The sequence below is a fragment of the Sylvia atricapilla genome, chromosome 12 (genome assembly GCF_009819655.1).
Source record: "Sylvia atricapilla isolate bSylAtr1 chromosome 12, bSylAtr1.pri, whole genome shotgun sequence".
Lineage (NCBI taxonomy): Eukaryota > Metazoa > Chordata > Aves > Passeriformes > Sylviidae > Sylvia > Sylvia atricapilla.
Window position 1 is genome coordinate 14,193,459 of NC_089151.1, and position 121,643 is coordinate 14,315,101.

At 42.7% G+C, this 121,643-nt stretch overlaps 5 protein-coding genes across 11 annotated transcripts; 3 read left to right on the forward strand and 2 right to left on the reverse strand.

Moving 5' to 3' along the window:
• The first annotated feature begins 9,142 nt into the window (after window positions 1-9,142).
• On the forward strand, window positions 9,143-43,785 carry MYLK3 (myosin light chain kinase 3). 7 transcript variants are annotated; one of them, XM_066327910.1, is made up of 14 exons: window positions 10,363-10,641; window positions 25,238-25,303; window positions 26,265-26,355; window positions 27,621-28,059; window positions 30,082-30,635; window positions 31,829-31,934; window positions 32,997-33,090; window positions 33,374-33,483; window positions 34,124-34,265; window positions 35,005-35,075; window positions 36,509-36,637; window positions 37,691-37,843; window positions 40,979-41,111; window positions 42,090-43,785. In XM_066327910.1, exons 1-14 carry the CDS (start codon window positions 10,549-10,551, stop codon window positions 42,159-42,161), a joined length of 2,253 nt encoding a protein of 750 aa, XP_066184007.1. In that variant the 5' UTR covers window positions 10,363-10,548; the 3' UTR covers window positions 42,162-43,785. The 7 variants fall into 7 exon arrangements, with proteins under 7 accessions (XP_066184012.1, XP_066184007.1, XP_066184008.1 ...); XM_066327913.1 differs by lacking the exon at window positions 10,363-10,641 and adding an exon at window positions 11,057-11,297; XM_066327908.1 differs by lacking the exon at window positions 10,363-10,641 and adding an exon at window positions 22,521-23,180.
• Window positions 43,786-44,059: 274 nt separating this feature from the next.
• ORC6 (origin recognition complex subunit 6) lies at window positions 44,060-49,934 on the reverse strand. Its single transcript, XM_066327918.1, has 7 exons — window positions 49,858-49,934; window positions 49,468-49,597; window positions 48,521-48,684; window positions 47,357-47,446; window positions 46,448-46,560; window positions 45,128-45,199; window positions 44,060-44,739 (listed from the first exon to the last, which is right to left on the reverse strand). The coding sequence occupies exons 1-7, from the start codon at window positions 49,920-49,922 to the stop codon at window positions 44,573-44,575; spliced, it is 801 nt and encodes a 266-aa protein (XP_066184015.1). The 5' UTR covers window positions 49,923-49,934; the 3' UTR covers window positions 44,060-44,572.
• A 143-nt stretch (window positions 49,935-50,077) lies between these two features.
• Window positions 50,078-74,514, forward strand: VPS35 (VPS35 retromer complex component). The gene is made up of 17 exons (XM_066327916.1): window positions 50,078-50,125; window positions 56,892-56,990; window positions 58,323-58,419; window positions 58,930-59,053; window positions 60,391-60,573; window positions 60,876-61,089; window positions 61,824-61,907; window positions 62,346-62,455; window positions 65,445-65,541; window positions 65,633-65,781; window positions 66,273-66,480; window positions 66,997-67,152; window positions 68,864-68,986; window positions 69,912-70,091; window positions 71,253-71,492; window positions 72,217-72,360; window positions 73,618-74,514. Exons 1-17 carry the CDS (start codon window positions 50,123-50,125, stop codon window positions 73,795-73,797), a joined length of 2,391 nt encoding a protein of 796 aa, XP_066184013.1. The 5' UTR covers window positions 50,078-50,122; the 3' UTR covers window positions 73,798-74,514.
• Window positions 74,515-75,549: 1,035 nt separating this feature from the next.
• LOC136366671 (histamine H3 receptor-like) lies at window positions 75,550-80,490 on the reverse strand. Its single transcript, XM_066327917.1, has 3 exons — window positions 80,265-80,490; window positions 80,031-80,197; window positions 75,550-77,837 (listed from the first exon to the last, which is right to left on the reverse strand). The coding sequence occupies exons 1-3, from the start codon at window positions 80,488-80,490 to the stop codon at window positions 76,950-76,952; spliced, it is 1,281 nt and encodes a 426-aa protein (XP_066184014.1). The 3' UTR covers window positions 75,550-76,949.
• An 18,059-nt stretch (window positions 80,491-98,549) lies between these two features.
• SHCBP1 (SHC binding and spindle associated 1) lies at window positions 98,550-110,545 on the forward strand. Its single transcript, XM_066327922.1, has 13 exons — window positions 98,550-98,676; window positions 99,168-99,356; window positions 99,910-100,025; window positions 100,640-100,848; window positions 101,646-101,738; window positions 102,467-102,700; window positions 102,806-102,971; window positions 104,224-104,344; window positions 107,266-107,397; window positions 108,231-108,349; window positions 108,979-109,065; window positions 109,490-109,631; window positions 109,861-110,545. The coding sequence occupies exons 1-13, from the start codon at window positions 98,565-98,567 to the stop codon at window positions 110,178-110,180; spliced, it is 2,040 nt and encodes a 679-aa protein (XP_066184019.1). The 5' UTR covers window positions 98,550-98,564; the 3' UTR covers window positions 110,181-110,545.
• The last annotated feature ends 11,098 nt before the right edge of the window (window positions 110,546-121,643 follow it).

A 121,643-nucleotide genomic window follows, 5' to 3' on the forward strand; every position in this document is an offset into this window, starting at 1 on the left:
CCTCTCAAATGTGCAAGGCCATTTTTTTTCTCCTTCATTGGTGGAGACTCTCCTGAAGCAGAGGTTGAGTTCTGTTTCTGTATTCCTGCTCTTTGTATTCCCCAGGTCTCCTCTGTTGTCTCTTTCCCACATATCCTCACGCTACTGTTCTTCCCCTGATGGCTTCCAGTTTATTTGAGAAAGCTGTAATGGAAGCGGGTGGCCTTGAAAACACCCTCAGGAGGGAGTGAGTCTTTGCCGGGGGATCTGGCAGAGCAAGAAACCTGATTTCCCACTAACCAGAAACAAGCCATCTTTCCTCTACAGACAGGACATTTCAGCCTCTTCCAAAGGCCCTGGTAGCTGTGGTGTGCCAAGACAGATTTCTTGGAACATATTCAGTAACTGAATTGCAAAGTGTCTGCTTTGTACAAAATAGCCATCAGCATGATGGATCTCAAGAGCTCTTTCTTTTGTGTGTTAGAGATGATCCATGGGTGAAACACTGGAAAATCACTGTAGATTATAATTGTAAATTGTATTTGTACTGGGTCTATGAAACTAAAATAAAGTCAGTGACAGCTGAATGATGAAAGAGTAAAATTTTATGTACTGCAGCTCTGACTTGCTTGGAAACTGCATAGTTTCTGAGAAGTAAGAATAAATATGGTAAGGCTTCAGGAAGTTGCTTACGTGAAGGTTTTTTTGTGACTAGTTTCAGTGTAAGATTTTAGGCTCAGCCTTTGTCAGTGTGGTTCTGGCTGACTTCATTTGTTTCACTGCATTTTTTGTAGCCTGCAATCTCACACAGAAAAATAGTCTTTCAGAAAACTGAATTAGGCTGCAGCTTTTTAATGAACAGAAGAAGATGAAGTGAAATACCACTGCGCCTCTGTAGGTGTTGCCTTGCCTGACTGGATAAACTGTTCTGAACCAAATAGTTTAGGATTGTATTGGGAACTATCTGTAAACCACCTTTTAACAAGTTCTGCTTTCTGCCACTTCTTTCCCATTTTTTTCCCCAAAGATCTGTGTTTCCAGTGTTTCCAGCTTTGTGTAATAACGTGTCTGACCATGGAGTGGGCTCACAGTTCAATATTTGGCCTGAGATTTCTCTGCATTTCCTCTGCTCTGCTCCTAGATGGCAGCCGTATTCTGAACCACTCACTGGTGTTCAGGCATCCTCTCCATGGAGACCAGGAAGAGGGAAGTGTTTGGTTCTCAGTGAAAGCAACCTGAAAGATGATTTTTCTTTAGAACATCACTCCTACCCTACATGGGAAATTAAGATCCTGCTAATGTGTGTTACAGACTGTATGAACTTAAACATTGCTTCATCACGTGTGAGGATTGGTGGAGTTGGATAATTTGTCAGGACTAGAGGATTCTGAACTTTAAGTTGGCAATGAAATAGAAAATGGTTTAAGGAAACTTCACCTCTTCTGGAAGTCCCCTGGAAGTTTTCTGTGGTCAAATTTTATAAACTTCTTTTACTTGTCCAGTTATTTTTTACTTTGATACTCTTACGGTTGATTAAAAGAAGTCGAAATTGGGAATATTTAGCAGATTATCACTGCTGTCTGGTTGGGCAGGATTTATTGAGAAAGACACTAAAAGTGAGATACTGGCTTTGAATATCAGTTCCTAAAGAATGTCTTTAGGTTGGTTTTAGGTTGGTTTTATATGGTGCTTTTTTTTTTTTTTTTTTTTTTTAATTAGCTTTTCTAGATTTGGAGCTGTTCTAGAGTGAAACAGTGATCATGCAGGCTTTTAGCAGCTCTGTGTCTGTTCCCTGTATCTTGGACTGTACTTGTATCTTGGTTGCAGTGGTGGTAGGACAACTCTAATAAATAACAGAATAATTTTATTGTCTCTTTTTTTAGGTTACCACCTTTAAAACGGGTTACATAATTTTAAGTCTGGTTGTCCTAATGTTATTAATTATTAAGGAGGTTTTTTGGTTGAGATGAAGATCAGTTTTTCTGCATTATGGCAGATCAGTGATTTCCATAGATACCGTGAGTTCATAATGAACTGAAAATATCTGTGAATCAATGTACTAAAGTGTTGGGTGTTTTTCCCTTGCACTTACTTTAAAAGAGTTTCTGGCACTGCCAGCTGTTGGTTGGGATGTGCCATCCAAGTAAGAAGCAAGGAATTGATTAGGCAGGAGGCAATGAAAGTGGATAAATCTCTGTATTTCCTTTTTTTCTGCAGAAGAAAACCTAAACCTGCTTTGATCAAAGTTGTTTAAAATCTCAAGCCCAGAACATGGTTCACATGAATTATTTGGTGTCATTATGCAGCATTTCCCCAGAAAAAGGTCAGGTACCTCTTCTTCATCTTCCCTTCACTCCTTCCCTTAAGCTGCGTTTTTTGGTGCTTCTTTACTGTGTACATCACACCTGAGTTCTGTCTTAGTTTACTGTCTTGGGTCTTCTACTGTGTGTTATTTCTCTCCATTATAACTTACTAGTTTTGTTAATAAGAATTAAGCATTAAATACTATTTTTAATCCTGGACAGTGTTGTGGACCATAAAATGCTGTTAAGAACAGTGAGAGTTCCAGATTCCAGGAGTACAAATATTGATAGTCTGGCAGTTTACCAAGTTTCTGTGGTTTCTGTTTTGTCTTGGAACAACCAACTTAGGAATATTTCATAGAAAATATCGTGCTAATAAAGAGAAATCTTTAGACTGAGGTCAGAGTTGCTTTATTTGGAGAAGTTGTGGAGCAAAACGTGTGTTTGTGTGTGTGGCCATGTGAGCAGGTGTGATGAGAGGTTGAGTCTCTGCTGTCAGGGTGCTCTGGGCCCCACCTCCTGGTTCTCAGCAACACCAAGGAAATGTGTCAGGGTCAGTGAACTCCGTGGAGTGACCCAAGAGGTGACCCTCGAGTTCTGGTTTTCAGTGTAGTGAATAAATGATTTCACTGGCACAGCAGTGTGTAGTGTATTTGAAAATACTGTTTATTGGTGGAGTTGACTTCTTTGGCGAATAAAAAATTCTAATGTGCTAAAGGACATTTTTAAGAAATGGCATAGTTTAGTAACAGCAGAGTTCAGGGATCTTTAGATCCAGACTTGTCATAACCTGCATAAGAGTGCAGTGGCTATGAAATCTGTCTGGGAAACCACACGGAGTCCTGGAGGTGGTGCAGGTTTTGTTGTGCAGAGTCAGAGGAAAGGCATGAGTGTAAGAAACTCTGGGAAAGAACAGCTGTTTATTTTGCAGGATCCTCTCAGCTGGGGACTGTTAAAACTGTGAAACCTTGGTGTGTCACCTCAGGTGACTGAAGTTAGAATAAGGCTCAATTCGTTTAAGTTCACCCAGGAGCTGTGAACTGAGGCTTAAGGTAAAAGTGCCTTTTATTGTAGCTTTCTGAAAAAGTGGAGGATAGAGACTGTTCCTGTCATCTCAGCAAACTAATAAAAATCTCTGTTCTTTAGCACAGAGCAATTCCAAAGAAGAAAACGTAGTGCAGTAAGTTAGGAAATGCTTAAGACAGAGGTGTATTGAGTCTTCGCCAAGTACTGATTGAGAGCCTCATCCTGAGGTAGTTTTAGCTCTGATTGTGTTGACAAACAAGAAACTAAACTAGAAACTATATAAAAAAAGTGTTTTTAAATTGCACAACTAGAATTCCCTACTAAAATGTGTGGACAAATCTATATTAAGATTAGAAAATGAGCATTAGAATTTACTTTTAAGATTTTTTTTTAACAATGGCAGGTCTTGAGATGCATGGAAAGGTTTTCAAAAAGGTACTTTCAAAGCAAACTTTTTATTTAGCTGAATGATCACAGTTATTATTTCTAACATTACAGGGAGGAATGTTTTGAAAATAGCACCTCATATAGTGGGCTGAGTGGAAACTGAGCAAGAAGCCTAATTTAGATAAATACTAATAGCTGCATTCTGAAATACAGCCTGAGTGTTCTGAGAGGGAAAAGTGTCCTGCAGCATTAGGATTACTCATGAGTCTGGTCATCTCGAGATCTATTTATCTTTCATTGTCGCTCACACCCATTTTAAGAAGATTGAGAGTCTCATCCAAAATATTCAGCTTACATTTCTTGACGCTGACCGAATGCCAAACTTGGCAGCTGTGGTGCTGTTGCTTACAACAGTGGCAGGGCTGGCTCTGGCACACAGTTACTTAGCAACAGGGAAGCTCACGTTTGCTTACAGCTCCTGCGTGTGCATCTAAATGTAGTTCTGGAAAAAAAGAGAAGGTTAAAGGAGTTTGGAAGGGGAAACAGATACTTGAACAATTTGTCCTGTTCAGTGATTGAGACTGATGGCAATAGTACATAGGAAAATTGGTCTCAAAATATTTTGTCTTTTAAAATCTTTATTAGACTGTTAATGTATTGCAAAAATTTGAAATTCAAATGAACGGAACCCTACTCTGTACCAGCTACAGAAAGACCAAAAATAAAACCACAGTGAATGGTAAAGAGCAGGGGGACATGGTCTGTTTTGAATGCCTCTGTTAAAAACGCATTCCTTGGAAACAAGAAAATTCATTATTTGAACACTGGGAATCTGAGAAAGTCATAAAAATTGTTTTGTGAGACTAACAGATGGGTTGAGATTATATTAGATTAATTACCACTGATTGTTGATTGTTGCTTGTCAGTTTACCAGTGCTTTTTTTGCTGATCAAGCTGTGAAATCTTAATGGGTTTTTGACAGCTTGCACTCTGTGACTGCAGGATTACTCAAAAGCACAGTGACTTAAAAGGCCACTGTCAGACTGTTATTGGACAGTATTATGATTGCAGTAATCTCAGTTTCTGGGGTTTCAGGCATGCAGTTTTCCTTATTAGCCAGCATTGGAGCTGCAGTGGGGTTTCCTTATATAGCAAAGGCAGGAAGGTGATTGCAGCTGGCTCCAGCCAGGAGGGGGAGGCAGGACCAGAGAGCAAGCCAGGAATGGAGAGGGTAGGAAAAAAGACAAGCTGGACTTGGCCAGAGAATGGAGAAAGGTCTGATGATGGGAATTAACAATGAGCGTGTCCAGGCAGTTTGGGAGAGTGACGTGGAAAGCTGCAGGATCTCACTGGAGGAAGCAGTGCATTGTGTGCATTGTTTCAGCCTTGGGGAGCTGGGGGAGCACAGGGCAGTTTGCAGAACAAGGAGAGTGACTGCAGGGGTGCTGCATTTGCAGAGGAGTAAGGGTACTGCTATTCCAGCTATTTCCAGAGCTGAGCAGTTCCTTTACACCTAGAAATTAAATGGTCGGAAAAAGGAATTCTCCAGAGGCTGTGTTCTTTTGTTCCTGTGTTTGGTCTTCCCCATCTGTACCCTTACTTGTGAGTTTACTGGGCTTTTCTGTGGGAAACAGATTCAGACATGATATGGAAGGTGGACAAATCCCACCTCCACTGGGAATGGGATTGAGAGTGTTAATCCTTGTTTTTTTCAGAGCTGACTCAAAACGGGGAAACATCTTGTGAAGAGAGTTTTTGAGGGCTAGAATGGACCTGGTTAGGGGACAGTGATTTAGAGGTAGGGGAAACAAGTCATCAATCCAGGCTGCCAGAGTTAAAGTACAGCTAAAATATTTACCTTTCAATTTCAAGTTCAGTCTAGAGGATTCTATAATTTTGATTTCCACATGTATATTCATGTGCTTAATGTACTTTCTGGGACTCACTCACTTGCCTGTCTCCTCTTAATCGACCATTAAATGTGAGGCTGTAATTACCACCTCTGTGGCTGCCTCAGACTGGGCGAGAGGATAGGTGTTAATTCTTTGTAAAAATGACAGGATAGTGCATCTGCAGAATAGGAGCTTGATAAAAATCTCTCATCCCATGCAAGTGACAGCCTACTCATCCTCGGCTGGGAAATGTGCCTGGTCTGCTCCTCTCCCTGCTGAAGGCTTTTTAGAAGGCAAGCAGAAGAATGATGTCAAATACTTTTGTTTCCAGTTACCTCTCCATGTTTTAAACTAACAGGCTTTTGAACATGAAATCTGTGTGCAGTAACTTTTACCTTTTGTTAAGGTAAAATGAGAAAGGTTTGCTTTTCCTTTTGCTTTTGCTGTTCATTCCTTCAGTAGTGGAGACTAGAGGGATACAGGTGCTGACCTGTGTAACAAGGCTCAGTGTTTCACTGAAGGCACAGACTGCTACCCAAAAACTGGCCCCCATCCTTAGAAGAGAAGGCTTCAATCTCTTCTCCTTTGGATCTTTCTTCTGACCATGGAAGCCAGGTTTGCTGTGTAATGTGGTAGCTCTCAATGCAAAACCATCTAAATGACCCACCCGTGTTTGCCAGAAGACAAAGTACCTATTGAGTCACTTTGTCTCTTAATTTGGTTTCTTTATGGTGGTTGTAGCTATTTTCAAGTCTTCCCTCTGTAAGTTGCCTTTTGTGAGTTTATTCAGCTGCAGATGTTATATGCACTTGCTTTGGCAGCTGGGACAAAAGCAGAATAATGACAGAATTAAAATTGCTGGCAGTTGTATTTGTGCTTTGCAGGCAGGATTCGTTGTAGTGCAAATCTTTGTGGGCTAATGAAGTTAAAGCAGGGCTTTAGATAGTATTCTTTTAAACAAAAGCAGCTTGCCTAAAACTGTCTCTGCTAGTGTTTTCCTTCTGAAACAATGAGAGCGAATGCTGCAGGTTTAAAAATGGAATATAATTTATGAGGCTTCTAGCCTTGGGCATGAGTCCTTGTGTAACTGGAATTTAAAATCTCAAATGAATATTAATGAGGTGGGGAGGCTTGCAGACCTGTCCTTTAATACTAATCCATTGTGAGTGGAGCAGCTCTAGCAGTGAGCTGATGCTGGCACAGGGACAACCAGGAATTGACTGCTCTTTGAAAATGCCTCATCAGTCAAAGTCTTCACAGGCTCCTGAATACTGGTCCTGATCAGCTCCAGAAGGGCACCTGAGCATTTCTGGTATCAGTACCCTGCCTGCTGATGCTGTGTGCATTTCCCTGGGGACACTCCTGTATGCTGGCTTGCAGCTCTTGCTTGTTGCATGGATGGAAGCGTAATGGAAGGGTAAGTTACCAGTGCAGCCTGGAAGTGCCTTTGGAGGAGAACTGGGAACCTTCAGTTGGATGTTTAGGACATAGTCGTGGTGGCTTAGACTGGCTGACAGCAGTGTTTGTAGATCCCTGCCCCTGATTATTAGTGACAAAAAGGTTCTAAAATGCTTAAGTGATGTCATAACTCTTAAGTGTGTGTAAAAGAAATGTGCCAAGTGGCTAAAGCTCCTCCTTGTTTTCAGGAAGGTAGTTTGTATTAACCATTTGATCTACGTCATGTTTAGATTATAAATTCCCTGAAAATGAGGTGTTTGTGGACCAGTGCACCTCCTCCTACTTCACAGAGGCTAATGCTGGGAGATGAGAGAGGTCACCTCAAAAATGCTGTGCCCCTTCATTTTACTCTGTAGTTAGGGCAGGAGTTGTCAAATCTGTCAGTAGCTGGCGGAGAAGCCAGACAGTTAAAATAAGTCTCTTTAGCTCTTCCCTTGTCTTGGTCTGTGCTCCAAATGCACTGATGTGCTGCTAACTTCTCTAGTTTGAGAAAGGAGTTTTGGAGTGTAAGTATAGCAGATTGGAAAAGCTCCTTTAAAAGCTGAAGTACTAACCTTGATCTTGATTTCGTTTGTTGGATGTTATATGCATGACTTTTGGTAAAGTTCTGCATTTATTCTATAAGTAAATGGTGTCTTGTGACACCTACAAAGCCTATATTCAAAGGGATCTCTTTCCTTGCCTCTAGCTCAAGGGCAAGGCACAAAGATCTATATTTCCTTATATGTAAAATCCATTAGACTTTACCCAGGTACTAAAGATAACATAATCCTGTCTCCATTGTCACAGAAATACATTTAACTTTGTGAACAGTGGACTACTTCCTTGCTGGGGATTGAAAATTATATAGTTGCTACTAAATTGTTGCATTTAATACTCACAGAATCACACAGTCCATTACTGACACTGTGAGACTGGAAATTAAACTGAGGGAGAGAGAAGCTCCAAATTAATTATTTTTCAAAACCTAAATGGAGAAAAAGCAGTCAGTGAAACTCATCATAATAATGATATTCTTAATATTAATTAATGCAAATACTGCAGGAAGGTGTTGTTTTACACTATGGTTCTGTATTTAGATCTGCTAATGGAAGGTTGCAGGCTGAGCATTGCTCGTTCCAGAGTTCTTGCCAAAGTTTCTAAAGGATTCTCTTTGTCATGCAAGCTTTCCCCCATGGCATGGTGCTTGCATGCTGTACATGCCTCTGCTGCCACATTAAGTAATAGTGTCTCTTTACTAAATCTAAAGTAACTGCATGGTTATTTGTGCTATTGGAAGAAGTCACAAATATACAAAAATACTCCTTTCCCTCCCTTGGGTCTGTCATCATCGTTAAGCCTTGCACCTCTTGAGCAGCTCCAATATTTGTTCTTTTCTTGGGTGCTGGAATGAGGGTCTTTAATTCCCTCAATCATTTACGGGGTAGTGAAAAAGCCGAAGGCTGTGTTCAGGGGTGCCCATGTGGATGTCTCCTGTTCCACTGAGAGTGGCTGGGTGGTGTTCCCAGTGCCAGGAATGCTGTTGGAGGTGCTGCCACAAGGCCAGCAGAATCCCTGCCCTGTCCATGTGGAATGGCTCAGCAGGGGCAGGGCTTTCAGCCCAGAGGGCACCAGTATTCCTGTGCCACTTCATGCACCAAACTGATGGGTCTCAAAATTCTTGGGGCAGTTTGACCTAGAATTTAGAGTTTACTCTTGCCCTTTGAAAGGGCAGAATGGTAATAATAGATCTTAAAGCTGTGAAAATACTCTGTGAGTTAGGAAAGGTTTAACTCTGTTTTGCAGGTGGAAAAGCCAAGGCACAGAGATGGAGTTAGGAATTACACAGGGGTCTGGCAGTTGAGACTGGTCTCATGTCTGGCGGTTTAGGTCCAGCATCTGAGGCCATCCTGACCTCTACAAGCTGTGCTCAAGTCATCCTGTACCCCAGGCAGCCTCTGTTCACTTGTTTGCTAAATAGCCTGACAAACATTCCCTGCCAGGCACTAAAGCAAGCATGGCTATCTCCTCCCTGGCTTCTGCCCTGCAAGAGTTCCTCGCTCACCTGTTTCTGGTTTTGGCTGTACTTATGTTGATTTCATTTTGTTTTTTAACAGTGTATTTGTTATTTTGCTGTACAAACCCAGCTGGAAACGCACCACTTGTTTTTGCTGTGAGAGGGGCAGCCAGCTCTGTGCCCACACATCTGGACCTGACATCTCTTAGATCATAATGATAAAGGTACAGTATCTTATTCCATCCCTCCCTGATTGTTTCAGGGGAGAGTTCCTGTGCATCCATCCTGTGGTAGACCACACTTCTGGTGCGATGTGAGCAGTGAAGATGTGGCCTGTGCCAGCCCCTGAGGTGCGTGTCCTCCTGCTCGAAGGCAGGGCCATAGTCAGGGGCTGTCATTTGGTGTGCCCATGCCTGATGGATTCATCTTAATGTTAGATCTCTTGCGTCTTGTAATCAGAGATGATGCTATTACAGCTTGTTGGCTGAGTGGGAAAGGAAGGCACAAATTAAAACTGAAAGCATATTTGCTTCTACTTCTCTAGAACTAATCTCCTTCTTAAGTCATCCAGCATCTTGGTATCTGTTCTGTTTGTATGTTTGTCCTCCATGGACACAAACTCACAGGTAAGAACTCTATTAAAAAAAAGTATATCTTACACAAGGCCAAATAAAAAGGAATTGATTAGCTGAGAACCAGATGCACCAGGATCATAATTTGGGTGTGTTTTGGCTGCATATTTAACTGTGTAAGTAGAAATGAATTCAAAGATCCTAGGTCTAGGGGAGGTTCACAAAAATGCCTACATGGACTTCATGGCAACATACACTCGTGCAAGTAAGTAAGGTGTTTCAGAGACTGAAGGGAATGGCTCTGTGTACATAGCATCAGATGTAGAAACAGTGCTTAAGGCATAATAGGTATGTGAATTCTGATGGGAGACGAACCCTCCCGAATGGTTATTTTGAGTCCATTCATTGTTCCCTCTATTCCTGTGCTTAAGAAACTGGACGTGCTAGAAATTTCCACATGCTTTATATTCATGTTGTGTTGAAGCCAATATCTTGCAGCAGTTATCAGTATCACTGAAAAATAGAATAGCACTTGGATAAATGACACTCTTGTCACTGCTTGGCTGAAGCCAATGTGCTGTCCTTAAGTTACAGGTAAAGCAAAGTAAAATTGGATTAAAATAAGCAAAGGAACAAAGACACGCAGAGAAGGGACTGCTCAGTGACTCCAGAGGTCTGGCTGTCATCTTGGGTTGTTTCCGTGCCCTGGAGTATCTGTTATCAGTGATTCAGGAAGTGAACTGCTGGGATATGGATAGAACTTAGTGCTGCTGATAGGCAGTGAGATGATTGAAATGCCTGGTGTAGTGGCAGATAAGATGAAATGCCTGGTTTATCACACAAGCAGGATTCTAGCAAGATCCAGGCAGGCTGTGCAGCTGTATTCAGTAAAAGGCTGCAGGCTACCAGGGTGACCACCAGACAAGACAAACAGAATGGGGACTTTATATCAAGAATCTGCCCTGCACAGATCTCTACGTTTGAGCATGGGAGGATTTTGTGTTTCAGATTACATAAAGAGATTTACGGTAAGGGACTCCTTTGTGCTTTATTGTGAGCCTGGTTTCAAACTGAAAGCTTTCTGGATGGCACAGAATTGGTTTCTGTGCCTTTTGCAGCATGCTGTGTGTGTTTGACATTCTTGGCCAGGTTGTGCAGCCTGCTGGCTTGCAAACACCTGCCAGCGTCAAGGAGGTGTTTCTGAAATGATGACTGCAAGCTTTGCCTTTGTAAATAAATTTACTTTTCATGGGAGCCTTGGCACATTTAAACTTTTATTCTGACTGGAATACTTGTATAGGATGGCAGACTGACATTGAGATTAAGTGGAGATTGGTTGTTACTGCTTTTTGCTTTATCTGTGAGTTTTATGGCAGTGATGCTGGGCAGGCTGACCCTGAGGGGATTCAGTGAGCAGCCAAGTTCTGCATGAGCCCGTTTGACCTGTGGTAAAAGCAGTGCCATCACCTTGAGCGGTGGCACTCAGTGCCTCCAGGGGTGCTCTGGGCTGGTCCTGGGAAGCTGTGAGATCAGAGCCCCAGGGTGCAGAGGGCTGAAGAACAAAGCAGAAGAGAGCTCTTTCCAAACTGCATCACTGATGGACAGAGCACAGACCCTGTAAGCGCAGAGAGCTGTGGAGAGGCCACTGGTGGAACAGAGAATGGGAATCTGCTTTTCTACCTTTGTAAGCTACTCATTCAAACCCACTGTGCTGTCAAGCTGCCTGGGAAGTTCAGTTTCAGTTGCTACTGTGGTAGAAAGCCTAGGAAAAGTATTTGTTTTCAGCAGCCTGTTTGCATTTATCTACTTTTTGAGCTGCTGAAAAGACCAGTAGCAGCAACTTAAAATTTAAGCAACTTTAAAAAGAATACATGGACATATAATAATGTTCAAGAAATTAAAAAAAAATTGTAGGAGTTGCACTTTAAATTAGAATAGATCAGATTGTTCTGGTTTTTTTGAAATTGTTCTCTTTCAAAATTTTGAAGGAAGTATTTCCTCGTGTTTTGTTCAATAATAGCTATCATGGCTTTTCTTAAAGAGCTTGTGTTTGTAATCAATTTTTTAAAAGATCCAGTTGAAAAAAGGACAAAATTTTTACTAATTTCAATAACTAGAATGTCGTTCCAAATGTAACGTAACAATATGTAGTGGATTTAATAGCCAGGAGTACAATATGATTTTTAAAATCATACATTACATAAGAAACAGATTCAGTTGACCATTTCATATCCCAGTGACTGCATGTTTTGTTGTCTATTTATGGCAATGTAACAGAAAAATGTTTTGGTTTATTAATTTGAGTATACTACTCAACTGTTCTAGTTGAAGAGATAATGATGTGTTTAAATTGTTTGTATTCAGCTTTTTGTTAAAGGTAATAAACAGCCTGAAATACATGCGATTTTCTCTTGCCTTTTTCTGAAGGACTGCGTATGAAAGATACTTTCAGGGCTATAGAAGGTGGCCCTAGAACCATAAAAACAAATGAGCCAGGGTTTTTTGGACTAGTCATGTCTTGGGGGCAAATAAGTCAGTACTGTAGTTATCTGTCTCCATGGCATTCTGTGGCTTGGCTCTGTGCAGATGAGAGTTAGTGTTTTGCAATGAAGACTATAATGAGATTCAGAATATCTTGTTTCTCTGTAATTGATCTGTTGGGTGACTGAGTAATTCTTTCATATTAATTACTTCAATTTCCTTTTCTGTAAAATTAGTGATAATGGTTTCTGTTCTGGGAACACGTTAAGGTCCACAGGTAAAAAGTTATCTTAGATGTAGTTTGATGTACTGGTTTTCCTTGCCCCCAGTGCACTAACAATCAAAACCAACTTTGTTTTGGATGTCTCGCATCTGATTACATCACTCTGGCCAGTTTACCAAACTCATTATGTTTATCTCTTGGAAAATCATTCTTTGTTTTGTTCACAAAGCTAGTACTCAAATTCATGGAACATTGCAGAGGGAAGGATGCTTTTGGAGGATGGGACCAGCAGAGAACATATAAGGATGAATAGTCTTGGACCACATGTGCAATTCTTAGTAAAGGTGGTGAGAACTGCTCTAATTAACCCTAGGGAGAGCTCTCTTCTCCCAGTGTCAGCCTCCAGGTCAGGTCTGAGCCTGTCCCCGCGGGGTGCAGTGGGTGTGTGTACAGTTCTCATGTCACTGGTTACGGGGAATCTCTTGTTTGCCTGTTTGTGGGCTGGTGCAGTACCTGGGCATCTGCTGCTGCTCACTCTAGTGGCTGCCTCAGCTGACTGGTGTGGAAGGACACAGCAGCTCTGCAACAGTGCCCTGCATGTTTTTACAGATTGATTGGAACTCTGTTATTGCTCAGAGGGACAGTGGAGGGGGGAGTTGGTGCTCAAGTAGTAAGATGAGGCATTTTTTTCTCTGCAATTAATTTGACTCTTAGGAGAGGCAGTGACAGGAGTGTTCTAACATGTGCTTGAAGATCAAGTCTCCTGTACTTCCTTCAGGCTTTTCCTTTCTGGAACTGAACAGCTTTGATGTTCACCTACATCAATCCTTTTAACCTGAGTTAAAAGGTGCTGCTGTCTTTCTTCTGACTTGCTGGACCTGATTTATTTTTTATCTTCTTTTAGGACACAGCCACTTAATGAGATATTTCAAGTCACCTAGTCATTCCCATTAATTAATCTTGCTGCTCCTCTCCTCATTCATGTTTGTGATTGGGAGGGTATGTGTCCCACTGGACTGGGGTTTTCTGGAGGGGCTAACATCTTGCTGCTTTTGCTGCTCAGAGATATTTTTCTGAGTCCTGTGTAGAGTTATTTGGAGCTCCTCAGGTGTTGTTGATTCACATCATCAGCTTCATGTCCTTGCACTGCGCAACAATTACCTTTACTTTCATTTCTTTAAGCAGTTGTCTCCTGTTTTGTGGAGTTGATACTTGGACTGCAGAGGTGCTGATCAGGCCTTGGCACTGCAGTTCAGGCTCCTGTTTACTTGGGGAATCACTCCTCTCTCCCCTCAGCAGAGCAGCTCTGGGATCCAGGCTCTGGACAGTCCATGGACTTCAGGCCCCAAAGAGCCCTCCTGGGGTCCAGATTCTTGGCAGGCTGTGTGCACACTGCTTGGAGAGCTCACAGACAGGCAGACAGACTGAAAGAAATTTGTTAACCATTATGAAGGATTGGGATTTTTAGAAAAATAAATGATTGAAAAACTTCTGAGCATCTTCGTTGTTACCGCTGTCTCCCCAGGATTTGTGGAAACTCAAGACGAAGATGTCATGTGCTCCAATTTAAATTTTGCACCATAGTGGTCTGCAGTCTAAATATACTCTATTGAGTATCCTTTCAGACAGTTCATATCCCAGAAACTAAAGTAGTAAACTATATATAGTCTCTGACATTACAAACCAGGTTTGTTTTCACCTTCTCCATGGCTGAATTGAGATAGCAGGAGCTAACAGGTCCTCCTGCTGTTGTCTTCCACATTTGTGGCTCACCTTTCACTCTCATTTGTGTCCTTGTTCTGTTGTTCAGGCTTGAGCAGTCCATGTCCTTTCTGACTCACCTGTCTTAGGCATACTTCTGATTTCAGGTCCTGAATGCTTCCCTTCAGAGACCTGATTCCTTCCAGCACTGTCATGGCATGTTCACTGATACTGTGCGGAGCTGGGCAGAGTTGAAAAGAAATGCCCTTTTTCTGTAAATACCTCTGTTCTGAATGTTTTCTTGGTGGGTTCCTGTTCCCAGTTTTAATTGAAGCCCCCAGGAGCCCAGTGTGGGAAACTTCAGGGTCTGGTTAATTCGCAGCACCCCTTTAGGAATCAGCACAGCTTCATTTGCAGCTACCTTGACCTGTCTTGCTATAAAAAGAAAATAGTTTGCTACAGATTTGATGACTACCTGACCTTCTCATTTCTAGGTTTGGTTTATACAGAATTACCTGGTTTGGGGGCAGAAAACTTTGGCACACACTACCAAATGGCTGTGGGTCATCTCACTGTGTGAGACGGTTGTCACCACGGCCAGCAGGGCTGGTTTGTCATGGTAAGGCAGATAGAAAGCTGCCAGTTCTTGCTGTGGGACACTGAGCTTGTTTTGGGGCACTTCTGTCTGTTTTATGGTCAGTGCAGAATCCACTCTTGACTGGATTGATCTAGTTCAGACAAACTTTGATGGAATTTCCTTGTTTCTCCTTTTCTGGTGGGACAAGAGCATGAGACCCCTGCTTTTCACCATTTCCAGGGATATTATGTAGGGGCTCTTGCCAGCGGTAGCTTGCTTACCTCTTTGCAGAATATTACAGCAGTGTTTTCCAGCATCCAGTCCTGTGTTTTAACTCCTACCTTCTTACACTGAGAAGATCTCGATGTACTGTTACTGGATTTCTGGCTGGCACTGCTCTACTACCCATTGGTGACAAATACTCCTGGTATCAGCTAATATGAAATCCAAACCATTTATATCCCGGGTCTTTTATCAGCACTGTTATTTGCTTGCTTTCCTCTGAGTGATTTTGGCTTTCTGGTGCCAGGCCTTGGGGCTGTTTTTGTAGTCTAGCACTGATAATCAGTGTGTCTGCATTTACACTACAGCTGTCTCTGCAATGCAACTGGAGATTAATATGTCACTGATCTAATAGCAGAATTCCCAAATTGATGATTTATTAGTTTTAATTCAGGAGCCTTCTATGAATGCAGAGAAATGTCTATGTGGTTGAAGAAAATTCATACTCTGGAATCTGTTGGCTGCTGATTTAAGGTAGCAAGGTGGTTCAGAAGCAAAACTTCCTGAGTCCTGGTAGAAGCCTTGCAGAGAAGCACTGGGGAGTACTTACTGTTTTGGGAGTGGAAATTGCTGTACCAAATGTGCTCTGCATTTCTGTTTTTACCAGATACTTGTACTGAGATACTAACCTCAGATGGAAAAATGGATCAATGTGCTTAATCATGCCCCTGGACCCTAATTCAAGGCTTCTAATTCACACCCAGCTGTTCTTAAGCTATCTGCTTTAGGAAGATAAACTTAAAAATTTGCCTTCTCATTCCTTGCTCTGAGAAACTTGATTTCTGTTGGTAGTTGCTTTCTGCAGTTCCCCTGGCATGTGGTAAAATGTTGCTTTAGGGAAGCTTTTCTGTATATCACATTCTTTTGTTTGTTTCCTCTATACTTCTTCCAACCTGATAGAAACCAGTATAAGTTTAGCTAGAGATGTTTTTCACAGCTGAGATGGATGCAGAAATTTCTCTGCTTTTTGCCAGACAATGAAATATTCACCTAAAGGACAGCAAGTGGCTTCCATGTGAGCTTTGATTACTGAGAAGAGTTTGCAAAACCACTGCTTTTAGTACACAAACTCTTTCATTCTGAATCTTTTTCAAAGCAGTTTGTGTCAAGACTAAGCCTGAACTGGTGGTTATTCCTGTGTTTGTGAATGATGTCAAAGCAAAATATCAGAGATCTAAATCAGCAGGTGAATATAGCACATAACAGACTTCATTATAGAGCAGGTAAAGATTTACTTGATCTAAAATTTTGTTAATGTGGTGCTTTGGGTTGGTGAGGAATACCAATGTCAAAGAGTTCTTACTAAAAAATCCCCCCACTGTTGAATTCCTGCGAAGACCATTATCAGCAAGGAGCAGTGAATCCAGTGCTTGGTGTTTGCTGCACCACAGCTGGGAGCTGTCAGGTGGGAATGTGAGTGAGAGAAAAAATCAGAGGCTGAAATTCCAGCTTACACATGCCTGACATGATGGCAGGACCTGCTTTTGTAAACTCCACCTGGGAGGAGTTTCCAAGGGTGTGTGGCAGTAGCCAAGGGATGATGGAGCCCAGCTGGATGGTTTTGGAGGCTGGGGGCTGCCTCTTGCAATGCTGCCTGTGAACATTTCTGTCAATTCCGGTGCAATCCAGCATGATTTGAGGTGCTTGTGTGCTTTATTTGAGGTGCTTGTGTGTTTTATCTGTCAAAGACCTAAACCATTGCAAAGTCAAATTCTGCTTGAGGAGCTCCTACCTCAGTCAGTGTCCATGAAGGGCAGAAGGGGGCTGGAGGACAGAGTTCTTGCCTTTCAACCTTGGGAATGTAAGGGGGGAAGCAAAGAAAACAGTCTGATGGATTCTTACAGTGAGAAAGGTGAAGTTGGAAATGATGGTTCCAAATTAACAAGTACAGCTCTGAGAGTGCATTTTTGTTGTATCTTTTCCGACTTGAAGCTAAAAAGATCTTCTGAAGTAGGAAGAGAGGTGCAGAAAGCACCATGCAGTTAGGGGATTTGCATCTTTTCAAACAAAAGCATGTTGCTGGCAAAGTAGAGGCTTTTCTGAGGGATTTGATTTGAAGCCAGTCAAATTTCAAGTCAGCAAGAACAATTGTGCTGGTTTTAATGTGTTTTGGAGCAAACTCTGGATTATGTAAGTTTGTTTTTTCAGAAAAGTTTACTGTATAGGAATAACCTTTTCTTATGCATCAGGTCTGTTCCCTGTACATATATCCTGAGAGCCCTATTTCATCACTTCAGTGAGGAGAATTTGTTTTTTCTGATTTTCTTCCTGCTGGCATTCCTGCACAGCCAGGGCTGCCCTTCTGTTGTGGCAGATCCCTACTGACATAGAATGACTTGTATCTAAGAGCTTTTGGCAGGTGTCAAGTGGCCCTCAGGGCTCTCTGCTGAGCTCCCAGTAGTACTGAGAGAGCATTTGGAAATAAGAGGCTTTTTGAATCTGAGGGAAGCTTTTGTGGCTGACCCTTAAAACCAGCAGGCTTTATGAGGAACTGACTCCATTAGATATAAAACCACTGACATTCAGCAGGATCAACATGACTTTTTTGTTCAATTTCCAGAGGTCATTGTTGGAGGGTGTGGAGGAGTGGGAGGGTGAATCCTTACCACCACACCAGGGGAACATTTTCAGTTACCACTTTTCTGCTCCAAGTTAGTTAAATAGTTCATTAGCTGCTTAAAAAGAAAATAAATTGAAAGGATGAAAATTCCAAGTAATGAGCTTCTTAATGAAGTTTCTGCGAGTAACAGACTTGGGGGTAAGAATAAGCTCTGGAGTAGAGTGAGTGAAAGTGGATCAACAGCAGGTGTCCTGTTGGCCCCCTGAGAGGCAGAATAACCTGGTGGAAGGACTGTGGGCAAATGGTAAACAGTGTTATCTAGAAATCTCATCACTTTGATGTAAATGAAATGTCATAATTGATCTGTTCAGCTCTCTGCTGTCAGCTGCCTGACTGAGATGCATTACAATAGTGCACATGGTATCAGGTTCAGTAACCTATCCTTAGCTGTGCTGCTGCCTGGAGACATCCTTGTATCCAGCTGTCTGAAAAATAATGCAATGGAAGTGGAGAATGAAGTCAGGACCTGCAAGGGTATTTCCTAATGGACTGTGTTAGCAGTTTTCTCTCATTAAATACATAGAAACCCCAAGTTTCCACAGTGATTGTTAAGGCTGAGTGTACCTGGCACCACAGTGATGTTGTGACAGAGACAGTATTGAGCTGTTCTTGCCAGGGTCACTTGGGGATACCAACAGTGTTCCACAGATCCTTTTACTGAGCAGGTGGATTTCAACCAGCAGTGATATGAGTGATACATTAAATGTGGGGTTCTTGGCCTTCTAAAGCAGGTTCCCAGGATGATGTGGTCCCAGCAGGAAAGCCAGCCAGTGGACTAGATGGATTTATCCAGCCTCTGTGGCACATCTTGCTGTTGGAAGTTACTCCTCTGAATTAGAGCCAGTGCCTCCTTTAAGCTTGCTGTTGTTAGAATTGGTCTTTTGCTGCACCATTACCCTGTGGATATAATCAATTTACCTTTCCTCCTGTTCATGAGAGACTAGGTTTAGTATTTCAAAAATTTAAGTACTGTAAAAAGGTTCCATTACCCTTTCATTTGCTGGGAGAAAAGTAGGAAATGTATGTTAATGAGCAGCAGCAATTAGATGTAGATTAAGTAGATTATAAGTAGATTTTCATTATAACTTGAAAAAGCTGACATCTAGTTTCTAAATATGTAAAAGATATTTGTAAAATAATTTACATACTTTTTTTTATTTGCCTGAGCAGTGTTTGCCAGATGTAGCCAGACTGCTTTGAGCTTATTTGCTTTGGTTTTTCCTTTTGTAATCTCCTGATGTTTTGCCACATTGAGTTCTCCATCTCCTTAGAACTCTGCACTGCAAACTTTCCCCAAAGCCTTTAAGTTCTGTATTAAGCTTTGGTTTTTTATAGACCATATAAAAAGTTATTTTTTCATTTTCTTATGTATTGTCAGCCATCTCCGGTTTTACAATGTTGTTGGAAGCAATGCAACAATGTAATGAGATGATCTGTTTGAGCAGCTGGTTTTAACCTCTGTGACATTTCTTGTTTGGGGTATAAGTCTCTGCTGTCAATTCAGTGCATGGTGTCGATTTTTAAAAAATATGTTTTGTTTTCTATTCACTCCATCTTTGAGGACTTTTTCCTTCCTTTGGGTCAGACCTAGCAAGGAGGAATTGTAACTAAACTGCCACATGGTAGATTTTCTGTGTGGAATCTGATTTTTTCTCTTATTTTCTGACATATCTCTCTCACAATCGGGAGAGTGTGTGTGAGGTGTGAGCCAAAGAGGAATAAACTCTTCTCCCCCTTGGGAATAGGAGTCTCTTTGGCTCAAGGTCACTCATAGTTCTGTTTCTCCAGCATATGTGTTCCTTTTCTCTGCATTCCTGAGATAGCTGATACCTTGGAGGTGTTTTAAAGGGCTGAGAGCAGTTCATTTCAGTCCAGCAGACAATGGAATCAAGGCAGTTGCCTGCACACTCCAGATCCCAGTGCTCATTTTTTGTTACCTGGAGGAAATGAGCAGGAACCCACAGGGACCAATTGCCACCAGAAACTTTGTTCAAGCTACATCCAGACAATGATGGAGTCTTGTGGGTCACCAGTTTGGCGATGCCAGCAGGGGTGGCTGAACATACCTCTGCTCTCTGCAGACGTCCTGCAGTGTTCCCTGGTACCTGTTGTTCACACAACATTGTGAAATTCGGGGACTGAAGATGAAGCACCCTGTGTTGTGGGATCTTAGTGCAAAATGTCACAGTGAGCAAACACTCCTCACAAAGAAAAGGCAAATTTGATAGGCTGGGGCACTTGTCACAATAGCTGTGCTTTTTTGTGGTGTCAGGCATTTTAGGACTTTTCCCTTATTTTTTGGTAACTATTGAAAGGCTTGGGACTGGCAATGGAAATAAATACTCTCTGCAGGCTGCTCAAGCAAGATCTAAACACTGGGCACTGAACACATGTTCTGAACAACAATTGCCTGCTTTTGTAATTCAAAGCAAAAGGAGTAAAAGGGTTTTTGCCAGTATTTGGGCATATTATCATCATGAAGGCAAGACAAACTGTTAGACTTGCCAGAGCCATTTTTTTCTGTTTGTGTGTTTGTCAGCAGTGCAAAAGGGGAGAGAGTGGAGGAGAAAATGAAAAGAATAAAGAAAAACTGATCTTAACTTTGTGACAGATGTTTAAAACTTTTTACTTTGCCCCAAATGAGGTTTCCTTCTCTGTCCTTCATCCCATCTGTAATTTTGCAACTCTTTATGGATGCAGAGTTTGATGTAAGTAGCATAATATAACATCAAACAGCTGTATCTGAAAAGGAGGCAGTTATGGCTGTATCTCCCCTGTTCCTCAGACAACATTGGCAAGGAATATTTGTTGCATATTTTTAGCAAGAATTCACCATAGAGCCTTATCTCAAACATCTCTCAGTGCACTGTGTGAGCAGTTGAGTGGTGAAATCTGTTCCATGTAGCTGGAATACACAGTGCACGTGGCTGAATCCAGAGGAGAAAGGGACAGGATGTTTTTGGTTTTTTGTTTGGGTTTTTTTTTAAGCCCCACTTTTTGCTTTAGAGAGCATTTACCACAGTCCATTGTACGTGAGGAGGATTAAATCAGCAGTTCCATGAATAATAACACTAGATACTGGGCAGCATTCCTGCTTTTTGCTCTCAGTTGTTAAATAACTAAGGAGGCAGTTCAAGGTTTTGCAGGATTGCTGCTGGCCCCCAAGCACACCCAGAGGCCAGTTGTGCTCACTGGATGTACTTGCATGTTTCCTGGCTGTGCTGTGCCCGGAGTAGCCCACTGGTGGTGGCACCTTGAGTTCTGAGTGTGCAGTTGGGGGTGACTTCTGTGGCTAAGCTTCCTTGTTGAAGTATTTGCTGTGAGTTGTCTGACTTTAAATGCAGCACTCTAATGACTCCACCACTTCTTGTTCCTAACACTGCTCTTGATTTAGTGAATTATGTTGGTTGTTTTTCTCTTTTGTCATCAAGCATGTTTGTAGACTTGAAAGAATTAATTACTTGGAGGCATTTGGCTAAAAACTCTGATTCTTTAACTGCAGTTGTAGAGTTGCAAGGCATTTATTGCCGATGTCCTAAACCTTCAGGACAGAGCTGTATATTTGACTGTGTTGTATGAGATATCACAAAACTTAGAGCATTCTATCCCAGACCATTGTGGAAACACCAGTGACTTTAAAATACCATTTTGGTCAGGAGAAGTGACATGGCACCAAGTGCCAAGTTTTCTTCTAAAGTCATTGCTTAGTATTCAAACTCTTTTGTGAAGGTGATGAACAATCCAAGTCTCACTTTGGACTCAGAGTCTCCCTCACAGCTTTGGCTGTGTTTGCTAAAGCTGATTATTGCCTCTAAACATCACAGAACCACCAGGCTGGCTAAAATTATGTGATGGCCTTGGTGGATGTAAACACTTTTTTTAAACTGTAAATAAAAATTCTGGTCTTAGAGAAGTGGCAAGGAGTCAACATTGTCTTGAGAGGGTAACTCTAACGCTGTTACTGCTCTGTGTGAAGGGTCTGGAATATCCTATGTCATACAGGAAATTCACTTTAAGAGTGACATTTTCTTTCCATATGACCTTTACAGAAAATGAGGAAGGGACTGGAGACAGAGGGGTGCTGAGTATCCCAAAGGCTGTGGCTTTGCAGTGGTCCATTGTTTCTCCTCCCTGCTCTACACTCAGCAGTGCAAAGGGACCTGGGAGGACCAGACACAGCCGTGTGACAGTGTCACATCTGGCAGGGGACAAACTGCTCGCTCTCTATGCCACAGTTCATCCTCTGTGGCAGAGAACTGACTCCCCTTCTGTGTGCTATTGTAAGGGGACATTCATTAATGTTTCTAAAGCATTCAGGACGGTGGCAGTGGAGCCTGTGCAGCATGAAGTGACTTTTTCTGTTCTCTAATGACTGTAATTTGTGTAGTAGATATGCTGTGATTCAGAAGTGAAAAGCAAGTCAATAACAAATCCTTTAAGACTGATCATTTAATAATTTCATTGCTAATAGTTAGACTAATTCTGCTGTGCCTTCGTTATGATTTCTTTTTACTTGGTTCATTATTATAACCTGGGAGAAAGATTTAATTTTAGAAGTTTCAGTTGACTAAGACATGCTGGTGCTAGATACGTATTTCAGATCATTGTCATTGTGCTCTATTTTTAAATTCAAGTGCCAGCCAACTGAAAGAGCACCCTGTGTCTCTGCTGGGTGTTCTGCATCCGTGCTGCAAAGCTGAATTCTTCCAGGCTTCAGCACAAGGCCAGCCACTTTACTTTTATATTTTTTCCTGTTCAATGAAGGGAAATTTCTAGCACCTTTTCATTATCACAGAACTAAAACTGGTCATGAAAACAATCCTCCTCCCTCCAGAGGCCTGCACAGGCATTGGCCATTGTTAAGATGCTTGCCTATCAACAGCCACTCCAGAAAGAATTTTAAATGGTTTTGTGACGTCAAGGAGGCACAAGAAAACATAGTCTGGTGCCAAATTGCCTCCATCATTGAAAGCACACAGTAAGAAATAGATAACACAGAAATAAATCTTTTGTGCAGTAGCTATCTCATGATATGCTCTAGTGACTCCAATAAGTGAGCTTGTCTGGTATAGGAATAGCTGAAGAAGATGAACTTTCAGAGCCTGATTTTTTAATTTATGATTAATGAAAAGCCAGCCTAATCTGTCTGACTTCCTGCTGTCTGGACACAATGTCTGCGGGGAGCTTGGACCTCGCAGAGGGAAACGCCCTGACAAAGTTCCAGCCTACAAAAGTGAACAGTTTAAGTACGGTGGACAAAAAACTGTATCTCTTGAATGAAAAGGTGGACAAACTGCTGCATTTCCAAGAAGACCTGACAGGCAAACTGCAGCGGGTTGACAGAGGCATTGCTGATGTAGAAAATGGCATTAACAAGCTCTCAGTATCCCGAGCAGCTCCTGATGACACAGATGCCATGCAGAAAGGCCTGCAGGTACCGGACAGTGCTGCCCAGGCTGACGTCCAGAGCATGTGCTCAGAAGTGTTGAATTTGATGAAAGCTGCCCAGCTAGATGCCTCCAGGCATAAGGAGAGGCTGGCAAAGATAGAGAAAAGGGTTGATACCCTGGATAAAGTTATTACGTTTGTGGGAGAAGTATTAAAAAATTCCAAAGTAGTGGATTTCATTCTCAAAGGCATTGTGCCCTGGAAGAAGGGGAGTCTGCTGGAAATCCCTGTTGAGGTTGGTTTAGTTTTACTGTTCTTCATTTCACTTTATGACATAGTAGGGCTTTAGGCTCTCCTGTCAATCTCCTGCATGATGTTTAATTCAAAGTTTTCCTTTCTGTGTTGCTGGTACAGGTTATAGGTACAGGGACCTTTGCATTGCAAGGCTCTTAAGGCAGGGTACAAGCTCAGAACAGTGTCTGAGGTTCCTGAAGGGTGCTGGGCAGTCCTGTGATGACTGTGAGAAGGAGATTGCTGCTGGAAAAGAAAATTCAGCTTCTGCCAGTGCTCAAAGCTCAGCAATGTCACCCAAATTAGTGATTGAATTGAGGCCCAGTGAAAAGTATGAGTAACATACTAGAGGCTTTTGGGTTTTTTCAGAGAAGCTTCTATTTTCTTGTTTGTGCACAAATTCTGAACACAGCACCAATTTCTGAGATGTGTGCTGACTTATGGTCATGTTACTGAGCAGATTTACATGTCTTTAGACATTCTAGTTGTATTTAGCTATATTTTTGTGATGCAACTGTGACTTCATCAGCTCTATCGACATCGTTCACTCCTGAAATCAAGCAGTTTTTGTGTTTGCAAGTTCCCAGACATCAGTTCCCAAGCATTTCTTAGTTATTGAGGACAGTGAGGGAGGAACAGGCAAGTCCAGTACTTAGTTGATACAGTGTTTTAAACTGGATGAATCTTGTTTTTTAACAGTTACAGGCATCTGGAATTAGTTCTAGTTAATGGGAATTTCCATTTTTCACTATGGCTTCTACCCCACCATGGGAATGAAAGAAAGGAAAATTGCAAGTGCTTTCTTCCTTATTCATTCTAAGAATCTCCTTGTATATAGAGATGTGATTAAGTAAGCTCCAATGAAAATGTCCATTTGTATCTTAATCCAAATGTTTTCCACCAAAACTGTAAAATCCTTTGATGGGAAGGTACATCTAACCCATTAGAAGAGCAGGGCAGTGCTTGATGCCTTGTGTACCTTTGTGTGTACCTTTGCAGGCTTTCAGTGCTCTCCTTGTCTCCTTTTTTTAGGTGCCAGTTGCTGACAAGTGAGCTGAAGAACTTACAGTGCTTCCATTAGTGTTGAGAACAATAAATCATGCATTAGTTATCATCCTTAAATCTGGTTAATGAGAAAAAGCTCATACTTGCAGTTCCAGCTTCAGTTCTACAGGTTTTTGGAGAAATGGGAAATTCTGATGTGTTTTGAGTAAAGCTGAGGTATTACTGTCACTGCCTGCTGTCACTGCAAAATGCCTGGAGACAGATACTGTTCTTTGCTTGATTTTGTGCACAGATAGAGACTGAGGTGAAATGACCTGCTGGTGACAACCTGGTGGGCAGGGAGGGCATGGACATCTGTGTCCCAGGCTCTACCCTGTGCCTGGTTGGAGACCAGTCAGGGTGTAGTGGGCGAGCAGCTTTGTGGCAAACTCCCATTTTGCAATACGATCATCACTGTCCTCCTTTTTTGTTTCTGGTCATGAACACTTTTTGAAATTGGAGCGTGAGGTCAGTTATAAGACCTTAAGTAAGTCTGTGCTTTTATCACAGTCTGCTGAGTGATATCTGACCTAGGCTTGGATCAGTGAGGTGTGCGTGACCTGGCTGGGAAACGTGGAGCAAGGCACAGGTGAACGTAAGAGCAGATTACCTTGTGCTGAGCCACCTGCTAACTTGGGGCTGGGTTTTACAGCCTGTTGTGTGAGAGCAGCACAGACATGTCCAGAGAGCTCCTCAGTTGCAGGGAGGGCACAGAAAAAGAACTTGCTGCCTGCTTGTTCCTGTTTCCCAGCCTTGGCTGTTTGTACCAGGGCTCTGCTTATCACGGGATGGTCTGGGAGCGGGGAGGTTGTGTTTGCATTTCTGGGTGAAACTTTGTTGACAGCATTCCAGGGATGCCTTGGGAATGCTTATGGAAAGAAGTTTTGTGGGATTGGAGTCAACAAAAGACTGTGAATTGAGCTTCCTAGGTTCCAAACCTCTAACTTCTTACTTAAAAACCAGAAGAAACGCACCAGCATTAAACTGTCACTTACCCAAGGCTTTCTTTGCATGTAGGATTGTGCCAGAATAATGTTCACCCTGGTCATTGTTGCAGGTTTGCTTAGAGCTGTAATAAAAAGGGTAATGATTTTTTTCCTACTTTTACTCTTTCGGTGTTTGGGGTTTTTTGGGAATGGGGAGGTGGGGAGGCTCTGTTCAGTCTGTAGGGTTGGTGCATGAAATCCTTAACTGCTTTACTAACAGGTGGAGGACTGATGTGCAGCTGTCTTGTAATCAGTTACCTGCAAAAATACTTTACATGTTGCTTATTTGCTTGTACAAATCAGGATAGGAGGCTAGATCATCACTAGATTTTTAACTATATGCCAACCACAGGAAATATTATGCCTTTTCCTAATTTTGTGTAATGTTTTTTGCTACATAGAAGTCAGTTGTAATTTAATTTCCCATGTATTGCTGTGTGAAGACTTTAGTGGTCCTGTTACAAAATATCCCTCCTGTCAAATTAACTGGGGGAAAAATACTGCTTAAAGATAGAAATCTGCTTCTGTTTTTAATAATTCTAAAGGTGACATGTGAAATGTTAAGTATATCACAAGAGTTGATATGAAGATATAGGTTCTTTTTGGTATCACCTCTTATCAGGTCAAATAATGAATTTTTAAATACCTTGAGACAAATATGTCTTGACAAATATATTCAGCAACATTACTTTTTGTTCTGTCACCAGCCAAAAAGCAACAGAAATGCAGTGTAATTTCTTTCTGCTATCTCATGTTTCACATGTCATACTTTTTAATCAATGTGAGTAAAGATGACAGGAGGCAAAAACCCCAACAGTGAAAATTTTGGAGAGCAGTGAGCTAATGTATTAATCTGTTGTGTTGTTCTAAAAGGATACCTGCCTGCAAAGGCAGGGAGATATTGGAAGAAGAAGGTAAAACAGAGCACTGACAAATAGCTCAGAAGAGGTATAACTGTCCATTTCACAGTCTGAAGGCCTACATAGTTGCAGGAACTAGTGGGAAATAGACACTCTTGGCTGTAACTGTAATTTCTGTGTTCCTCTGTCATTTTTTAGGCCAAAGATAAGTCTGAGGAGAGTGGTGCAAAACCTAAGCATGTGCTTAGTAACAGAGGAACCCAGACTGAAAGCAAGAAGCCTCTGGAAGGTATGTATCAATACTGCAGGCATGCTGCAAGCTTTGACTCCAGAATGTGCAGCAGACAAACTGGAAATTAATAGCCTGCTATTTCCCACTACCTGAATTACTCAAATGTAACTGAGTAACTTTGCCCCTCAGTATTGGGAAAATAGAATTGTTCTCACTGCCTTCACAAGATGATTTATCCCCAGGATCAAGCACCACAAATATCTAGAAGATAAAGAAATTAAAAGGAGCACCTTTATTTAGCTGAAGTTCTGGGGCTTTTTAAGTTGGCTTTCAGTGAGCTGAATTCAGAGAGCAGAGCTTGTTTGGAGATACTGTGAAGATAGTGGCCCTATCACATAGCAAACCTAATAAGTCCTTTTCCATTAATGTGTCTGAAGCAGCCCTCCCTCTTCCCCCTCTCTGAAAAAGGGACGTGTTGACACTGGGAATATCTTTTTCTGATCAGCGAGTTTCATTGGCGTGTCAGGGCCAGATTCCTATTTCGGGTGCATCTGTCAGGGCATTGCCCTGCCGCATCCATTGTTAACGCCTGCGGAGTTGCTACAGGGGTGAGTGTGATGTTGAGCAGGGCCTGTCATGCTGTTGTCTTCACAAATTGTCAGTGAATCCTTTGCCTTATGGGCAATCCCCTTTTTAGCTTCATCGCTTTGGAAGTGGCAAAAACAAAGCAAATGGTCACAATTCTGACTCAAAAGGGAGATGGGGTCGTGAACAAACCTTGGCTGCTGGTGGTGTGGTCATGCTGAAGGTTGATAATCACAGCCATAGTCATGGGAAGGGAAGCAAGAACCTTTTAGTCCTTTGTGGAAACTGCACTGGGTGCTGTCTCATGCCTCAGTGTCCCTTGGAGTCTTACTGGGTGTGTTGCTACCCCTCTAACTGGGGAAAAGGCTGCACTGGGATCAGGAGGGTCCTGCTGGATCTGCAGTGCCTTCAACTACCTGTTATATTTGCCCACAAAGTGATTTCAGATTTAGATACAATGAACTTGAACCTTGCAGGTTTTTTGCTCGCTTTAAGGGATCCAAGTTCAGTCTGTGGCATTGCTGGAAAGCCACCAGAGCAGGTAAATCTCTGCTTTTAAGCCATGAGCCATTAGCCTTGACCTTGTTGGTGTAAGGATTTTGAACCTTTTGGGGGATTCTTGCTATCTTTTCAGGTGTAACTCTGTAGGTTATTTTGAAAGGTGTGTTGCTTTATTCCTTCTCTGTTTTGCTATCACTTTTCCCAAGGATAGTTTATTAATGGATCATTTTATTCAGAGACAAAAAGCGTGAAAAAGCTGGATGAAAGCAAGGGAGCATGTGAGAAGGTGAACACTTCCAGTGCTGTAGCCCACAAACCTGACTCCAAACCCCAGCTTAAAGACAGGACAGCACAGCAGCAAGGGGTGGAAAGTGCTGGCAAAACACAGAGCTCCAAGAGCTGTCTACAGCAAAAGGACATCGATGCCAAAGCTTTGAATCAACACAATGGTCTTTCCTTCGTACATCAAGATCATGCAGACAACCAAAAGGCTCCTGCCAAAGCACAGAACGTGGACAGAGCCCCACGCCTTGATGAGTGCCACAGGCAGCTTGTTCCTCAGAAATCTGGGAAGAATGAAAACAAACCCGCAGCAGCGAGTGCAGCGGCGCGGGAAGCTGTGCCCTCCACATCCCGGGCTATATCTGACACGGGCTGTGAGGTGACACATACCAGGTAATGCCTCCTGTGAGCTTTCTGTGGGGCCTGGAACCTTGTCATGTGTTAGAGGGGAGAAAAGGAAAGCCAGGCCATTAAAGGAGGCAGCTCGGGTAGGGAGGGAGTGGAGAGGATCTTACAAGGGTTAAGGCAGAAGGCTCAGGGGGCCCTGTGTGAAGTTCTGTGCAGCCCAGGTGGGAGGAAGGGGTTTGAGGTATCAGCACTTCTGTGTGCTGACATAGAAAGGTGACACCACAGAGGAGCTCAGGTAGTTATAAACCACTCACTCCCTCCCAGCATCTTGGTTTCTACAGCCATGGAGGTGAAAGATTTTGAGATATTTAATAGTGTATGACAAAACCAAAGAATTTGTGTTTGTTGTCCTCAGTGTTTTCAATGTCTTGGTCACCCTAAGGTTGTTCGTTTATTCATCTCTATCAGGCTAATGTTTTCCTCATATAGGTGTTTCACAGTCCATTTGCCTTCAGATTATTTATCTAGGATTTTGTTTTAATCCCTTTTACTGAAAATTTAAAAAGCCCACACAACAGAAAACAACAAAACCCCACAACCAAAAGACCCCTACCAACTAAACCCCAACAAATGGAACTTCTGTGGCAGATTTTACTGCCAGTACCTTCTCTGTCTGGGTGGGTGGCTGTAAAGTGGTTTATATCTATGTATGTGTGGGAGTGATAGACACTCATCCATACACACCCACCAATGTATGTATGACTTTGGTGGGGAATTTCTCCATTGTTCATATGTACAAATTTGGTATCTGAGCCCCAGATTTTGGGTTGGGGATGAGGGAGGCCAGCAGGTAGCTGTAAGGCAGAAGCTGGACTACACCCCAGGGGCAGCTGCAGCCCAGGGCATTGTCATTGGGTGGTAAACACCTCTCTAAAATGGATGCAACTTCTAATGAAGTTTGTAAGCCCACACAGAGGCGTCAAAGGAACATTGTGTTCCCCAGCTTGGAGAAATGCCCGAGAGTCCCACTGAGTTCAGGCTTGTCTAGATAGCAGAGGAAGTGTTTGCTCAGAGCTGGCTTCAGCTGCTCTCACAGCTTACATCCACAGCACAGCACCAGGGTGTTAAAGGTGCCGAAAATGAGACTTTTCGGACTCTTGTTTTATGAAAGCAGAAACATTTTCTTTCATAACATCTTTTGTACTGAGGTTGCTCCACCAAAAGAGGCAATAACCTCTGTGAAAAGGAGGTGCGTTCTCTCCCAGTCCTCAGAAACTCTCTTCATTTGCAACTGTATAAAATCTACTTTACAACTTCCCAAGTTTCAATTCAGCCTCGGTAAAATCAGACTGCTCATTACAGTTGGAGCAGTAACAGTTGACTCAAACATCATCACGTGGATGTCTTTGATGGGTTTAGGAGACAGAGATTTGGTTCTAACCTATATTCTTTTTAGGCAACACAAGAGGGGAAAAAATAATTAAATTTTTCCAGTAGTTAAAATGCCAAGGAAAATAGTATTGATGGAGTGAGAGAGTTTATCAAAGTTAGGTTCTTAAGAGAAAGCTGTGGAAAGAATGCTATCCCATCAGAAGACCCAAACACAGTTGTGTGAGTGTGCAGGTCAGCCAGCTGGAAAAGGGTACAAACCATCGGGTTTGTAGAGCCATATGAACAGCCAGCCATTTAGATAATCAGCCTGTAATTTTTGAAAGCAATCACTATCCTCTCTCTGCCCAGATGTGCGGTGTTTTATTAGACCAACTGTGATAATTGCAAGAAGTGGGTAAGTTTTCAAATGTGGGATTAACTCTTTGCAGGGTGAGACATTTTGTTCAGCAGAAGGGCAGACATGTAGAGAAATGAGGAGACAGAAAAAGAAGAGCTTTTTGGTGCTCTGCCCTTGGTGTTCATGAGTCTTTCCCAGCAGGACTGGTACAGTTAGGTTTATCAGTGCTATAGAATTTTATGAGTTTGGAAATTTACAGATTTTCTTTCCCCCACAAAGTTACAAAAAGCAGCCTGGCCAGCTGCATCAATATCAAAGGTCTCCTGTTTGCTCTGCAGGATATCCATCAGTGTACATATGACTGACATGAAGGAAAAGGTTGAGATGGCCAAGGAGGGAAACGTAAGTGACAGCAAAGGTAAAAGTCCCAAAGTGAAATCCACACCAGCAGACTTGAAAGGAGTCAAACAGCTGCCTGACAAATTAAAACTTCAACAGAGTCCTAAAAGCATCAGTTCCAAGCCAAATTCAGAAGTTAAAGGGGACAATAAGCAAAATGAACTTGCATCTCAAACAGGGAAGCAACAATTGTTCCCAAGCAAGCCCAAAACAGGTGAAAAAGCTGAAGAGAAATCAGAATTAAAATGTGAGCCCAAAACCTCACAGAATACCTCTGCAAAGGAACCTGTGAAAGTTGCAGGGGTAGAAGTGAAAACCCATCAAGAAACAGCAAAAGCAAAAAAATCCCCAACAGATACCAAGTCTGAGAGGAGAGAATCTGAGACTGCAGGGGGAAGCAGACATGATGCTCAGCAGTGTACAGGAGAGGCACCAGAGAAGAGCAAGTCTCTGGAAGCAGTCAGAGCTCTTCCCACTCAAGGAGAAATCATTGGTAAGTTGCTCACAGTTACTCTTGAAACTTGTACATTGAGTGAGGATTTTGTGCTATTGCTGCCTGTTGTATAGACAGTAAGAGCAGGAGCAGTGCTCAACAGAATACTCATGTCTTACACTGCAAGGGCATTTTGCATTGAGTACCTTTGACTATGTGAATAACAATTCACAGATTCTTTTAATCTGTGTGTTTTAAGGTGTGTTTGGAGAGAAAAAATAATTTAAAATAAAGTAGCATGAAGTGTGTGTGATGAGAAGTATGAGAATTTTGAAAAAATCCATTTTCTTTAGATGAAGCATTTATTCCTTCAGACAGATCACGCAAACCAGGCACACTTTAGCAACTGTGGACTGGAGATCCAGAGCACAGAGCACAACACTGCAGGGAATGTTTCTTGTTGTGGCCTGTTGTTATTGGCCATGGATCTCTTGGCTCCTGGGAGAACCCTTGGTTGCATTGTCTCAGGGAATGCTCTCTCCTGGCAGCACATAGGGGTGTATGTTCTAGAATCTACAGACATGGGCACATGACCTGACTGCCCTGGTGTTCTGAGCAGGGGCTGGAGATGAGCTGAATACATGTTAAATTGCAGCCTGAGATACCTGGAGATTAATTATGAAATTGCTTTCAGTGGGGGACATAAAACTGGGTTTAATGAAGCTTTACCCTAGAAAACCTTGGACAGTAAGTGATCACAGTTAACTAATTTAGCTTACAACAAACAGGCTAAACTTAATAGTTGTAATGCTAATAATTGCAGCTTTATTTTGGAAATTGCAAAATTCTTGCTGCTATGACGAACCTCATGATTTTATCAATCACTGTTCTTATTCCTCAGTATTGTGTATTTTTGGCTGTTTTTTCTGGCTGTCATGTAACAATTAAAAGATGATATGTGTAATTTTTTTCAAACTTTCAGATAATATTTTCTGGTGGCCCTTTCTGTTAATGCATAAACAAAGATACTGCTCCCCTAAAGGTGTCCAGTGCGTTTACTCTGTTCAAAAAACCAAGCAGATATTCAGGAGGAGGGATCCTGGTCTCAGTTCTGGGACAGTATTCCTTGTCTGTAAAAGAGATTTAGCAGTGAAAGCCCCTGCCATCCCGTGGGGTGAACTGTGTGGTGTGAGGAGGTGAAGGAGGGCAGTGCTGTGTGCAGCAATGTCAGTGACCAGCCTGTCTCCCTGCAGATGACAGCCCCTCTCCTCCAGCTCCCTTCGAGCACCGCATCGTCAGCGTCAGGCAAGCGGAGGTGACCACGAGCTACTCCGTGTGTCGCCACGAGGTGCTGGGGGGGTAAGTGTGCCTGTGGCCGTGCTGTGCTGCTGCTGGGGGAATGCAGGGAGCTGCAGAGCTCTGCAGCTGGCCCCTAGGTCTGTGTGTGAACCTCAGACTAGCTCTCTGCAGCCAGAGGGACTGGGTTCATCCTTTGGGTGATCACAGCTGCTCCTGTATCAAGGATGTCCCTTAGATGGCTGGTTTCTGCCCCAGCCCCATTGTCACATGCCTGATTGCCATCCTGGTGACTGTTTTTTTTTTTTTTTTTTTTTTTTATTTGTTATAATAATCCTGGCCTCAGTGTTGTGAGAAGAATCTGTACCTTTAAGGCAGTCAGATTCAGAGCATTTGAAAAGTCAACAAAGCCCATCAGATCAGGCAGCTTCCAAAATCTCTTTTTCTGTGCTGAGCTGCACATTAAAGAAAACTAAGGAAGAGTTATAATTACTTTGACCTTATGTTTAGTTTTCACTCATAGGAAGTCTGCAGCTGCTTCAGCTTTTGTATTCCTGTATCCTTACTTATGTGACAAGAAGGCTTGATTTACACATTGATCCACGTACAAATATGGCTTAATAAGCATAAGCAATGTGATGCAACAGCAGGGAAGATGATGTTTAGGAATCATCCCAAGGGGCATTAACATATCTGCGTGACATGGGGGAGAATTTCCAGCATGCCAGAAATGCAGGCTGTGGAGGGGCTACAGTTACTGGTCTTATGGTCATTTAAAAAGTTCTGAGATCAGGACAGAAATATCCTTGTTAATATACCCACTAACACATCCCTGAAGGACAGTGAGGGGGTCCAGTTACAGAAGGGAGCCAGAGCATGGCCAGGCCATCATGCCTCAGCAGGACCAATGTGGCTTAATATTTTAGTGTAAGCACTGAACAACTGGCTGGAAAGATAAAACTAATCCTTCATAAGCTGAGAGAAAGAGGAGCTCCATGCTGCTGGCCACCCGACTCCGTTCACTTTGTACTGGGCTATTTTTGCTCACGGTAAGAATAGTTCCAGGAGAGGTTTCTGTGCTGAGCTGTGCTGAGCTGCTTCCCGTCTTTTCCTTGGCATCCACAGGGGGCGTTTTGGGCAAGTCCACAAGTGCACGGAAATATCGACGGGGCTCAACCTGGCAGCCAAAATCATAAAAGTGAAAGGAGCCAAAGAGAAGGTAACCACACTGCTGGGAGCTCTGAGCCTGCCCTCCCTGCCACCCCAACACCACTGCCCCAAGCTGCCCCATGACAGGCAGCTCATCCTCGGGTACCATCAAATACTGCAAAATCGTGGGCTTGGTGTGACTCTTCATCATCTCCTGTATTCATGATTAAACCCTCAATCCCCTTGACATCTGTGGTGTAGCTGTTGTTGGGCTTTATAAATAGTTCTGGTTTAGTATGTTGAAACTTAAGAGCGTATTTTGCTCATTTTTTGTTGCTTTATTTTTTTTTCAGGAGGAAGTAAAAAATGAAATTAACATCATGAACCAGTTAAATCACGTGAATCTGATCCAGCTTTATGATGCTTTTGAAGCCAAAAATAATATCACTTTAATCATGGAATAGTAAGTTTAAATGATTTCAGGAATTTCAGATGTTTGGGTTTTCTCAGGTCACTGAAGCAAATAGGGAATGATAATTCTGAGTTGTGAAGAAGTGAGTAGTTTCCTAGCCTAAGAGAGAGTTGATCTCACTTTCAGAAGGAAAAAACAATGGTTTAAAGGTAATTTCTTCGGGTTAAAAATTTGTCAGGGCTTTATCTTTGACTAATTTTCTCTTAATTTCTGTGCAGAATTTAGTTCAGTTGTCAGCTCATGTGAAACAGCTTTCAGTTTGAGTTCCATTTAGTAAATTTTGTAGGTTGAAGACTTACTTTCTCATGACTAGTAAGATGAGTGGGTAACAGATACTGAAGGTTCTCCAGGTCCCATAGGACCACCAGGTCACGTGAGTTTGGGTTTGACATGTATCCCCCCAAACACTAGTGACAACTTTCCCATTTTGAAGTTAGATTGATACTTAATTTCAAGAGAAATAAATTTCTTCAAGTCATTGAGGCTTCTCATGGTAAGAACAGTTCTAGGAGAGATCCAACACTTTATGTTGGATGTTTTGTTAGGAGCCCTCAGTTACAGAGCCCAATTCCCAACTTGGAAATAAATCGAATTTTAGGGTTTTTAATGCTTTTCTATGTGAAAATTTTAGTCTTGATGGTGGGGAATTATTTGACCGGATCACAGATGAAAATTACCATCTGACAGAGCTGGATGCCATCCTGTTCACCAAACAGATTTGTGAAGGAGTGTACTACTTGCACCAGCATTACATTCTCCACTTAGATCTGAAGGTCAGTTGTTTGTGCTCTCTGTGCTTTAGTGGTGCTGGTTTAGGCACCACAGAGTCTCTGATTACTGAGAATAATTTCTCATTTCATGGACTCATGTCCATGAAAGGAATAGACTTAACACTCACAATGAATGGAGCTTTAGAGATTGATTACTTTTTTCCAATGTCTATTCAGTAGCTTGCTTGGAATCATCAGGATTCTGGGCTTTTGCCTTTCTTAAATCAGAAGCTTTTCATTCTCTGTAGCATTAAACAATCTTCTTTTTTCACCAATGGAAAAAATCCCACCCAAAACCTCCTAGGCTGGAAAGGTTCACAATCTTCTCTCTATTTCCCCTACCTCTTTTTAACATTGTACAAATACCTGTTCAGTCATCTTCTGTAGTTTGTACTTTTTACTGCCTGGAACCAACCTGCAGCAAAATGGCAATGTTTTCCTAATGGTCCATTAATAACTGGTATTTTTAAACAGAAATACAAACTTTTTTTTTCCTGCCTGTTTATATAGCCTGTTTACACAAATTAGTCCAGGCTGGCTCAGAGAGAGTTCTGCAGCTGTAATATGCTTGGACCCTGTCACCCCCCTTCCCACCTGGAAAAATATTCTCATTGGAAAAAAAATAATTTTGGGCTCATTTGATCTGGTTTTTGTGGCTTTTTGTGGAGGGAATTTTATACTAAGTTTTGTTAGATATCTCTCTCAAACATTTAACTCAAAATACTCTCTTCTCTTCCTGTAGCCTGAAAACATCCTATGTGTAAATCACACAGGAAACCAGATTAAAATTATTGACTTTGGATTAGCAAGAAGGTAAGAAAGTTCAGTTGTGAATTATTTTAAAAAACAAAACCAAATGAAACACAAAGCTCTGACATGTTTCTGGTAGTTCTTTGGTGGAAGGGTTGTGCTTTGATGGCTCTGTAATAATTCTGTGTGAATGAGCTAAGCATTATGATTTTGCAGGCATGAGTTTTCTGCTGTGTGCATTAATTATCTAATTACTTTTTCAAATAACATTTCTCTTGGATAAAGCTTTACTACTGTTCTAATTATCTCAAAATTATTCCCCATGTAGAGCTTTTACTCTAGGGACTCTGTGAAGGCTCCCAGACACTACTTGATTGCAGGGTTTCATGGTGCACGTTCTAATTGTAGAAATTATCTGCTAAACTCTTTAAGTAGCTAAGTTGATTGAAGAAAAAAAAAAAGGCATTTTTGAGCCATCTCCTGTGAAACAGGTAACCCTCAGAAAAATCGGGACTTTTCTCCATTTTTTTATTCTGCTTGCATGAGTTTAAAGAAAAGCTGTGAGAGCATAAGTCAATTGCTTTAGAATAAAAACAAATTATTTCTATTACTATGACAGTAAGAACAATAATATTTCCCTAATTATTTTCTAAACCCTTTGAGATTTTTCTTAAGCTAAAAGCTGGTACATTCATGCATATATATATATATATTTATGTGCTTGTATATAAGCATCTGTTCAAGGACTTTGTTTCCATAAAATACTTGTGAAAGAAAAAAAAATATACATTGAGTTTGGGGTTTGTTTGGTTGGTTTTTAAATTGGGTAAAGATACAAGCCTCTACTGAAGCAGTTTTGTGAACAAGATCATCCAGGAGAAAGATTTACAAGCAGTGCTTTGGTGGTTTGCTCTGTCTGAACACAGATGTTACTCCAACTCCTGTCAGTGGCAGTTGTTACTTGTTCAGGCTGGTAACTTTCCCGTTTAGCAGTAGCAGAAAGAACAGAGTAATTTCCCCTGTATGGGGTCACTGTTACTTGTTCCTGAGCCCAGATAATCCCTTCAGTCCCACCTTAGTGGTTAGATTGTGTCCATATCTATGATGCAGGTGTTTACCCTGAGCTGTAGCTGGGTGCATCCCACTGATCAAATGCTCTTCAAATCTTGTATAATCAAAACTGCTTTGTTTGTTTTATCTTTTATGGATTTTGGAGAACATCTGCTGGAAAGCATCCTGTGGTGCCTGGCAGAGGGTAAAGCTGCTAGCACTCTTTGAGGGAGCCCTTTGCAGGGTTTAGTGTCCGTGTTCTTTCTCCTGGCTTTGCTCTGGCAGAGGGATAATGATGGAATATTCCCCTGAGGTGACCCCAGTGCTGCCCTGCTGCTGGGCACTCTGCTCTGCTCCCCTGCCATGTTCTCAAAAGCCCTGCCTTGCTCTTCCCTTGGTGAGATGAGCTCCACAGCTCCTGACTCATGGCTCTTTTCCCTGAACAGGTACAAACCCTGTGAGAAGCTGAAGGTGAATTTTGGGACTCCAGAGTTCCTGGCTCCTGAGGTGGTGAACTATGACTTTGTTTCCTTCCCCACTGACATGTGGAGTGTGGGGGTCATCACCTACATGCTGTGAGTGCCCTGCCAGGGCTCTGTGCTGCCTCCAAGGGCCCTGCAGGGCAGGAATGCAGCAGCCACTGAGCCCATCTGCCTGTGACTTCTCCTAATTAATTCTGTTCCCCCTCAGATTTTCATACAGAGGCACCTCGCTGTATGTCCAAAGTGTCTAAACAACAAATGATCCTTTTGATAAGTCTCTAAATGTTCATTTCCCTTATCATCTTCCTAAGCAAAGTAAAATGGGTCAGGTATTTTTTTTTAAACCCTGAAAAGTTGCCCAATATATGTGAGAATTGTAATTTTGATTGTGTTTTGGCAGACTTGAATTCATGTTTTAATTTGTGATCTGATCATTTAACAATTTTAGACTAGGTGTGCATCTGCACAGGAGAATGAATGTTATCTGTGTTGGGCCATCGGTCTAAGAAATTACCTGTCATGAATAGGACTAAAACTTTTCTCTGATGGCAACCACGGACAGCTTGTCTGTCCAAAGTCTCTTCTGATCTCATCACCTTCTGACGAGCTTGTTTTGCATCCCAGAATCTTTCACAGACATTTTCTGTGAACTGGATAAAGTTCTGGTTTGAATTTGTATGTTAGCCAAAACCCAACTGAATGAAGTATTAAATGATGGAAGCAATAAATCTGGGCTCAGAGAGTAGCTGTTAAAAGTAATTTACTGTTCAGAATTCTGTTTAATTCAAGCCACATATGGATATGGGCCCTGATTTGGGAAAGCTCTTGAGTCCCTCTAGCTTTCCTAGCTGGGAAAGCACAGAAGGATGTACCTAAATCCTCACTGAAACCATTCCTTGGGGATCTATTAATGATGCTCCCTAACCTGGGTGAACTCCCAGGGGGTAACACTAAATTACAACACTTCATTGCCCTAAACTGTTGCCTTATGGTGGCTTGGAGTGAGCAGTGGAACCCTCCATAGCTGAGAGCCTTTTCCCTCCCTAAGATAAGAACAATTACAAAGCAGAGGATTCACAGAAGGAAAAACACACGTTGCATATGATAACTGCTCTTCTCCCCCCACCCCATCTTTCTTTTTTTAAGGCTTAGTGGCCTGTCCCCATTCCTGGGAGAGACTGATGCGGAGACAATGAATTATGTAGTCAATTGCAGCTGGGATTTTGATGCAGAAGCATTTGAACAGCTCTCAGAGGATGCCAAAGACTTTATTTCCAGACTGCTGGTGAAGGAGAAAAGGTACCTCTATGTCTGATTGTGAGGACAAGTAGCACCAAATTCTTACCAACCAATTGTTTGGATTGCAGCCAACAATGAGAACTTACAATGTGACATTTTTGTGTGCTGGCTCGGGCTTGCTGGGCAATTCCTCAGTGATCCAGAAGCCCTGTTTTAAAGGAAGGTGTCTGTATACCTTGACTGAGGAAAGTTGCTTTTCACAGTAGCATTAACACGGGCAGAATACAGGAAATCTGGAAGGATTTGCAGTATAGCAATCTGTCTCTAAAGCTTTTGCTTCTCTGTGCAAAAACTATTTCTATTGTTAGTTTGGACTCTCACAAGGCTTGACAGAAATTGCAAAAATGCCTCTCGAATGCCATGGAGGATAAATGGAAGCTGCAGCTGTGAAAATGTGCATTGTTCTCTTCTAAAGTAGTCTACAGGCTTTTGGGAGATAACTCTCCCAAAAATACAGCATTTGGGATTTAACTCTACTTGTGGCTTCTCATTCTTGGCTCCACTGAGATAAAAAGTGAGCACATATGAAACAAAGCAGAGAATGAGGATCCTACTGATGTCAGACCAAGGCTGGGGGATTGGCTGGGTACAGAAATTTTTCTCCTGCTGAGTAGTGATACAAAACTAATCAAATCAGGAAATGATGCATACAGTATCAGATTTTGTGTTTGAGGGGAATTCAAATGAGTGCTTAGAATATTAACAACTTCCAGATTGTTACCTAAATCAGTCAAATCAGTTCTAGTAACAATTCCATTTTGAACAATAGGTTCCTATGAAAAACAAAGAATTAACTGAAATTTAGCATATTGCCAGCAGGAAAGATCTAAGGATTTTTTCAGAATGTAATGATGATTTGCTGTGAGACTGTAAACTTTGGAATCTTTGGTTTTTCTGTGCAATAGGATTAGGATATCCAGAGGGACACTGCAAAGTTTGGTTAGAAGCTGTGAATGAAAGGAGGATGTGAGAGAGCAGTGTTGGCAGTGGGGTGCAGAGGGCAGTGATTAGCTGGCCCAGCTGTTCCCAAGGTGTGTGGCAGCCTCTGCTGTCCTGCAGCCCTTGCCCTGACTGCCGAAATCGGGCTGAGCAGGCAGGAGCTGTCTTCTCATCATCTCAGACAGAGCCCAGGAGATAGGCTTTTGATCCGAAAAAAGGCAAATTAAGCTTTTTTTCTCAATACATCTACCTCAAGATTTCCTCAATTACCATGTATTTCTCAAACCTTTTAGGACAGGCTGTGGCATTTGGGCCATTGTTGGATGTCAGGATATAAAGCCTGCTCAGCCTGATCCAAGCTTAGGGGAATGGACAATTGTGCTTTTTAAATATGAGGCACAGAACGAGCTTGTGCTGTCAGGACAGACAGATAACACCACAAACGTTACTTTTCTGTTAGCAAAGTTCTGTCTTTGCACAACAAAGCGATACTTTACCTTATGAATTCAAACCAAGGTGCTGCAGAGCGGCCGGCAGTCCTTCACCCTCCTGCTGGGCAGCGCAGGATGCTTTGGGATCCCACACACGGGGACGAGCAGCATTTCCCCTCGTGTCCCCTCACTCGGGGCGGTTCCTCACTGACACAGGGGCAGTTCCTCACTGACACAGGGGCAGCTCCTCACTGACACAGGGGCAGTATCTCACTGACAGAGGGGCAGCTCCTCGCTGACACAGGGGCAGTATCTCACTGACACAGGGGCAGTTCCTCACTGACACAGGGGCAGTATCTCACTGACACAGGGGCAGTTCCTCACTGACACAGGGGCAGTTCCTCACTGACACAGGGGCAGTATCTCACTGACACAGGGGCAGTTCCTCACTGACACAGGGGCAGTTCCTCACTGACACAGGGGCAGTATCTCACTGACAGAGGGGCAGTATCTCACTGACAGAGGGGCAGCTCCTCGCTGACACAGGGGCAGTATCTCACTGACACAGGGGCAGTTCCTCACTGACACAGGGGCAGTATCTCACTGACACAGGGGCAGTTCCTCACTGACACAGGGGCAGTTCCTCACTGACACAGGGGCAGTATCTCACTGACACAGGGGCAGTTCCTCACTGACACAGGGGCAGTTCCTCACTGACACAGGGGCAGTTCCTCACTGACACAGGGGCAGTATCTCACTGACACAGGGGCAGTTCCTCACTGACACAGGGGCAGTATCTCACTGACACAGGGGCAGTTCCTCGCTGACACAGGGGCAGTTCCTCACTGACACAGGGGCAGTTCCTCACTGACACAGGGGCAGTATCTCACTGACACAGGGGCAGTTCCTCACTGACACAGGGGCAGTTCCTCACTGACACAGGGGCAGTTCCTCACTGACACAGGGGCAGTTCCTCACTGACACAGGGGCAGTTCCTCACTGACACAGGGGCAGTTCCTCGCTGACACAGGGGCAGTTCCTCGCTGACACAGGGGCAGTTCCTCACTGACACAGGGGCAGTTCCTCGCTGACACAGGGGCAGTTCCTCACTGACACAGGGGCAGTTCCTCACTGACACAGGGGCAGTATCTCACTGACACAGGGGCAGTTCCTCACTGACACAGGGGCAGTTCCTCACTGACACAGGGGCAGTTCCTCACTGACACAGGGGCAGTATCTCACTGACAGAGGGGCAGTATCTCACTGACACAGGGGCAGTTCCTCACTGACACAGGGGCAGTTCCTCACTGACACAGGGGCAGTTCCTCGCTGACACAGGGGCAGTATCTCACTGACAGAGGGGCAGTATCTCACTGACACAGGGGCAGTATCTCACTGACACAGGGGCAGTTCCTCACTGACACAGGGGCAGTTCCTCACTGACACAGGGGCAGTATCTCACTGACACAGGGGCAGTTCCTCACTGACACAGGGGCAGCTCCTCGCTGACACAGGGGCAGTTCCTCACTGACAGAGGGGCAGTTCCTCACTGACACAGGGGCAGTTCCTCACTGACACAGGGGCAGTTCCTCACTGACACAGGGGCAGTATCTCACTGACAGAGGGGCAGTATCTCACTGACACAGGGGCAGTATCTCACTGACACAGGGGCAGTTCCTCACTGACACAGGGGCAGCTCCTCGCTGACAGTCCCGGCGCTGAGGGGCAGCACAGGGCACGGCCTCTCACGGGCTCTCTCCCGCAGCTGCCGGATGAGCGCCGCGCAGTGCCTGAGGCACCAGTGGCTCACCGACCTCGCCGCCAAGGCCCACAAGTGCCGGCTCCAACTCAAGTCCCAGCTGCTGCTGCAGAGCTACATGGCCCACAGGAAATGGAAGGTAAATACACCTTTAAATAAAGGCTGGCCGATCTGCTTCCACAGGGAGAGTCAGCACGACACTGGCAGAGCCATTCCCTCCTCTTGTAGGCGGCTCACCTGTGCTCACAGGTTTCTCGGTTGTATCAGTTGTGAAGTTTTGTTTTTTTTTTTAACCTGTAAATGAAGTGTTTTGTCCTGCAGAAGGGTATTGCTTCTATTTCTAGCAAGTTTGGTTTCAATTTTCATGCTGATTGGTGTTTAGAAGTTTTTTACATCTTTCTTTCTACATGTTCAGAGGCATCAGATGCTACTTTACATTAAAAGTTCATTCTCTTTAAACTTTTCCTATTGCTAACAGTTGCATTGATCTGTTGTCACTAAGGAGTAGGGATATAGCTTAAGGCAGTTTGTGCCTCTCACTACAGAATGGAAGTGTGGGAGAAAGGAAAAAAAAATTGCCTTAAACTCATTGAGAGAACTCTTCAGGATCTTACTGAGAACCCCAGGCCCCTTGTGAACTAAGTTTTTATGAAGTGATAGGTAATAAGTTGTGCTTGAGTCTCTATTTGATTGTAGGTTATTGACCCTAAAAGGTGAACACAGTGATCTGGTTAGAAAGAAGCCTGTGGAATTGTGAGGCAAACTCAGTGAGGACCATTCCCTTCTCTTCTGTCACTGGGGAGCTGCAGCATTTCCTTGCCAAGGAGTTAACCCAGAGGCTTACACTTTTTTCAGTCCTGCACTGCAACTGCTTGGTGGCAAACCTCTGCACTTGCATTTTAAGGGTGACACAGTCTAAAGACCTATCAGTGTACAATTCATAGTAACACTGAAGAACCTCACAGTGCCAGCTGCTGTGCAGGACCCACTGCGACCCACACAAGCTGGAGGCTCTAGAGGGAAATGAATTTGCCAGGAAGAAAAATCCCTGTCTGGTGCAGGAAAGTTCCTTTGCCTTGGTTGCACTCACACCTGGACTGTTCTGTTCTGTTCACAGAAACACTTTTATGTGGTGGCTGCTGCTAACAGGCTGAAGAGATTTCAGAGTATGTCTGTCAAGCTTGCATGAGCTTGTGTGAAACCTCCAGCACTCCTGGAGATGGACATGAAGCCGTGGAAGGAGGACTCAGTGTCTCCAAACGTTTCTATCCCTGTTTTATAGCATAAGGGTTTGGGACTGTCTTCCTCAATTATTTTGTGTGTTACTGCTGCAGTTCCAGAAGTGCCTTAAGGAAGAGGCACAAGATTTCTAAAAGCAGAAGCTACTTTGTTTTTACAAGTTTTTAGTTGTTCTATACAGTGGTGGAAAAACATGGCTGTTACTGGGGCTGACTTCTTGCTGAAGGCTTTGACTCTGCAGAGTATTGTTGGTGTGTTTATAGCAGAAAACGTCTGGCAGTTTTCTGGTCCCACACCAAGCACGGGATCTCTAAAGACTTTCTTCCTGACTGATGTGTGTTACCAGCTTTAGAGAACTGCTACACAGTGGCACAACTTGTCCCTCAGGTGTTTGCTACTTAAAACGAAAGATACAGACATCATTTTCTTCTGTATTTCTTTCCAAAAGGTAATTTCCCCACAACATGAAGCTGCTTTAGTACAACTCCAGCTTGGATGGGTTTGGTTTGTTGTTTGGTTTTTTATTATTCTTCTCTCTTCTTTAAAGAATAGTCACTGCATAGTTAGGAACTATGAGGAACCCTGCTTTGACCTAACTTAAGTCAGTCCATTGCTGCTGTTTCTTAGGGCAAGTTGAATTGAGCTGAACTGATTGAACTTCTGGAAGGAGATGTGTGAAACTGCCATGAATACAAATCACCTCATGACTGTTGGGTCTATGCAAAAAGATCTCATGTTGTAGAGAAAAGAGGAGAGTTTCAGAGATTTTATGTTTTTAATACTTGTAAGTGCTTTTCATTATCCATGACTGCAGCCCTTAAGTTGCTAAGTTTTAGTTTGAGGATTTATTTCTCCTCTCTGGAAATTTTAATGCAGTCTGAGGAGCTGGTATGGTGTGACATGCAAAACAGTTTTCACTTCTAATAGGTTCAGTGATGGGGAAACAAGAGTGTTGCCAGACTCTGCCTTTAGTCCAGTTAGGAGGTTGAAGCCCTTTTTTCCCCCCCCCTCACTTTGCTCTTGAACATGAAACCTTTTCTTCACAATATTAACTTATTTTGGATTTTAAACTCTTTTCTTATGTATAGAGTGGGAGTCACTTACAATCTCTCAAATAAAAGTTCAACACTATTTATTAAACCTGTGGTTCCCTGTTCTGGATTCTGCAAAACTCAAGTGTGAACTGGATGGGCTCTTAGGAAAAATGGAAGCTAGTATTACTAAAAGTAGCTTTCCAGCAAAGGCACCTGAAAGCTCCTTTGAACTTTATGGACTTTCACATCCCTTGAATTTGCAGAAGTGTTGGTTGTCAATGATGAGGTCTGTAAGACTGGATTGCTCTAGTCTAGCTATCTTTTCCACTCAAGTGCTTCTCATTTTGCTTAGTCCCGACTTCTGCATCATTCCCAGAACTGGGACAGAGAAGAATCTTGGTAATTTATCACCTTCTATGAAGGCCCACTTTTGTTCATGTTTTCCTTCCACACTGTTTCTGCATGCTGAATGTCACTGTATTCATTGGTCTGTATATTTCTGAATTAATACTAATAAATTTCATAAAAGTGCAACAAGAATATTCATCAACTTTGGTTTAAGCCCCCCTGCCAAACAAACCTGAAAGTATTTCTGGGTAGGTCCAGAGATCCAGGCCAGGCAGAAAACACGCAAGAGAAATGGAATAAAGACCTCTTCTCTGAGCTTATGACTGTGAGACACTAAAAATCTGTCACCCAGTCAACATCCTTTTCCTCTGGATATCTTCCTTCTGAAGGCACAGGCATCTCCTCTATGTTTTTTATTTTGCATTCCAAGTATCTGTGCCAAGAACATGATGTCATAATACAAAGCTTTTCCTTCCAGTACTTTTATTGGTTCTTGGAATATTTGGGATCCCTTACAAAAGCACAAGAGCCTTCATTCCTATACACATAAAAAGAAGTCAAATTCATTGACTAAACAATATTTATTAAAAAACAAAACAACCCAAAAATACAAAAATAAGACTTTATTTCTCTGTTGGCTTTGCACTTTAAGAAGGCACTGTTAGTTCCCCTTCCTCTTATTTCATTGACTTCTTCCAGGCAGGGGCCCAAGGCCTGTAACTTCTAACTTACTTACACTTAAAGTAGCATTAGAATGTTACCTGCTTCTTGCAACAGGAGAATGAAGCTATTTTACCCCTAATGCCTCAGCCTGGTGAACAGTCACACACGCTTCCTGTAAAATCCCATCACTCTGTGGTCTCATTTAATAAAAATAACATTCTTAAATAATTAAAACCTAAATAAAATCAGCTGTCTGCCAGGCAGCCATCACTCTTATGCTACTGGATCTCTTGTTAGAGCAGAGGGAGAGTTAAAACTAAGAGCCAGCAGCAGTTACATCACTGGCTGGCATTACAGAGTCAGTGCTCCTTGTCTCTTGTGCCTTAGCAGCGTTTTCCAGGATTTTCTTTTTCCATTCTTCATAGTCGTGATTTGTTTCAGTCTTTGGCCGTTTACATGGCATTTCCTCATCCTCTTCAGAGTCTGTGAGGAAGCAAGAAAGCCCATGAGAGGCCATCATGGGCAGCATGCTGCTGGGGTAACAGGCAGTGAGCAAACGTGCAGACACCAGGAGGGGGCTGTCCCTGTGGTTTCTAATCCTGGTTACTGCTCCCCTCACCTGCTGGGACAGTCACCTCTGCACCTCTGTGTCTGAACAGAGCAGCTCTCCTTCATTCTACTGGGACTACTCAGTAAAAACTCCACTGTCCAGCTGCCAGGCTCTTTGTGCTTCCACAGAGGTTTGCAGGATTGAGAGAGCTGCTGGGAGCTGGAGCATCATGGCCCAGCACACAACTCAAACACTGAGCAGCAAGAAAGCTCAGAACTACTCTAGTGAGGTGATTTTCACTCACAGCCAAACACAACTTACCAGCTTCCTGCTCACACTGCTCCAGGGCACTCTGCAAGCTGTCAGGTGTCTCTGCAGCTGCTGGAACATCTTCTAAAAAAACAAGGAAGTTGCTTTGCTTTTGAATGGTATTTGGGGCTCCGAGGGTGGCTTAAATGTAATTCTTTAATTGCAATGTCATCTCCCACGAGTACAGTTGTCCAGTCAGAGCAGTTCCCTGGTCCAGACTGATACTCAAGCTCTACAAGAGGTGCCAGCACTTCAAGTTTCAAGTATGGCATAGACTGACTGGCTGCTTTAATTAGCAAGCTGCTAATTAGCAGCAAACTGCTGCTGCATTGGTAACCAGTGATCCACCATGTTCATTGCCCCAAACCACACTGCTACCCTTCTAGGTCACTCAGGCAGGATTATCAATTATTTCTTTTCCTTCTATTCCTTTCCCACAATTTTTATAGATACACATAACAGGCAGGAGGCTGTCCAGGTATGCAGATGCACACTGTCTTCCCTGAATTCTTATGGAAATTCCCAGTTTGCTTTAGTTGCTTTAGTGCTGGGATAATGTTTGGGGTTTTATAGGGCACTTCCCTAGGAGAAAGTAGCAGCTTTTGGGTTGGATTCAGGCAGCATGTTGCAGAAAACATCAGGGTATGAAGACACAGTACGAGAGGATAACTTTCAGTGAGAAAGTAAGACATGGAAGCCTGGAAAAGGAAAAAAGAGAAGGAGGAAGCAGCAAAAACACAAGGCCATTAGGGCACATACTGTATTTCAGGCTTTCTCCCCCACAAAAAGGAGCAGAGAGCTGCAGGCTCAACAATGGGCAAGAAACATTCCTGACATCTGCCCAGTGTGTGAGGAGAGGTGGTGCCAGAGTTGGTACCAGAACAGCAGGGCTTATGCTTGTTAATCCTGCAGTGGGGGAAAGGAAAGCACAGGAGTGAGTCAGCCTGAGGAAGATGTTTGTGATAAGTTGTGTGTCAGGTTGCCATGTTAACAGGATGCAGAAACCAGGCAAGAGGGAGGAATCCAAGATAGGTCAGGTAGTATGGGAGAAGCAAGGAATAAATTGCAGCAGCAGAGACTGCAAAGAGCAGTGAGCACTTGAGAAGAGAGGAAAATATTATTTTTGTCCTTGCCACTTTTTTCCTATTTTTGTCCTTGCTAAGCTATTGCAAGGACTGTGAGTGGAATTGGGCTGCAGGAAACACTTGGAATGAACGGGCAGATTTGGCTGAAAGGGGACAGCTAAAAGCAATCACACTGAAACCACCAGGATGGGGCACTGAGGCCATGGCATGGGTGTGCTGTCTTACAGAGACAAAGCCGAAAACTTACTGCTGAGTTGGTGGCTGATCTTCTCCAGCTGATTGCACAGCCGGTCAAATACTGCTTTTTTCACTCCAGATGTAGCCAACATTTTAGTTTTGTCCACTTTTAGCTTCAAACACCTACAAGAGAAAGTTATCTCTGAACAATGCAACACTCCAGCAACTATCACTTAGGTGAGGTGATGATTACTGTACCAACACTGCCTGTGAGAATGAGGAAGGCAGGCCTGACTTTTTGTCCCACCTATCCTTGTCTCACTCAGAAACAAATCTGCTAAAAACAACAGACCCCAGCAATATTGACTATTCAGTCAATCCAGCTCACTTGAAACTTGGGGTGAGTTCAACTTACACAAGGAATTGTTTTAGGAAAAGGAAACTTTTCAGATTTTCAGGGAACCAGGACAAAGTGCCACTACAACATAAAGCTGAATGTGACTGTGTCAAGACAGCCCTTGTCAGCATTGCTGAATAAGACTGTCACAAGGTGTAATGCTGAGGGAGGAATATCTCTGCATCAAGCAAATTCTTCCCAAGTGCTGGCTGAGTCACACACCTCTCTTAGCTGACATGGGCCTACAGCTATCAGAGCCATCTCCTAAATGCTACAGCATCCTCAGGATGTGATGGTGTAGCTCTTGGGGCTTTTCCTTCTTCAGAATGGCTGCTTCTTGGTTCTCAGAAGCCTTTCTTGCACTTGGAGCAGTATTTCACCAAAAGCCATGGAAGTTTTTGCTTTGTGCAGTGCACATTGAAGACTTTGCTATGAGGAAAGGCCTGGTTTGCTCCAGCTGTCTCCCTTTGCAGGAGCAGGGCAGCAGGACATGCCAAGCAAGACCCTGCAGGAATGAGCTGCTGGCAGTGGCTGTCCCAGCAGGCATTTCAGCCTGCAGAAGGTCTCCCAGGCCATACTCACCTGCACGCAGTGCACAGTGCAGCCGTTATGAACAGGGGCTTGGAGAAATCCAGGTCTGCTTGCTGTGCTTCTGAGAGGCTGCATTCATACCTGGGGAACAGCAAGGGGTAAGTGGGCAGTGCTTCTGCCTCACAGGAAGCTCTCAAATCCATCTGACATGTGGCACTCAGACCTTGCACAGGTCTGTTGGGCCTCTGCAACCCAGTCAAGTAGAAACAGCTGCTACTGGCTGAGAGAAGCAAAAGAGATGAGGAAAGGAAGGGGGTTGGCATGACCTCCTCTCCTGGAATTAGAGGCATTTTAAACTGGGCATCTGGATCAAAGCATGTCAGTAAAATCTACTTCTTCTGCTCCTGATCCACACAGCACTTTTAGTTCTCCCTAGTATCTTAAAATTTACAGTGAGATGCTTTGCATAAATCCATCCTACAACAGAAGGCAGCATTACAGTTTCTTTGATTCCTGTACTGTGTATGTTACAGAGAGGAAGCCTTATAAATGGAAAATGACACAGTAGATGTGCAGCACTGAAGAATGACATTTTTTATTGTCCACCTGCCCCAGGCTATTTTTTTTCCAGTCTGTATTAAGCAGCACCAAGCAAGCACAGCCTTTGTGCACTGACCTACCAGCATTTAAACATGTGCTATCAGGGTGACAGCACTGCAGAACACAGCTCCTCAGGGACTGCTCTGGTTAAAGCAGATGATACAGAATGGAAAATTCTAGTTAACTCTGTTGAATCTCCACTGGACTGTTCCACCTATTGGTTTTACAGGTAGAGTGATGTGCATTTTAAGAGATCTCTATCCCCAAAAGGAAGAATTTACTTCTATTGAACATTACGTCTGAACTGTGCCATGATCAGCAGTTAAATGGATGACAGTATGATGCTATGGGCAAATACAGGGATTAAGAGTCCTATATTTTTACACTATTCCCAGTAGAAAAATTCTGAGTTAGACAATGACTTGCTGAGATTCACAGACTAAATCTTTCTAACAGGTATTCTAAAAAGTGGCCCAGCTCATGGCTGGAATTTCAGTGCTAAGAACTCACCTCAGTAGGAGATATCTGGCCCTTACAAACATCAAACTCTTTACACACCTAAAGAACAAAGAACCTTACTTATAGTTCCCAGTGTGCCCACAAGAGTTTCCTCACCTCTGCAGGATCTCTGAAGCCATGTTCACTGCCTCTGAGCAGCAAAACTGCACAGCCAAGTCTCGCATCCCCAGCTTTTGGTTGACCTCTAGCAAACACTCCAAAGACTTCATGGAGCTCTGGTAGGTGGTCTTGTTCAAACCAGAGAGTTTAACACAATAGGTCTGTCAAGAAGCCAAAGACAAGCCCCAAGAATTAGCAAGATTCCTTCCTGACATCTTAATCAGGCAACCAACACAACCATTAAGTTCAGTTGCTACATTAAACAAATTTGTGCAATGAACAATGTATGTTTTGACTGCACACAGATAGATTAACCAGGTAGGAATGCCAGATCTTGTAATGCCATGATATTTTCAGATGTTTTCACTGGAAGTAAGGTCTGACACTTCCATATATGATACAGCCCCTTTATCACAAGGTAGATAGTGACAAAATTACCAAAGGCTGGGTTGAAGACACGAGTAACACGTTCATGGAGTCAGGTCCAATTAAATTCTCCTCTGCTGAAAATGGACAATCATGAATAGGTTGTACCTATTTGACAATTATTTTGACAGCTCAGTGCTATTCACCTGGCAGATTTACAGGTGGAGGTTTACAGGTCTACAGTGAGAGATTTCTTAAAGCAGCTGCTTTCTTCCCACAGTAAAAGGGGACAGATCTTAAGTTTAATATCCTTGTTGGTAATTTATTTGTTACTGCAAGTGTTGAAATTAAGTTGAAATTATACCAAAGCAAGCTCAATTTGTGAAGGGACTATGACAGTGATCTCAATTTTCACAGCTTCAAACTGAACAGTGAAAGGTCTAACACAGCAAACTGCAGGATTTAGGGGAAAGTTGGTTATTATTTCCCATTCCTGCTATCAATACACACTACAGAACAATGGTTTTATGGAGTCAGGCAGAATGCACCAGCCAGCCAAGTCACACAGTCTATCTTACTTTGTCAACTGGTTGTTTCATGAAACTCGCCGCCAGGTCCAGGCACATCACAGCACTGCTTGTCGCCGTCATTTGAGCCATTAACCCCGTGCACTTCACCTGGGACAGCCGCAGATACTCCTCAGCTTTTCTGCAAAACACCCAGAACACAAAGCCCTGGTCAAAACCGCAGCTACAACACAGAGACTGTCCGACACACTCGATCCAAGGGGTTCCGCAGCCCGACTGCAGCACGGCCTTAGGGGGACTTCCAGCACATCCACCAGACCCAAGGCGGGCACGGCTGCCCGGGGGTACGGCGGGTGCCGCTGCCCGGGCCGGAGCCGCTGCCGAGGGCAGGCATGGCACCGGGCGGGCTGCGGGAGGGCAGCGCGGAGCGGCCGGCGGTACCTGAGCAGGGCGGGCTCGGCCAGGCCCAGCCGGGCCGCCATGGCCCGCAGCGCTCCGCGCTCCATCGCCCGCCGCGCCTGGCGCGCACGCAGCCCATTGGCCGCCCGCGCCGCCGCTCACCGCCCGCTCCGCCAATGGGAGTGCGGGGCGGCGCTTCCTCGGAGCGGGCCAATGGACGGCTCGCGGCGGCGGGGCGGGGCGGGGCGACGCGCGCGGCGCAGTCACATGACGGGGCGGCGCTGGCGGGGGCGGCGGCGGCGCGACCATGGTGAGGGGCAGCGGCCGGGGGGCGCGGGGAGCCGGGAGCCCCTGCCGCGGGCGGGCTGCGGCGGGATGGGGCGGCCGGCGGCCGAGCGATGGGCCCGGCCCGGCCCGGCCTCGGGGCAGCGCCTCGAGCGGCCGCGCTGGGCCGGCGGCGCGGCGGGCCCGGCCGGGTGCGGGGCTGCAGCGGGCGCGGAGGCCGCACGGTCCGGCCCGGGCGGGGCTGAGGTGCGGGCTGCGCCCGTTGTGTCGACGGTAACGCTGCCCGCGGCCTGCGCCGGGTCACCGCCTCGCTGCCTTCAGCCCGTTTGCTCGAAGGGGCGCAGGGGAAGATGGTGTTTTTACTAGGGAATCGCGGCCGTACCAGCGGTCAGTTTCCCTCTTTGCCGTGCTGTCCCCGGGTTAAACCCGGGCTTGTGTCATTGCCGGTTCTGTACACGTGTGCCCTGGCTGTCCGCCTTGCAGCCTTCGCTCCAGTCCCTCCCGACCCTCCAGGACTGCTGTCGTAGGCTTCCCGAGTAAACTTCCTTTCTTTTCCGGCAGAAGGGGCGGCTGTGCATTGATGGGCGCAGCTCATTAGCGCTCTTTGCCGCAGATGTTGGTGTTTGTTAGGCAGCGAGGCGAGGGTCAGCCACTTCTCCCAGGCTGTTAGCAATAGGACGGGAAGGCATCGTCTTAAGATGTGCCGGGGGAGGTTCAAATTGGACATTTGGAGGAATTTATTTACAAGACGGGTGATTAGACAATGGACTGCTCACGGGGGTAGTGGAGTCGCGGTCCCTGGAGGTGTTTAAGGAAGGACTGGACATGGCACTGAGTGCCGTGCTCTGGTTGGTAAGGTGGTGTTCGGCCACAGGTCGGACTCGATGTTTCCAACCTCATTCATTCTGTGAAACCTGAAATTGCCACGTGGAAATAGTGCCTACTGAGAAATACTTTTCAATCCTCAATGAAAATAAGGGGACAATCAAATTTCCCAGTAAAACAGAACTATCTATAATTTGCCTTCATTGGTATGTAATCTTCAATAAAATTTTAAGCAGCACTTGCTGGAACCACCACAACGTGTAATTAACCCAAGTGTGGTGTGTAAACAGTACTAACAGTATATAGATAGTGAGGCAGAGGATAACTGAATGCTTTGTAAAGAAGGGATTGCTTGGTTCTTAGGCATTCGAAACAGTTTCTTTTTAGAGTTATATGTATGTTGATCTCTGTATCTTTGGGGCTGGGCAAAACCTGTAGTGTTACATGAAAGAGGAAGGTGAAATACTGAAATGGGTGATGAGAAATGCTAAACCTATACAGTCACCAGTCTCTGTCCCCCACACAATTATTTTGTGGTAGTCATTAATTCAGCAATGAAATTTTCTCTGCCTGTCATTTCCATGGGAACTGGCCAGACACTTTTGTGCTCTCATGGCTTTTTTCTAAGAATAGCTGTTGTCAGGTGATTCAGAAAAAAAAAATAAAGTTACAGATGTTGAACATGGGATAATCACAGGCGTTAAACATGGGATAATTCCCAAATTAGGCTCCCCTGTGATTTCCTGTGGCTGAGCTTGGTTAAACTTTGAAGCTGAATGCTTAAGTACCTTTAACATGACTTGTTTTAAGAGGGCTCTGGTGGCTTTTGATCATACCCTGAATAAAAAGTCCATCTCTTTAATACTTAATTGTGTCTTGTGGCTTCCTGTAGCAGTAAGTACCAGTTTCAACATGTGAGAAATGCTTTCATCTCTCTGGTTTATCTCTGAGCTCCTATACTGTGAGATGTAATAGAAGTTCTGGAGCCTACAGTGTTGCAGAGAGATGCTTCCTGTATGGTATCAAATACTTATGGGGTATTTTGTTTTGCTGTAATTCCCTCAGTAGGTTGCAGAGTGCTGGTGTGCTGCTGTAGCTCACCCACCCTGTCCTGGGCAGCAGTCATTTGAAATGTCTCAGCGGTGTTGTGTTGGCAGGTAGTTTTAACAACATCCATCTGGGAGGAGGCAGGAAAACCTCCTTGGGTAAATGTCATTTGTTGTGATGCTCAGTACAGGCGTGTGAGCAAACAGAAGGAAGTGCCATGTGGAACAGGCTGTCAGCACATCAGTTAGCTAAAGAAAAGGACTATGGGAGATTAGATTGGAATGCACTTTCCAATGGAATGGAAGCAAACCCTTTTATTCATTATTATTTATATTCTGCATGAAGCTTAAGGCACCTGTGTCTCAGAACACGAGCTTTTAGGCTTGACAAGCTCCCTTGAACTCTGCTCTCTTTCAGTACTGTGTCATTCTTGAATACTCCAAGGTACCAGATTTTTAAGTGAAATAAATCAGCACAGTGGTTATTATTTTGGGCCCTCTCTAGAGTGCAGCTCAGTGTCAAATACAGAACTAAAAATGAATCTGATTCAACTGAGTGTTAGAAAATGAGTAAATCTTACGCAATAGGTGCAATGTTTGGTTTGTGTGTTCAGGAGTAATTGCTGTTATGAGGATAGGCATATATATGTTTGCTATATATAAATAATGTTTGTTGCTGCAGCAATGCACTTCCCTAATTGTTATATGCAGGATAACTTGTATTAACTATTCTGGCCAACTGTTTTCAAGCTGTTTTGAGTTTAAAAAAAGATGTTTTCCAAGGCAACTTACGGTTTAGTTTACTAGCCTTTATTAAAAAAAAAAAAAGTGCCAAAGAAACAAAACCTGAAAGAAACAACAACAACAACAAAAAACAAAACAAAACACACCAAAAGCCAGCTTTCCTCACCCACCCTCTCCAAATTCATCTGCTGTGAGTTTTGACTTCCATAACTTGCATATGGTAACTTACACTAGTCCTGTGCTCAGAGCAAAAAGCTTTTGTCTCTTGTGCAGAAACTGCTGAAACTGCTGGTGCAGCTGGGGGAGGCAGTTCTGTCCTTTCTCCACTGCTCAGTTTCTTCCTCATCGCTTCAGAGGAAAAATGAGTGAAGCAAAACTCTTCACATCAACTGTCCTTTTTCCTACCACATTTGCAATGTATCTGCAATACAGGTAGTGGATATAGCTCAGATATTTCTGAAGTCTAAATAGCTGTGTAATTGCTATAAACTGCTTCTCTTGTGCTCATGCAGGGGGTTGTACCTTACTGTACATGTAGTTGACAAGGCAGGATATTCTGTACTGCTGCTTTTGCCCAGGGTCAAAGTATCTTCCACTTCAAAAGCTGATGTTCAGGATTGTTTTTGTAGATGGGCTTAGGACTCCACAGTTGCTTTTTTGATAAAATGACACATGTAAATACCATCTTATGTTACACTGAAATTACCAGCCTAGTAAGATAAAGAACATAAACAGCTTTATTCAACGTGGAATGTGACAGAACTGTGTTCTGATTCAGTGTGTGCTCTGCTGGTTTTCACTGCTTTTGCTCTCTGTTCTTTTTCCTTCATTTGCCTTTTGTCACTGCAGCCTCAAACTTCAGGCATGTGTTGGTAGGACGCATGTGTCTTGATGTGATCTTGTGTATCACTTGATAATAACCAGGTTATGTTTGGGAGCCCCTGCAGTTCTAAAGCTGGAAGTAGCTTGCCTTCTGAAGTTTAAAGAAAAGGGTAAGCTGATACATATTCAGACTTTGAAAAGTAAGAATTGCAACTTGTTCGCTAGTGCTGCTGTTGTTTTCTATTCCTACAGAAGTAAAGCTGCTACAAACAACCCCTCAAGTGACACCACTGCTCCTGTTATATGCATTGTAGGTTATTTTGCTACCCATGTCACTTGAAAATGCTGCAGCTATCTTTTCTTCAGACATGAAGTACAGTGCCCTTGTAGTAAAGACATCTTTGTGTAGACCGATCACCTCAGTCCTCAAATCAGCACACATACAAATTGAATTTTCACCTTTCTTAATTCTCCATATCTTGGAGATATACCGAAGAAATAAATTATCTTGTGTTAATATGAAAAATGCTTCTGTTGATGAATTCAGTACTTAGTCCCAGTGTTAAATACAACATGGAACCTGGCTGTTGAAATTTAGAGCAGAAATGGAAGTGTTCCTGGTCTTCTGTTAATGCAGACAGAGTTTGATGTAAAGCTGACACTATAAATGAATGGAACTTCAATTTTTCCTCAGCTGCTGCAAAACTACAGTGATTAAAGTTCTGTGAGAAGATACAAATGTATCTGTTGAGCTGGTGTAATGAAAAGTATGGTCCCGAACTAGTTGTAGCTATGATTCTATTACCAAAGTAATGAAACCAACGCAGCTGGATTCAGCCAAATACTTCTTGGGGTTGTAGCAAACGTGTGTATGCTTCAGTAGTGCTTTGGCTTGATGTTGCTGTTAAAAAGCCTTTTCACAGCCCTGATTGCAGTGTTGTATGTGACTTTAGGCTGAACTAGGTGAATGGTAATCTGTTAATCGGCTGGGTTTTGTTATGGTTCACAGCCTGAACTGCTCTCCCAGCACTGTCTGGCCCCATGAACAGCTGGGGATGGAAGAGCAGGGCTGGTGGCTGTGGAAATGTAGAGCCCATCGGGAGAAGGGGGCTTAGGAGGTTGTGGTTAGTGTTAGCATTGCTGCATTGTTCCTGGCTGTGCTTTAATCGAGATTTGATGTGGTCAGAGCATATGGCATTCAGCTCAGTAGTGATTTATTTTCTTTAAAGCACTGGTATGGATTCAGGGGGCTGTAGAGTGTAACCAATGTTCTGGCACAGACATAACTCAGCAAGTCTGTTATGTGATGTTCTGATATTGATTACTGCACACTAGTCCCTGCTCTGTCATTTTATATTCCTTAAAAGTCTGATCTGCCATTGAATAATTAAAGCTTAGCAATTACAGCAAACTTCTGCTGGCAGAATGTACTTGTTTGGCAGTTTGAGGTTGTCTAAGGGTTTGTAGATATTGAATTGCCTGAGAAATAGGATCATCTAGCCATGGTTGCTGCTTTTTCCTTAATGCTTAAGTCGTTTTTGGAAGACCTGCGCACTGATTAATTATATACTGAGAAAGCTTTGTAAGAGATGCAGTCACTCTAATTAGCAGAGATGGCTTTTTCTTTAACTTCTTAATTAGTTATTAATTAGCAGCAGTGCATAGTTGGAGTATTACTGAGGCACACAGAGTCAAAGAAGTGTTGGTTGGAAGGAACCTTTTTCTCATATAACCTCCTTGAAGCAGATTTGTCACCTGTGTTAGATCAGATCGGCCTTGGTTTTGTCCAGTTGGGTGATTGAGGAGCTTCAAGAGCAGAGTTTCATTAGGGCACGATCAAGGCAGGACCAGTATCACAGAGCACTCTGTTTTCTGTATGTGGAAAAGGATAATGGGGAGATTTCAACTGCAGAACAAGAACCCAATTAAATGTGGGAAGTAACAGGTGTGAAATGCTCTGTAACATTAAATTGGTGTTAAACTAAAACTTCTGTTTTAATGAAGGCCTCAGTTTTAACCTCAGTCCTCAACAGATGCTTCTGGGGACTCCACACATGGAACATGTGGGAGTTGGCACTGAAGACAGAGTTTTTAAATACATTAGGGTGATGTAATTCATGCCCTTCCAGCTTGTTTCTGAAATGCAGTTAAAAGGAGGAGACCAGAGACCTTCTGAGCACAGTGGGTGAAGGGAACAAGTATAAATAGCTGAGAATATACTGAAGCCTCAGAGAAGCTGCTGTGCAAATCACTATGTACTTGGTATTTTTCAAGACTAGTGAAGATGTAGCTGAGATGCTGCATCAGTGCTTTTGTCTCCAACAGTATTTCAGAGGGGCCATATGAAAACAAACTGCAAGAACTGAGAGGAGTGGAGATACTCTGATGGGGTGTTGAAGGCTGGTCCTGAACAAGAGGTGGATGACTGTTTTCTTGTAAAGCCCCTGGAGGAGGGCTGGGTGCAGGGGGAGACAGCAGTAGGGGATCTGATCTATGGGAGTTTGGACATGTTAGCAAATAGCTTAAAGATGCTTGTAGAGACTGATCTAATTATTCTGGTAGAGGGAGGTAGAGGTAGCTGCAGTAGGCGGCCTGTTATGGCTGGGTTGAGGGGAAATATAAGGGTGTAAGCAATGGATTTGTTTAATGTTTTAAGAAATGTATGAACCTTGGAAAGTCAAAAGACAATGAAAGCTTCAGTTGGATGTGTAGTGTGCCTCTGAGGAGGAGCAAGAATGTCACTCTGACAGTGTGACTAGGACAAAGACACACAGAGTTGTTTCTCTTCAGCTTTCTGACCCAGTCTGCAAGTAGCTTCTACCTTCTGGAATGCACTAACTGCACTTTATCCTTTGCTTATCTGAAACTTGTGCTGAATGGAATGGTGTGGCTCAGATAGCAGTTGAGAACTTGTGACTTGTGAGCACAGAAAGCATCTGTGCAGCTGCAATGTGTGGTCTGGGCACTGCCTTGAAGCTCTGTGGACAGAAGTAACAACAGTGCTTCCTCTCATGCATGTGTCTCTGCATTCTCTTGGAGCTTTTCTTCCCAGACTGGAATCTTGACCTCTAAATGTTGGAAAGGAAAAGTTAGCCCTGCTCTGCCCCCGTGGCTTTGCTGTCCAAGAGGCAGTGGTGCTCACAGGCTACCTGTAACCTCCCCTCAGGATTTTGCAGGGCATGTGAACTTTCTCCATTACGTTTCACACAACTATTTCTGACCATCCTTCAGTGGTCACACTGCACTGTCACTTGCAGTGCATTCTGAAGTGTGGGAATCCAGGTTTAGTCAAATCATAAACAACTTCATGAAAATAATTGAATTCTGTTTTGTTTGGTTCCTTTTTTCCTCCAGCCAACAACACAGCAATCTCCTCAGGATGAACAGGAAAAGCTCCTGGATGAAGCCATTCAGGCTGTGAAGGTGCAGTCCTTCCAGATGAAGAGATGCTTGGTAAGAATGTGACTTTAAAATGCAATGAAGCTTCTTGTTTGCTAGGAATAAAACAGTGAATCAATACCAATCTCTAGTGCTGTGAGGAAAATTAACCCTTTATGTATCTTTGTGCCAGAGGCTTTGCCAATAAATGAGGCAGCTGCTCATAGAGAGTGAGCCTTGGGTGTTCTCTGAATGTGTCTTCCTGATTTTCCTCCAGTATTTGACAAGTTAGATGTACGTTTATAATCTACATACTTTCATTTAAATAAACCTAAGATCAACTTTATTATGAGATCATTGTTTATGTCCACCATTCTGTTGGTTTTTTTCATGTAGCCTTTCCTTGGTGTGACTGTCAGACTGAGAGGCTGTGTGGGATCAATTTTGTAGGGATTAACTGTAGATGGATGTGTGAATTCTTCTGTGACTGGAAAACACCCTGGGCTAGTGTTGTGCTGAGATTTTTATCTGTGAATTGTAGCCAATTCAGGCAGATTATGTACTCACATGTAGCTTTCCTGGGTTTGAGAAACCCCAGTTTTTATTTGGAGAAACTGCTTAAAGTTGCAATGAAAACTTAAATATTCCCATATGTTTTCATGTGGCTAGCCAAGCTAACTTTGTTTGCAGCCAAATGAGAGTAGCAAGAAGTGTAACACCTCTTCCAGTTTTGTGCTCAGTGGAATGCTTTGGCAATCTTGAAGTAGCTGCAGCTGCACTTTTCACTGCTATCTGTGATTAAGTGGCAGTATAAATACACTAAGTGGATCACACTAGCAATTCTTTTTGTTCTCCCTCAAAACTTACTGCTACTGCTTATGAGGGGTTGCTGAAATCTGTATAAGTGGTAGATTAGAGGTTTGTGGTTGTATTCTGTGATGCCAGATGATTAAATGCACCAGAAGTGTAAATGCAGACTAGTAAGGGGTGGCTTTCAGTGAGGTGTTTTTTGTGGGTGAGAAGGAGGGGAAGGTGATGATGGCAGTGTGTATTGTCTGTCTCCTTGAGGTTTCTAGGAGATGTGTGAGATCTGAGCAAAACAACAGACAGATTTGGAGGAGGGGAACCTGTTCTGTTTTGCTTGTTGGATAGAATCAGAGTGTTGCGTGCAGATTGCTGCATAAGCAGAATGATTTTAGATTTTTTTACCATTAGTATTGTGATTTATTACTGTAGCTCTGTCTTCAGATGCATCTACTTATCACCTCAGGGAAAATGTTCACTTAGTTAGCAGGTGGTACAGCATAAGCTAGATATTAGACCACTTGAGGGTTTTTTTAATAGATAAAAAATCCTGCAGTTGCCTGGTGTCATTTCTAACAGACTTTTCTCTTTGTTCCTCTGAAGGACAAGAACAAGCTGATGGATGCTCTGAAACATGCTTCCAACATGCTTGGGGAGCTGCGGACTTCTATGTTATCTCCCAAGAGCTATTACGAGCTCTGTATCCTTTCCAGAGGAAACTGATAGTTGAAATGTATTTGGAATGGGATGTTCATCTGCTTTTTTTTGGTACAATGGTGTCTTGTGTCAGATAGTTATTAGCATTTTTCTCACCAGTATTCAATTATGTATATATATATATTGTAGGAGAACAGATGCTTTGCTCACTGTGTAAGTTCAGTTTTTCTCTCTGGTATTAAACAGGTCTTTATTGTCTTTCGTATCTTCCTCTGGGAAGTTTCAGGAGACTAGTTCTAAAAACAGTATCAGCTCTGTAAAACAGCTCTTTCATTCCCAGTTTTATTCCCTTTTCTAATATGCTAAAAATTGATTAAAGGTTTGAGGTTAATTTTGCACATTTATCCCAATCATGATTACTGTTGAGAAGTACTGCCTGCTTGGGCATATTTCTATTTGGTATAGCACCTTTCTTCCAGGGTATGAATGAACAAATTGCTATGAAAATATATTGTGGACATTCTAACTTAAAATCCTTAACTCAGAGAAAAAGACATGGCAATTTCTGATGAGCTACACTACTTGGAAGTCTACCTGACAGATGAATTTGCCAAAGGCAGGAAAGTGGCAGACCTTTATGAGCTAGTACAGTATGCTGGAAATATCATTCCAAGACTGTAAGTGTGTGTTGGTGTCTGGCTTTGTTTGCTTTTTCTTTTTTAAACTGGTGAATAATTGTCTGACTGGCTTCAGACAGTGATTGGCTTCTCAGTCAGTTTACAGTGGTCAATAGTATTTCTGCCCATCTGGAGTGGATTACAGTCAAAATTCTGAGATTAGGCCAAGGGTGCAGGTGCAGAAGGTCAGTTCTTCATGTCAGTGTGTTAATTTTGCACGTGACCAGGATGAAAGCACTTCAATATTGGAATAAAGTTGGCTTTTGGGTAAAAAGCTGGTCAGTGGAAGATAACCAAGTACCACACTCTGATCAGGGAGATTGACTGTTTCTCTTACCTGAGGCTCTAGATCTTACCTTCTCCCACACAGTAGTTGTTTCATAACCTTCTGCCTTTCTAGAGAATCAGAAGTGTGAGAAGAATGCTGAAAGTTTGACTTCACTCTTAGAGTCTTTGTTTCTGAGGTTTTTTTTTTTTTTTTTGCAAAGTGGCTTGCCAGAAGTGATATTTGAAGGCCTGTGAGGCTTATATTTAAGTATATGACTGTTGGGCTGCAGTGCATCTTTGACCTAGTCTGTTTTGGGTTTTAGATTTTGCTTGGTACTCAGGTTTTTCATTCCTGACTTTATATTCATGCCAGGAAGAGGCTCTGGACACACCAGGCTGCATCTTCATGCAATTTCTGGAGTCTGGCTGATGGCTACCACAGTGTCTTCACCTCTGTGTGTAACCATCAGAGTGGTCTTCTGCCTGCTTGTTGACTCTGTTCTCCCTGACGAAACTTGTGGTGCTTTCATGGAGGCCCTGTGCATAGGGCAGAGGAGCAGGCAGGGAGGGGTGAGGCCTCAAAACTGAATACCTGGAGGTTCTGAGTAATGTAGTTCTTTTCTTCTAAGCTGAAGGGGAGTCCAAACATACTGGAGCAGCAGTCTTCTGCATCTCACATATTCCTGCTGCCTGTTACCTGATGCAGAGGTGCTGAGGGAAAGAGCACAAAGCCAGTAGTTCCTATCCTGCTAGACATGATGTGAGAGAGGCTTGAGTACTTCCCCATCATAGGTTACTTGTCTATAGGTGTCACAGCTCGTGTCTTTTCAGCTTAGTGGCATGCTGGAAGTATAAATGAGCTGGTCTGAGAGCATTCAGAACTTAGTGAGCATTACACATTCAGTGTATCAAATGTTGTAGTAAGGTCTAGTGGCTGTTCAGACTTACTGTGCTCTGGAGCAGAGGAAAATAGGAGTTGAAAGCTGACTAAAAATTCAATATATAACTATTGCCTTTAAATGTGATGCTGTTACTTTGTGACTGATTGTTTGACTCTGTGCCTTTTGCAGGTATCTGCTGATAACAGTAGGTGTTGTCTATGTCAAGTCATTTCCACAGTCCAGGAAAGATATTTTGAAAGACCTGGTGGAGATGTGCCGTGGAGTGCAGCATCCTCTTAGAGGCCTCTTTCTTAGAAACTATCTCCTGCAGTGTACCAGGAATATCTTACCAGATGAAGGCGAGCAAGCAGAGTAAGAAAGATGAGCTATAACTTGATAAAATTACTGTTAATAGAGCTTATTTAAATTTTCTGTGTGACTGACTTCAGATTTGAGAGAAGTAGATATGCTAGAATTCCATAGACTTGACAGGTGTTCTGTCCATTCAGAATTCCCTTTTAGCACTGAAGTTCCTCACAAGTGAGGATATGACCCCAGAAATCCCACCTCACACTTCCCCACCCTCTAACCTTAAAACCTTTGTGTTCCCCAGGAGCTGGAAGGATGAATACCTCTGACAAGCTTTTCTCTTCTTAACCTCTTATCAATTGCAGTGAAGAAACCACTGGAGACATCAGTGACTCAATGGATTTTGTGCTGCTGAACTTTGCTGAGATGAACAAACTGTGGGTGCGGATGCAGCACCAGGGCCACAGTCGGGACAGAGAGAAAAGGGAGCGCGAGAGGCAGGAGCTGAGGATCCTCGTGGGGACCAACCTGGTCCGCCTCAGCCAGCTGGAAGGGGTTAATGTGGAGCGATACAAGCAGGTGGGATGGCTCTCCATCCTTTCTGGCTTCTGTCTGCCAAACTGAACTAGTTTGGATTTCCAGATGAGCAGCTGGAAGTGTTACAGCTTTGCCAAAAGTTCAGTAATCCCAGTGCTTCTCAAACTCTTCACCTGAGGAAAAGTTGTGAATGCTCCTGAAGGTATACAGTGTATTCTCAGGCCAAGGGCATGATTCGCAGGTTCTCCTGTAATTCTATAACAGTGACAAGAAACTAAATTTCTCCTTCCAGGTTCCCATTTTTCTTGCAAAATAATGGGTTGGTCTAAGAGATATGTGCACATCCAGAGTTCTGGGATAGATTTCATAAGTTCCTAAAGCATTCAAGAGAACTGTTACTGTGTGAAATGACAGCAAAGGAAATGTATTATTTAAAAGTCTGTCCCTTGTAAGTTCTACCATACAGCTGCTGAAAACAGCTTTGAGTGGTGCTGCTGAGACCCTGGATATGTGCCAGCAAAGTCAGTAGCACTGACTTATGAAATCAAAGCTTGCATAATGTATGAAAGGGACAGACTTCTGAGATTGGTACTTTTTTTTTTTCTTCTGAAGGATGGAAATGCAGAAAAATGGGACTTTTTTTATCAGAAAGCCTTTATGTAGAAAATCAGCTGAGAACGGTTAGAAATTCTGCTCCGTTTGGATAAAATGCATATGTGAATATAACTTAGAAGGTAATTGTAAAATCACTGCTGGACCTTTACCCCCTTTTCCAGATTGTGCTGCCTGGAATACTGGAGCAAGTTGTGAACTGTAGAGATGCTTTAGCTCAGGAGTACCTCATGGAGTGCATCATACAGGTGAGCTGCTTAAGTTCAGTTGCAGTGATGGGACACAGGGATACTTCTATACACTTAAGATTCAGGCAGCTTTCATGTGTTCCTATGGACTGGAAAACTTCACCACTGGATCTTGTACACAGTGGCTTGTCCTGTATTTTTTACCAGATGGGCAGAGTGGAGATGGATCCATTTTGTGCTCCTTCTGTTGCAGTAGCTTGTAAGCATCTGAGCAGCAGTGCCTGTGTTATGAGTTTTAATAGAAAGGTGGGCCCTTGAGTTCCCCATTTGTTTTACATGTCTTGCTTCATGCATTTACCCAGTCAAGGTCAGCTTCATAGGCCAGAGTATATTTGCTATGTGGCTATCTGCTTTAGAATTATTCTGTTGCATTTTTCTTCTGTGTAACAATGGGCGAATTCAGTTTATAACTTGATGACTATTGATCTAAAACTTCAGGTTTTCCCAGATGAATTTCACCTCCAAACCCTGAACCCATTTCTCAGAGCCTGTGCTGAGCTGCACCAAAATGTGAATGTGAAAAATATAATTATTGCTTTAATTGACAGGTGAGTGACTAAGGGGGTGGAATTTGACTCAAAATTAAGTATGTGTTGTGCACAAGCAGATGATAATTCTTCTATCATTTGAAGATGTTTAATTTCTGATACCACTTCACTGTTTCCATGTCTTTCTATCAGCTGTAGTTAAAGCTGTGAAGAATATTATTTCTGTAGCTTCTACTCTCTGGACTCTGCTTTTACAGCTTCCAATGAAACCTGCTTTATGGACTGATTAAAACTTGTAAACAGACTAAGCCAGGAAACAGCCCATTTTGTATTGAGCAGTTTTATGCTTCAGAACTGAAGTGACAGCAGTGTCCTGCTTTGACAGCCATATCACTCATAGGTACCTATTGAAAAGTTGAAGATCCTAATGCCTAAATCATCTGTCAGGAATACTTCACCTTGCAGGGTCAAAGGTCAGAGAACATAACAATGCTTCTTCAGAACAGAGGTAGTAGGAAATGGGGCTACCTTCTTAATTCTTAGCATGCCACTAGCATCTTGACTATTCTCCCAAAAGCATGTTTTTCCTGTGGAGGTACTGCTTAAGGCTGCTTGCACTGAGTTCAGATTTGGGGGAGAAATCATAGAATCCTTTAGTTTGGAAAAGACTTTTCGGGCAAACTGAAATTTTAATTTGTATCCCGAAAGGAAACACATTTTCAGTGAGCACCTGCACTTTCTTGCTGCAGAAAGGAAGTGCACCTGTATGGCCTCAGGCCCTAGAAAAGCCTTGTCCTTTGCCTATGCATCCAGACATGTACCTTCACTGGTCCATGTATCAGTGTATGGACTTCAGTTACCACACAGGGATCTTGGGTCCCCCTGGCATTCAGCACTGGGTAGGATTACTGTATCCTCTCCAATGCCTCGAGAGGACTTGTGTGTATTGGGCATGACTGGTAAAACTTAAGATCTTGAGTTTGTTACTTACCAGGTCTGTAGTTTGTTTTCTCCAGGTTATGTCAGATTTATATGTCCAAGACTTTGGTTTTATTGGAATATCTTTCGGTGTTAGTTCATTTGTCAGAGACATTGTGTGTGCTGTCTTTGCTGCCTTCATAGACAGATGTTCACTGTTTGTTGGTTTCCCCCACTTCAGTGCTGTAGCTCAGATTTTTCATAATTTTGTTAGCTTTTAAAAAAAAAACACCCCAAAACTATAAACTCCAAACACCACAAATCCCAAGAAATGCTGCCTGTAACTGATTTTTGAGACTATCTTGATTACTTTTAAAAGAGATCATGGGATATTTTGCTAGGCTCTTACACTGGAATGTGTCGTTTTTGTGAGAAGGCTTTCCTTGTGTAGCTTTTGCTGATATACAGTAAAGTTTTTGTGTTCTTCCTGTTACAAACACCAGTAAGGGGCTGAGCAGCAGAGACCCTCTGTCCTTCTGCCTTACCACTGCTGGAGTCTGTTGGGCCACTGAAGGTTTCCAGAGCTCTTTCTTTGGGCTGTAGGACAAGGGCAGAGAGGTGGCAGTGCGATGGTTATCTTTGATAACAGCTTGAGATTTTAACTGTAATATTGGTGCCAGTGTTAGAGCATGTGAGTGGATCTGTCCTTGGAATCCATGTGTGCAGGGAGGATGTTGCTCTTGTGTTTGTGTTGGAGCAGCCATGGCCAAGAGCTTCAGTATTGTATAGTTAAGATGTGAAGCTGCCCTGTCTAGGTTGTCTTGGCATTTCTCATCTTTGTTTCAGCTAGCATTGGGTAATTGAATCTGAACATCAGTGACTGCTGAAGAAGCTTGTGAAAATTTTATCCTTAGTCCTATGGGGCTTTCCTGCTAAAGAAGTCTCTGCAAATTGTCTTGCTGCTTTGGGATCTTTGTTGCCTACTAAACCATTCATGACTTTTAATTATGCTGCCATCTGCCTGCAGCTTGTTCATACCTTGTAGCATTGCTGGCTTTATACTGAGCTGTTGCCAAGGAAAGCTGCCTTGTGCCTCTACAAAAAAGCAATGATTGTTCTTGGCTTTAGAAAGTCTGCTTCTTACCACTCTAATCAAATATAAGAATAGTTCAATGTGTTATTTTTCCCAGCAGTGAAGTTTCTTGGCCCCCTGGACTTTTCATATGTGTCTCTTTATTTCAGATCCAGGGTTCATTCAGAATCAAAACTGAGAAACCCTGTAGAAGGAATTTTAAAAAAAATTACTGCAATGCCTTTTACTAAATATTGTGTTCTTTTTCTAATTCCAAGTAGAATAATTTCAATAATTAGAAAGTCAAGATAGCAGTGCTGAGCTTCTTAAGCTGAAACTCTGTTAAGGTGTTAGCCTTCTGATAGTGGTGCTTTCTATCCTGTATCTCATTTTTGCAGAAATGATGGTTGGCATGACTTTCTCCTATTACAGATAAAATACCTCTCACTACCTCCTGAATGCTTGCTGGATGGCAATTTCTTGCTCCCACCTGCCCCCCCTCACCAAAAAAAAAAAATATTCTTTGCTTCTCCATTCTTCTCAAGGTCACTTTGTATTCTATTTTCTGCAAATAGTGTAAGTTCCAAACATGTTGGTTGGTCTTTAGTGACAAAGAATCGTTAAGTCAGCATATTCCTTTTGTGTGGTTTTTTCTCCAGAGGCTGTTTTGTGGAGGATGCTATTGGGTGTCTAATTTCAGTAATGTCACTGAATGAATAGATGCAGAATATTTGCTCTTCCATCAGCCTACTCTATACCTCTTTATCTGCTAGAAAAAACAGAGCACTTGCTTCTAGCTGAAGAACATCAATCATGAAATGTCCTTCCTGTTCCTTCTTCACCTTGCCTTTTCTATCAGCACTCTTTTCCAGGACTGATAAGTTACCAGGCTCAGTTGCTCATAAAGCTTATGACTTCCATTTATTTCCTTTTTGCTTGTAATAGAGCTTCCAAATATACCTAAAGGACTTGCTTTTTCTGCCAGTCCCTCTTTCTGCTCTGTATTTGAGGAGTGGGAAAGTGATCCTGACCAAGCTGCTTTCCTTGCTCTGTCACCAGGTTAGCTTTATTTGCACATCGTGAAGATGGACCTGGCATCCCAGCAGATATCAAACTGTTTGATATCTTTTCACAGCAGGTTGCTACTGTTATACAGGTATGTTGGGTATCCCTGCATGCAGTTTTGGGGGTGTTTTTCTGCAGACTTCTGTGCTTTATTATGAGCTTTGTGCTCTCTTAAATTTCAGTCTCGGCAGGATATGCCCTCAGAGGATGTGGTGTCTTTGCAAGTTTCTCTCATTAACCTGGCTATGAAATGCTACCCAGACCGTGTGGACTATGTTGACAAGGTGTTGGAGACTACTGTGGAAATATTCAACAAACTTAATCTGGAACAGTAAGTGTGTCTTTCATTTTCGTTGGCATGGCAGTTAATACCCTAAAATCAGGCCTTTTGCCTTTCACCACATTTGGTGAGATAGCAGAGCCATGACCTGGATGTGTAAGGTCACTGCTTTTGGACTGAGCTGCAGCAGCTCTGATAAACTCCTCACAAACCAGGACTTGCTCTCCTGTGCATAAGTTATGCTGTACAGCCACACAATGTGTGTGTGTTTTGTAGGCATCCCTTACAGCACTCTAAGAGTTCTCTATTGTTGCATTTGCTGCTACACTCTCTGCTTCTGCTGGCAGCAACTTAAAACATGTATTTGTTACTGTATGTCCCAAAGCTGACTTTACTTTGATACTCATTTCCTTTCTCCCTATCACCAAGTTGCTTGATGGTTGTTGTATACTTAAGAACTGATACTCTGAAGCAGACTTTAAACCTGTCTACATGTGTGAGCCATTGACTAATTGTGGTTTTTTACATTTATTTTCTTTTAGTATTGCAACAAGTAGTGCTGTTTCGAAGGAGCTGACTAGACTTTTGAAAATCCCAGTTGATACTTACAACAATATCCTGACAGTTCTGAAACTAAAACATTTTCACCCACTCTTTGAATACTTTGATTACGAGTCCAGGAAGAGCATGAGTTGTTACGTGCTTAGCAATGTATTGGATTATAACACAGAAATTGTGTCCCAAGATCAGGTATGATATATATGTAAGTTAACTTGAAATTCTAGGTATTTAAATGACTGTTCAAAGACCTGAAAACACACTTAATGACTTCATGCAGGGTATGCTTTGTTTCCCAGCCTGCATGCCCCTGCCTCCCCTGGCACAGGCTTTATCCCGCTTGGTAATTCTTTCTCTCATGTTCTTAAATGTCTTTGAACATCTTACCTAACCTCATCCTAGAGGCTACTTCTGATATACCCTACCTCAGCCTAGGCAATAATCTGTTGAGTGTGAACAAAGACCCTGAATCCCTTTAAAACTGAGTCTGCTGTCTAAAGGAGGCTGCATAGCCTTTGGAATCTGAATTTCCTCTGCACTGCTGTGCTGCCCTGGCCCACTTGTGCTGAGAGGGACCCTTCCTTAGGGTGTAAGGCACATATGTCTGAAACATCACCGCTGTGAGCAGCTGTAAAGATGTTCCCAGTTGCTGGCAGTTTATTCTTATGGAGTAGTAGTTTAAACAGGGCTTCTATTGCATTTTAACAGGTTGATGCTATCATGAATTTGGTATCCACGCTGATCCAGGATCAGCCAGATCAGCCTGCTGAAGATCCTGACCCTGAAGACTTTGCTGATGAGCAGAGTCTTGTGGGAAGATTCATTCATCTGCTGCGTTCTGATGACCCTGACCAACAGTACCTGGTTGGTGACTGGTGCTTCTCAATGTCTCTGCTCTCTGAACTGTCACAGTTCTTGCATTATTGACTGCACAAAACTTGGGTGAAGCTGGGAGTTGGGGCATCACTGCTTTGGGACTACAGACTCAGTAGAGAACATTATATATGACACCTTCATGGTAGGATGATATGTTGCTTATTCGGAAAAAGTAGATGAGGACTTAAGCATTTGTTGATTTAAAGTTTTCATCCCATGAGGTAGTAACTATCTGTATTAGTTTGTGGAACTCTTACTGTTCTGACAACTTCATATAACCATCTGTTGAAAACACAGCAAGTGCTACTTGGAGTACTGTGCTATTTGTGTATTTTGATACCAAGAGAATTCAAAAAACCTCAGAAAATACAGCTTGGTATGCTTGGCCCTAGGGATTTTAATTTCTGTAAGGATGGGGTCTTAATACAGCATGTAGTGTCCTGCTGCATGGTTCCAAATACTTTTCCTCTCTGCTTGGTCCATCTGTAACAGTAAATTTGACACGTCCTTGAAAGTTGTGCATTATGGTACTTGTAACGGCTTGAGTTGATCTATGGCAGCTTAATATAGTTCTCTGTAGTTGTTAATCTGCTATATCTGGCTTTAGGGAGGTCACTTTAACACACACTTCTCAAGAGAGTGTATTTAAAGTTTGAGTAGAGGGCCAGGGATATCCTGTCTATGCCAGATCCACTGGGAAGCTGGCAGAAGCTGTGCTCAAGTTGGGTGCTGCTGCACATGGCACAGTCAGCTCATGTCAGAGTCAGGCCTGCTTAGGGACTACTGTGAAGTTACAGTTTGTGCCTGAAATAAAATTGACTGACTGTCCTGAAGCTGCAGCAGTATCACACTTTATAAACAGCGAGAATAGAACAACAGAACAAAGTGCAAGCTATGCATAACACAACTAGCATTGATTTGGCTTGGCTTTAAGGTCTGCTATAAAAAATTCTTGCTTGGAGTGTAATGAAACTTGTGTAATGGGGAGAAGCATAGATTTACAGGAATTGGAGACTTGTGTTTCAGGACCTTACTGCTGGAGTAAAGCAGAAAGGTGGTTGTTTTTTTTTTTTTTTTTTTGGTGGGTTGTGGGTTGTTTTGTTTTTCTTACAGAGACCAAAGCTTTTCTCAAAGGAATGCTGGCACCAAGGAAATTGATATTTCTACCCCCAAAGAATTTACCTAGCTAGAGATCTTGAAGATGTTTTTGCAAAGATTCTGAGTATCAGTCTGTCTTTCTCATCTAGCAGTGCTTTGCTTTAATCACATTGACCACCTTTAAATGCCATCAAAGGATTTGGCACATTATCTTTTGGGTACAATTCTATGAGCTACTTAACACCTTTTAGTAATAATGCTGAATAGTTCCCTCAGCATCACAAATGCTTGCATCAAATTTTTCTACAATACAGCAGCAGCAGGAAAATATCCAAGGCTATAAGATTTTCACAGTATCTCACTTTAAATTATGCATTCTGTATGGAAGATAGATGAAATGCAAATTCAAACAGCCTAGTCCAAGTGTACTAGCCAGAGTGGCTAACCAGTGTGTAATGGGTGATTACAGACTTCTGTATAATCAGGTTAATTACATGAATTCTGCATCTAATCTAAAAATATGTTGGGGATGGGGCCCTAAGCTGCCCTTGAGTGCTTGTTTCTGTGCAGGACTCTCTGAGCTCACAGTGTTCTGTTCTAGATCCTCAACACGGCCCGGAAGCACTTTGGGGCAGGGGGGAACCAGCGCATTCGTTTCACACTGCCACCCTTGGTTTTTGCTGCCTACCAGCTCGCTTTTCGCTACAAAGAGAACTCCAAAGTGGTAAGTTCACCTCCAGCTTGCTCCTGTGAGCTTGCTTGGCTTTATTTTCTTGAAAATGCATTTTGTCTGGCTGCATAAGTGTGTTCAGACTTGATACAGAAGGCTAGTTTTGTTTGGGTTTTTTCTCAAGGCAGATTTTTTCTTGAAGCTTGAATGCTTTTTAATTTAATGAAGATTTTTATGAAATCATAGTAAATTACTTTAGTACTTTAGAAGTGATGAAGCAGAAATTGACCAGTTTTGCTTATTCATTAAGGTGACTGATAATGTGCCTTTACTGGAGACCAGAACTGATGGCATAAAATTGATTTAAATCTGGATATTGACATTAATAAATTGATAAATTGTAGCTACATTATTGTAATGTTTCTAAATCTACAATAAGGCACTTGTTTTAATTTACACAGTAGTACTAAAAGTGTACATTATAATAATGACTGATGCATTTTGGCTCTCAAATGCTTTCTGGTTGAGATAGTTACCTTAAGTATGTATTTATTTATTTATTGTGGGTGTTATATTTTGGGGAAATAAGTTCAAATGTTTGTTAAAATTCTCTTCAAAATGAAGGTTTTAAAATTCCACTTCTGATTGCTCCAGACTGAACAGAATTTTTCTCCCCTTGGCTAGCTAGGCTTTTGCTCAGTTATGTGCCAAGCATAGCTGTCCTAACTGCAGTGTTAGTTCAGTGTAGGGTTCTGAGGAAGGCTCCTGTGAGCTGGTAGGAAAAATGGGTGTGAAATTTTTGTAAATGAAAGAAATACTTTGTGCAGGCCCACTGAAGCCAACACTGCACCGGTGGGGGCATTGGAGTGGTATCAGAGGGCAACAGACTGGAGCACTTAACAGATCTTAGAACAATTTAGATTCCCTTTTCCTTGTAGCAATGCTGTTGTTCAAGCCTTCACTTGTTTTTCTTGTCTAGGATGACAAATGGGAAAAGAAGTGCCAGAAGATCTTCTCGTTTGCTCATCAGACCATCAGTGCTCTGATCAAAGCAGAGCTGGCAGAGCTGCCTCTCCGCCTCTTCCTGCAGGGAGCGCTGGCTGCGGGAGAGATTGGCTTTGAGAATCATGAAACTGTGGCCTATGAGTTCATGTCCCAGGTGAGTGTCCCACTACTGGGGCTGGTGTCCTGTGCTGCCTTCACTTTGATTTGGGTAGGTTTGCTGACCACTGAACCATCTGGTGTGACTAAAACACCTGAAATGATGGACAGCCAGTGCTACTAGGTAGAAACTCCTCATTTCATTCTTGCTTCCCAGGCTGCTGTGGAATTAAGCTCCATTGCTACTGATTTGAATACTCAGTCTGACAACAGTGGTATGTTGCAATGCTGCCTCCTGCTCGTGTAGTTGGCTCACTGGAGGAGTGTAGTTTTCTCAGCATAAAAAGCTCCTTCACTGCTTCTGTCTCCAGCTCCTGATATCCAGCTGGTATTGCCCTGACCACAAGCACTTTTTGGAAGTTCTCTAAAATCTGCAGTGTTCACAACTGCTGTGCTGGGCTTTCCAATTAAACTCCTTGTATTAGAACCTATTATAAACTACTCTGAAAATCTCTTCGAACTTGTAACTTAAGCCTTACTTGTTGCAAAAACCTTCCCCTCCTCCCATCACATAAAGAACTGATGTGTTCCATGTTATCCACATTGTAGCTTTGTCCTAATTTTTCCTCTAATACTGCTACTAAATGCATGTTTTTAAACAGAGTTGCTGATAAGCTGGGTTTGCTCACTGTGTTGTATCAGTTGCTGTTGTAGCACAATTCTGATGATGAGAGCAGCATGACAATTATGTACTTTCCATTAGAGATATGGTTCAAGATTTGTCAATTCTCTGAAGATTCTTCATCTATGTGGCAGCAGTGCAAGTGCTTTTCATATTTACTCTGTTATCACTGACGTGCCATCAGCTTCTGCTCTGCTAGTTTGTGTTTCAAAGAACCAAATCTTCTTTGAGGACTGTTTCTGCTGCTGAAGTTCTGTGCTTGAATAGGTGCTTGAGATGAGGAAAAATTCAATCTTCAGATTATATGTGGGATCTCACTTGTTTGCTATGACCACTTGAATACTATTTCTTGTAAGACTTTTCTCTGGTCTGTGGATGTACTTGATTTTTACACTCTACATGAAAGATTTTTTTTTTTCCTTCCTGAGGCTTTTAACAAATGCAAATCTGGACAGTTTCTTGCTGTGTCAGTAGCAGGTGTGATTATTTTTTTTTTCTGATGTGTTCTGATTGAATCTCGCTTTCTCCCTTGTCTAGGCCTTCTCGCTATATGAAGATGAAATCAGTGACTCAAAAGCACAGCTGGCTGCAATCACCTTGATAATTGGGACATTTGAGAGGATGAAGTGCTTCAGTGAGGAGAACCATGAGCCTTTGAGGACTCAGTGTGCACTGGCAGCCTCCAAACTCCTCAAGAAGCCAGACCAGTGCCGAGCTGTGAGCACTTGTGCCCATCTCTTCTGGTCTGGCCGAAACACTGACAAGAATGGAGAGGAGGTAAGAACAAAGTGACAGCAGTGGGACACCTCCTGCCTCAGTTAACAGTTCTGCCTTTCTTCTATAGACACTCCTAAAGTAGATACATTGGTGAAGTAGGTTTGGTTTGGCTGGAATTTATTCTAATTCATGAAACCTCTAATACTCTCTGCAGTGTAAATTGCATAAATAAAAAAAAAGGAGAAAACTCTAAGGGTGGAAGTACCACGCAAACTTTTGAGTGTCAGCTAGTTTAAAGGCTAGTTGACTGTGCTGCACTTGCTTGTATTTATTATATTGGCTCAATTTGCATGTGAACTACTAAACTTCCAAATTCAGGATAAAAGTTGTTGAAGTAAAGGTAAAAAAAAATCCTCTCTGTTCTTCAGGGCTCAGCACATAAGTTGTTGTCATTTTAAGGAGCAGTGTTTGAAACGTAGTTTTCAAAGTTTGAAAAATACTTTTCAAACCATTATGGTACATGTTACAAAATTAGAGTTATTTGACCTCATAGTTGAAGGCTTTCAACAGCTGTTCATGTTACTGTGCAGTTTAACAAAATCTAATGTTGGTGGCAGTCAGGCAGGGTGGGCTTTCAGTGACAGCTTGCTCTTTTGCTCTTGCAGTTTGTGTAGTTTTGTGTTTCTGTGGCAGACCCCCAGGAAATGCTGTGTGTGCCAAGGGAAGATACTGGAGCTCCCTAAGGTTCTTTTATTTCTTGTAACTTTGGTGTTTTTCCTTCTAGCTTCATGGAGGAAAAAGAGTGATGGAATGCCTAAAGAAGGCTCTGAAGATAGCAAATCAGTGCATGGACCCCTCTCTGCAAGTCCAGCTTTTCATAGAAATTCTGAACAGATATATCTATTTTTATGAAAAGGAAAATGAGGCGGTGAGTGAAAATCCATTCTCTATTGCATCTTTTTAAAAGAATGTTCCTTTAAACTCTTCATTCACACTTACACCACAAATTCTCTTCAGCTTGCCCTGTAGTCTCATGAGAGGCACAAGTTCTTGTCATAAGAGAGAAATCAATTCTTGATGTGCTAGTAAAACTATTGGATTAAATTTTATTCTTCTCACACTGGGGGAAATGTTTGCAGTTTAGTTAGGAATTTAAATATTGTGGGACTTGTATAACTGAAATATTTTAGGTTAAAATTTACTGGAACTTACATGAGAAAGTAGCAAGATTCTAGCTTCAGAGCTACACATTTATTAATGTGTACATAAGAGAGAGAAAGTTCTTTACAGGTGTTCATGGTCACTGCTGACTCTGCTGGGTCGGTGTAAGCTTAAATTTCACAAAATAGATATGACACCATATTTATATTGTTTAAATTTTAAACAATTTAAAAGCCTAAATTGTTTGTGTGTATAATCTGAGATAGTTACCTGATCCATTTTCTGTTAGCAGATAAAGAAGAATGATGCAGTTCGCATGCTTGGTCAAGTAGAGATCAGTGTCTCCTCTGATGTCATTGACTGAGAGCAGACATTAAAGAATACCCTGTAGTTCTGAGAGAATTCCTAAAGAAATTTGAGGGATTTGCTGACTTTCCAATAACTGAACTGGCTTCTCAGTATAGGAGTTCTCTAGTATTGGAGATGCTGTGTACTGATGGAGAGGAAAATAAAGCTTTAAGTTTCAAAGCACTTGGCAGTAAAAATACTCTCGGGATACTCTGGTGGCTTGCAGTGTGTTTTGTGTAGTGCTGAACTTCAGCCCACAGGCAGCTATGACTTGTTCTCAGGGAATAACTTTAAATCTGGTATTACCATCCTGACTGACTTCTATAAGAAACCATTATCTCACAGTGCATATACAATCTGATTGTGTGTGCTTTTTAAATTTGTATTGAATACACTGCAGACAAATGCTGTTGGAATAGTTATGAAGCTCTCAGGCTAATGACAAGTTTTTCATATTTGCTGGGATTGGGGGAATTTCCACAGAACTCTGAAATTGGATGGAAGGGTCCTGTGAGGAACCAGAGAAGGCAGTCCCCAACAGTTTGTCTGCATACAGTCTTACCAGCATTTGGAAGGATTGTCCAAATACAGATAGCTTAAAGCCAAGTCTGTTAAAACTAATGTCTGTGCACTTGTACACAGGTGGTGCTGATGACTTCTATTTTATGTTCTGTAGGTGACAATTCAGGTTTTGAATCAGCTTATACAGAAGATCAGAGAAGATCTCCCAAACCTTGAGTCTACTGAAGAAACAGAACAAATTAACAAACACTTTCACAACACACTGGAGCACTTGCGTCTGAGGAGGGAATCACCAGAATCTGAGGGGCCAATTTATGAAGGTCTTGTTCTTTAGAAAGACACGCACTGTACCCGTTTTCATTTACATACCTTTTTTTTTTTTTTTTAAGATAGGTTCCTAGGTTGTGCCTTTCAGAAATGTCAAAGATTAACATTCATGTGTTCAGTCTGGCACTTCAAACACTTGTGTTGAGTACTCTAACAAATTTGGAAGGTTGGACCAGCAACTACAGGTTTCATCAGTTAGCATGGCTGAAACTTTCTTTGAAATCCATGTGACATGGTAGGGCTCTTCAGTTCTGATTTCTCTTCTGTCTGTTCACTGTTGCTTCTGTAGCACTAGAGCTCTAAACTGGCAGTGACTGTCAGCTGAAACTGTGTCTGATCCTTACAGAGCATCAGATTTTTGGGATTATTGTATGTCAAATTCTGCTTGTGCTTTTCTTTTAATGCGAGTTAAGACTAAGTGTAATATTTTTCCCTAAAACTAGAATATATTAATGCATGTTTGGAGAGTTTTAAAGTACCATGTTCAAAAACAGAAGTTATATTTTGCATATTAAGGCTCTGTGATGTTCAGTGAGGGCCAGTACTGTGCACAGGGCATATTTATCAAGATAATTTTGTTCCAAATAGTATAAAAAATAGAGAAATTGCAATCTATATAGATATGTATAACCTTCATTACTGTAAATTTAGGGGAAAATGCATTACACAAGTTTATTCAGTATCATGATTTTGCACCAGTGAAACAATAAAGTTGCTATTAACACCTGTTGTTTCATGTCTCTTCAGAGCCCACTGTTGAACTCAAAGTTAATCTTGAACCTTCTGATAAAAGTGAAAGAACTTCTGTTTTGTAGGGACAGAAAAATCAAGGCATAGTTACCCTGGCTGAGCTGAGTGACTGTGCTGGCATTTCTAATGTAGGAGTTTGTGACACAAACCCAGTGTTTTTCCACATGGTGCTGAGATGATGTGTGCTCACATTTCAGAATGCTTTTATAACTTCCTGGAGTGAGGAAGAATCCTGCTGGATTCTGTGCCAGAGAGTTGAGTGAAAATTGAATGACAGTGCTGTAGGAAACTGAGCAGTAGAGCACAGCCAGTGGCAGCTCCTGTGAAGCTGGTCCAGTCCTTGGGTTAATGCCAGTTGCTGAAAGTTTTGACCTGTCTAGTTTGCCTGTACTGAGTGTGATGTCCTAAAGATAACTGATTGAATTGCATTACTCCTGGAGTGACCTTTCCTTTTCTGAAAATGTGTCCTGGCTTGATTGCATAGTAAATGAAACTTTGTGGGATTGTTCAGTAATTTAGTGCTACCTGTTTTCTGAAAAAGGCAAATACAATCCTAGGAAACCGTTGCAGAGTAGACAACAATTAGATCATTAATATACTGATGAATAAGTATGGCTTGGAAGGGAGGAGGAATGAATGGGGAGATAATTTAAAGGCTTTACTTCCCCAGGTTTATAATTTATGCTAATTCAAAAATCTTCATGTTGCTCTGTATCTGTTGAAACTGTTCCTCATAGGAGAACTGTTGAGCTGTTTTGTTCTAGCACATCCATAGCAGAATGTGGTGATGATGTTCATGTGGGTATGTTCATGGTGTAGGGATATGCCCTCCTAGTTTACAGTATTTGCTAACCATGTTTGTTTCGTTCTCAGTGTCAGTCCTTGTAACTTAGAAAGTGTCTTTGAAATACCAGTTTTGCAGTTTCAACTGCAGTCACCCAAATGTTGTAGACTGGTGCTTTTTTACCCTCTTCCCACTTGTTAGGGCTACACAGTTAGGACTCTTCCACAGCTCTTAATTACTTTTATTGAAAGTTTACAAAGTAAATAATTTTACTGCCTGTAAACTTTAAGATCAGTTGTATTACCGTGCATTTTGACTGTGGCAATGGACAACTAGAGCTGTTCAGTAACTACCACAATAACTATCACTTGTCAGCAAAGGAAAGCATCTGTTAGCTTATGCAGTAAAGCTGGTGATGGTGGAACAAGCTTGTGTCATTAGTGATGCTCAATGTGACACCCTGTGGGACAAATCTACACCAAAGTCAGGCTCAGTTGTGTGAGCTGCTCCTGTGGCACAGGCACAATGGCTGAGACACTCCTGGGCAGTAGCAAGGCTGTAAATTGTAACAAGTTTTGAGTCATGCCAGTCATGATGCATAAGTGCCTCAACACTTCAAGTGATACTTTCCTGACCACTAATGACTTGATGGATTGAAAGATTCAATGGGTGGGATGGGGGATAACAACATTATTTTCTTTTATTCTAACCAGAAGTAGTAAAGGTCCAACTGTAAATGTTTTAAAAATTACTGGAAGGGAAGTTTACCTAAACCTCTGTCATGGATCTCATAGAACTACTTAGGCTTACTCAGTCCTTACAGCAAAGTATAGAGTAATACCCTCAGCCCTGTAAGGAGCAGAGTTTGGACCTCAGTAGATTCCTGCCCATGCAGGATGCTGGTGAGGGGCAGGAAGTCTGCTAAGAGAGGGAACTCCTAGTGAAACTCTTCCAGTGTATGAATTACCAATTCTTTTATCTCCTATTACAAAGCTCAAAACACTTTTATACTTCTCTTCCAGGACTTTGTTCTACTAAGTATTCCACTCTCTTCTATTTCCATCACCTTTTCCACTCAAATCAGTGCTCCCTTATTTGCTACAGTTGCTCAGCTTCTCTGGTAACATCACTGTTGTACTGCCTCCTGTCCCGTGCTTTTCCTGCATTATCATCGGTCATGTCTTGTCTGGCTTGCCACAAAGTGGAGGGGGAAGCATCCTTAGACTTAACTGAGACCCCTGATGTCTTGAAGTGGGTTTGGGGGAAGATATAACAGATCCAAGATTAATGCTTTATGCGTTGTATTTACAGTTATTAGAAGTGACAGAACCTGAACTCTAATTATTAGCCATGGAAGTTATTGTTTTCAGTGCTTCAACACTAGTGCCATCATTGCTAGAAAATGTATTGTTGTTTTAATTTCCCGAAGAGCTTTGAAAAGTGACCTTTCTTTTCATTGCTGCGATTTTCCCAGCAACGTGGATTACTGTATTTTTACATATTCATGAATATCTACACTTGTGCTAACTTACCAGTATTCTTTAAATGCTTGCAGGTATTGCAATACTTGCTTTTTGGTGCTTCCACCAAATACAAGATGTACTAATTTTCAGCCTTCCTACTGTTCACATCAAAATGTCAGGATGAATTTTGGCCTTTTGTGGACACAGGAGTTTTATGAAGGCTTTTCTAAAGCTCGTGTGACACAGTGGGTAGAGAACAGGGTTAATGGCTGAGTTCACCCACAGAAGCCAGAATGAGATCTCATAGAGGGAGTAGGGCACACAGTGCCCGTGGCAGGCTGCCCTGATGATCATCAGGAGTGTGTATGGAGCCCAGCACAAGCCAAACACACAGACAATAACTGCTAAAGACTTTGCTACTCTTTTATCCCGGGAAAGTCTAAATCTGTTTGCCATAATGTTAGCAACATCCACTTTGCTGCTGGGGTGACAAAGGCTTTCTCTTGCTTTGAAGAAGCCATTCCTGGGAGGCCTGGTCCTTCCATCCACCTGGAGGGGTGGAAGCTCATGACTGGCATTCAGATTTGAGGGCTGATTGCCAAGCTCAGCCGAGGCCTGAAGCCTTGGAGCTTTCCTTGGGGGAAGAAGGCTGCTTGCTCTCTTCTCGTGCTTGTCTCTGTTAGTTGTCTTTACAAAAAACACAGCGCGTTCCCTTTTTTCCCCCTGGAAATTAATTTCACAGTCCTCTTGACCAGGTGAGAAGTTTTCATTTCGGAGCAATGTGCGTTTCCTGATGTTAAGGTAAATACTTAAGTTAAAGTACGTAACAGTGATGAAAGGTGTAAAGAACTCAACAGTAGAGGCAATCATTAGGAAATACCAGTTGTAGAAGAATTCTGCATGACATTCTCCTTCAGGCACGATGCTCTTTTGGGCAATGTGCTCCCAGCTGAGAATGGCTGGCCCGTAGAGGAGAAAAGCAGCTATCCATACAGTCATCATCTTCAGTACTGCATTTCTGGTCATCCCTTGCTGAGCTCTGTAGCTGACCTGAGGCACAAAAGTCGCACACATTACATGTATCCCAAACAGTTATGTGAATGCTGTGGAGCATGGCCCTGTCTGTCACTTGAGGGTTGGTGAGAGACTGGTTTTGGGATGAGGGTTAGACCAAGCTCACTGGTGTTACAGGAGAGTTATTTCTGAAATATGCCTTCCAAGAAACCCTGTCAAGGTGATTGGGTAGGTTCTGAGAACATGCATCAGATCTTAAAAGCTCGAAAACCAAGTCTCCTTCAAAGGAAATAACTGCTGCTCTTCCTATAACTGGTGGTTACCAGTTCCTTCATATTTAATTGCATTAGCTCTGATACCTGTTTACAGAATGGTTAAAATGTTTATTGGACCCTTTGTTTGGAATTTTTAAATTGTTTGAATTCACAGAACATCGTGCAAGTTCTTTTCTTTCTGCTTTGTAGAGAGACGACTCTTCTTAATGTGAAAATCACACAAAAAAATTTACTATACAACATCTTCTTCTGTTTGATATACCTTAATTTCATTCTTTCATGAAGTACTTGCAGAATTCCTGTTTGCAGTTCAGGTGTATAGATGGAGTGTTCTGGTCTGCAAAGTACTTTACAAAAGAATAACTGACTTCCATTATTTAGAAAATAGAGAAGCTAAGGTGTAGAAATAAGAAGTGTTCCAGTAATACTGAGTTAGTAAGCCGTATCAGCAATAGAATTATCAGAATCTTTAAGTCAAGATCATCTTCCCCATTCTGATTCTTTGGAATGTTTTGTCCCTGAGGCACTGGACAAATACTCCTGTTGTGGCCTGAAATTGACCCTTCACGTCCCATGGTGCAGCCACACAGCATTTGGAATAGGAAGTCTTCAGCCTTAAATTCTGTACTGGGTTCATGTTTACTGCCCCCATCTGTGGGCCTTGATCTCCACAGCCACTGTTGTTCTGGGAGAGGAGCCACAGAGCTGAGGGAACCTGAGTATGTCTGAATTGGGTCTGATTTTGCAGTCCTTAACAAAGCTATGAATGATTTCAGGAGGAAGTTACTATTTTCATTGAGATGGAGAATAATTTGGAACTTCAGATATTCCTGTTTATATGTTCTCATACTGCCCTAACCCAACAGTCATTTTCTGTACTCATGCTTGGGGAGGGATTTTTATAAGAGGGATTAATTTGAAGTATTTTAAATTGGATGATTATTTTCATTTTTTATGACCAGTTTCCATTTCTGTTTCTGAAACCATCTAGTTTATATATTTATACTATGTGCATAGTCATGAGAAATTGATTTATGAAAGAAAAATTCATGGCTAATTCAGAACCTAGAAAATAAAGGAATTCTGAGTGTTGTCTGTTTAAGAATTATCTGTTCATTTCTCCCCCTTCAAAAAGAAGTTGGTAAAACTGCTGAATTGATTCTAAAGCCTTTCTTCGTACTGTTTGTGATTTAAATGAGCAACAAACTTAAGTGAACATTTTAAGAAAATGTGGGTGGAACATAATCAAGAAGTGTGTGTAGAAGTGTGAAACCTATTAACAGGTAAAATGCGTTATTTTGACGCCATCCAAAATACTTTTAGGCATTATAGTCTGGGTGCAAATTAAGTGCAAAGTCTAATATTCTTTTTTTTTAGTAAGTGGTGTGCTGCAGACAAAACTTGAGCTACTTCTATGTCTGTTACATAGAAATGGCTTTTGCATCCTGTGCTAGATGTTAATTTATAATCTGCCACTTTTAACCCATACACAGCGGTACACATCCCATTGCCTGACAGTTTGATACCCACTGCGAGGAGGTGTGTGCCTTGTGCCGCCGCTGGGCTGCCCGGGGCTATCAGCTGCCAGCGGGGCCATGGCCGTGTCCTGAGGGAGCAGCTCTGCTTCAGCTGGGTCATGCTTTTAACGCTTATTCAAGGTGTAGCTGGGGAGGAGGCAAGTACACCTTGTTCCCTCTGCAGACGCAGCCTGTGCCCGTTTCTAAAGCAGAGTCCCTCTTCCACTGTAAAAGTGAGAAGGAAATGCATTTTCTGGCAAAGCCGATCACTCTCAGAACTACTTCCAGGACTGAGAGGCGCTGCCTCGATCGCCCCTGTCTCATGTGCTGTTGGAGAGAGGCTCAAGGGCGTTGAAAGCCAGGTGCCCTAAGCAAGCCCCCGTGCCCGGAATGCCTGGAGCCCCTGCCGCCCCCCCGGCACCCCGCCCAGCCCTTACCGCTCGGGTGACACAGATGAACCGGTCGAAGCTGATCAGGACGATGTTGAAGACGGAGGCGGTGCACACCAGGTAGTCCACCACCAGCCACAGCTTACACAAGCCCCTGCCGAGCCTCCACTCGCCCGTCAGCACGTAGGGGATGTAGAGGGGGATGCAGAAGCCGCCTGCGGACAGAGCTGGGCGGTGACACGGGCGAAGCCAGCTCCCGCCCCGCGGCGTCCCGGTACTCACCCACCAGCAGGTCGGCGACGGCCAGGTTCAGGAAGAAGAAGTTTCCCTGCGTGCGGAGGCTCCGGTCCACCACGAACGCCAGAATGACCAGGGCATTGCCCAGCACCGTGGCCAGCACCAGCAGCCCCATGAGCGCGGCCAGCAGCGCGGCGGTGCCGGCGGGGAAGGGCCCGGCCGCCGCACAGGCGCCGCCGGACACGTTCAGCCACGGCCCGTCCCGGCCCATGGTGCCGGCGGAGAGCCCGCGGCAGCGCCCGGAGCTGGGCTGCGGCACCGCCCCGCCGGGCGGAGCGAGGGGCCGGGCGGTGCAGCCCAGCCCTGCCCTGCCCTGCCCAGCCCTGCCCTGCCCTGCCCTGCCCTGCCCAGCGTTGCCCAGCGCTGCCCAGCCCAGCGCTGCCCTGCCCTGCCCTGCCCTGCCCTGCCCTGCCCTGCCCGCCAGCTGCCGGGGCCCTGCCCAGCGCTGCCCAGCCCAGCCCTGCCCTGCCCTGCCCAGCGTTGCCCAGCGCTGCCCTGCCCTGCCGGGGCCCTGCCCAGCCCTGCCCTGCCCTGCCCAGCCCTGCCCTGCCCTGCCCTGCCCTGCCCTGCCCTGCCCTGCCCTGCCCTGCCCTGCCCGCCAGCTGCCGGGGCCGGCGCCGCTTCGGCGAAAGTTGCCGGAGTCCGGTGGCCGCGCTGGGGTGAGCGGAGCGCGGCCCCGAGGTCCAGCCCGCGGCTGAAGCCCGGGGCTCCGGGGCTGGGCAGCAGCGCCCCGTGCCCGCTGCCCGCCCCTCCGCAGCCCCGCGGGGCCGCTCCCAGTCTCTCCCAGTCCGTTCGCTGTCGGGGCAGGCTCTGTTGCCTGCCCTGGTCCCTACAGCGTGCCTCAGCTCGTCCCCGGGGCTCCCCGATGTGTCTGCTGGCTGCCGTCCCGGGCGGGCTGTGCCCTCAGGGGATCCATCCTCGGCCTTTCCCTCCGGGACAGCGGAGCAAGGGCGCCCTGGCTGCTCCTTTCCACAAAACTTGCGCGAATGAGCTATTTCTGAGACCTCTCTTTTCCAAACTGTCAGTGGCTTTGGGCAGTGTTCAAAGTCCACTGTAGCAGTGATGTAGATTTTACCGCAGAAGGCAGCTCTGTTCCAATACCCAAACCCCGGAATGGCCAGGGAATTGCCTGGCCTCCCTCAGCCTCTGGCACCATGGCTGAGGTGGCCCCTGAACGAGCTCAGGCTGCTGAGCTTGGCTGACTTTGAGCGGTAATTCAGACGAGGAAATACAGCTTTACTCCTACTCTCCCGATCTGGCCCACTGGATCTTCAGCTGCCTTAAAATGCGTGACCATTGAGGGATGGGCTTTGTCTCCCTTTCCATGAGAGTTCTGTGGAGGCTGAGAGCACTTGGGGAATTGGTGCCTTCGGCAGGGCACCTTTATCACTAAAAGACAACAGAACTTGCTCAAAACCGATGCATAATCTTCCCTTAATTCAGACAGTGTTTTACATGTGGTAAACTCCTCTTCTATAAAAGATGTGCATAAATCAGCAGTTTGAAATAGGTTTAGAAGCAATCACAGCAGCTTTCTAAAGAGAACTATTCCAATGGGCATCAGGTAAGACAACAAGAGCAGATGAATAACTTCTCTATTATTTATCCGGGGTGGAGCGTGTGTTCTCAGGGTAAGTGGACCAGCCTTTTCCTCAGGGGAAAAGATCAAGCCTTTGTCAATGCTTGAAGTACAAATTCCAGGCCAGTTAATCTCTGTAAATCAAGAGCTCCACTGAGGATAGTCTGCAATTTAAACTGCTTATGATACTGCCAGTCCAGAGACAGAAACGGCATCTGCATATCCAATATGTGTGAGGAAAATACTCTTTTTACATTTCCCCATATCATTATCTCCCTAAAGCAAATAAGTTAAAGCCATGCAAAACAAAAGTGAAAGGAACAATGGGGCTTGTTACCACAGTGATGATTATTAACCCCTAGTTTGGGGACCTGTTTTCTCTACCCTTTGAGCCCCTTTGGCAATTTTCCATTCACTTCAGTTTGGACAAGATCAAGTTTGTGATACTCACTGCTCTCTGATTGTGTTGTGGTATTTAAAAGCTAAAGAGTCGGTCAAGAGACTCAAAAGAAAAAAAAAATCTCAAGCACCAGGAAAACATGGGAGGATTTATTCTTTCATGAATAATTGCTATATTCTTTAACTCCTCTAATGTAAAGTAATTTTGCAGCAGCTCAGTGAGTTTGCAGCATGTAAATTTGTGTTCTTTATGTGAAGTAGCTTTTGTAGCATTTTACTTCTGGGCAGATTTTGAGATTCTCAGTAAGTCACATAATTATCTTTACTGCCTTTTAATGCTCCTTTGTTATTGCTGCTTTGGCAAGGGATGATCTCTTAACAAAACCCTGTTCCTAAAAACATGAACGATCAGTCCATAGCTCTGCATTTTGGAAACTCACTGTTGAAGACTGTGCTAGTGCTGTCCAGAGACCTTGCAGACAGCAGCTACAAGTGTTCATTAGGTGGGCAGCTCTTGCAGAGCAGCAGGTCCTAAAATCCAGACTTCAAGCATTTTATTTTACCCTGAAAAAGAATTTTTTTAATGTCCTGTGAGTTTTTTTCTGTCTTTTTCTGAAAATATAATTTGTTCTTTATCTTTCTCTAATTCTCAGAGCTAGAAACATAAAATATTTGAATTAGTAAAGAGGAATGATAATAGCCCAAGAAAATGAAAGATGGAGTGTTGTTTTCCAAGGCATATCAACATCAATGTGTTCTGAAATTTTAACAATTTTAACTCCTTTTCTCTGTGATTTCCTGATAATTGTTTTCACTTCCAAAGACATCCTTCAGTAATTTCTGAGAACTGTCTGAATCATGCCATTTCCCATGACTCGAGCATATGTGGGTGAGTATATCCAGTGCAATGACAGAAAAACAAAATTATTTTCCCTCACTGCAGACAGATAACACTTTTCTCAGAACAGGCCAGAATCAGCTGGCCAAAGACTTGGGGAACCACAGGGAGAGGAGGCACACTCCAGCTGGCTGTAGGGCCTGTAGGGCCAGAGGGTGCTGAAGACTTCTGCTGGTATCTTCTTGGAGTTAAGTAAGGTAATAAATATATTTACATTGTGTCTTTGCCTGAATCTGAACCCAAAGCTAAATCGTTGTGCCCTATCCAAATAGCACAGTGTACATAATGTTCTTCTTGTTTTTCTTTACAGAGATACTTTTAGTCCTAAGATTTCCCATGCAGGACAGTTTTCTCGGTGTGCTCTCTGGTACCAAAGCTTTACTGAAGACAAAAGGCAATTGTTGCACATTTCAAGAGTGGGATGCCATAGCTGGAACCTTGACTTCTTTAAAAAAAAAAACATGCATTAGTAATTTTGCAAATCTTGACAAAATATTTACTTGTTAATAGCCTCATTTTATATTTAGATGTTGTTATCAACGATCCTCTTGCTATGAGTGATTGGTGTTTTGGCCAGGAAAAGAGGAATGATTTTTAGACTCTCTGAGAAAATGCCTATAAGGCTTTATCACCTGGGAAATCAAATTATGCTGTTGGAGTTGTGATCCTAGTTAAATGATTGGGGAAAACTAAATTCTGCCATGAATATTTCCTATTAGCCTTATACCCTTTTCCAGCCAGGGTTTTGCTTGTCTACTGGTTCCCTTCATTTTTTAAAATGTTTTGTAGAAGTCTTCCTTCATATGATGCAGTTCACATTTTTTCTCGTTCCCACACATGCAGATCAATTGCTTGATCAGTGCCAGTGGAAGGGCATCTGCGTCAGAGTTCACGGTGTTACCTGCCATTTACTGAGGAGGCATTTGCTTTTCTTCAGAAGGAAACATCCACTGGTCCTTAGTCCTGTGAGGGACGTGGGATCACTGGTGTAGGTGTCAGTAGCAGCAGGTGGGTAGTTATCCCAGCCTGGTTTTAAGGCACTTGGAAGGGAATGGCTCTGGCACAAAGAAAGCAGAGTGCAACCCCTTTGGTTCTTGAGGAGAGGCAGCATGACCTGCTCAGACACCAAGGAACTGGTTTCCATCCTCGTCCACTGTGACTTGCTGCTTAATGAAGCCCTGCTGTGCTCACCTGTGACAAGGAGGCAGCACCAGGGAGGTGAGGGGCCAGGCTGGGGTGAGTGGGGTCTGCTCTGGGTTGTGCAGTTCAGGGAAGGCCATGACATGATTGCCATGTCCTGCTCCATGGGAATTCATCCAAACGTCATGGGCCTGACATCCCCTCCATGTCTGCCTTTACTGTTTTAATAACAATTTCTCAAGAAGTAATACTTTAGTGTTTGAGGAATACAGATGAGAGATTTGAAATATGATTTAACTAATGGACTTAGATAATTAGGGTGTAATAAATAGAAATAGTCATCCCATAGGCAATTGCCTTAAGGTTACACCAGAATTTTATTAGCACTTTATTAGCAAGGTAACAAAATATAGGCGCTACAAGTAGCTTTATTTACTTTTGCTCCTTCTGGATTCATTCAGCACTTTCACCTGCTATTCCTGGTACCTTGCATTACCAATTCAGCAGTCTGGCATGTTTGGCATTGGTGTGATTCCTATTCTGGATACTTCATGCATCAGCATTTCACTTAGGCAATTTCACTCATGTTGCCAGCATCAAAGGATGTCATCCCAATTTTGTCTCTTGGCTGCAAGTACATTACAGAGGACCAAATGTTCTCTGGTTACACTCAGTGAGGGCTGGACAGGTTTCCAAAAATATCTCTTAACATTGTATTGGTGATGAGAGCATTGCAAAAATCAGAGGTCCCCCAGACTGTGGCTTATTTCACATTTTTAGTTCCTTTTTTCTTAATCCTTGGAAAAGTAACTTTTCCCCCTGGCTCATCACCTCTTTCACTTCTGCTGATAATGTCCAGATACACAATGCTGCTAATCTGGCAATTCTAGCCAGAGTGATACTCAAGTTCTAGGCAAACAGTGTTTCTGGCTTTTAAATGTATTTGCACAACACGTTCTTTTCCACCAGCAGATGGCATTCCTCAGGAATAAGCTGGAGGCATGGCTGCTTTCTGTATCTGCTGCTGCTCCAGCATTCCCAAGGAATAGGCTGGAAGCTCATCTACTCTCTGTATCTCTCCTGGCCCTAGCCAGAAAGGTGTTTCCATAAGCACAGACTCACAATATTCTCTCCAGCATCTCTAAACATGCGTTTTATCTGTATCAGAAGTCACTGGGCATAGTGGATACTGAAAGTTCATGTAAATTGTGACCATAAATTTATCCACTGAGGGTAAGCACACACAAACCTGTACCTTCATTCTCAAGAATTCCCTGTGCTGCAAATCCTTGGAGGCTCGGAGGGTGTTCTGGGGAAGTTTCATTATATGATTGCTTTGTTTTCATGCTCTTTTCCCAGCAAAGCATCCTGCAGGAGACAGGATTTAAGTCACTGAGCCTGATCTCATTTGGATGTTCTTATATTAGCCCTTGGTCTTCAAAATCTCAACCTTGATCTTAACCAGAGCCAGGTGATGAATTCTTGCATCAAAGGGAAACATAATTAGGGCTTTGCCGTTGAGAGCAGCCTGCATCTAGCAGGATAGTGCTAGATTAAATAATAAATGAACATCAGTTCTGGAAACACTCATTCATAAGGTACTAAACTGAGATACCTGTGTGTTGGAGGAAAGGATGTCAGAAACATTTTATAAAATTCAAATGAGAGTATCAGAAATTAGCCCTTTGTGTGGGAAGGCAGTGCATAGACCTGGCCTGGTGTCAGACCATTCAAAGCTGAAAAGACAACGTGTTTGAGTTACATGGATGAAATTTGGTTATATTGCAGTGTGTCTGGGGCTGGTGTTTCCTTCTGTGACGTGGCAGAGCTAGAACAATTTCACCCTGTCTTCATTCGTGTGTTCAGGATGGAAGCTGAAAGACTGAGGAGAAAACTGAGCTTGAGTTCCTCAAATCTCTAGAGGTGCTGCAGTGACAATTATTGCAGGGAGAGTAGGGGAAGAGGAAATTGCAGCCTGGTTATTTGGACACCTGCTTTTTGGTTTTTGATTAATAACCCCATGTCTTTTTTTTATTCCCCAGGAGAATGCCCTAATTGAAGAATTCCAGCATATACACAACTCCTTGCGAAGGAGATTTTGCCATCTAAAATTGAGAAAAGTAATTAAAATCTGTTTGAGCATTTCCTTTTGGCTAGCTTTTGTGGCTTCCCTCTCAGTGTGCTGAATATTTGTGGAATTTTTATTAGAATGCCACACACACCCAAAACACCTGACTCTGTGCAGTGGTGGGAATATCACCCGGGCAGAGGAGCATCTGAGAGGCATCAGAGTGCATAGGACGTGTTAAAACATAAATGTATGGTGCAGGTTTCTAGGTATAAGCAGTCTTTTCTTGAGGGGAGAAGTACAGTTTTCTGAAAGGGTGCTATTTAACAGAGCTACAGAGCTGGTATCTATGGAAACTTAAATCTACTCCGGAGAGAGGGTTGGGGAACGGCAGGATAATTAGCATTAAATACCTCTTAATGACAAACATTCCAATTGACGTGTCTCACAGGAGACTTGCAAACTTCCGAAGAAATGCTTGGTCATAAGGATACTCTTCCACTGTCAGAATAGCACAGAAGTCTGTAATTTATCCATCCACAAAGGATTCTCTGAGGCCCTGGGCTGCCTGCATGGGAAGATGTCACTTGAGGAGGAGATAAAGATGAAGCCTGGAAAACTCAGCTCATCAAATGTATAATATATGAAGGCTCAGCTCACAGTGTGCTGTGAACCAGAGACTGGCACAGGGTGACAATTACAGAATGAGCTGTCAGATCATGAAGACTTCATTAACAGATGGTAACTGACAGCAGAATAATGGGGGACTTTAATAGGTAATAACATTTCTGCTAGGTACATCTGTAATGATAAAAATGCCCTTTTCTTGCTAATACCAGGACCTGGTAATTATTGTCAGGGGGATTGTCTTGCCCTCAGATTTGCACTGTATTTTATGGTCATTGAACAAGCCTTCAGTGCCAGTTTAGGGATGGGAATTCCATCCATCCCTTTTTATCTTCCTTCAGCTGTTAATATTAACTTTTTGATTTAACTTGTGATTTCATTTTTACTTTCTTTCATGTTCCAAGTGATGTCATCTTGTTTATGAAAAAAATTAATATTTTCTCACTAAAAGTTTTGACCTTTCAATCAAGAAATTCAAGGATTTCAATGTGTGTGTATTTATTATGTCTGACTCATAAAAAAACCAGCTTCTGACGTTGCTCTGCATTTTTGTAGCTTTCAAATCATCACCAAAACAACCTGTGTATGCTGTCTATGAGAGTCAAACCCCAGATTTCAGTGGTGTATTTGTTTGGTTCTGACAATGAAATGTTTAAGCGATGGTTAGAAGAAGAAAGTGATCTGGGATTTATAGAAATCAATGAGACTCTTCTGTGTTTTTTCATGCAGCTTCTCATCCCAGTCTAAATTTTCAGTGAATTACCTGTGCTTTGGGGTATTGGTGTAAATTACCAGATTCTGCTGAGTTTACAGACTAGGTGCCTCCCAGGGTTAATCAAGACACCAACATTTGGGGTCTGTGCTTCCCAAAGACTGTCCAGAGTGACCTTGGCTTTGAACACTGGAACCTGAATTAGATGCCTGAAGTTACTGTGAATAGTCACCCATCCATGTCTGGCTGATGGGACACAGTGTAGATTCATCAAATTAGTTTTTATCTTGCTTGTAAGAAGGATGATAAAAATTCTGCTGTATCAAAATTTGGTACTCAGCCTTTGACGATTAGTTCAGTTTTGTTATTTGTACAAAGAATGTAATTGGAGTGGAAACACAGGTGTTGCATTTCTAGCTATGTGGTGAACTTGTCATCTCATCATAGAGATTAATGAGTTTTCTTCCACCAGATCAACCTTCAAATTTTCTCTGATGCAGCAACAGCTTTATTTATTCCATGGACAGGGTGAAGAATTTTTGTGAAAATTTCAAGGTGAAGAGAATTTCTCAGATACTCAAAGGTTTTAGCCCGTACGTTGATCATGGCTGATCCATGCTGGTTTTTCTGAGAGGTGACACCACAGTAAATGAGAAATTATATTACAATTGCTAATGATAGATATTATTGGCATTTTTCTCTTCATCACATGTGTAGGTTTTCAAGGGCTCCTTACAGTTAGAATCAAGCTCTGAGGCATCTGTTCAGGCTGTGGCCACCCTTTTGAGTCTAGTCTTAATGGGAACACTTAAACAAGAAGAGGCTATTGGCTAAGAAGGATCCACTTCATAAGAAAAAGCTCCCACTGCCTTCCTATGAAATCCATCAGCATCTATGGAAGTTGCCTGTGTGTCTCTTCTGTACCTTTGGGTTTGCTGGGTTTTGTTGGGTTTTTTTCTCCTAGGATTCTTTTCTTTAGTCATCATGCAGAGGCTGAGGCTGCACAGGAGCTTTGCCTAGAAGCAGAGATGCACAATGGATGGTATCCTTGGCAATCAGCAGGTCAGTGGTATAAAACCAACCAGAAGTTGTCATCTTAAAATATCTTTCTACATAGTCATCTGTAAAATGAAACTAAGAAAAATAAGGGTTGTTTTGTTCCCTATGGCCATAGTCTTTGCTTTAACTAACTCTCATGATTTGAAATGCTGATAGCAGCTTCATTTTCTTATTTAAAATGTTATACAGACTTTGCTCCTAAGCCAGTGTCAGGAGGGATGCTCCCTGAACAGCTTGTGTTTTTCTCAGCTGCAGAGGCAGCAGAATAGCACATTCATCACCACATCCTGAGCAGTGTTCACTCCTGTTCCAGTTTGCTAACAAGACTACCTAAAACCAGCAGAGCTGCTGCCTGCTTTGAATGAGCAGCTGCCTTTTCCAGCTGCTGCTTCTGTGGGCTGTGTATCTCCATCTGTTTTGGTTGCAACAAAATCTTCATGTTTTGAAGGATCTGCCTCTCTCCCCAGACAACCTTATCAGACCAGGATCCCTCTTAAAAACCAACAAACTATGCAAAGAAATAATTTGGGCAAGGTTTCCTGTTTCTGAGCTGGTATTTTGACTTTCAAATTCTCAGTTATCCTTGAAGTTCCTAGCTCTGCAGTAACTGTTAAAGGTGTTAAGCCTGCAACAAGGGCCATGCTGAGTAGCTGCTTTGGAGTGATGCTTTTACAATTTATATCAAAGTTACAAGGTGCTTATATAGTTTGAATTGTAAGATATCTATATAACCTGATATCAATATAACCTAAATCATGATTTATATATCTGTATAACCTGATACCTATATAACCTGAATCATAGCTTTTTATACCTATATAACCTGATGTAAATAACTTTTTATACAATGTAATGGCTCGTTTATGGTTAACTAGTTGCTTAATGCTGAATAGACAAAAAAAGTAGAAAAACCTCACCAGGTGGATAGCTTTAGAGATAGATAAGTATAGTACTAATGAGAAATTGGAAAGTACAAAGCAAATGAGCTACAAAACAAAGAATTTAGGCTGGTTAGGACCGGAGAGACCAAGGAACACCATAACAGTGCATGCTCTGAAGACAAAGTTGAAAAGATCAGATGTGAAGAAGATTTTGGAAGCCTTCATCAAAGACCCCTGAGGACTCCCAAACTGAGTAGATGCAAGTGCAGTGCAAAAGAGCTATTTATAACCCTGGGATCATACAATGTAAGTTAGTTCAGGCAAGTATATGATGATGTTGTATTGACACAGTAACACTCAGCAATTCTTACTGTATAAATACACCACAGCACTTGACAAAGGTGGGTGAGTTAGGAGGAGAAATCCCCCTCAGCTCCAGCACTGCAATAAATAAATACCTGCTCTACAGACACTGCTCTGTGAGGATTTATTTCCAGCCTAGCTTTTGGCATCAGGAAGGAAGATGCTTTAGAAGAGAGCAGTGGTGCCAGGCTGAACCTTCTTACTTTAGAGTAAGATATTATATTATATTATATTATATTATATTATATTATATTATATTATATTATTTTGTTATTTATCTTCATGGCCTCAGAAAGCTGAAATGAATAATGTCATGAGTAAAGTATAAGAACATACCATACATCTACAGTATTCAGGCTAACCTGATTTCCCTGGAAGTCAGTCCCTTTTCTAGTCACAGGTAAAATGTCTGCTGTATTTTTATTTCTAGTACCTAAGAGAGAGGGTTTGTATCACTTGTGCTTTTTTTGGATGCAGCTATAGTCTGCTCTATTACTGATTTCATGTTGTCTTTTCCTAGACTGGGTAAGATTTCTCTGGGCATATTTACATCCATATATACAGATACACCTGAAATGCATTTTCTGTCCTCTCTTAAAACTCATGGCTTTTGCTTGGATTTCTGCTACTGTTTTGTTCTTTCATGCTTTTATGCTTTATCCTTGAGTTTTGTCCTGGCTGTGCAAGTTTCTAGAGGACTTTTTGGTTCCCATGCAGTACAACAGCTCAATGTAAGTGGCATTCAACTGTGATTTGCACTGAAAATAACCACCTTAAATCCTGGCCTTTTATTAAGAGCTACTGGTTTTTATCATTCCCGAGTATGTATCTATTCTGGCAAGGAGTTGTGACAAGTTGTTTTTACCAGGCTAATTGGACAAGTGACGAGTACAGCAACTCCTTTCAATCTTTCCAGTGCAATATCTGGGAGATTTCATGTTGATCTATTATATAATTTGAAAAGCCAGGCTATGTGTTGGTATTAGCAGAGTTCTATAAAGAACAATGTTTGATAAACTCAAGGAAATAGCTACAGATCAGAATGGATGAGGCATATAGAAAGTGAATGTATGTAAATATGGGATATTCCATTTGGGACCAGGTTTGTTTGATTCAGTTAGAGAAAACCACTTGCTGTTATCGTCCTATTATCAGTAGTATAGCTCTGAACATAAACGTGGTCTCTCCCAGCCCCTCTCAGCTTTATCTTCTCAGAAGTGAAAGATCTGGCTTGGTACCAGTGTTAGCTCTTGGACAGTAACACCTTTTTGTGACATGGGGAATTAGGACTGTGCCATTTCTTGGCAGCTTTTAAGAAGAGTCTGTCTGCTGCCTTGCCAAAAGCACATTTTGCTCTCACTGGGCACATTTGTAAGGAGCATATTGATGATATTCCTGTGAAGGCTTTTCAGGTCATCTGCTGTATTTCAGTGCCTGCTCACTCCTCCAGACTTCAGCAGGAAAACAGGAGCTGGTGTGTCACACAGGGGGCTGTGGTAGGGATGACTGATGTACTGTTGCCACTGACAACATGGGAACCTCGGCATTTTTGTACTTGGAATGAAGTTAATGAATGGAAGGAGTCTGGGATGAAAAAGTTAGTGACAAGCACGTGCCAGGGGTGTGGTTACAAGTGCTGCAGAATGCTTGATACTGAGAGAAGGATGTTTGTAAAAGATGTTTTTTATGAACAAGATTTGGAATACTGGAGTTTTATCTGTCTAGCAGGAGGCTGCATATTTAGTGAGTTGAGATAGGAGATAGGCATGAACAAAGTCAGTCAGCCTTTATTCCTCAGCACCATCATGAACACACAAGAAATTGTTTCCAGGCCCTGGGAATACCACACTGCCAGGCACTGCCCACCCAGCTAGGCACATCCATGCTTCCCTGTGCCACCAGCTCCTGGAAGTGGTGCTGTGTACACTACAGCAATACTGCCTGGGAGCTGGGAGAACTAGCCCACCCCCTACTGCCTGTAATGCAGCTTGAATGCAGCTTTAATTGGATTTTTATTTCTTGCTTCACCAAGCTTTGTTCCAGTCACAGGTGGGGCTGCTGTCCTACCATGGATGGGGCTGAGCTTTCCACCTTGGGAATACTCTTTGCTTTTAAGTTGCCCTTTATTTCAAACAGCATAGCAGATATCCTGTTCAGAGAGCAAGGGTAGAAGAGGAGAGGGTCTAAAAGGATGAAGTAATTAAAAAAAAAAAAATTATTCATATCAGCACGCAGTACTTTGCTCCCAACAAAAAAGGTTTTTCTAAAGAAAGAGCATAAAAACAACATTAAGAACTTTATTTAATTTTATTTAATTTCATTTTATATTTAATTTTATTTAATTTCATTTTACTTTTAGCTGGCCAAGATCCATTTTCCACCTGAGTGAAATGTGTTCTACATTACAGGCACTATTCCAGAGTGGAGATGTATACAAAGCAAAAAAATACAGTGGCTTCAGATAATTTAAGATTTATCATTTGTATATTTAAGTAAATAGGGGTTTGGTTTTGAAGGGTAGGATTTGCAGCTAATTAAAGGGACACCAGAGAGGAAATTGGTTTGGATAAAACCAAAGTGTTTTTTCAAAAGAGAAAGAATACTTTATTTTATACTACTTAATAATTATTTTATTTATTTGGCTATAATTTAAAGATTGTATATGTAGGTAAAAATGCATCTTTTCATTGTCATATTTGAATTAAAACATTTTGCTAAATAACCAAAATATGCTTAAAACAAAACAAAAAAGCTCCTCTTTTTCATAAAAGCTAAATTACCAAGATGTTAATTGCATGGATTGCAGTTGTTTGGAGTCATTGGGTCACATATTCTATTGTTTCATAAACCACAGACCTTAGAATGTACCCCAGTACCTGCTTTACTGTATTTGTCCGAAACACTTTTTTTCCTGAAAGACCTTCAACATATTTTTAAAATTCCTGAGTATCTTAAGAATTCTGTTAGAAGAAGAAGAATTTGCTTTATCATTTAAGCGTGTATGTAGCTATGTGTTGTGTCATTACTGGAGCATGTAGTAGGATCATTGTGATTATGCACAAATTGCTAAGCGGGTTGCAGAAAACTGAGTCAACAGCAGAAAAGCAAATCCACAAGTCCAGTGTACTCTGCATTCTTTCTTCTGGCTTCTCCTGCCCAGGCTGAGGTGTCTGCTCTTCACTGCTCTGACTGGCACTGGAGGGAGCACACTGACACAGCTCTTCTTCTTCCCAAGCTGCCATCTGCTCAGACAATCAGAAACCCACTGGCAAGGGTTTGTCAGAAATCACTTCAGGCTAATTCATCTCTCTTCTGACACACTCCAGTAGCTAATTTTTAAGACCTTAATCTGTCATTACTATACATTGGTTGTCAAGATAACAACACAGCTGTCCTCTGGAAAAAAAGAAAGTACTTCAACTATCACAAAATTATAGGAGAATTGCTTTTAAATAGCCATGTTCAAAATTTTAACTGAGATGAAAAGAAGTATAGATCAAAACAACATATCCCATCTCCAACAGCTGCATTCTGTTGCATCATTAGTAAATTTAATTTTGTTTTGTTTACAGTGAATGAAGAGGTGCAATGATCATGTAAAATCACTAGTGCAAGTGATTTTCATTCTCTTCAATCATGCCTTCTTCCTGACATAATTGTGCCTAACTATCTGTTGCGTTCTGCATCTGGTGTTATCATGATTTCATCTTTACATTTAATCACTGCATCTTAGCTATTCTTTCAAAGATGTGGTCAGCAGCTCTAAAGGGGCAGGAAGTTGAGGATTCAGTAGTGGCAATGATGCCAGTGAAAATTTTGACAGTAGTAAGGCAAAAACCAGCATTCACTCTGTAATACAGTGCTAAATGCCTGATACATGAATTTCATAGCATTAGTCATAAAGCTGAAGCCTGTTTACAGTTTCTGGTTTTGCCCAAGGTCTCTATTTATTCCCATCAATTCTGAATTTCAACATCTGTTGGAAAAATCTGCCTTCCTATTGTTTATCTCCAAATAAACGAAAGATTTTGTTGTGGGCTGTGTTCCTATTGTGCTCTGCAGTCAGTTAAGGAACACCTTGCATGAGCCTTGTTTTATGTCTCTGATGCTCCTGACACCTTTGAGCAATCTCAAAAAAAGCTTCCTGGCTCTTTTAATGCCTTTCCCCAGAGAGATTAGTATCTGAAGAAGGGGCCTTCCCAGTCCCAAGGGAACGTGGTCAATAAATTGCTCTTCTGTTGCAGGTGAGTCTTAGTCAGATACTCTGCATGAACTTGAATTTCCATGATTATGCAGAGTCCTACTGTAAATCAGTGTGTAGATTGAAAGTTCCCTCCAGTGAGAGCATCGCTGAAGTGCAGGTACATCTCAATATATGTAAAATCATGAAAAGGAAAGGAAAGAAAGGAGGAAAAAAAATTCCTCCTTTTGCCATCTGACTGGAGAGTGTCTCTGTGGTACAGTGGCTCTGGTGTTCTCTCCTGACTGCTGTTCCATGTGAGACATGGACTGGCTGCCAGGGAAAGTCTCCTCAGAGACAAGGCTCTGCTCCATCTTCTCCCAGCTGCCTCCTGGGCACGGCACTCTGTGCCTCTGACAACCATTGCTGAGCATAACAAAACTGAACTGGCTCCTCACAGCAAGGTTCAGTTTACAAGGTCCGCTGAAACCTGCATTTCTGAAAATTCAGTGGTTGGCAGTACCAGGCATGTTTGTGATTAAGGAAAACACAATGCCCAGCAAGCAAAGCAGTAAGAATTTTGGAAACAGTAAAGTGAATTGCAAGAGAAGAATGGTCTATAAACATGAAAATCCAAATAAGCAATGCTGTTACTGTTTTTTATATATTATAAAGTGGCTGTTAGAACAATCCTAAAGCCAGCCAGTGTCTTCCTGAAGAAGCCAATATTGAGAAGATTCTGTTGAGAGGAAGTTTGAAAAATTTAATTGCTTTCCTGGTACGGATCAATGCATTTATGTTTACAATGGTTTAAGATTATACTGCTACAAAAGAAAATCTAAAGACTGAAGAGTTACCTGTGAAAGAACATCAGTTATCTAACCCAATCTGTAATAATTCAACTAATTAACAGCAATATACAGTTAGGTGACACCATCTATCTCCTGCCATAAAAGTGGTTTGCAAATGCATTACTGAAATGTATGCAGTAAAAAATATTATCTGCATTTTACAGTGCAGAAATGGACGCCTACAAAGACTTCAGTGATTGCCATGGCAACAAAGAAAACGTGTTCCAGAACGAGAAAGGTACACAGGAATATTTTGCTGTCTTACGTAGTGATCTCTTTCTAAATTCTTTTCTTTTGTGCGTAGTTGTTTCTTTCCCGTTGCTGTCACATCTCTGCTGGCTTGGCTCAGGTGCTTATTCCCCACATTTCATAGACATTTTCTGATATACAAGCCTTATATTAGCTAACATTTTTTTCATTGCATGTAATTAAATAATTTGATAATTTGATTTGTAGTTTAAGGTTGCCTTGTACCGAGACATGGTTAAGAAGACACTATTTTAAGACATCTTAAAAGCTGAAATAGTCTACTCTCAAATGAGCTATGTGTATGTCCACAAAAGAGAATTAGTGCCAGTAGTAAATTAGAATTAAGAGGGGTTTTATTTTGGATAAGAACACTGGCCAAAACACGCTACTATTTTTTCTTCAGGTTTTTAAACGGATCAAATTTTCAAGTTGGCATGAACAGACATCAATCCAGTGAGATCAGTGGCACAATGAAGGTCTGGTTGAGAGTGACCAAGCGAGTTTGTTATCCTGAATATACTCCTGTAAATGGGTGGGTTTTTTCATAAGCCCACATATGGAAGGCTGAGATGTCCTGGCCCTGTTGTCTGCATGCTCTTACCTGTAGTAACCGGAGCCACCAGAGCTGCACTGCGGGGAGCTGAGGCTCCTCTTACCCAGTGGGGTGTGTTACCATCAGGCTTTGAGCCTCCACAGCCTCACTGACGCCTCTGTGGCACCTGCATTGGAACTACTGTGATCTGATTGCTCCTAATGTCTGAGACACCCAGGTAAGTCAAATTCCATATGTGTGGTCTGTTTTACCATTGTGTTTCTTCAGTTAAAACTGCTGTAATTAATTAAAAAGACAATTAATTATCTTTTAGTAGTAAGACACTACTTCCTCTCTGCATTTCCTGAGGTTTATGGAGCTGCACTAGCATTTGTTTCTGTAAAGCAATTAATGACCTCTGATTTTCAAACTCTATTTGTTGTGTCAAGTTTTGAAGTGGAGGCCTATTTCAGATTTCAAAAGACAGAGTTCTGCATATGAGCATCCCTCACTGTTTTAATATTTCAAGGGAAACAACAGGTGAAAAAATCTATTTGGGGCTGAAGATAAGGCTGGAGATTTTAGAAACATCTCAGTGATTCATCTCATTCACAGGAGCAACAGCAGTGAGGTTTCATTTAAAAGTGTGAGAGCTGAGAACAGAGTGTGAAGGCAAGCACTTTCTCTTCCACCTCTCAGAATCAAGAGTGTCAATGTTCCACGTAAAATATTGCCAGTCCTCTGAACTTCACACAGGTCTGGTCAGCCTTACACAAGAAAAAAATCAGCTTGGGAAAAAGTGCAAAAAAGAGTAGCTGAGGTAAGTGGAAAGTGTGCTGTCCAAAAGGAGACTGTGACTTGCCAGATGAGGTTCAGGAAAGCACTAATTCATGCTCTAATAAAGCACTAATAAATTGGATGGATAAACATTGTAGGGAGAAAAATAACTGAGTTCAACAAAATAACTCTTAGTCTGCACTCTGCCTGCACAAGCAAGCTGAAAAGTGGAAGTTTTCCAACAAGGGCTGTTTCTATTTCCAATATGAGAGGAAGGAAACCAACTGCAGAGGAGTTTTTTGACCAAATGGAGCATATTATGTCTGTGACACTTGGAGCAGCAATCACTGGCTCTGGAAATCAACTGCCAGGGCTGTGTTTCTTTGAAGTAAAACAGCTCTTTTACAAGGATTGGGGATAATCAACCAAACACTCTGCAAGTCTTATAAAATGGAACACAATCTTCCCCCAGCTATTTTGTAAACAAAACAAATAGGGGTGAATGGGTTGTCCTGATCTCAATGTTGTGCCAGTGTTTCACCTTGGTGAGAAGGAGCTGGTCTTCCTACTGTAAGCCCTGAGGAGCTCCTGAATTCATTGTACCTGTTTAGAGGAAAAATAATAGAGACATATAAGTATGGGAACTTCCACAGCCATAACATTATGGTTACATCGTTACTCATCCACCAACACCCTCAAGTCTTTCTCCCCAGGAATAGTCTCAGCCCATTCTCTGCCCTGTATCTGTGCAGAACCTTGCACTTGGCTTCGTTCAAATGTATGAGGTTGCCCAAGAGGCCCCTTTCAGTCTGTGAAAATCCACTGGATGGCATCCCTTCCCTCCACTTAATTACTTAAAACGTGCCAGCCTAAAGACGCTTTATTTACAGACACGCTCTTCTCTGAAAGCCTGACCTTGCCAATAAGTTGTTGGGAGGGATTGAGATGTTTAACTGTAATTTTGTAACTAATTGTGATAGGTGACAACTATATGTGTATGGTTAAACACCCATGCCCAGTATAATGGTTAAATTCTGACAGCATTCAACAGAAACCTCTTGGGCACTAAGGCATTCTCTTCTCAGGTTATGACGGGCTAAGGTCGGTTTCAGCGGGCCTACGGGAACTCCTGCTCGGGTCACGTCGGGAAGGTTTGGGCTGTCTGTGTTCTCGGAGCTGCGGCTGCCGAACCAGCGGCAGTCGGGGAGCGGACGGGGAGCCGCTGGTCGGAAATCCAAGGCGGCCCTCTCGTGGCCGCTGCTCTTCCGGAGCGATTGCTTTGGCTTTGAGCCCCATGGCCCCGTGTAATCACAGCTGGAAACACACGGAGTGGCCTCAGGAGAAGCGCTGGGGCATGAAACAGACCCGTGTTTTACATTTTGGTCAGGTGTTTTCTGTATACGAACCGGCCGGGGCTGGACGAAAAGCGGGGCTCCCCGGGCTCCAGAGAATTCCGATCTGTTAGTCGTGGGCCGGGGTTTTAGTTCGTTTACCTACTGTAGATTTTTTTTATTTTATTTTATTTTATTTTATTTTATTTTATTTATTTAATTTTTTTTTTGGCTTGGCCTCTCCTTCTCTCCATGCGCTGTCGGCAGGGCCGGCAGCATCCCCGGCCCCCAGGCTGTGTGTGGAGCCTGTGCCGGCGAGCAGGGCCGCCCGTTGCCGGCGGGCCCGCAGTGGTGCTTGGGCTGGGCTGGGTTAGGTTAGGCTAGGCTGGGCTAGGCTGGGCCGGAGGGGCAGCTCCGGCCGCTCCCGCCCTGCTCCGCAGCAGACCCTGCCACGCACGGGCCGGCAGCGGCTGCTTGAGGGCCCCGCGCGCCAACGGCCGCCGCTCCCGGCAGCCAATCAGAGCGGGGCGCTGCCTGCCGGGAGCCAATGAAGGAGCGGCGCTGCCCTGCCGCGAGCCAATGAGGGCGCGGCGATGCCGCACGGCAGCCGCCCGGGCGGTTTGAAGCCGAGCGGGCGGAATGGCGGAGCTGCGGCCCCCGGGACCGCGGGGGGACGGCCGTGACTCCCCGGCCGCAGCCGCAGCCGCAGGCGCCGGCCCCGGCCCGCGGGACAACGCCGAGCCGGCTGAGGGTACGGGCTGCGTGTGTCTGCGGGGAGCCGGGAGGGAAGGGCAGCCCGCGCTCGGGCGGTGCCCGCGGGATGCAGCTGGCTGTGGGGCGGTCAGTCCGTTCGGAACCCCCGCGGGCCGGGCCTCGGGCAGGGGAACCCCCGCTTGGCTGGACCGCAGCCGCCCCCCGCCTCGGGGCGTGGGCACCGGGCTGGAAACGAGGGTAGGGTAGGGATGGCTGTGGAAATCAACGCTAAAATGTGGTGGGTTTTTTTTTCCTTTTAATCGTGAAGTTCGGGTGCGTTTCGTAGTGCCTGTCATGGGCGCTGAAATGGGCGTCCCGGAACCGTATTTGGGTTTGAAACGCTTTACCAAGGGTAATTTGAGACTTGCTGTAGAAGGCAGGTTCATGATAGACCTTGGGCTGGACAGGAGATCCTTGGGAATAGAGGAGTGAGTGAGTGGTTGAAGTGACAGTTTGTGGGGTTTGCTTTACTCCCGTTCCCCTTCCCAGAAGTACAACGGGAAGATGCTGAGAGCGATTTGAGTGCTGACTCCTGGAGTGACTATGGCAGTCGTGACAAACCAGGGACCATTTTGAGCAGGACTGTGCCAGACGGGAACGTGCTGTTTCCGGATATTTTTCACACCGATCATCTTTTGTTTTACGAGCGATTCAGAGCTTACCAGGATTATATCTTGGGTAAGTTATTTTTTTTCAGGGTGTTGGTTTTCTTGTAGTGACTTTAAACAATTCAGTTTAAGTGAAGTCAACTGTATACATTGAGCTATGAGATGCTTTTAATAACGGGGGCTGGAAAAGATACAGTGTCCTGCTGTTACTTACGCTGTAACCTCAGTTACTCTAGCTGGTGGAGCAGGAGGCAGTAATTTTGATATAAGTAAATAAAATGTGAATGATGCAAAGGCAGAATTGTTAGGAAGCAGTGGATTCTGTGCCTTGTTTTAGCTGGTCTTCCTAAAATTTTTTTTGTGTATTGTAAATCTGTGTAAGATAAGGCACAGGTTATGTATTTAGTACCATTGGCACTGCAACCTTCAGTGTCTGGAAGGCTGAGTCCTGGACGTCTTTCAGAGGAGCACAAGCCACCAAAAATCCTGGTGGTTGTCATGAGCATAACAAAATGAAGTCCCACTTTAGAGGTTTTCAGTTGTGTTGACTTTCACTTTCCAGTGATCTGGAGGACTTTTCTTCCACTTCTTGAATAAATGTAGTGTCTTCAATTTCTTCTTAGCTGACTGCAAAGCCTCTGAGGTGAAGAGGTTCATAGCTGAGTACCTGGAGAAGGTCCTTGAGCCCTCTGGCTGGCAGGCCATCTGGCGCACTGATGTGTTTGAAGTCCTTGTTGCGGTGAGTGGGTTGCTGCTGCTCAGCCATTTGTCTCCACTTAACAAAATTTACCTCTCTAACAGACCTTTTGAAGTCTCTCAATGTCCAGGCCATACATCTTAGATGTTCAAACTTGCAGTTCCATCACGTGGTTGAGGAGGGAGAAACTTCATGGCCCTCAGATCTTATGTGTCCAGTGACAAAATGGGTTTCATTGTCCCAGAGTGTCTCTCAGGATTGTCTGTATTCTGTGGGCACTTCGAAAAATGAGCCTCAAAGGAGTCCCAAAGGGCTGTGAGGTATCGATTCGTTTGAGTCTGAAGATACTGCTTTTGCCAATTTTTAAAAACAGCAACACAAAATAAAAGCGGGGGGGAGAAGCAACTTACTGGCCTTGTTATGAGGGATTGAATGAAGGTTTGGCTGCGGAGAAGGCTCTCTAGCTGTGGGATGGTGAGAAGCTTAACTCTGGCTTATCACTTCAGCTGAGGAGATGGCCTTGGCTGTACGGTGCCATTTGTGTTGGTTTGTGTGGGGTCATTTGGGACCTGCACGGCCCTGACTGAGTCATTCACATTCCCCTCCCTCAGCTGGATCTGCAGTCTGAAGGATTTTGGGGCTGTTTGTTCCCGCAGGTGGTTGGTGTGAATTTCTCGGCCCTGAAGGCAGTTGTGCAGCTCAGTGAGCCATTCCTGTGCGAGTCCCAGGACAGCAGCTTTACCCAGGAGTGCATGCAGGAGCTCCTGGAGCTGAAGGAACATCAGATCCTGCTGCAGGAGCTGTGGGTGGTGTATGATGAGTCAGGAGAGTTTGACCAGACAGCACTAGCCATAGAGCATATCAGGTAGGACAATTGCACCCTGCTGGTTCCCAGTGGGTCCTGTCCTGATTCTTGGGCTGTGCTGGCAACTCCACAAGCCAAGCTTTCCAAAGTCAATCTGATAACTGGTGCTCTGAGGAGACTGCTTCCCCTCTCTTTTTCACCCCAGAGTTCCTTGGACCGTATCACTTGTAGACTAGTACACTGTTCTTTCTCTTCAATAACATTTTGGCGATTTTTTCTTTTTTTTGGTCTCATTCTTCTTTCTGCATTTTGCCTCTTCCTCTGAATTTGCTCCTTATTCTTTAGGTGTCTCTTCACATATCCTGGTGGTTTTTTTTTTCTTTTTTTTTCTTTTTTATCATCTATCTCTTTTCCACCTCTTTTTCTTTCAGGCACTACATGCTGTTTGAAACCTCTCTACAAATAGGCTGTAGAACTGGACCAAAAAAGCTAAAACAGGTGGAATGACCTACATTGTCAGAAAGAAAGCTTAGCTGAAGGGTGATTGGCCAAAACCAAACAACCCAAAAGCCTCAGAATCTGAAGAGTGTCAGTACTGCTTTTCAAAATCAGGTTTTAGCTGTTCACTCCCTTTTGAGGAAGTAGAACACAGGATATTATGAATTTTGAGCTTAGACACACAAAATAAAACTTTATGCAGGTAAGCAAGAGGCAGGAAAGATGACTGTGTGTACTGAGCAGGATATGGGACAGTAATATGAACTTAGAGAGAGAGGTGGTGCCTTGAGGTGAATTCTCAAATAGGTTACATTGTGTTTCCAGTGCTGTTGACTCTGCTCTCCTATTTGCTTCCAAAGGTTCTTCTACCGGTGCATCTGGAGGACGTGGGACGAGGAGGAGGAGGATGAGTTTGATTACTTTGTGCGGTGTGTGGAGCCCCGACTGAGACTGTGAGTGCAGCACCTTTGCTGTTCTTGGGGCAGAACCACTGGAATGTGTGATGTGGGAATAGGGACTCACAGTTAGGTGTAAAAAGCCCCTGTTGACTTGTAAACCAAAGCAAGCTTGTTCTAACAGCATTTACTGTCTGCTGGTCAAAGTCTTGTATGGAAAGAGAATGCAACTGAGGCTGCCACTTGATTTCAGAGCCTTGGTGTTCCATCAAATGGTGCCCCAAACCCAGCAATAGCCACCCTCACACTGGTATGACTTGTAATCCTAATAAAAGCTGGGCGTGGAATGCTCCATTCTTTACCTCTGGGCATAAAATAAAACCCACAACAGAGCTGAATGTAAACAAAAACTCATAAATTGGTCATTCGCCAGGAGGAATGTGTGTGAATCTTTCTCAGTCTTTCTAATAAATGCTTAGATATTACCTTCTAAATTCTTACTCTTTTTTATGGCTATGCTTATGCCTTTTATTTAGGGTGAGTTTCTGTCAGTTGTAGACAGTCTTTCAAGGTGGGTGGGCAGCTGTTTAGAAAGTACAATGTTTGTGTCTGTTAAGATTTTCTGGTTTTGCTGCTTTCAAATAAAATAGAGCAGTATTGATGTAGACTGCAGAGAGCCTTGACTCAAGTACTGCTGCAGAAGTCCTCAGGTTCGGTCCAGCCTCATGTTTGGTCTTTAAGGATTGTGGATGTGCCATGTGCTGACCCCTTGCTCTGAACTGCAGGCACTACGACATCCTGGAACACCGGGTGCCTTCTGGGCTGGTAGTGGATTACCAGAACTTGTTGTCTCAATCTGAAGAGCTTTATGAGAAGTTTTTAAGTGTGAGGAACAGCATCTCAAGCAATGATTCGGACTCGGAAGCAGAAAACGTTTCCATGGTGGAAGGACTAAAATTGTATGACAAAGTGGAGCACTTAAAACAAAAGCTGAAACTAATTGAGAATCCTCTGCTGAGGTAACTGTGGGTTTGGGCAGGGAGGGGGCTCCTAAGGGGAATCTCAGAACTCAGAGGAGGCGCTGACTGAAGGAAGAGCTGCTGGCTCTGTTGCTCTTGTTGCAGGTACGTGTTTGGTTACCAAAAATACGGCAGCCTCCAGGCTAAAGGACTGAGACCAACGGGTGCCAGGGTCATTCATGTTGTGCCCTGGACCATGACAGCAAGTCTGCTCCACATGCTGGCAAGGGACAAACTTTGCCCAGCATCTTCTGAAGACTTGGAAATACAGGTGCAGTAGCAGGAATTTTCTGTCTGCTAATGGTTTCTCCTCTCAAGAGACAGTGTGGAATAATAAGTTAATTTACCATGTGCAAGATGCAACAGTGGTGGGATTGTTTTGTCATTAAAAAGAAATCACTGTAATTTAAACAGTAAGTGGAAAAATTGGATGATTCAAATAATTTTTTAATTCATTTGTAATATTTGTGCATGTACTCTATACAAGCAGCTTCCTGTGTGCAGGAAATGAGATGAACCTGAAATAATTCTACAATGAAACATTGTAGGGCACCACACTTGAATTTAGTTTTGAAATGCCTGTGTCTCTTGATGCTGCTGATAATGATCTTGAGTTTGAAGGAAGAAGTGTAGTTTTCTCACTTTGGTGCTGTGTAGGAAATACATTTATTTTAGGAGCAGTCATGTTTAGTTTTAGTGAATTCAGGCAAGACTTGCTACTTCAGCAGTTAAGAAGAGGCTGAGTTCCTTGGACCCAAATGAAATGGTTTTCTGTATTCTGATCATGTTCATGAATTACAGATTGCCAAAATGGAGCCATGGGAAGGTCCTGGAGTAACTTTTAGGCTATAAATCTGAATTTCTGACTTTGCAGCTGAAAAAGTGCTCTTATTATGCTTACCCTGGAATTTTCTGGGAAGCAATAAATATGTAGTTTTTATGTAGTTTGTCACCCTTCAGTATGGAATCCCTCAGTAATGTTTGTGGAGGGCATCAGCCTGCCCTCGTTATCGAGGAAAAGGGTCTTGTTATTTACCAGTGTGGTATCTGAACTCTGTTTTGAGGGTGACTTGTACCAGGAGCAAACACAAGAGTGTTCAGACCATCTCTGTTCTACTTGCTGAATTATTTGGGTTTTATTTTCTTTACCTTCTGTCATTTATTTCTTCATGGCAAATTCATGGCAAGTCACTGAGGCACAATTGAAGTGTTGGCCTGGAACGAAGGCCATAGTGAAATTTGGTTTGGGGTGCATATGCTCCTTGATCTGTGTGTTCCCCAGTTTTCTGCTGGGAGGAATGGGCATGACAGAAACTTCAAAGTAATGTGTTAAGACTGGTTTTGTCTGCAGAGGGCTACAATTCTTGAATTCAAAGTAGAAATTTTGTGTTATCGGTGCCATTGAAAGGATTTCTTTTGAGCAAAAGCAGCAACATTTAACTGAAACCAAACTCTAGAGGCATAAATGGAGCCATTTGTAGAGCATCCTCTGGGAGGTGATGGTATCTTTTTGTCTTTTGCAGTTTCACCGTGATCCCCTGGCAGCTGTAAACGCCTGTTATGAAGGAGACAAAGTCATCATCTGTCCTGGCCATTATTTTGTCGATGGCGTGTTCTCCATTGCTGATTCAATAGAGCTAGAAGGTACAAGGTTTGCTAGTCTAAAGCTCCCTAAACAAGTAAATGGAATGTCTTTAACTAGTGTTGTGTAAATATTTACTCTTTGCAGAGTTTACCAGGAGCATTTGCTTTTTTCTTCGAAGTATTCCTGTTTCTGCTGTAGAAATGTGCCTAATGCAGGGTGGTGTAGTGAGCTGTTTTATTAACCATAGTGCAGATAAACTGCAGATTTTGCTGATTATTAACAAATTTATCATTTCCTCCTACTTGTCTGCATAAATGGTGGTTATATAGGTAATAGAGAGGATTCAACAGAAACCTGAGGGACTTGATGCTTGTAATAGTAGAAACAGAGAAGTAATTCTGAGAGGCTTCTACTAATTTAGGAGTACTTGAGAAATGTCCTTTTTCTTCTCTGCGTGTCTGAATGTGCCTCAGGGACAGCCTGTGAGCCCCACTGCTGGTCCAGCCCCAGGGAGTGCAGGGTGATGGAGCCAGGAGGTTTAGGATTCACTGATGGCACCTGGAGCATGTTGGTGATGCGGGAGCAGGGGCTGCCAGTCTGGCTCTGCAGTGTGTGAAGCATGTGGGTGGAGGAGGGAACTTTTGATTAACACATTTTTTCTGCAGAAACAGACACAACAGATGTGATTTTAGGATTTTTCTTGCAAAATATTTGTGTTTTAAAGACTTCTGCTTTGCCTAGGATATGTTGCTGTGTGTCTCTCACCATTCTTGATTTCTCAGTGTATCCCTTTGCTTTAGGCAGGTACACACTGTTGCAGTGTTATAGTCTGTTTATCACTGGGGCTTCTGCAGCTGTTCAGATACTTATTTAGTTGCATTTTTCTCTTGTCAAAGCTTCTTAATGAGAAGAAGGCTGAGAGTTTAATTTCCTGCTGTTCTGGACTTTTATTTTCCTCGCCCTTCTTGTTTTATGAGTAATTTTCTTTCTTGCCCATCTCCTGTGTGTGTTTGATTTATACAAACACACATTGTGATAACCAGTGCACCTGCAGGACAAGGGACCTCGATAAAGTGCTCTATTTATCTCAAGAATGACATTGTTCTAAAATTGTGTGTGGTGCTATTTATTGCTTTTCTAGCTCTGAGGAAACTGAAATACAAATGGTGCAGTAGCACACATTAAAGGACGAGCTGCTGCTCTATTTTAAGAAGCAAGGCATATAAATATGTATTTTTAGTACAAACCATGCTCTGAATAACAAGTACTTGTCAGGTATTTAATCTTCTTATAAGGACTCCTGTTAGATAAGGTGTTATAGCAGAAGGAGCAGCCAGGAACATTTGAAGTAGGAGCATCAAGACAAACTTTGCTGGCACTAATCTGAGCAGCTGGCTAATTTGGTGGCTTTTTTGGGATGGAGAGGTGACTCATGGAAGATATGTCACTTTGCTTAGTAGAGCTTCTATTTTTTCCCAGCCACTGTACAGTCAGTACTAAGGTTGAAAGTAAAAAACTTACAGGAACTAAATAAGGTTAAAACAGTAGCAGCTGCAGGAAGTCATGAGAAAGATACCTTGCATGCTTATCAAAAAGATGTTGCAAAGGCCCCTAAGAACTTCCCTTCTGCTTTTGCCATAGTGGTTCCAGCTGGCTGGGAACCTGCAGCATCAGCCCTTCTCTGCCTGTGCTCAGTGGCAGTGGATGACAGTGGCCTTTGGCTGCTGTGGAGCCCCTCAGGCAGGGGCACAGCCCTGCTGGGGAGTGAGCACCACTGGGCAGCAGCTGAATCTCCCTTCATTCCGGAGCTGCTGCTTCAGAGGTGAAGTGTAAAGCAAGCTAAAGGCACAGTTAGAAAACTGCAGGCACTCTGCAGGACAATAATTTCTAAAACTCCTGCTTTGGATCATAACATCTTTCTGTAGTGGTGAGAAGTTAAACTTTTGCTGTCCTGTGGTGCCCTTTTTACATGCTGGAACTGCCCCATGCCACCTCCTCTTCAGGGGAGACCATAAATCAGTGGCAGTGGGAAAAGGCTTCTAGGTAATATGTGTTGAAGTATCAATCACTTAACTTTGCATTAAATTGCCTGTCTTGAAAACTTTGTGCCAACTCTTGTTCAAAGGTTTTCATTTTGGTTTTAACCTTTCTGCTTGCATGTGGCAGTATTTATTTATTTATGTACTTGGTTAAAAGCTGGCATCCTGCTTGGGCACTTCTTATCTGTGTGTGCTTTCAGAAAATGATAGGACTCATGCTGCTTTAATGGATGTTACATTATTGCTTTCCTTATCATGATTCTTGTCAGTGACAAGCAATAAAAGCTTTACATGCTCGTAAATTTTCCTGTAAGTGCTTAAATGCTGACAACTGTGGATGGCTTAGTAAATCAATGTTGGCATGTGCTTGTGAAAGCTGAATTAATCTGGAAGCCTGTGCAACACAGGAACACTGAATTTTCCCCCAAATTCTGTGTAAACAGGGAAGCTGAATGAAGCATGCCAACAATATCAAGTCTTTTGCACTTTTTTTCCTCCTGTTGTGGTGTGACTGTTTTTCCCTCTGTGTTCTTTGGGACCTCTGCTTGCTGTAGTGAACTTCTGTCCATTGAGAGCAGACTGGAGATGCCTGTGTCCCCTCAATTCCTGTCTCCCCTCTGCTCCGTTGGTAACTTTTGGGAATGAGAACTTTGACGTTGGCAAATGTGAGCTCAGTTACCTATTCGTTCAACTTTCTCAGATAACTTTGCATTTTGTTGTGTGCCATTTAAATAAGATAACTTTTGAATTTAGTTTGGAGTGCCTGTACTTTGGCACAGAGGGCATGTGAGGTGTGCCTGGCCACTTGTTAAGAATCCTATTCAAGGTATTAAAACATCAAGCTCTAAACTTCTGTCATTGATTTAAATGTCTGTTGTGTACTGAGCACCTTGTTGTCACCAGATATTTTCTGAGTTTGTGCCCTTCTCCTCTGCTCTTAGGCTATGGGCTGCCAGATGATGTCGTGATAGAAAAACAAGGGAAAGGAGACAACTTCTTTGACTGTACAGGAGCCAATATAAAGATCTCCAATTTGAAGTTAGTACAGCATGATGCTGTGGAGGGGATTTTAAGTAAGTATAAAAGCATCTTGACCTTTGTGTGACTCTTTCATAATTAGTGTTAGAATTAAAGCTGGGGGCCTGCGTTGCAATTTACCAAAATGTCATAGAGAGAAGCTCTATAGGTGTATATATTGAGTCTTCCCCCTCCTTTTTAAAAACCTGTTTATAATGTGGACATCAAAATAATTTCTGTTTGCACTTTCAACCTGTTGTGGCTCTTGTGCTTTATTCTTCTACTGGGTTGAGATCATTAACTTGATCATTGTCCTGTTAAGGCAGCCTGGCTCTGAGTGCAGCACAGCCTGTGCCTGGAAAAGGAGACAGTTCATTCCACAGAGGAGCCCCCATGGCAATATTTGGCTGTAGCTGACCGCAGCCAGTGCTCCTCTCAGGAACAGCACATGCTGTAGGAGTGCTGTCTCAATTGTATCTGACGAGTTTATTGGCTGTGCCCTTGTCTTTGCAGAAGATGCCAACTAATATTTTTCCTCAACAGACATTTGGGTTTTAAACATGTTAAAATGTTTATTAACACTTGTATGCATGTATTTAATATCTTTTGAACCCAGAAATCCTTTAGGAATGTAATGCAAAGAATTATTGCTGTCATAAAACACCCCCAAACCTCTAAGACAAATCTCCAACCAGTGCTCCCTTGCAGCAGTGTCCCTGCTTAGTCCAGATAAACAGCATGAGCTCAAACCACACATGAGCAAATGAGTGAATTGAACTTGAAGTGGATAAACTGCAAGTACCACACTGCAAAGCTGCTGCAAGGCTGTAGGAGGGGTTTGTCTTTGCAGAAGTGGCTCATCCAGCAATAATTGTTTCTGTGTATGCAGATGTCCATCATGGGAAAACCACACTGGAGAATTGTGTGTTACAGTGTGAAACCACTGGAATAACAGTGAGGACATCAGCTGAGCTACTGATGAGAAACTCAGATCTCTATGGGGCAAAGGTACACACTCATTCTTAACTTTGACTTTTTTCCTAATTTAAAAGAAAGATTTCCCTTTGGAAATAGTGCAGGCAGTCACCGGGTGGCTTCTGTTGCTCTGGAGAAAACCTTTACAAATTCGTTTTGGGCAGTTACATGTTACTGAATCAAGATTGGTCCCAGGGGTCTTGTAGCCTCTTATCAAATGTAGCGAAATGTCCCAGGCTGATTTGTGTGTGATGATAGAAAAATGATGCAGTAACATCTTACAGAGAGATGCTAAACACAAAAATGGACTCTAATTTGGCTGTTTTGAAAAATGATGGGGCTTGAGTTATTGAGAGGGATGACTAAGGCACAAGCAAGTAAGGCAAGGCTGTTCAGCTACCCTTCAGTAGGCCTTAATGGCCTCATGCTGTGGGGCCTCAGCCTCCTGTAATGCTGCCTGGGCTGGGTAACAAAGCTGTGGAGCTGGAGGAGTAACAGTTTTGCATTGTGCAAAGTGGTAGATGAGCAGAAAGATATGCCATGGAGCGCTCTAGTTCAATGGTGAGTGTGCCTAAACTACTTGTGAACTGCTACCAGCTTTATCTTGCAGGCTAAAAATGTGCCTAAAGTACTTCTGAACTTCTCCCAACTATATCTTGTAGGGTGCTGGTGTGGAAATCTATCCAGGAAGTGTGTGCACCCTGCTGCACAATGGGATCCACCACTGCAAGGAGGGAATACTGGTCAAGGTCAGTCCCAGTCACAAGGTACTGGTTTGCCAAAAGCTAATCACTGCTGCAATTAGTGCCAGTAGGTTTGGGCTGGCTCAAAACCCCACTGTGCTATGCTGGAACTTACCTGTCACACATGATGCTTGTCTTGGGTTTGCCTTCATCCTTGCTGGATGAACCAGTTCTGCAAAGACAAACTCCTCCTACAGACACCCAGCCTTGCAGCAGCTCTGCAGTGGGATATTTTCATTTTATCCACTCCAGCAGTCACCTAGTTTTATTTCTTATGTGCCAGAAGAAGAAAATTCCTTTCACAATGTCTTTTGTGTAGGCAAATAATCCTGCTCCAGCCAATACAGAGAACTGATTCTACCTAAAACTTGAAGATTTTTGTGTCCCTTTAGCTGGACATGATGTGTTAGATTTCTCTTTTGTTTTGTAGAACTTCTTAGATGAGGATTATGAGGTTCCCAAGATAGCCATGATTAATAATATGATCCACAATAATGAAGGATATGGTGTGGTCCTGGTTAGACCAACGATACCCTCTGAAATGAAGGATGCTTCAGCACAGGAAACAACAGGTACTTTTCTGTTCCTAGAAAAACTTCTAAAACTACTAAGTCTAGTGTACCCAGGTTTTTGGATTGCATACTTCATAACTTGTATTTGAAATCCATGGCTGTCATGGAGTACTTAACCAAAGAGTGGGATGGGTTGACAGTGTTAAGGTTCAAGAAAATGAATTCCAGGATTTTTTAATGATGTGGCTGCTTTGCATGACTGTTGATGACATTCTGTTTCCTGCCTTAGCGAACACACAACCTACCCAGGCAGGTGATGAGACAGCCTGTGCAGAAGGCTCCAGGCGAGAGCAACCTGGATGTGTAACTGATGAGTTGGAGCTTTATAAGCGAGCTGAGACTTCTGAACAAACTGAAAACAACTCTGAAATTGCAAATGTACTCGGGGCTACTTCTGCAAAGAAGAACCACATACACAAGAAAAGACTGAGTGAACTGGGATTTACAGAAGCTGATGACAACTTAATGTCACAGGAAATGTTTGTCTCTGTCGAGGGCAATCAGTTCAAATGGAATGGGAAAGGAAGTTTTGGTATCTTTTTTTTCTGACCTGACTGCTGCTGGCATTGCAGTAGGATTTGTACAGTTATTGATTAGGTCACATGCCAAGAGCTGTGCTGTGGTGTTATATTACCCAAGTGTAATCCCTATTAAAGGACTGTGGCTAAAAAAACACACTTGGTTCTTTTGTCTCATCTTCTCCATGCTTTATATCTGCTGTGTGAGCTGTCTTTGTGATGCACGAGTAGCACTTCTTTCCCTTGCACTTCATTTGAAGCCTGGCTCAGCTCTCAACACTGTCTGTCCCTGTTTTTAAAATCAGCTTTATCACCAAAGGGCAGACTGGGTCAGGTTGGAGGGCCCAGGGTGGGTCATCTGGTCCCACCTCCCTGCTCCAGCAGGGCCATGCCAGAGCTCAGAATTGTGTCCAGGATTGTTGTGGAATATCCCCAGTGAGGGAGCCTCCACACCCTCTGTGGGCAGCTGTTCAGTGCTCAGTGCACAGCAAAGTTCTTCCTCATGTTTGGGTGGAACTTCTGGGTACCAGTTCCTGCCTGTTCCTCTTGTCCCATTGCTGAGCCCCAGGAGCACAGCCTGCTCCATGCACTCAGCAATTCTTACTGTATGAATACACCACAGCACTTGGCAAAGGTGGGTGAGTTAGGAGGAGAAATCCCCCTTAGCTCCAGCACTGCAATAAATAAATACCTGCTCTATAGATACTGGTCTGTGGGGATTTATTTCCAGCCTAGCTTTTGGCATCAGGTTCCTGAGCACCTCACATCCACAGCTCTGTACTATGCTACCCTTCTTTGAGTTCCAAAAGTCTGCCTTATGCTGATGATGACACAGAAAGCAAGATACAGGACAAGCAGAGAGAGAATAAAGTTTTACAATATTAGGTCTTGAATTACAAAGCAGCCTTGGAGAGTGCCATCCTTTCACTGCTTCTGGGTGTTGGTGTTTTTAGGGCAGATGGAACTGACTGCTTTTGTCTTTTTAAGTACAGAAGAATCCCTTCCTTTTTGACTTGTTTGATATATAGGGAGAAACTGCAGAAACCTTCTGGCCTTAAGAGGGGATGACAGGAGCTGTGAAAACCTCTGTCTTGCATCTCACCACTTTTCTGGTCTTTGAAGTCATTCCCTTCTGCTCCCTCATTTAGTGGAAACAAACTGTAAACCACAACTGCCTTGAGTATTCCCTGTTCAGATATGTCTATCTTGTGCTCCATTTCCATTCCTGGGGCAGGTTTCATAGATTATAATATTTTTCTTTTTGGCACTGTTTCATGTAGTAATAGATCACTTTTTCAGTTGGTGAAGTTTTGCATTTTATTTTGGACATGAAAATGCAGGCCTGTAATTGTCTCACAGCAGATATATACTTGATGATTTTAATTAGAATAATTAAATTTCAGAGAGAGCAGCTGAATTAGCCAGATTTAAGTTGTTATTTTAATGTATCCATTTATGCATGGACATTTCATTATGGTAAATTTTATTCTGTCTTTTTGGCCATGTATACCAGGCTGACTCTTGCTGTTTGCTGAATAGTAAAGTGATATAATAAATTAATCTCCTGAACTTATAAAATTGCAATTTCTTTCAGATCAATAAAGAAATTTCCAAAACCCCCATACAGATGAACATTGATTTTGTTTTTCCATTAGGTATATGAGGTACTTGTATTTTTACTCCTAATGAAAAATCAATGTCATCATTTCAATGTAAGGTAACTTTGATCATTCCTACTGTTTGAGGATGTTACTCTGCAGTTTTCAATTTAAACATCATCTGTGTTTATGTTCCTTCCCTGACTGAGAATAGTTTCAACAAGCCAATAATTATTTTGGTAGTGCTGTTTTAGAATTTTCTTTGACTCTATTGCTATATTAGCAGGAAAACTTGTCTGAGACTTTTCTAATGTTATGGGGAAATTATACTACAGGCACAGAGGAAATCCTCACTCTGATAAATGTATATTGTAGCACATAAACTGTGATAGAAACCTTGATGAGACCAATTAATATTTATAAGATGCCTTTGTTATGGTGAAAACCACCATTTCTATTCCCAGCCTAATTCCAGGACTAGATAATGTGGAAAGCGGTTTCAGAATCCACCTAGAATTGTGTTTCATGTGATACTTCTTAGATATAATTCCATTATGGCTTGGGGAGCCATTTTCACTTGAACTTTGTCTTACAGGCATTCACTGCCTTACTTTTGCTACTGCAGAAATGCTGTTTCTACAAAACTTTGTATAAATTTTCTGCTTCTGTTTTCCTCTCTGCTGGCTATTGGTCATTATCAGAAGCAGTAGTTTGGCCTTATCACATTGTTTTTTGAAGATGTGATTGCAGTAGAACTAACTATCTGAATTATTTAAGAACATAGCTCGTGGACACCAGTAAAATGTGTTAGAAGTTATATCTGAAGTACAGAACGAATGATTGTTTTATTTCTACAACAGCTCTACAAATAATGGAGAAAAACTCATCCAGTGATGTAAAGAAGAAAAGATCATTAGTAGCCAGTAAGCTTCTAACCTAGGAAGTGTGTCAGGAAATGAGGAAAAAAAGGAAAGTGGAATAAAAGCCTTAGAAACCAGTTATGCCACCAAATGTGGAGAGAAATAAAATAGCATGGTGAACTTTCTTGAAGACAAAATGTTTTAAAGGGATCTTTTCTGACTTTGCATTAAAAGAGTTTGATTTAAATTTATACTAAATCCCTGACTGTACTGTCAGATTATGTGGAGAGTTAAAAATAAAGCTTAGCCTGCTATGAATAATTCTCTATTCTAAATTCTGAGATGCTTCAGCCAAAAGTAGGAAGAAACGAACACAGAACAACTGACATATCTTAGCAGAATGCTGTATGTGCTTTTACTGTGTGCTACTCCCGCCTTTCTTTTGGGAGACCTCATTTTCAAATGAGTTAATAAGGGGTTTAGAATTAACACAGACTAGCATCATAACTTCTTTTGCTTTAGTGTTTTCAAATCCATAAGAAAATAGTGTTTTGGAGTGTATTAATCACATACTGGGGGTAAAGGGGGTGCTTTGCTCTCGTTGGAGGTGCTGCTTTGTAACATGCAAAGTTTTAAATCTGTTATTAATGCTGCATTTCAGCTGTAGGGAAATAGCTGTAACTTTCCTATTTTGCTTCTCCTTAGACTTTAGCAGGAAGGTCTAGAGCTTTTAAGTATATTTTCTTTTTACAAGAAATTCAGGATTTTTAAAGGGGAAACAAAATATCCATAAGAGGTTTCAACTTTCAGATTATCTCCCCAGACAAAACAGGCATGGCAGACTGACTATTGCACATTCTGAGGGCATTCCTAAGGTTTCATTCCAGATTGCAGATGTCCCTCTAATAGGACTTTTATTTTCTCTAAACTCTTTGATTGTATAAAAATGTTTGTAATTTTGGAAAATATTTACTCTGTAAAAGAAACAACACCTAGATGTCTTACAAGTGAATTTAGTGCTGTCTGATATCTTTGACTGACAGCTCTAAGGACAGAAGGCTCCATTTCATTTCCCAGAACAGACACATCATAGAGTAATGACTGTTAAAAATTCAGAGAGAAAATTCAGTCTCTTGCTGTATTCATGGTGGTGCCATGTATTCCATCTGTTCTGCTAATGCAGGCAGTAAAGCACACATCTCTCCTGTGATACAGTGACTTTATTAAGGCAGAGATCTGTCTGCATGTAAAATACGATTACATAAACAATTCATATAGTCTGGGTCTAAGATTTCTGCCAAGCACTTACTGCAGCTGGTTACTATAGAAACAGGCAAAGGAGGCTGGTTTAAATTTGTTACTTCACTGTGTGTGTGGCTTCCTATTTTCTTGTATTTTGCTTCAGATGGGAAACATGCCAATGTAATGTCTCTACACAAACAGTTTAAAGCTGGTGTGAGCCAGTCCCATGGGAATACAGCACTTTTCCCTTGTGTAAATCACTCGTTTGTGGGAATGCTCTGCCCAAGTCCTCTCAGTTCCCTCAGTCATTTTTGTGTGTAAGGCTGTACTGTCAGAAGGTCCTGCATTTGTGCTCCTTCCCTCCTGGAACACAGCTATTAGTTGTGTTTTTTTTTTAAAAAGCCCTGCATTAAATCAAGGTAAACACACCAGGAAAAGTGGATGGACATTAAAAGTGCCTGTAAAGCTCGACAATTACATCTATCAAGACACAGTTAGGGCTTTCAAATTAGGGCACAGAGGAGAAAGGCACAGCAGCTTCATTGACTGAAACAGCACAGCCAGAGAGGAAGGTAGTGAGTAAGGGGTAGGGTGAGTGTCAGTGGAGACAAAGGATGAACATGGGTGAGGGACAATTGTGCTTTTACATTGAGCCTTCTTCCTTGGGAAATACTCAGCAACCAAAAAACCAGACCACAGGAAGGGAAAGAACTTCACAGGTGACTTTGCAAAGCTGTTCTGGGCTTTCCACCAAAGCAGTGGTGATTTTGGACAGCTAAATTGGTCAGTCTTTGTAGCCTGAACAGCTCCTGTGAAATACAGAGTGCCCAATGAGTGCAGGTGTCCTTTTGTGCAAGGGAGCTTGGCACAAGCTGAAAGCAACCACATCCCTGTGGCCCAGGGACCTCATGGCTCTGTTTGGGAGAGGATTTGCTGTAACTGACCCAGCCATACCTTCTTTATTCTATGGGATTCTGCTTCTCACCTGCTAGAAGTGAAAAAGCCCTGAGAAACACTGCCAAATTTATAATTCATTTAGATATCTCACCTGCATACAATGCAATGCAATGCAAAATAGCTCAGTTGTGTAATTAAAAGCTACATTTACTGCACATCAAGTAATTTCTGATCTTTTTGATATGTCAAGATTCTGTGGAAAGTTTCAATTCCTTGCCATCTCTAACAAGTCTCTCCTGTATGTACAGCAGGGAGTGGATGCTGCAGAGGCCTTGAGGTCTCTGTGGTCTTACCTTAACTTTCTACTTCATTTAATCACAGTATTTAATCATAGCACATTAGATTGATTTAAAATTATTATAGCTATCTGGTTAGAAAAAAACCCATTTGTAATGGTAGTACAGACTGTTAACCCAAAGAAGATTATTCTGCAGTATTTGTGCTCCAGCAGATGTTTCTCTTTGATAAGTGCTGCAATCAGTGCAAAGAATAGGGAGTTATATGTCTTTCATGCTGAAATGTGCATGGAAAGCTTTTCCATTTTATTAAAAAAGAAAAAAAGGTTTGTAGGTTTAAAAAAATCCATCTCTACCCTGTGATTCAGAAGATTGGCAGGTGAAAGCTGCCTCCTGATGACCTTACTCATTCAGAAAAAGAACAGGAGTAATTTTCTTCTTCAATAGAAAATCTAACATATGCCTAAAATTCATCTTGTGATTATGATAAATTAGCAATACTGACATGAGCAGTTGCTTTGTTCAGGAGCTGGGGTGCACAAACCTGTAGGAGCTGGCAGAGTGCAGCCCAGGAGCAGAGCTGCACATGTAGCACAGGGAGCCTGGCAGAGGCTCTGCAGCAGCAGTGGCACAGCTCCATGGCCCTGCAGGGACACACACACAATTCTCCCAGCAATCAGTGTGTGTGCAGGACACTATCTACCTAACAAAGCCACTGGATGCTGCTTGCCACCTCTATTCCAGATCATCCATTTCGTTTGGTTTTGGTGTTTCTTTTTTTCTTTTTGACCAAGCTGGACAGAGAAAATTTCCATATTTTCTGCCAAATTGCAGAGAAAAGTTCTGCACAGAATCTTGAGGTATTACTGTCAATCTTTAGCCATACTGATAATAAATTATTCCGTCTTTAATTTCTATCTTCTGGACAATTTGTAGTTTTGAGCAAGTATTTTGCTTCTTACCATATCTTCATTTGGGTTTTCTAGCAGACTCCTGTGAAGAATTCTGTCATGGCTTTTTGTGAGCCTGATCAGGTCCTGCCAGCTGGTTTTTGTGTGGTTTCACATGCCTAATGGTGGCCTGCAGGGAGCGTGGCTCATCCCTGCTTCTTGTGTCTGCCAGAAATCGTCATCCTAATTTTGGGGTTTGTTATTAAACCATTTTATTGGAAACTAGACAAGTTTGAAAGACTGATTCCTTCCAGTTCAAGTATATCATTGGTGTATGGCTGTCCTGATTGTGCTCTCATACTGATATGAGTCCAGGTAAATTTAACCATGGCATTTATTTTGATGCATTATCAACTCTGTACCAGTCAAATTCAATACCTGTGTTTCTGCAGAATTAGTCATCAAAGATCCTTTTTCTTAAGAAATTAGTGGTTGCAAAGCAATTTTTAAGACATAGTTTTGTTAGTTCTGAATCTAATAGACTTCCTCAGATACCAAAGCATAGAAAAAATGAAATTATTTGGGAGTGAAAATCTTTCCCAAAGCTGGGCCAAATCTTCTTGTAGAAATTGGATTATAGATAAGCAAGTGCATTTCTTAAGGAAGCATTGACAAACATTCCACTGCTTAGTTGTGCTTGAATAACCCTGTTTTGTTTTGGTAATTCCTGAGGATTCATGTCTGGGAACATTAAGAACCAAACATGCTCCTTTTCCTCTAGCCTTGGATTCATTCATGCCTTTCATGCTTTTATCCAGGAATGTCTTTGGAGGGTTTAAATAGCTGTAGCCTCAACTCTGAATCACTGGAGGAGAAATGGAGATGAGCAAATGAATACTTAAAAAAACTTGTAGTAGCAAGGATTTTTAAATTGCATAAATTTCACAGGCATTGATTGCTGTGCTTTCAACAGCTATTGAGATATTCATCAACCTGTTCTGTAAGGACTAATCACAATGGAGCAAGGTTGCTGTTTATTTCACTTACAGTATCCCAGGAACCAGTCATTTGCATCCATCTGCTTTTACAGGCACAGTTTATCTTACAGAAAACTTACTGGTTTTTATAGAGTAAGTTGTACAAATTCTATTCATCTGCCTCCTTGTGCTGGAAGTCTTTCCTTTGACCTTGACTTTTCATCAAAACAGAACAAAACCCTTTTCCAAAATGAAGAAATGTACTTTTGAAAGTCCTGTGCTTTAATAATCTGTGTGTGCTTACACTTGATGGTGTTTTTTTTTTTTTTTCCTTAGAAAGTAGTGAAAAATGTCCTGCTCTGATATGAGAGTTTGTCATGTTTTCATTCTCATATTACACATCTCTTTCATTTTATGTGTTTGGATATATTTAGAAACAAAATTAAGGTTGAACAGTAGTTAAGTAATTTCCAATCTATTGCTCTCAGTACAGCCAAATTTTTCAGTAGATACAACAGTGGTCATTCTTGGCCAGAAGGATCCCCAAGGATTACTTTGTGCTGTAGTTTGGACTACAATTCAATGAGACAGCACACATGAAATGCATGAGAGAGAGTAAAAACGTGGGTCTTTTAGCACAGAAGTATTTTTAGTTGCTAATTTTTATTATATTGTCAAACAGCACAATGGAATAAATGATGATGGTGATACATGGTGATGCCACTGGTAATGTTTAATATGAGGTTTTTCTTGCACTGGATACTTAAAGCCTCTTTCTGTGGACAGTTAATCTGCATTAGCTGTGCTTAAGAAAAGAGGATCAGTCGAAGAACTGTCTATTTTAATTGTAATCAATTTAGGAAAGCTTAGAGCACCATATGGGGGAGAGCTCCATCATAATTTGAGCTGCAGATGTACAAAGGAAACACAAGCTAACACCAAAAAATCAGGGACAACTGACCTGTTCTGCAGAAGGATGTAAAGTAAACATGTTTTAGAATGAACAACCTTGTGTTAGAGATGTGATATCCAGCCAGGAAAAAGAGATTTGTGGGAGGGCTGACACTGCCCAGGGTCTCTTGCATATTTGGGTCCTTCAGGACAGTGACAGTCCAAACATTCCCACCCCTGGAGCTGCTGTGGTTTGGTTCCAGCCATTGGGAGCACGTGCACACCTCTCTGGACGGGCTCTGCAATGTGCCAGTGATGGCACAGAAGGAATTTGAGCAGGTTACAGTGGCACAAATTCCTTCTCAGCCTCCCACTGCCTTGGACTCCTGGAGGCTGTTTTCCCTTTCCTTGACAGAGAAACACATGTGCATCATCATCATGCTGGTTTATGCTGGCAAGTGGGTCTGTGCTCCTTCAAGGTGTGAAAGAGAGAAAACGCTCCGATTCTCTGTCCTCTGAGCCGAAGTGCTGATTCCTGGGCTCCACTGCACCTCCAGCTCCTGGCCCAGCACCAGCAGCTCTCCCAATTACAAACATTCTGGTGGCTGCTGTTTCCAGCTGAGAATGGAAGAATGCTGGATAAGGCAGCAACTCAGTGCCAGGAACATCTGGGGTGAAATAGTTTGGACATACATTCTTTTCTGTGCCTTGTGGAACCACCTCAGTCCTGGCAAACAGTCTGACCCACTGCTTATAAGTTAAAACTGGAGGAACATTTTATTTTTTTTTTTTTTTTAATATAACACACACCAATTCAACAGGCAATTTCTATTTGTCTTATGTATTTTTGTGTCCAGGCTACTCTATTATTACCTTTTACTTATACTATTTTTCTTACTGCTGAACATCACCATGAGCCTCTGTTAAAGGTACTACAACCATTTTATTCAGTTAGCAAAGGACATAATTGTCTCCAGTAAGATTTAAGCTTGTTCTTTAAAGCTTAAGTGTTCTCCTAAACTGCTGCCTGCCTGATAGCAATCAGAAATGGATATTCATTGCATCGATTCACCACCTTCAGGAGGATGAGCTTTCTCTTGTTTCAGAGGAAGACTATTTATGAAGCAATTTAATAACAGATATAGATAAAGAACAAAACCATAAAGCTGGGATTTCTTCAGTTACTTTGCTGAAGCAGCCAACATTATATTCTTTCCATTTTAACTTATCCAAGCCATTTCCTTCTGTACCAGTGTAAAAATGCACATACCACTCAGACAAGAACCTTTGGAGAGTCCCCTCTGCTGTAGCCACGCTGTTCTTCTTCACTTAAGCTCTGAAAAACCAGGTTTTATTTGTTCTAACGAAGTGTTTGCCAAATCCATACACTGTCTTACCGCAACTTTCCCACTTGTTTAAATGCTGTTTATATTTCCATAATTCTAGATCTACATTTTTTATGATTTGTTTTTAGTGTTTTATACTATTTGATCGCTTCCTTCAATAAAAGCCAATCCAGTCTCTTCTTGTCGTCCTTGATGGGACCCCTCTTGTTAATCAGGACATTCAGCTGGAAATACTACCCACATGCATTGGGCATGTGAAAAGCTTTCCTAGAATTTCTCAGAACCATAAAGCCCCCATTTAAAAGACCTCACTGAGGTCTGAAAGTCCCTCTCTTGATTTCCAAGTGGTTAAGATTTCAGCTGCCTGTGGCTGGTGCTGTCTCTGTACCAGCAGACATGGCTTAGCTTCTTTTACATGCGCTTTTTTTGTACTTTGGGCAGTGGAACACTCCAGCAGCAGGACAGAGTAGAGTGAAGATGCAGTGAAAGTTCCATATGTATTTGAAACAAATCTCAAAACAAACATCTTTAGAGAACATGCTTGGATTTGGAATGAAATACTCCTAAAATAGCAGCACACACTTCAAGCTTTCTAATTGCTGCCAAAGTGCAATCTGTCACAATACACGTATTACAATATCTCCTACAAATATTTTGAGAGGAAGATGAGAGGCTGAAACAGAATTAAAGAATTATTCTTGTACTATTAACATGTTGGGTGAAGTGTTGGTATGGAAATTCACTGTGGTATCACTCCCCCACCTAGAAGGAATATATAATTACCAGGACATAGACTACTGGAGGGGAGTAAGAGGGAATTTGCTTCATGAGCGGAATGGGTTGGAGGGAATGGAATTTCAGGTGTGGTCATATATTAGAAATTTCCCATTTTAGTGCATCAATCAAAGATAACCTGAAATTATTAAGTATAGTCATATACACAGAAGGGGATGTCAGAAAGGGGTGCAGGAATATTTATACACTGGACACCTCATTTATGACTCACTAAAAATTTCCACTGGAGGAGAGAGCACTTGTGGAGAAGCTGTGGGTTTATAGAAAGAGTTCAGCTCCAGCAAGAAGAGATGCTGCTGAGATCCAGGCCTGTCCACACAACCATTGCCAAAGCAGAAGATGGCAGATGCCCTCACCTGGCTTCCCTTTCCATGCAGGTGTGCTGAGCCAGACTGCAGCTGGGAAAATGTCTTTAGAGAAGAAGACTGTGCTTTGTTTCTGGTGCTTCATTTGGGGTACTGTGTTCTGGCTGTAGTCCTGGAAAGATGGAGGCAGGTCCCACAAGGCTTTCTGTGCCAGGGCAGGCTGCCTGATCCCTTCCTGATGCCAAGGGGTCTTTGTCACTTTAGTTGTCTGACAGCTGCTAAGAAACTATGTATGCAGTTAACCAGCTTATGTGACTCTGGTGAAGAGTCTTCACTGAGTCTCAGTGAGGTTATCAGATGCCGAGGGTATTGTTTAGGAGCAATTCCCCTCTCCATAGTGTTTCCCTTTGCATGTATGCAGTGTAGCCCCACTGGTGTAAAGTGAATAATTCTTACAGGACCATGCAGATGAGAAAGGAAGCAAACCCTTGGAGGGGGCTCTGTGCAAAGGCTGTGAATGTGAATGCCTGAATGTGGCACAGGTGATTTATCACAGCCAGGGTGAGGTGACAGCCCCAGAGCTGTGGGGCTACAGGCACATTCTGCAGCCCTGGGGGAAATCCCAAAGCATCCCTCACTCTCTGGGGTCACCAGGCATGGGGTCCTGCTCACAGCGGAGACCTCAATAGGTCAGTGCTGCCACAGAGAGCAAACTGAGTGGGGTTCCTGTATCCCAGCTGTGAGGGGACAGCAGAGCTGCTCCAGCCCCAGCCCAGGGCATGGAGCTGCTGTATCCAGCCCTGGGGACACAGCTGTGCCACCCCAACATAACCCAGGGCATGGAGCTGCTGTATCCAGCCCTGGGGACACAGCTGTGCCACCCCAACATAACCCAGGGCATGGAGCTGCTGTATCCAGCCCTGGGGACACAGCTGTGCCACCCCAGCCCCAGGCAGGGTGAAGGAGCTCCTCACCACAGGGCTCCTCCACTCAGGTGCTGAGGGGGTCCACCAGTGGTCACCCCATGGCAAAAAGAAAAGCTGCCTCATTTTCTATTTCTATTTTTATATTTTTATATTTTTTATAATTATTATTTTTTCTATGAAATGGTTTTCTCAGAGGTCACCTGAGGGCACTGCAGTGGCACTGGCACTTCAGATGGTGTCTAGAGTTAGCAGATTTTATCTGCACCAACAATTCCCTAAATTACCAGCATGTTTATCAACAGATGTAAATAAATTAAACACAGCATCCTGAGAAAGAAATAGATCCTCTGGTATCAAGCTGTCCCAGTTGAGAGGTCTGTTTTGGGGATTATGGGAACAGCAGCATTTACTTTTGGGTTTAAATAAGGTAATTAAGAAGGATGTGTGTGTGATAATGTGGTTGGCAATCAC

Coding starts and splice junctions, on each gene's coding strand:
- MYLK3 (XM_066327908.1), top strand. CDS start 22,668: ATGTCTGCGGGGAGCTTGGACCTCGCAGAGGGAAACGCCCTGACAAAG. Junction 28,060..30,081: donor TGTGAGGTGACACATACCAG/GTAATGCCTCCT, acceptor TTTGCTCTGCAG/GATATCCATCAGTGTACATA. Junction 30,636..31,828: donor CACTCAAGGAGAAATCATTG/GTAAGTTGCTCA, acceptor GTCTCCCTGCAG/ATGACAGCCCCTCTCCTCCA.
- VPS35 (XM_066327916.1), top strand. Junction 66,481..66,996: donor AAATTGTGTCCCAAGATCAG/GTATGATATATA, acceptor GCATTTTAACAG/GTTGATGCTATCATGAATTT. Junction 67,153..68,863: donor ACCCTGACCAACAGTACCTG/GTTGGTGACTGG, acceptor GTTCTGTTCTAG/ATCCTCAACACGGCCCGGAA.
- ORC6 (XM_066327918.1), bottom strand. CDS start 49,922: ATGGAGCGCGGAGCGCTGCGGGCCATGGCGGCCCGGCTGGGCCTGGCC. Junction 47,447..48,520: donor GCTTCAGAGATCCTGCAGAG/GTGAGGAAACTC, acceptor GCTGTTCCCCAG/GTATGAATGCAGCCTCTCAG. Junction 45,200..46,447: donor GATCAGCCACCAACTCAGCA/GTAAGTTTTCGG, acceptor TTGTTTTTTTAG/AAGATGTTCCAGCAGCTGCA.
- SHCBP1 (XM_066327922.1), top strand. CDS start 98,565: ATGGCGGAGCTGCGGCCCCCGGGACCGCGGGGGGACGGCCGTGACTCC. Junction 101,739..102,466: donor GTGGAGCCCCGACTGAGACT/GTGAGTGCAGCA, acceptor TCTGAACTGCAG/GCACTACGACATCCTGGAAC. Junction 109,066..109,489: donor AGGAGGGAATACTGGTCAAG/GTCAGTCCCAGT, acceptor TTTGTTTTGTAG/AACTTCTTAGATGAGGATTA.
- LOC136366671 (XM_066327917.1), bottom strand. CDS start 80,490: ATGGGCCGGGACGGGCCGTGGCTGAACGTGTCCGGCGGCGCCTGTGCG. Junction 80,198..80,264: donor CGTCGCCGACCTGCTGGTGG/GTGAGTACCGGG, acceptor CTCTGTCCGCAG/GCGGCTTCTGCATCCCCCTC. Junction 77,838..80,030: donor TCATCTGTGTCACCCGAGCG/GTAAGGGCTGGG, acceptor TTTGTGCCTCAG/GTCAGCTACAGAGCTCAGCA.